The 144,179-nt window shown below is 39.4% G+C and overlaps 4 protein-coding genes and 1 pseudogene across 9 annotated transcripts; 2 read left to right on the top strand and 3 right to left on the bottom strand.

Moving 5' to 3' along the window:
* Positions 1-1,144: 1,144 nt before the first annotated feature.
* FLVCR1 (FLVCR choline and heme transporter 1) lies at positions 1,145-39,099 on the bottom strand. 3 transcript variants are annotated; one of them, XM_060088491.1, is made up of 12 exons: positions 38,336-39,099; positions 32,758-32,902; positions 32,110-32,226; positions 25,764-25,904; positions 12,171-12,238; positions 11,364-11,467; positions 9,653-9,763; positions 8,957-9,062; positions 8,624-8,735; positions 4,101-4,168; positions 3,857-3,932; positions 1,145-3,433 (listed from the first exon to the last, which is right to left on the bottom strand). In XM_060088491.1, exons 1-11 carry the CDS (start codon positions 39,071-39,073, stop codon positions 3,858-3,860), a joined length of 1,785 nt encoding a protein of 594 aa, XP_059944474.1. In that variant the 5' UTR covers positions 39,074-39,099; the 3' UTR covers positions 1,145-3,433; position 3,857. The 3 variants fall into 3 exon arrangements, with proteins under 3 accessions (XP_059944474.1, XP_059944475.1, XP_059944476.1); XM_060088492.1 differs by lacking the exon at positions 32,110-32,226 and having other exon boundaries at positions 1,145-3,932; XM_060088493.1 differs by lacking the exons at positions 25,764-25,904; positions 32,110-32,226 and having other exon boundaries at positions 1,145-3,932.
* A 5,100-nt stretch (positions 39,100-44,199) lies between these two features.
* LOC132476494 (small ribosomal subunit protein uS8-like) lies at positions 44,200-44,592 on the bottom strand (annotated as a pseudogene).
* A 17,423-nt stretch (positions 44,593-62,015) lies between these two features.
* Positions 62,016-63,800, top strand: SPATA45 (spermatogenesis associated 45). The gene is made up of 2 exons (XM_060078467.1): positions 62,016-62,289; positions 63,727-63,800. The coding sequence occupies exons 1-2, from the start codon at positions 62,016-62,018 to the stop codon at positions 63,798-63,800; spliced, it is 348 nt and encodes a 115-aa protein (XP_059934450.1).
* Positions 63,801-70,479: 6,679 nt separating this feature from the next.
* On the bottom strand, positions 70,480-86,697 carry TATDN3 (TatD DNase domain containing 3). 3 transcript variants are annotated; one of them, XM_060091102.1, is made up of 10 exons: positions 86,394-86,697; positions 84,440-84,472; positions 83,442-83,515; positions 83,141-83,225; positions 78,795-78,857; positions 77,776-77,885; positions 77,559-77,614; positions 76,084-76,196; positions 73,684-73,764; positions 70,480-70,770 (listed from the first exon to the last, which is right to left on the bottom strand). In XM_060091102.1, exons 1-10 carry the CDS (start codon positions 86,457-86,459, stop codon positions 70,627-70,629), a joined length of 825 nt encoding a protein of 274 aa, XP_059947085.1. In that variant the 5' UTR covers positions 86,460-86,697; the 3' UTR covers positions 70,480-70,626. The 3 variants fall into 3 exon arrangements, with proteins under 3 accessions (XP_059947085.1, XP_059947086.1, XP_059947087.1); XM_060091103.1 differs by having other exon boundaries at positions 73,684-73,761; positions 86,394-86,696; XM_060091104.1 differs by having other exon boundaries at positions 86,489-86,696.
* Positions 86,112-141,945, top strand: NSL1 (NSL1 component of MIS12 kinetochore complex). Of its 2 annotated transcripts, none has more exons than XM_060091101.1 (6): positions 86,112-86,834; positions 88,689-88,767; positions 94,799-94,929; positions 97,014-97,068; positions 99,965-100,014; positions 138,002-138,069. In XM_060091101.1, exons 1-5 carry the CDS (start codon positions 86,601-86,603, stop codon positions 100,009-100,011), a joined length of 546 nt encoding a protein of 181 aa, XP_059947084.1. In that variant the 5' UTR covers positions 86,112-86,600; the 3' UTR covers positions 100,012-100,014; positions 138,002-138,069. The 2 variants fall into 2 exon arrangements, with proteins under 2 accessions (XP_059947084.1, XP_059947083.1); XM_060091100.1 differs by lacking the exon at positions 99,965-100,014 and adding an exon at positions 139,963-141,945 and having other exon boundaries at positions 86,119-86,834.
* Positions 141,946-144,179: the final 2,234 nt, after the last annotated feature.

The following is a 144,179-nucleotide window of genomic DNA, read 5'->3' as shown; positions in this document are numbered from 1 at the left end:
TCAAATTTAAATACATGTAAGTGGTAGTCATTGCTAGTTACCAGTCATTAATGTATTAAAATAATACCCTTTAAAAAAAAAAAAACTTTTGGCTGCACTGCATGGCATGTGGGATCTTATTCCCCAATCAGGGATCGAAATTGCACCCCCTGCATTGGAAGTGTGGAGTCTTAACCACTGGACTGCCAGGGAGGTCCCAATACCCAACTTTTGAGTGTTGACTATGCCAAGCTTAATTCTAAACACTTTTCATGTATTATCTCACTTAATCTTATGAAGAATGAACATTTATCCTACCCTATTTTCAATGAAGAAACTTGTAGATTGATATTATTACATTAATCAGCAAGGCCTTGAGGAACAGTGACACATACTCTAGGATATAAGGTCCCATACAGGCACATGCTACCAGGAGAAAAAGGCAGAGAACAGTCTGGAGCTTAGATGTAGTGTCCATGATGGCTCATGGCGGGCCACCCATCTGGCCAATGAGAGGCAGGCACCAAAGTAAGGGGAAGAGATTGAGCCCTGGCTACTTTGCTGGCTCAGCCCTGACCCTGATCTGGATCCTGACCCTGGTGGGTTTTGTTACCTTGTACAGTTAAGTCCCCTACATACGAACCTTCAAGTTGTGAACTTTCAAAGATGCGAACGTGCATTTGCATGTCCAATCATGTGCTTTTGTGTACCTTACTGTACAGTACTATATAGAGTACAGTAGTGTAGCATATTTATTTCAAGCCTAGGATGTCTGGAAGCAAGCATGAAAGCAGCAGGGATGTAGCTGGTACTACTGCTAAGAAGCGCCAAGCAATAACAATGGAAACAAAAGTGAAAATAACTTGGTTGGACTTACAAACAAATTGGACTTAGGGATGCATTCTGGGAACAGAACTCGTTCATATGTAGGGGACTTACTGTATTCCACAAACCACCTCTCTCCTTTGGCCCATTCTGAAATGTTATAATCCCTTTCCATTCTCCATGTGTACTAAAACATCAGGACTTAAAAAAAAAAAGCCACACAAAATTAACCTTAAAAAAATAAATTTATCTCAAGTCTGAAATAACTGAAGAACAAGCATAAAGCTAAATAGTACAAAGAGCAAAAATTAGAACATGAAAAATGACTTAGGACAGACAGGCATTCTTCAGGTAATACTCTATGTTTACACATATTTTTAAAACACATTTTTAAAACACATTCACAAAAGGCAAAAGCTATATTTGCAACATTTTATAAATACAAGAGCTTTTGAAAGCATCCAGTTTCTTTCTAAAATCACTTGATTAAAGTTTATACAAGTGATAGTTACCAACTCCATATTCCAAAGATACGACATAGAATTACATGACATTCTTGTTTGATATATTACAGACAAATTTAGTTCAAAATACAGAAAAATTATCAATTCAATTTGTGTTTTGTCACATATGTCATTCTTTTTCTAATCAACAAGGAAAAATACACATGACATATATGTATATATGCTTCTCAGAAATAAAATATTCCAACTTTTATCTGTAATTTGTTCAAACCTCAGGAACTTGACAAGTATATGATTATTTGAAATAACATTGACAGTTTAAAAGTAAAAACAATTATTTAGAGGAGGGGCCTTAAAATATATTTTTGGCCATAAAATCTGTGATGTAAATATCTAAGGAAGTTAATGATTCAGCATATTCTGCCTGAGCTATCACCAACTGAACAAAAAGGCTAAAAACAGATTTGATTTTATTTTTTAAAAATTTTGTCATGCATATTTTTTAAATTAATTTACTTTTGGCTGTGTTAGGTCTTCGTTGCTGCGTGAGAGCTTTCTCTAGTGGTGAGCAGGGGCTACTCTTCGTTGTGGTGCACAGGCTTCTCATTGTGGTGGCTTCTCTTGTTGCAGACACAGGATCTAGGTGCATAGGTTTCAGTAGTTGTGGCCCGCGGGCTCAGTGGTTGCAGCTCGTGGGCTCTAGAGCACAGGCTCAGTAGTTGTGGCGCACGGGCTTAGATGCTCCGCAGGATGTGGGATCTTCCGGGACCAGAGCTTGAACCCGTGTCCCCTGCCTTGGCAGGCAGATTCTTAAACACTGCGCCACCAGGGGAGTTCTAAAAACAGATTTTAAGTTCCCTGTATCTACAAGGTAACAACCACAGTTGTTTATTCAACTGTCCAGGGAATTTTTCTACAGCTAGATTTAAGTTCCTGTGGTACAATGATTTGGTCTATCCCCGATGAGTGCATTTAAAATTCAAAAAAGATCTCTGAGATCAAATTTTACACATTCATTATACGGATGAGAAAAGTCCTGCCTGATTTACAGGAAAACTAGAAACAGATCGAGGACATAGACCTGAAGTTCCTGATTCCCAGCTAAGTTCTTCTGGTTAACACATTCTCCAGGGTAAGATTCCACATAATTTACTGTCATTTGGTTACAGAGAATGTTATAATTTCAGTATAAAGCGATGCATATAGTACACCCAAATCAGAATTGCTAATTCACTTCAAGGATATTCAAGGGAATACCTGATTGGCTTTCTGTGTTTATGTGGACATAATATAAATATTATGGCTGTTTAAATGCCATTACTCTAAAGATATTCCTATCAGCTTAGAGAGCCAGGACATGAACAACATTGAGATTCTCACTGTAAACAAAACGCAGTGGTAGGCACTGTGGAAATGCATTTGGTCCTATTCTCCTTACCCTGAGCATGTAAAAGAGCAAACTGTTCCAACAGTTTGGAGCCTATGCACATTCTGTGGTGAAGAAAAGAATCCACTCCCCCAACACACTGAGGGAGCACAGACCTGGGCAAAGGATTCCTCAAAGAATGATAAAGATTCCATAAAGAATGATTTGCTGAATTAGAACAGACAGCATTTCAAGAGGTCTCCCTCCACTAAATGGGAATACCTAGGCTACCTGAAGTTATTACAGATTTCCTTATCTCAGGAATCTTCAAGGCAAAAGTATAAGGTGTGATACAAAAAATCATGAAAAAGCCAGTAACACATAGGATGAAATTTTCTTACTAGAAAGTTATACATTGAAGAAAAAAAAAGAGTAAAAAAAGGTAGTGGATACAAAACTACTCTATATCAAGTTGGAGTGAAAAAATATAGTGTTAGCATTCTTACAATGAATGGGAAGGCAGCACAAAGAAGAACTCAAGGTAATGAGGCTGTGTCTGGGCTACTTCGCTTAATGAGAACATATGCCTAAGACCAAAGTTATGGGTTCCGTCTGCACACAGAAAAGTTTTTATGGCCACTGACAGTACCTGTTACAAAGTATTTTCTAACAAGAATGTAAGAAATGGGAAAAATCTTAAGAGGTCATCTGGAAGTCTCATCCCAATAGTGTCATTTGGTGGGTTAGAAGTGTCATATTCGTAGACTGTATTCACACTGAGGGGGCTTGGACAGCTGGTCTGAACAATGGAAAGGGAGATAATTAGGAATACATTGTACACTTGGTTCCACTGGATAGTTGTATATAAACAAACTGCATGTACTCCTATGTGACTTGAAGGGATTGGACCTCCATATTATCATTTTAGAAAGCCTTCTAAGCTTCCATTTTCTACAAAAAGAACATTTACTTTTGAAAACCAAATGTCAAGAAGCTTACTTTTAGGTCAATAATATAAGATGGGACACTCATTAGATAAATGGTAGTGTTAAAATGATGTAAACAAAAGTATTTAAAGCAAAATATTGCTTAAATTAACAAGTAAGAACAGTAACTGCATACAGGAGTCATACAATAATTTTCAAGTAAGTGTCCATTCCCCACAACCTATAAACTAAGCTTTATTACTCAATCATCACATGATATTAACTTTTCCTTTCACCTCAAATTGCTGATTCTGATTGCTTGGACATCAGAATAGTTTTTGATTCTTCATCTGTGGGGCTATCAACTGGTACCTGTAGAAAGAATAAGAGGATAAAAAATTTACAGTACGTATCCAGCATATGCCATTATGACAGATCCACAGGAATAAAAAAAAAAAACAGCTGATGGGGTAGATGGGTTTACAGTCACCCTAGCACACATTTCTCAATAGTATAATCATAAAAATATTCACTACTTACAGCTTTAATATCGCCATTTGTAATTCCTTTATTTATATTGTGTCTTTTCAGATCGGACTTGATTAATGCTGCAAAGAGAAAAGCATCAATGGAGTTACCGTAGAGTATGTATAAATATACTTTTTTCTAAGCAATACAATATCTTTTTTGATATTGTCAAATTTAGCACTCTACAGTACCATAATATTCCATAACATTCTTGTAGCCTGAAAAAATAATAGTATCTCTCTAAGCCATTAACTTAATTAGCAAGTCATTCATTAGTGAACAAATACAGAATGCTAAGTACCAAGACACAAAGATGAAAAGCACCATCCTTTCCCTAAAGGACACTCCAGTATAGGGAAACACTGACATGCAAACAATTATAACACTGTATAACAACTCCAATAATGCAGGCATGCACACAGGGTGTAGTGGAAGTGTGGGGAAAAAAATGCCTATGTCAGAAGGAAATCAGGAAAGGCTTACCAGAGGAGATATGTTTGAACTGAAACTTGAAAAATGAGTTGGAACTTGTCAAGCAGATAAGAGGAGAGGGGAAGGCATTCTAGGCAGGAGGAAACCAGTACATGCCAAGAGACCAGGACAGGAAGAGTACAGTCTATTCTTGGCACTAGAGGTAGTTTGGGATCATTGGAACATCAAGTACAAGAGGCAGGTGGCAAGATGGGAGGCTGGGTTGGCAGGATGACATTGCGTCTGAGTAGGGGAGGACATGATCAGGTCTGTCCGTTAGGGAGCTCAGTCTGGCAGCTGTGCGGGGGATGTCATCAGCAACAAGACTAGAGGCAGGAAGGCCAGTCAAGAGGCTTTCATCCTGCTGAGAGGTGGTAAGACCTGCATGTGTGAGAAATGGTGATATAGGGACAGATTTCAGAGATATTTTAGAATCGAACAAATAAGACTCAGTGGTTTGAGGGACTTCCCTGGTGGTCCAGTGGTAAAGAATCCGCCTTCCAATGCAGGGGACGTTGGTTCGATCCCTGGTCGGGGAACTAAGATCCCACATGCTGCGGGGCAACTAAGCCCGCGTGCCAGAACTACTAAGCTCGTGCGCCTCAATGAGAGGGCCCGCATGCCACAAACTACAGAACTCACACACGCCACAACTAGAGAGAAGCCCAGCGCCGCAACGAAGAGCCCGCACGCCTCAGCGAAAGCCCCGTGTGCCTCCAATAAGACCCAACGCAGCCAATAAATAAATAATATTTTAAAAAGAAGACTCAGTGGTTTGATAGGATATGAAAAATGGGGATTAGGGAGGGGGAAGTGGGTGACTTGCTTGGGCAATTGAATGGATGGAGGTCCTAGTTATTGAAACTGAAAATACAAGACAAATTGGTGTGATTGGGAAGGTGGTGAGTTCAGTTCTGGACAGGTTGAATATAAAATCCCATGGGACATCCAGGTCCAGAGATAAATAGATGATTAGACATATTGGTCTGAAATGTGAAAGCGATCAGGGTCTGAAGGTACAGATTAATGTGGTAGTTAAGGCCATAGACTGCACAAAGAGAGTGTAAAACAAGAAAAGATAAAAGTTTGTGAGTAGTTAAGTAATCTAATCAGTCATAAAGCAAAGTCTGAAAGGTGAAAGTAAAATCAGTCTTAAAAATTAGACTAATGCTTCTTTAGAAATCCACACTGCCCCTTATAATTCTGTTCCATTACTGATACCAGTATTTTAGAAATTCAGATATTTATGCTGAACTAATTGGATATATGTAAAATGGCCTTTCTGAATGCATTTAAATGATTTTAAAGGGATGTTGTGTAACAAGCTCATACTTACAAGCAGCTTGATATTAAAACGTCATGCTTTAAATTGCAGCAATGATCGATATCGGCTGATCTGCTCGACACTGTTGTACAATCCACCAAAGCAAAGAGGCTACTCGTTTTTTATAGGGGGAAACTGGATTTCTTTACCATTAATATTAATCATAGAATTTAGAAACACCGTGAAGTACTTAGAAACACTTTTTTCAATGGACATAAATGGTCTAAGGAGCATATATAATAGACTTTACAGAGAGCTGTCAATACTGGAAAAGCAGAATGCACTGCATTTAAATGGTAATTCCCCTGTCAAAACAAGACCTGCCAACAATTCTCAAAAAATGTAAAAAGAAAAGGTACCACCTTTACCACACCTCAGTAATTTCCCAGCCTTCTTTCCTCTGTCTAAACAAATAACTACTGGATATAAATCCATCACCTCTCTCCAGTAAAATATTCAACATATGAGAGACATTAATTAGCATTTTTAGGTGGCAAAAGTATCAATGTAAAACTAATTTTAAAGATTTTTTTTCACTTCTTAATTTTCTGTACTTCACCTGTTTGAATTAACATTTATGAATCTTACTATAAGATAATGTGAAAAGAGAACACAAAACTGTTCCCTTTTTTGTGCAACAGAAACACTCTATTTGATAGCTAGGTGTTACTTCCCTGGAAATTAAGAACAAATATGGAATTATTTATGACAGATCAGTAGTTAAGACAGTTAACGTATTAAATTACATACATTCAGTTACAAAACATTCAGTTTTGTATGCTTTGTTTTACTAACTGAAGAGAGTAAGAGGAAAACACTTCCGTGGTAGGATGTTTTTCTTTGAGGAAATGGTACATTTAGTCCCTTTGAGTGTAATGAATGAATGATAGTGACCTTAGGTGGTTGTGTATTTCCAAAATAAGTGCTAATCACTGGTAAGCACTTATCATATTGGGGGTTTCAAAAAGAATGATCAGGTATTCAATGAATATAAAAAGAAGCCTTGACTCATATCTTTCTGTTAGATTCTATCCTTGAATCAAGTTATAGCAGATCAAAAAAATAATCCCTCTTCAACTCTCCATGGCTTCTGTCTCTCATGTTGACAAGGGGACTCAGAAAGAAATTAATAAAGTGCAATAACAGTTGAGGCCAACATGGGCCTGGAAGCACTACTGGATATAAATCTTGCTTTTTTTTTTTTTTTTGGCCATGCCCCACAGCTTCTGGGATCTGTGTTCCCTAACCAGAGATCGAACCCAGGCCCCGGCAGTGAAAGCTCAGAGTCCTAACCACTGGAATGCTAGGGAATTCCCTATAAATCTTGCTTCGAAATTCATCCTTACACCCATGTGCCTGGACAAACTATGGATAAAAGTTCTTTTACATGCTCTTTTTCTGGAGATTGGGCACTATTCTCTTTCCTGCCCATGTCTATTCTGACTAGACCTAAGAAGAACTGGCAAATAATTCCACACGCTATTTCCACCACCACCATTTGACTTCTTCCCATGGTTACCACATTATAATAACAGCCTGGGACTTCCCTGGCGGTCCAGTGGTTAAGACTTCGCCTTCCAATGCAAGGGGTGCAGGTTCGATCCCTGGTTGGGGAGCTAAGATTCCACATGCCTCACAGCCAAAAAAACAAAACATAAAACAGAAGCAAAAATTCAATAAAGACTTTAAAAATGGTCCACATCAAAAAAATCTTAAGGGGACTTCCCTGGAAGTCCAGTGGTTGAGAATCTGCCTTCCAATGAAGGGGACATGAGTTTGATCCCTGGTCAGGGAACTAAGATCCCACATGCCACAGGGCAACTAAGTCCATGTGCCGCAACTACTGAGCACAAAAGCCATGGGCCACAACTAGAGAGAAGCCCGTGTGCTGCAACAAAGAGCCTGCACACCACAGCGGAGGATCCCACATGCCGCAACTAAGACTCGATGCAGCCAAAAAAAAAAAAAAATCTTAAAAAAAAAAAAAGCAGCCTATGTGATACATGATCAGGCATGTCCTAGGTGCCAGACACTATACTAGGAGCTTTTCATCAACTATCTCAGTTAATCCTCACAGCAACCCTCTAAGGCAGGCTTTTTTTGTTGTTGTTGTTTATTTTTTATTCATTGCTCTAGGGATTACACTGCATCTTTAATTTATCACAATCTTCTTAGACTTTATATAGAATTACTTCAAGAAAGATGTAGAAATCTTGCAATAGTATAGTTGCATTCCCCCTTTCTTTTTGCTATTTTTACCATATTTATATTACATCTATATACATTTTTTGAGATACAATTCACATAACATTTACCCCTTTAATGTATACAATTCAGTGTTTTTAAAATTATATTCAAAAAATTGTATAACCATCATAAAGCAGGCTTTTAATACCCTATTATATAAATGAGAAAGGGAGGATGTGAGAGGTTGAGTAACTTTTCAAAGTCACACAGCTAGTGAGCAGCAGAATCAGAACTTGAGGCCAGGTCTGTCCATTCCAGGCCTTTACTGACACTTGTTACAATGGTTTTGTTTTCTATGCATAGTAATTGCATTGAATTTGAAACCTGAAAAATGAATTCATAGATTCATATCCTTGAAGGGAAACAATAATATCCTGCTTTTTGTCTCATTTTTTTCTTGAGTTCTGTCAAGCCTTGAGAAGCAATATAAATGAAAATTAAATATAAAGACGACAAGACACGAGTACTTTGGCAGGTAAATTCCCTAATTTACCTGTTAAAATGATGCCTACAAACATCCAAACACAGAGGAAAATGTTCCCTGTCCTAGGACCATAGTCTGATGTGAGCTTTCCTTGCGCCAATGTGAATAAAATTCCAAATATCTAAAATAAAGTAAGAGAAATATTTTTATTGTTTGCTTCTTTAAAACAAATATAATGTTTTCCCCAGAACTTTTCTTAACTATTTTATTCATATGATTTGGCTTCTAGAAACATGCATTGAAAGGTAGAATTTTTAAAACAAAAACTATGGTCAAACTCATTATCCACTAGACTATTTGGCAAACTAATGGTCTCAGATTTAAGAGAAATCAGAGGTTTACCTGTGCAGCAGCATTAAGAAGACCAGATGAAGTACCTTCAGACTCAGGGTAAGTGATTTCAACAGCAAATTCAAAACCCAAGGGGAGGTAACCAGTCATGAAGAAACTAAGAAAATAAATCCAAAATCACAGAAAGAATCATTAAAAGGACAAGATCACATATTGATGCAATTGCTTAACTTCTCGTACCTATTCTAATTATCAAGTAAGTGAATGTTTTGAGGTTGGTATGTGAAAGGAAGGCACTATTATGATTCACCAATTAACCCAAGGACATGAGAACTGAGACACAAAACCATGAACTAGGAAGCAAAACAGTTTCTAATTTTTTTTCCTGAGAAAAATTTACCCCTAGTTTTCTAAGTCAGTTGTCTTTCTAGCCAAGTAAAGTTACTTGGATTAAGTAAGGCTTAACCATTTTTCACCTATAGTATAGCAAAAAAATAATTTTAAGCTAATTTTTATAGTTGTAAAGAATTACACATTGACGTGCACAAAACAGATTTTTAAAGCTTAAAATATTAAAGAACTTTTGAGCAATTATACTCCAATAAAGACATTAAACAAATAAAAAAATAAAAAATAAAATATTAAAGAACTTTTGGATGAACTTAAAAAAATTAAGAAACCACAGTAGTAGTACTTCAGAATTATAATAGCATGCTATCATTCCTCCTAAACACAAGTGATGCTTACCCAAGCAACCCTCCAGTGACAAACACGATGACAATGTGTCCAAGGTTTAGTGTGAAAGTAAATATAACCATTCCAACAAAAGACAAAATGTAAACTGTCAAAGTAGTATGTCTAAAACAAAAACAACAAAATTGTTAGTATTTTGTCTGATTTTCTTAGGCACATAAAAATCATGTCTAGCTATGCTCTGTCCATACAGTAAGAAATTCTTCAGATTTCAAGATTAACCCCTCCTTATCTATGGAAAATGTTTCCACCAAGGCATGGACTTGAAAGATTAAATTTAAGTTTCAACAGCAACGGACAACAAAACTCACATCATATCCAATGCTCAGACAAGAAGGAAAACTCATAAGGATAAAATCATTTTTGTGCCACCAAATGGGATAGTCCCCTAGCCGTATTTCAAGATACAGATCAAATTCCGCCTCTTCCAAAATGCTTTTCCTAACCACTGCAGCTTACAAGATTCTCCTTTCTTCCAAACTCCCTAATCATTTTCTATCTATATAATTGGCACTTGACATATATTTTAGTCTGTTATATTATTATTTAACTTTACATATGTGAACACCTTATTTTTCCCAATTAGACTGCAAAGGTCCTAAGGACAGGGATCAAATATTACTTCCCACGATTCCTAGCTAAGAGTGATGCACATAACAGGAACTTGGTGAATGAATGGCAGTTATCCTGAGAAGAAAGCCAGGGCAACAAAGAACATTTCTATGCCAATCCAGTTTCCTAATTATAAAATGGACCAAGGACTATTAATAAATATAAATCCTTTACATATGCTCCCTTCATCTACAAATTTAATGGGTTTTACTCTAAGCTACCATTATGTAATAATGAAGCCACAGTAAGTGCTGTCTTAAATTACACGAGAACTATCTTGGAGAATTTCAAGATCAGCAATACTTTGAAAGGGTTTAGATAATGGTATCAAATATATCTTAGGCCTTGAAAGGCGCAGAGGACATAGTTCCATTACTTCATTCATTCCTAGTTCCATTCATTCATTTCTCCCAAACAGATGGCAAGTTTCTGTCTGTTGAGAAATGTAGCTATTCTTCTTCTTCTTTTTATTTTTTTTGAAATATAGGTATTCTTTTAAGGCCCAGTGCAAAAGATGCTGCCTCTGAAATCCCTTTCTCAGTCTCCTAGTTGGTATTACTCACTTTTTCTTTTGTATTAGCATTTTTCTGGTTCCATATAGATGTACAATATAGCATCTTCATATTATGTATTACAGTATTATAGTTAAGTGGAACTACAGTTTGGGGGCATTTTAGCCAAAAAATTTTTACCAAAAAGCCTTTTGATAGGAAAGAACAACTTTTTATTTGTTTGTTTTTAAGTTCATAACATGAGAAAAGAGCAATATAAAGTCTCTGTCAGAAGTCAAATGTTTCTCAGAAAGGGCCCTTTTCAGAATAGAAATGATCCATTCTGAAGAGGTATATATGAGTATTATTGGAGGGGAGGAGAGTTCATAAGGTATCCAAGTTCTCAAAGTTGAAATAAACATGACCGATAAGATAATACAGAGACTACTGTATTCAGAAGTTAAGGGAACCTAAAAGTGTCTAGAATCCAAGTCTTTTAGTAATAATAACACTTTGTAAATTTCTTAAAATAAAAAGTAAAGGTTCCTTTAAAACCAAAATACCTTAGGTTGTACACCATACATTTGCCTACTTTCACTTACTTGTATGTTTTGGTATAATCCAGCCATAAACCACAAAGAATAGAACCCACCATTCCAGCTAATACTAGCGTTAGCCCAATCCTTCCAGCATTCACTTCTTCTCCCTTAAAATTTTTTTCAAAAGAAGTTGATCAGATACTTCTAATTCAAACAGATCCTTCACATTCCAATACCTTCTCAAAGTCAATGGAAATAGCAGATAAAATTGAGCATACAATATAACATGAAGAATTCAGTACATGTGTTAAGGTGAATGGGGTAGAGGAAGGTAAAGCACATGTTCAAGGACATTCTACATTAAAACGGAAAAAAAAAAAACCCTGATATATGGGAGAAATCAAAAAGGGAATTTTTCTTGATCTTCCATGGTTAGAAGTACAGTAATTTTTGTTAGAATTCTTAAGTAATTCACAGATGTCTGAAAAGGAAGTTAAGCTGATAGCTTTTACATACTACAACTACATTCTCCTTTCAAAAGCAAAGAGAGATCAGAGCTTGATATTTACATCTTTATATTTGTGTTGGTTTCTTTTAAAGTTTGTTCTTTGTCTTTTTTCATATAACCAGTCACACTATCTCTTTAAAAAAATTTTTTTAAAAGACTGAGGTATTGTCAAAGCAATAATGACTTCTGCTTTCCATGTTGTTTTATAAACTGGATTAAATGTATTCTCAGTGAAAACAAATATAAATCTTTTACAGCAACAAGGTCATAAATCTTTAGCCTTATGATCATGCTAACAGGAATTATATTGCTAAAGAAAAATTCTTGGCCAGGCATGCAACACAATATAGGCAGAAGCTTACCTCATAGTATGTCAGTATAATTTGATTTAATAATGTTGAGACTGAATAAAATGCTCCAGTCATGATACCTACAATAAATAAAGAGAAAACTATCAATGTACCATGTACTAGTTCATAAAGTAATATGGAACACTCTGTGACAGTTATGAAAATATAATGTCTTCTTAGACAGTTGACAGAAAAAATTAAGACCTCTTGCTATTCCCTTTCAGGATGTGGACTGATCAACGTAACACCTAAACTTACTAGAGATTGTGATTGTAAAATTCTGTCATTACATCATTTACTATTATTTAGATTCAGACATATGGACCAGAAATCACAGTCCCATGCATAACACTGTATACAGCAATCTAGCAACGGATTGCTTCCTGAGCGCCTACACAAGCTAATGAATGTTAAAGCATTAAGACAGAATCCCTCTTTCAGAGATCTCACCCCTGCATCAAAGACTTATAAGGCAATTAGTAAGAAAATGTTAATTAAAGAATACTTAAAAAGGAAAAATAAAAACAGCTGGTTATCAGGAATCATATGACTAGGTTTGAATCATGGAGTTTCTTCACATATGTTGTGTAACTTTAGGTCTAAGTCTTTTAACCTAGCTGAAATTTAAGTTTATTGTTTCTCTATTATTAAATATTTCAAGCATACAAAATAGTACAGAGACTAATTTAACAAATACCCTTACTCATCACCCTCTTGCTAAACATTAACATTTTGCCATCTTTGCTGTAGATTCATTTTTTTAGACCTTCCTTAATGCTATTCTTCCTCAGAGGTAATCCCCATCCTGATCGTGGTGTTTATTATCGTAGATATTATAACATATATGTATCAATACACAACAGTTAGAATTATTCTGCATGTATTTAAATTTTATATAAATAATATGGTATTAGTATCCATCTGCAATTTGCTCATATCACTCAATATCATGGTTTTGAGATTTAACCATGTTGATACTTTTAGTTCTAGCTCATCAGTTTTCTCTGGTGTATAATAGTACATTGTGTGAATATACTTCCATTTAATTATCTCTTGTCCTAAGTCAACAGACGTGTTAAGGCTTTTTCCAGTTTTTTGCTATTTAAAACAATGTTGCAATAAATACTATGTTTTTGTTCTTATGTATAAGGGTTTCTCTAAGTATGTACCTAGGAGTAAAACTTCTACTTTCTAGATATAGCCAAAATACCCTTCAAAATGGGTGTGCCAGTTTATATAGTAAGTCCCCTACATATGAACGAGTTCTGTTCCGAGAGTGGGTTTGTAAGTCGAATTTGTTCGTGAGTCCAACAAAGTTAGCCTAGGTACCCAAGTAATACGATCAGCTATATAGTACTGTACTGTAATGGGTTTATAATACTTTTCACACAAATAATACATAAAAAACAAACAAAAAATAAAGAAAACATTTTTAATCTTACAGTACAGTACCTTGAAAAGTACAGTAGTACAGTACAACAGCTGACATACAGGGGCTGGCATCAAGTGAACAGGCAAGAAGAGTTAGACTGGAGGAGGGAGAGGAGGCGGGAGATGGTAGAGCTGAAGGATCTTCAGCAATAGGAGACGGGGGACAAGCTGCAACTTCACTCACACCTGACGTGGATGGAATGCACGTTTGCATCTTTGAAAGTTCACAACTTGAAGGTTCATATGTAGGGGACTTGCTGTACTACCAACAGAGTTCCTTTACTCTACATCCTTGCCAAATTTGTTTGCATCAGATTAAAAAATTTTTTTCTTTTTTTTTTTTTGCCAATTTGAATGTGTGGGCTATTGTATCTTACTTTGGTTTTGATTTGAATTTCCTCAATTACTAGTAAGGTTGAGCATCATACATGAGCAATATACACACACACAAACATATAAATGCCTTCTGATTTCCCCAGACTGTTTGCTCTTTCCTTAGTGACTAGTAGGGGTCAATTTTATATTGTGAGTACGAAGCCTTTGTTGGTTATGTGCATTGCAGACATTTTCTCATAGCCTATGTCATGTCATTTTAGAAAATATCATTATTTTGATGTACATATTTATCAATCTTTTTATTTAGGGTTTATGTTTTTTGCATTAGGAAATTCTTTTAAGAATACTAAAGATGGTTCCCTTCCCTTCCCTTTATTGCTTCTAAAACATTAAAGTTCTGGGGACTTCCCTGGAGGTCCAGTGGTTAAGACTCCACACTTCCACTGCAGGAGGCACGGGTTCAATCCCTGCCCTGGTCAGGGAACTAAGATCCCACATGCTGTGCCACGTGGCCAAAAAAAAAAAAAAAAAAAAAAATTAAAGTTCTGATTTTTACCCTTTGATCTTTAATCTACAATTCATTTTCTAATTTCACTTTATTTTTCCTCTATGGCTAATTGATTGTCCCAGGACAATTTACTATGTAGATTCTCTTCTACAAATATCAAGTTTTCATATATGCATAATGTTCTAGTCATCACAGCTGTCTGCAAATATTCTAGTTTTTCTCTATCCAGGCACTTAGTGGCATGGCCATATGACTTTAAAGGTAAGTAAAAGTGAGACTTCTCATTTCCTACCTGAGTAATCATGGAGATATGTGCCTGGATCCCTGAGTAATTTGCTGCCTACTCACAGTGAACAGGTAGCATTGTCAAGAAATAAACTTTTGATGTGTTTGGCCACTAAGATTTTTTTTGGTGGGGTTTCATTGCTATAATACAACCTAGCCTATGCTAACTGATACACAGGGCTAGGTCCCTGGGCTCTCTATTCTGTTCCAGTGATCTAATTGTCTATCCCTTACTAATACATGAGATCTTGATTACCACTGCTCTATAAATCTTGATATCTGAGAATTAGTTCCTTACCTTGTTCTTTAACAAAATTACCATTGTTGTTCTTGGCCCTTACTTATCTCACAGGAATTTCAGAATTAGCTAAGTTTTATTACAAACCCTGTTTAAGGTGGAGATTGCAAGATGAGGCCTAGGTCTAAAGATCTTATCAAAAACCCCTGGGTAACTAGCCTTTGTTACTCACTTCCCACTGAGTTCAGGAATGCATAGGGACCCAGCTAGGTTAGCCTGGGAGGCCAAGGAAAATAAAGGAGGCCTGTGCTGAGGCTTGAGTGTACTCTACTGCACTGTACCCTATGGTGATCTCAAATCTATTCCAGACCTCAGTGAGGACAGCCAGAATCTGGAGAAAAAATTATCACAGCAAAGAATACTGTTAGCTGAATCTAGAGTATGGTATTTGTCTGAGTTTCAGATAGCAAGTAGCTACAGATGGGGACAGTGAGGGATCATGCTTTCTCCAAATAGCCCTAACTCAAAAAAAAAAAAAAAAAAAAAAAAGTTTCTTGGTTTATTTGGTTCCTGAGTTTTGGACACTAAAAAATCCTGAAAACCTGTCCTAGGAGTGTAGTGCCTATCCAGACTATCCCATGTACAAGTCTGCTCCAATCTTTTGTACATAATACTAAGCATGGAGGGGGACAGGTACAATTCCAAAAGGTGTGATATGACTCTCACACATTCAGACATTATGATCCCTAACTATGCACCCCTTCGGTGACGAATATCAAGTCAAGAAACTTCTCCAACTGTCCTGGGGAATATTATTGAATGCTCCACAGGGTATCCCAACTCCCTCTTTCTAATTCCTTCAACAAGTAAACTCTGTTCAGTTTCTGAAGCCTGTGTCTGTGTCTGGCCTTTCTATCAGTCCAAATCCATAATTGGCATTTGTTAATATAGTGGTCCTGTAAGGTTAACTGGCATTATTACAACCTTGAGTCTTCCGAAAACATGGTATATCCCTCCACTTAATTGAGGTCTTCTCTTATGTCTTTCAATGTTTTACAATTTTATAATTTATAAAGTTATTTTTTAACATTTAAGTATAGCTGATTTACATTAAGTTCTTTTTGGTAGATTTATTCCTACACATCTTATACTTTTGGTTGCTATTATAAAAGATATCTTTTTATAAGAATGCAATTGATATTTTCACATTGTTAGGTATCTCATAATCTTTCTGAACCCATACTTATTAGTTCTAATAGAGTCTGTAGGTTCTCTTGAATTATTTTGTAGACCATGGGGTTAGCAAAAACATTTTCTGTAAAAGACCAGACAGTAAATATTTTAGCTTTGCAGGCTATATGGTCTCTAATGTGGCTACTCTGCTGCTCTTGTAGTTCAAAAGCAGCCATAGACAATATGTAAGCGAACAAAACTTTATAAAAACCGGCAACGGCCGGATTTGGCTCCTAAGACAGTTTGCTCACCTCTGGTATACATAATCATATTATCTGCAAATAATAGCATCTTTTTTCTTTCCAATTCATATACTTTTCATTTTTCCTGTATTAGTGGGCCAGCCAGGACTTTCAGTGGGATGTTGAATAGAAGTGGTGACAATAGGCATCCTTGTTTTAAGAGATACTTCTTATTGATTTTTTTTTTTTTTTTTTTTTTTTGCAGTATGCGGGCCTCTCACTGTTGTGGCCTCTCCCGTTGCGGAGCACAGGCTCCGGACGCGCAGGCTCAGTGGCCATGGCTCACTGGCCCAGCCGCTCTGCGGCATGTGGGATCTCCCCGGACCAGGGCACGAACCCGTGTCCCCTGCATCGGCAGGCGGACTCTCAACTACTACGTCACCAGGGAAGCCCCCTTATTGATTTTTAAGGGTAATGTTCCTAAGGTTCTGCTTTTGGAATGATGTTTGCTATAGGGTTTTTGTAGATAAACTTTATCAGGTTCAGAAAGTTCATTTTTCTCACAATTGGCTAGGAGTCTTTAACCAATGGGTATTGTATTCTATCAAATGCTTTTTCCTCAGCCATTGGGTAAATTTTCCTCTTTGATCTCTTACTGTGGTCAATTATATGCATACATTTCTAGTACTAAATCATTTCTCACTCCTGAGATAAACCAAACTTCATCAGGATGTGCTATCATTTTTATAAATAGCTGGATTAGGTTTTCTAATATTTTATTTTGGATTTTTACACCTAGGTTCATAGGTAAAACTGGCCTATAATTTTTCTCTTACACTGTCCCTGTCTGATTTTGATATCAAGGTTATACTAGCCTCACAAATAAATTGCAGATGATAACAACTAAGTTGCAGGTGGTAACAGTGATTCCTTCCAGGGAGTGGATGACCTGGGGATAGAGATGGAAGAAGACTGACTTTTCATTGTATGTCCTTTGTACCTTTTAAATCCTATACAAATAAAATTTAGAATTAAGAAATGAGAACTCAGGGGACTTCCCTGGTGGTCCGGTGGTTAAAACTCCATGCTCCCAATGCAGGGGGCCCTGGTTCGATCCTCGGTCAGGGACCAGATCCCGCATGCCACAACTAAGAGCCCACATGCCGCAACTAAAAGATTCCCGCATGCCGCAACTAAAGATCCCTCATGCTGAAATGAAAATCCTGTACGCGGCAACAAAGATCCCAACTAAGACCTGGCGCAGGGACTTCCTTGGAGTCACAGTGGTTAAGAATCCGCCTGCCAATTCAGGGGACATGGGTTCAATCCCTGATCTGGGAAGATCCCACAAGCAAGGGAGCAACTAAGCTTGTGCGCCGCAACAGCTGAGCCTGCGTGCTGCAACTACTGAAGCCTGCACGCCTAGAGCCCATGCTCCGCAACAAGAGAAGCCACCGCAATGAGAAGCCTGCACAGAGCAATGAAGACCCAATGCAGCCAAAAATATATATATATATTTAAATATGTTTTTAAAAAAAGAAAAAGAAATGAGAACTCAGAGTCTTTATTTTTAAAATAAGTATAATAATCTTTCTATCTCAAAAGTTAGCTGAAATAATATACATGGAAGTCCTTTACAAATTACAAACAACTAAACAAATTTTTACCTAATTATTTATGCATAATCAGGTGCTAAATAATGTGCTATAAAAAACATAAAAGCTCCACAGAAATCAGAATATTCAGAGACGGTGCCATCTAAGGCCCTTGCTCATGCCATTACCCTCTTCCCCCTTGTCTATCCAAATCTAACCTGTCCTTCAAGGCCAGCCTCAACCACCATCTTTGCTGTGATGCCTTCCCTGCCATCCACACCCCTTCCTTCCTTGTATCTTGTCCCAATTATGTATTCTGAAGGCCTTTAGCATGCACTTGCCATACAACTTCTCTTATGTTGTAATCTTTCTGATAAATAACTTTTACACTATTGTTTACTTTTCAGAGGTTTACATAATCTCCTCAATTGAATTATAATTATTTCAGGGTGGAAATCATGTATCATGCTTCTTTCTAATCCATACAGCATCTAGGGGCACTATTATACATTTAGTAGATACTTGATAATTATTGGTAGGATAAATGAATAAATGAATGAATAATGCAATGAACAATAAGTGAGGTAAACGTTAAGCTAGCTCTTATAGGACTGCTTAAGGAAAAAAAGGACACATTTCAGGTAAAAGAAATAATGGCACAAAATGTATTACAGAGATGAGAATTAACAGTGTATATGCATATGAAGGCATGTTTGTGTGTCTGTGTATGTGACACAAGGTTGGTTATAAATTTGGCTAAAAGAGAATTTTGTATTGGGAAACAATGAGGTATAAAAGAAGGAAAGAAGCCACCTTAAATGATAGGCTAAAGAAATGAATTTGCTCTACTAGAAAACAGTGAGCCACTATATTTTCTCTACTTCCTAGTTATGAATTTTAGGTTTAAGCTAAGCAGTGGAGGTAACCAAAATTAAGAAAAGGAACTGAAGTATTTAATTATGAGATGATATAACATCTGGTATTTGCTTTAAAATATTCCAGGGAATTCCCTGGCTGTCCGGTGGTTAGGACTCTGCGCTTTCACTGCCAAGGGCCCGGGTTCGATCCCTGGTTGGGGAACTAAGATCCCACAATCTGCAGCATGGCCAAAGCCAAAAAAAAAAAAAAAAAAAATTAAAAAGGTAAAACATTCCAGGAAAAATGCAGAGGAAATAAAAGCAGTATTGGTGAACTGTTGGTAATTGTTGAAGCTGGGTGATGATGGGTACTTCAGAATTCATTAAATCAAATGTTCTACTTTTGTGTTTAATAATTTCCACTAAGAAAAGGGGTGGGGGGAAGTAATCCCAGTAAAAGGGTAAGAGTTTAGGTCACAGCATAATTTGTTAACACTTATAAAACAATTATGTACTCCTGTGTGCACTGCCCCCAAAAAATATAAAGAAAAGAATAGCAGTGAGTGACTTCTGAAGGCAAGTAAGACAGAAATAGGGGGTATTGGTTAATAAACAGTGTTAATATAAGGACAAAAGAATACTCTGTCAGAAAGCTCTGAAGGGAACACAATGTGTTGGTGCCTGCAGTCAGAGCTACAGTGTTAGGAGGAATATCTGTCTGCTATGCTGAAAGATCTACAAGGATGAGACGTTGATAGAGTAGTCAAAATAGATGACAGTTTGCACAGGGTCAAAGAAAGGAATTATTGATGACAATTTCCATATGCTTATGGTGGTCAGAACTATAATTTATAAAGGACCTAAAACACCCTGGGAGAACTCACAAAAGAAGACAGTGCTGGCAGACAGCAGAAACAAGAACTACAATCCTGCAGCCTGTGCAACGAAAACCACATTCACGGAAAGATAGACAAAATGAAAACTCAGAGTACTTTCTACCAGATGAAGGAACAAGATAAAACCCCAGAAAAACAATTAAATGAAGTGAAGGTAGGCAACCTTCCAGAAAAAGAATTCAGAATAATGATAGTGAAGATGATCCAGGACCTCGGAAAAAGAATGGAGATCAAGAAGATGCAAGAGGGCTTCCCTGGTGGCGCAGTGGTTGAGAGTCTGCCTGCCGATGCAGGGGACGCGGGTTTGTGCCCCGATCCGGGAGGATCCCACATGCTCCGCAACGGAGAGGCCACAACAGTGAGAGGCCCGCGGACCGCAAAAAAAAAAAAAAAAAAAAGAAGATGCAAGAAATGTTTAACAAGGACCTAGAAGAGTTAAAGAACAAACACCTAGAAGAATTAAAGAACAAACAAACAGAGATACAATAATTGAAATGAAAAATACACTAGAAGGAATCAATAGCAGAATAATTGAGGCAGAAGAACAGATAAGTGACCTGGAAGACAGAATGGTGGAATTCACTGCCGCAGAACAGAATAAAGAAAAAAAAAAAAAAAAGAAAACAAATGAAGACAGCCTAAGAGACCTGTGGGACAACATTAAATGCACAAACATTCTCATTATAGAGGTACCAGAAGGAGAAGAGAGAAAGAAAGGACCTGAGAAAATATTTGAAGAGATTATAGTAGAAAACTTCCCTAACATGGGAAAGGAAATAGCCACCCAAGTCCAGGAAGCACAGAGAGTCCCAGGCAGGATAAACCCAAAGAGAAACATGCCAAGACACATAGTAATCAAACTGACAAAAATTAAAGACAAAGAAAAATTATTAAAAGCAACAAGGGAAAAACGACAAATAACATACAAGGGAACCCCCATAAGGTTAACAATTGATTTCTCAGCAGAAACTCTACAAGCCAGAAGGGAGTGGCACGATATATTTAAAGTGATGAAAGGGAAGAACCTACAACCAAGATTACTCTAGGGCTTCCCTGGTGGCGCAGTCGTTGAGAATCTGCCTGCTAATGCAGGGGACACGGGTTCAAGCCCTGGTCTGGGAAGATCCCACATGCTGCAGAGCAACTAGGCCCGTGAGCCACAACTACTGAGCCTGCGCGTCTGGAGCCTGTGCTCCACAACAAGAGAGGCCGCAATAGTGAGAGGCCCGCACACTGCGATGAAGAGCGGCCCCCACTTGCCACAACTAGAGAAAGCCCTCGCACAGAAACGAAGACCTAACACAGCCAAAAATAAATAACTTAATAAATGCAACAGTGCTTACTAGATCATAAATTTCAAAAAAAAAAAAAAAAAAGATTACTCTACCCAGCAAGGATCTCATTCAGATTCGATGGAGAAATCAAAAGCTTTACAGACAAGGAAAGGCTCAGAGAATTCAGCACCACGAAACCAGCTCTACAACAAATGCTAAAGGAACTTCTCTAAGTGGGAAACACAAAAGACAAAAAGGACCTACAAAAACAAACCCAAAACAATTAAGAAAATGGTAATAGGAACATACATATCGATAATTACCTTAAACGTAAATGGATTAAGTGCTCCAACCAAAAGGCACAGGCTCACTGTATGGATACAAAAACAAGACCCATATATATGCTATCTACAAGAGACCCACTTCAGACTTAGGGACACATACAGACTGAAAGTGAGGGAATGGAAAAAAATATTCCATGCAAATGGAAATCAAAAGAAAGCTGGAGTAGCAATACTCATATCAGATAAAATAGACTTTGAAATAAAGAATGTTACAAGAGACAAGGAAGGACACTACATGATGGTCAAGGGATCAATGAAAGAAGAAGACATAACAATTATAAATATATACGCACCCAAAGATGAGCACCTCAATACATAAGGCAAATGCTAATGGCTATAAAAGAGGAAATCAACAGTAACACAATAAAAGTGCAGGATTTTAACACCTCACTTACACCAATGGACACATCATCCAGACAGAAAATTAATAAGAAAACACAAGCTTTAAATTACACAATAGACCAGATAGATTTAATTGATATTTATAGGACATTCCATCCAAAAACTGCAGATTACATTTTCTTCTCAAGTGCACATGGAACACTCTCTAGGATAGATCACATCTTGGGTCACAAATCAAGCCTCAGTAAATTTAAGAAAATTGAAATCGTATCAAGCATCTTTTCCAACCACAATGCTATGAGATTAGAAATCAATTACAGGGGAAAAAACATAAAAAATACAAACACATGGAGGCTAAACAGTACACTACTTAATAACCAAGAGATCACTGAAGAAATAAAAAAGGAAATCAAAAAATACCTAGAAACAAATGACAGTGAAAACACAATGACCCAAAACCAATGGGATGCAGCAAAAGCAGTTCTAAGAGGGAAGTTTATAGCAATACAAGCCTACCTCAAGAAGCAAGAAAAATCTCAAATAAACAATTTATCCTTACACCTAAGGGAACTAGAGAAAGAAGAACAAACAAAACCCAAAGTTAGTAGAAGAAAAGAAATCATAAAGATCAGAGCAGAAATAAATGAAATAGAAACAAAGAAAACAACAGCAAAGATCAATAAAACTAAAAGTTGGTTCTTTGAGAAGATAAACAAAATTGATAAACTTTTAGCCAGACTCATCAAGAAAAAGAGGAAGAGGACTCAATCAATAAAATCAGACATGAAAAAGGAGAAGTTACAATGGACACCACAGAAATACAAAGCATCCTAAGAGACTACAAGCAACTCTATGCCAATAAAATGGACAACCTGGAAGAAATGGACAAATTCTTAGAAAGGTATAACCTTCCAAGACTGAACCAGGAAGAAATACAAAATATGAACAGACCAATCACAAGTAATAAAATTGAAACTGTGATTAAAAATCTTCCAACAAACAAAAGCCCAGGACCAGATGGCTTCACAGGTGAATTCTATCAAACATTTAGAGAAGAGCTAACACCCATCCTTCTCAAACTCTTCCAAAAAATTGCAGAGGAAGAAACACTCCTAAACTCATTCTATGAGGCCTCCATCACCCTGATACCAAAACCAGACAATGATACTACAAAAAAAGAAAGTTACAGACCAATATCACTGATGAATATACATGCAAAAATCCTCAACAAAATACTAGCAAACAGAATCCAACAACACATTAAAAGACTCATACACCATGATCAAGTGGGATTTATCCCAGGGATGCAAGGATTCTTCAGTATACGCAGATCAATCAATGTGATACACCATGTTAACAAACTGAAGAATAAAAACCATATGATCATCTCAATAGATGCAGAAAAAGTGTTTGACAAAATTCAACACCCATTTATGATAAAAACTGTTCAGAAAGTGGGCATAGAGGGAACCTACCTCAACATAATAAAGGCCATATATGACAAACCCACAGCAAACATCATTTTCAATGGTGTAAAACTGAAAGCATTTCCTCTAAGATCAGGAACAAGACAAGGATGTCCACTCTCGCCACTATTATTCAACGTAGTTTTGGAAGTCCTAGCCACGGAAATCAGAGAAGAAAAAGAAATAAAAGGAATACAAATTGGAAAAGAAGAAGTCAAACTGTCACTGTTTGCAGATGACATGATACTATACATAGAGAATCCTAAAGAATCCTAAAAATGCCACCAGAAAACTACTAGATCTAATCAATGAATTTGGTAAAGTTGCAGGATACAAAATCGATGCACAGAAATCTTTTGCATTCCTATACACTAACAACAAAAGATCAGAAGAAGAAAGTAAGGAACCAATCCCATTCACCACTGCAACAAAAAGAATAAAATACCTAGGAATAAACCTACCTAATGAGACAGAAGACCTGTACTCAGAAAACTATAAGACACTGATGAAAGAAATCAAAGATGACACAAACAGATGAAGAGATATACCATGTTCTTGGATTGGAAGAATAAATATTGTGAAAATGAGTATACTACCCAAAGCAATCTACAGATTCAATGCAATCCTTATCAAATTACCAGTGATATTTTTTACAGAACTAGAACAAAAATCTTAAAATGTGTATGGAGACACAAACGACCCCAAATAGCCAAAACAGTCTTCAGGGAAAAAAACGGAGCTGGAGGAATCAGACTCCCCAACTTCAGACTATACTACAAAGCTACAGCAATCAAGACAATATGGTACTGGCACAAAAACAGAAATATAGATCAATGGAACAGGATAGAAAGCCCAGAGGTAAACCCATGCACCTATGGTCAACTAATCCATGACAAAGGAGGCAAGGATATACAATGGAGAAAAGACAGTCTCTTCAATAATTGGTGCTGGGAGAACTGGACAGCTACATGTAAAAAAAAAATGAAATAGAACACTCCCTAATACCATACACAAAAATAAACTCTATATGGATTAGAGACCTAAATGTAAGACTGGACACTATAAAACTCTTAGAGGAAAACATAGGAAGAACACTCTGACATAAATCACAGCAAGAGCTTTTTTGATCCACCTCCTAGAGTAATGGAAATAAAAACAAAAATAAACACATGGGACCTAATGAAACTTAAAGGAAACTAGAAAAAAGACAAAAAGACAACTCTCAGAATGGAAAGAAATATTTGCAAACGAATCAATGGACAAAGGATTAATCTCCAAAATATAAACAGCTCATGCAGCTCAATGTTAAAAAAAAAAACTAATCAAAAAATGGGCAGAAGACCTAAATAGACATTTCTCCAAAGAAGACATACAGATGGCCAAGAAGCACATGAAAAGCTGCTCAACTTCACTAATTATTAGAGAAATGCAAATCAAAACTACAATAAGGTATTTCCTCATACTGGTTAGAATGGGCATCATCAGAAAATCTACAAACAACAAATGCTGGAGAGGGTGTGGAGAAAAGGGAACCCTCTTGCATTGCTGGTGGGAATGTAAATTGATACAGCCACTATGAAGAACAGTATGGAGGTTCCTTAAAAAACTAAAAATAGAATTACCATATGATCCAGCAATTCCACTACTGGGCATATACCCAGAGAAAACCATAATTCAAAAAGACACATGCACCCCAATGTTCATTGCAGCACTATTTACAATAGCCAGGTCATGGAAGCAACCTAAATGCCCATGGACAAATGAATGGATAAAGAAGATGTAGTACATATATACAATGGAATGTTACTCAGCCATTAAAAGGAACGAAATTGGGTCATTTGTAGAGACATGGATGGATCTAGAGACTGTCACACAGAGTGAAGTAAGTCAGAAAGAGAAAAACAAATATCGTATATTAACGCATATATGTGGAGCCTAGAAAAATGGTACAGATGAACCAGTTTCAGGGCAGAAATAGAGACACAGATGTAGAGAACAAACGTATGGACACCAAAGGGGGAAAGTGGCGGGGGAGGATGGTGCTGTGATGAATTGAGAGATTGGGACTGACATATATACAGTAATATGTATAAAATGGATGACTAATAAGAACCTGCTGTATAAAAAATTTTTTTAATTAAATAAAATTTTTTTTAAAAAGAGTGCTTCTGGGCTTCCCTGGTGGCGCAGTGGTTGAGAGTCCGCCTGCCGATGCAGGCGACATGGGTTCGTGCCCTGGTCCAGGAAGATCCCACATGCCGCAGAGCGGTGGGACCGTGAGCCATAGCCGCTGGGCCTGCACGTCCGGAGCCTGTGCTCCGCAACGGGAGAGACCACAACAGTGAGAGGCCCGCGTACCGCCAAAAAAAAAAAAAAAAAAGAGTGCTTCTCTCTTTAGTATCCACAAATTTTTTTTTGTTCTAAAAACATGTAAGGAAATCCATTCTGAAGTTTTTGCTTTTGATTAAAAATTTAGGTTTATGACTACACTATTATTATAGAGTTAATAAACCTATCTCATTATCTCATTAATTAAAGCTCAAACCACTAGATTATAAGAAAATAATCTGTAATGCTCAAAGGTTTACACAGACATCAACGAAAATAAAACCACTTACCATAAGTGATCAATAGAAGGACAAAAGGAATATTTTTAAATAGGTTCCTTATTGATTTCACATAGGAATACTCTCCAGGGGGACTGTCTTGGAGAACTGCTTGAGCCTGGCTTGGTGGATACTGAGGTTTTTCTTTGAATGCTGGAAACATACATGAAAAGATAATTCAATATACGAGTCTTCTTTAGTGAGCAGACTAAATTCAGTTTAAGTTTAAAGAGGTAGTAAACGTCTTTTATAGTAAGGCTTTTCATTTTCACTAATTTCTAAGTGAAGAATAGTTTGATATTATCATCTCAACCCTCTGAAATGGACTAGAACTCAGGGATTTGGCCAATTCACAGAACTGAACTGTAAACCCATCAATACTATGTCACAACTTTGCCCAGTGATTATTCCATTTTTAGTTAAGCAAGATTAATTTTTATTATATTAAGTATTCAAGAATTCTATTTTTAAATTTGGTTCAATCTGTAATTAGAGGTAATATCAGATATGAGCAAGCCAGTATCTTATTGAACTTTTAGAGGACTGTCTTGAGTTAGTACCTATTTTCTTCTGAAATTTGATATAAAGTTTATCATCTGATGCAATTACCCCTCTAGAACTGAAAAGGTCCATGTGGATTCATGGGAGCAGAGCGAGGTCCTGCCTGCTGACTCACCTCAGCTGCACATGGAAAATCTATGGGTAGAGCTGGGAGACATAAAAGTGTAATACATAGTTTCTGATACTGTAAGTTCTAGCACTGCCCATTACTATGTAGTTAGAGAAAGATTGCACAGCCTTCTCAGCCAGACACTTAGAGACTGCCCTTTTGCTGGGCAGGGAAGGATCTACTAATTTCCTACAACAGATGGCTAGGCAGAGATTTCTGTAGGGTATGGCTAGCCAGGAGTCAAGACTTTTTGATAGAAGAGCTGACCTGCTAAGAGTGGTACATCAGAAATTAAAATCTAGTTTTAGTATTGACTCAAAATTTTAAACTAAAATACATACAGGAAAAATGCTGTATTTCACTGAATCTAAAATGGTCTGATGCTGGCACTTAATGATTTTGGCAGGCATCAACAGAAGGTTTTCACATAACCATGTCTCAATTGACACCAATGTTACATGCCATTGATAGTTTTTTATTGTGATAAGAACATTTAAGTTGAAATCCACCCTCTTAACAAACTTTTAAGTGTACAATAAGTATTGTTAACTATAGGCATAATGTTATACAGCATATCTCTAGAACTTATTCATCTTAGATGTCATTGATTGATTACTAAAGGCACCTCAATTTCAGAGACACCATGAAAAAAATGTACACTTTAGAATCAATAAAGTAGGGTAAATTCAAAAGCCAAAAAGAAGGTAAATGGATTCAGAAGAAAGTAATATTTTCTAAAATATTAGAATTTCCTCCTTCTCTTTCTCCCTCTCTCCCTCTTTTTAAATAGTGGCTATTTCTTTCTTCCAACAAAGAAACCTGCTTTGTAGTTTGAAAGTGGTCTACATCTGATGGACCTGACTGTCAACTGTAATCATGTAGAAATATTTTAAAAATACAGATTTTGGGATTCTAGAGAAGGCTCAGTGAATCAGAACCTCCAGAACAGAACCTTAGAACTGTATTACACAAAACTCAACACTCAGCCAGGTTTGAAAATCACTGCAAAAGAAAGAAATCATCCTTAAAACTTGCACACAATATTGTAATTCTCTAATTCTCCTGTTTGCTGCTAAAAATTAAAAAATTACAGCTCTTTGCTCACCAAAACATGGATTAATTACGATATAAATAAAACAACAAACTAGACTTCTATTTTTATAGGTCTTACAACTAATTGAAGAGGAGACATAACTCATAAATATTTACTTTTTAATATCCTTACACTGGAGGACTGGTAGACATAAAACGTTTTAAGTGGTTGCAATCCCTCCCCTTCCTTTCACCCTATCTGCTCCTTGCACTGTTGAGGACGCCTGTTGTCCTCTCCTCAAAGTCTCTTTGCATCCTAGTTAAGATAGGAGATATCTCTTTTTATTAATATTGGTAAAACAGAACTCACATGGTTGTAAAACAAAGTTTCAGAATGTAGAAACTATGCTTACAACGTAGTCATGGGTATTGAATGAGTCCTAAGTCTCTTACTTAGATTTTTATTTACTATAGTAAAATAAGTCTAAATGGCTCAGATCTGAACTCAAATGCAAAATAAAAACAAGTTCTGGTAGTCTTTAATTCCATTAGACTTGTTTTCTGAATACAATTGTTACGTCTTAGTTTCAGGAAGTCAACTGCTCTCTTGGACAAAATCAAGAGTTTATCTACCAGTTACACAATATAGTAAAGTCAGGCTTAAGTCTATGAAGAAAAAAAAAAAGAGGAACAAAAAGACCATTGGTCTATGACCCTGTTTACGCCTCACTGCTCCTTTCAAAGGATGAAATATGGCTTTTTCTTTCTCCTTTGAAACTGAAAAATAGACTTCTAACTTCTTCTCTTCTCCTCACCAAAAATTTGTGCATATAAAATAATTAACTAATAAAATAATTAATTAATAAAACAGTTATTCTCCACCCTTAGCAACAGGCATGGAAAGTAGCCAAAGGATTTTGGGCACCACATTCAAACTTTTTCTCCCATGATGAATAAATAACAAATCTATTGTGTTTAGGACCACTTCTATTTTTTGAAATCAGGTTATAATATTATCTTTTGATTTCATTATTTGTGCCTTTGTGATTCAAGCAGACATTACACATAGTAATTTATTATAAGACAAACACAGGTTTGAATCCTGGCTCTGACTCATCTCACTATATGATTCGAAGAAATCAATTCCTGCTTCTCAGCTATTGCTTTCTCATTCATAAAATGGAGATAATAACAATAAGCTGGTATGAGGACTATATGATATGTGTAAAAGAATTTTGTAATTATTGAGTACTACACAAAATACATTGTTTTTTTGAGGAATATTTATTTTTAAAAATCAGAGACTTTTCAGGAAATTCCCTGGCAGTCCAGTGGTTAGGACTTGCCTTCCACCACAGGGGGTACAGGTTGGATCCCTGGTCAGGGAACTAAGATCCCACATGCTGCACAGTGCAGCCAAAAATAAAATAAAATCAGAGACTTTTCTCAGGGCTTGTAATTCTTATACACTAAGTAAAACGTACTTCTATTAACAATTTGTAATAGGAGCCAATATATAAATATCCTGAATATAAGAATCAAAAGTAAAATTATGCATGCATGTTTTATACTCATGTATTTAAATACCTTAATATTAAATATTTTGACTGCCATTACTTTCAGTTTCTGTCATCCACTCATTTTAGTGAATCAGGACGATAAGGATTTTAACTGACATACTTAAGTGATATAGTTTACTGCTCTGCATAAGAAGAACAGCTTTCAAATACAACAGCATTACCACTTATACAAGAGGAATTGAAACAAAAAATCAGACTAAGTAAAAATTAAAATGATATATTTGTATATGTAACATTTTATTAATGGAGTTAGATTGCCTAGGCTCAAATTTCATCTTTAGCATTTATATACTAACTGTGACCATGGGTAAGTTAAATTTACTTAAATTCTGTGCCCAGTTTCCTCATTTATAAAATGGGAATGATAATAATAGTACCGACCTTATAGGGCTTTGAGGATTAAATGAAATATAGCATGTAGTTGTGCTTTTAAACATGTTTGGTACATATCAATCAAATGTTAGAGACTGTAATAGTATTCTCTCAATAAGAATGGGGTATTAGTTTGAAATTCAGTGGAAGGTTGGGCTTAAGTCCTAGAAATGTTAGATGGATTACACTTAGGGAGGGTAATAGGATTACATGACATGAACCCTCAAGTTAGTATTTTAGGAAGACTTCTGAATTTCAGTTTGGTATATGTCACATTGCTGAAAAGCATCAGCACAAAACTAAATTATTTTATAAGATTTGATTGGGCTTCCAAAGTATTTATGGGTAGAATTTAGAAGGAAGTAGCCTTGTCTCTTAGTAATTAAGGAACTTTAAGAAAGTTAGGATTTTTAAAATAATCCATATTTTCCTCAATAGCAAATATTTAGGTATAAGGAAAACAGGTAAATTTTTAATTTAAACGTCACAATTTTCAACCTAGACTTTCAAATCACAACTGTATATTATCTTGCTTTTATACTATGCTTAGTATCATAAGATTAAGTTTGTAGGTCCCAAGCAAAACTTGACAATGAGCTTTTTTATTCCTATTTTATTTCCATTCCATTCACCTCCCATTTCCATTTCCACTGTCTACTCATAAGCCATGAGTACATAAATAATTATGTACATGAACAGCTCTCTTTTAATTTATTAAATAATACAGGGTGATACGCCAATGGTCACACCTATGTTTTTTGTCTCACTCCTTTGACAAATAAAAATCTTATATTTGTAGCATCTCATATATATATATATGTTTAAATACATGTGTCATATATATAATTTTGTATCTATAGATATCTTATATACAGTCTATTACTCTCACTTCTTCCAAAGAGGCAAGCAATCGAAGACGATAAAAAAAGGAAAACCAGAATTTATGCAAAGATACATAGCAATCAAAGGAAAGAGAATTTTATTTTAATAAACCCTATTGCTAATGGAAGATCCATTTATGCAAAATGTATATAAACTATATCTCATACTTCATCTAGCAAATCAAATACGGCTACCAGAAAAGTAGATATAGGAATTTGTTTTTCAAAACTATAGATTTCTTTTAAAACCTGGTTAAACTGCCAAAATAGTACAAGGGATAATTTATCCTTTTTCAGTAGTCAGCACACAGCAAATATGCCACTCCCTAACAGAAACATAAAAACCAATCATAGGTAGATTGGACATGTCAGAATACTTTAAATGCTACCAAGAGAATATTTTGTTCATTATCTTAAGGGAAATTAAAAATATGTGGGCTGGGGCTTCCCTGGTGGCACAGTGGTTGAGAGTCCACCTGCCGATGCAGGGGACACAGGTTCGTGCCCCGGTCTGGGAAGATCCCACATGCCGCGGAGCGGCAGGGCCTGTGAGCCATGGTCGCTGAGCCTGTGCGTCCGGCGCCTGTGCTCCACAGCGGGAGAGGCCACAACAGTGAGAGGCCCGCGTACCACACACACACAAAAAAAATGTGGGCTGAGTTTCCTATCCCTGGGTCCAGCAGTTCATCTCTAAAGGCATCTCTGGGCTTCCCTGGTGGTGCAATGGTTAAGAATCTGCCTGCCAATGCAGGGGACACGGTTCGAGCCCTGGTCTGGGAAGATCCCACATGCCACCGAGCAGCTAAGCCTGTGCGCCACAACTACTGAGCCTGTGCTCTAGAGCCCGCGAGACACAACTACTGAGCCCACGTGCCACAACTACTGAAGCCCGCGCACCTAGAGCCTGTGCTCCGCAACAAGAGAAGCCACCGCAATGAGAAGCCTGCGCACCGCAATGAAGAGTAGCCCCCGCTCACCACAACTAGAGAAAGCCCATGTGCAGCAACAAAGACACAAATCAGCCAAAAATAAAATAAATTAATTAAATAAATAAAATTTAAAAAAATAAAGGCATCTCTATCAAAACACTCCATAGTCTTTAACATACATTTTCTTTGAAAACTGAGGATTTTATATCTGGTGATCATAAAAAACAACTTGCATTTTTCATTACTGTTATAACCATGGTAAAAATTAACATATAAAATTTAAAACTCCAGCTATAATGAAATTTAATTATAAATTTTAATGATTAAAAGATGGCCTTTCAACTTTAAAGTTCCTTTCTTCTTCAAATCAATTTAAGATATACTGAGTGCCCAAAAGGCAATATTATAGTTATGTTAGCAGCTCTATTACTTAAATAAGCCTCACCTATTCTTTTCTCTGAAATCAAAATTGTTTCCCATTAAAAATAAACTTTAAGGGCTTCCCTGGTGGCACAGTGGTTGAGGGTCCACCTGCCAGTGCAGGGGACGCGGGTTTGGGCCCTGGTCCAGGAGGGTCCCGCGTGCCGCGGAGCGACAAAGCCTGTGCGCCACAACTGCTGGGCCTGTGCTCTGGAGCCCACAAGCCACAACTACTGAGCCCACCTGCCACAACTGCTGAGGCCCGCGCGCCTAGAGCCCGTGCTCCACAACAAGAGAGGCCACCCAATGAGAAGCCCACGCACTGCAACGAGGAGTGGCCCGGCTCGCCACAACTGGAGAAAGCCCACGCACAGCACGCAGCAACGGAGACCCAACGCAGCCAAAAATAAATAAATAAATAAATTTATAAACAAACAAACAAACAAAAACTTTAAAAAGCAGACCTTCCCAAACCTTCTTCCAAATTGATGATGGCTGCTTGCAGCTGATTTTGACTGACTGCTTCAAGAGACAGGCCCGGACGAGAGGACTCGGGGACGAGTGGCGGCAGCAGTGTTTTGCTGGAGTGGCCTAACAAGCAGATAGTTGCCACAGTTTGAAATTCTGCTGAACAGCTTGCTACTGCCCAGGATCATTCACTGGTCAACATTTTCAGATCCAGTTACCTGTTAAATTGGGGATCCCTGGAAGGATTTATCATTTAAAGGAAGGTTGTAGCCTATTCGCATCATTTCAAAGCACGACAAGAACTTGTTCCTGGCAAGGTTAGCGTAAGATGCAGACACGTAGACGGATATGCAAAGGGGAGGCAGGTAATATGTTTGAAACCAACAGTTATCAGGAAAGAAAAGTTAGTAGGGAGATAAATGAGATGAATTAGTCTTCAAACCCTTTACAATATTAAAACGGATGTAGCGGACCATAACATACCCCTAGGCGTATAGCATTCATTACCTAAACAAGAAAGTGAACAGCAAGAATGAAACAAGCAAATAGCACTTGAGATATTACCAGTACAAATTTTCAGGGTTGGTTATTTTTATTTTCATATGTGTGTCATGCACTTATCTATTTAAGCTTTAGGGAAAGTAATTCACTTACCAATTATTGTTAAAATAAATAAAAATGTGGCGACAGCTGAAGTTCCATAAAACATGGTACTGATATTACAAGCCAGCAGTTGTGTGTTATTCTGTGTGTTCGGCACTAACACTGGTGGCAGCAAAAAGCCAACTGCAGTTCCAAGCTGTAAAATGAACAGTCCTGTTAATTCTTTCTTCTTATTATAAGAGAAAAAAAAGTAATTAATCAACATAAAGACAACCACTATTGCAAGGTCCTTTCGTAAGCTCTGAAGCACCATGTTCTAATGTCTTTTTACCATACTGTTAAAGGAAAATTGCTGTCAAATGTCTTCCCTATTCAATAAATATTTACTAAGCTCCAACCATCCAAATGATGCTGCTATAAAGTTGTGTAAGACACACTCCTTAACCTTTGGCTACTTACAATAAAAAGGAGAATAAAAATACACACATACATGCAAAAAAATGCTGAGAAAAGACAACCTACAGAATGGGAGAAAATATCTGCAAATCTTATATTTGATAAGGATCTACCATCCAGAATATATAGAGAACTCTTAAAACTCGACAACAAAAAGACAAACATCCTAATTCAAAAATGGGCAAAAGACCTGAATAGACATTGCTCCAAAGAAGATGTACAAATGTCCAACAAGTACATGAAAAAATGCTCAATATCATTAGTTATTGGGAAAATGCAAATCAAAACCATAACCACTAGAATGGCTATAATTTAAAAAAAAACAGAAAATAACAAATGTTGTCATGATGTGGAGAAACTGGAACACTTGTATACTGCTAATAAGATTGTAAAACAGTGCAGTGACCATGGAAAACAATTTGGCAGTTCCTTAAAAAGTTAAACATAGAGTGACTGTATGACCTAGCAATTCCTCTCTTGGGTATATACCCCCAAACTGAAAACAGGTATTGAATATTGTACATGAATATCCATAGCAGCCCTATTTGCAATAGCCAAAAGGTGGAAACAAGCAAATTGTCTATCAATGAATGAATGGATAAACAAAATGTGGTATATCCATTCAATGAAATATTATTTAGAAAGAATGAAATACTGATAGATGCTGTAACATGGATGACCTTTGAAAACTTGTTAAATGAAAGAAGCCAGACACAAAAGGTCACATATTGTATGATTCTATTTATATGAAATATCTAGGGGCTTCCCTGGTGGTGCAGTGGTTGGGAGTCCGCCTGCCAATGCAGGGGACACGGGTTCGAGCCCTGGTCTGGGAGGAGGATCCCACATGCCGCGGAGCAGCTGGGCCCGTGAGCCACAACTACTGAGCCTGCGCGTCTGGAGCCTGTGCTCCGCAACAAGAGAGGCCGCGACAGTGAGGGGCCCCCGCACTGCGATGAAGAGTGGCCCCCACTCGCCGCAACTGGATAAAGCCCTCGCACAGAAACGAAGACCCAGCACAGCCAAAAATAAATAAATAAATAAATAAATAAATTTTTAAAAAAGGAGCAATACTCTTTAAAAAAAAAGAAGAAAGAAATATCTAGACTAGGGAAATCCATAGCGAAAAAACAAATTAGTGGTTGCCGGGGCTAGAGAGGGGGGAATGAGGAGTGACTGCTTAGTGGGAACTGGGTCTTCTTTGAGGGTAGATGAAAATGTTTTGGAACCAGATATAGGTGATGGTTGCACAACATCGTGAAGGTACTAAATGCCACTGAGCTGTACACTTTAAAATGATTAATTTTTTATGTGAATTTCACCTCAGGAAAAAAAAAATTAGGCCGACTATGATCATCACAAGAGAAATAAAATCAAAGTATTAAAGGAGGCTCAGTGGAGGGAGACTTCAGATTCTTTGGGGGATGGAGGTGAGACAGAAGGGCCCAAGATAGGTTTCAAAAAGGAGGCTGAGGCAGAGATAGTAACATTTACCAAATATTTCATTTGCTCCCTATAAAAAGCTGGACAGAGACAGTTAAACAGGTAATTGCGAGTGTAGTAAGAGCAGTACTGTGATGAGAGGTAGAGGGCGCCATGACTGGGAAGATCATGTAATTGATTATTCAAGCAAGAACACTAGTCAGAGTGAAAGGGACCCCATGAGCAGTTGTACTGGACAACAGATGTACACCTGGACTGTTCTAGGCCAGTTGGAACATATGGTCACCTTAGCTAAGAGAGTATTTTAGAGGAGCACCTTGTATAGACTTGGGGTTCAGGAAAAATTTCTGAAGGAACAAAGATCTGAATAAGAAATTAGAGTTAGCCAAGTGAAATAGAAATGTTCCCAGTCAAGTAAGTCAGAAAGAGAAAGACCAATATCGTATATTAACGCATATATGTGGAACCTAGAAAAATGGTACAGATGAACCGGTTTGCAGGGCAGAAACTGAGACACAGATGTAGAGAACAAACGTATGGACACCAAGGGGGGAAAGCGGGGGTGGGGGTGGTGGGATGAATTGGGCAATTGGGATTGACATGTATACACTGATGTGTATAAAATTGATGACTAATAAGAACCTGCTGTATAAAAAATAAATAAAATAAAATTCAAAAAAAAAATTGTTCCCAATCAAGGGGACAACATGTACAAAGGAAGGAGAGAGCATGACCTTGTGAGAAACTGTAAGTAGTGCACAAGTCCCCTCAGGGCAGAGAAAGAGTCTGTATACGAGGAATGGAGGCTGTGCAGAGAGGTGATGCTGAGGAATTGGCAGGAGGCAGAACTGGAAGGTCTCACTTGACACTTAAGAGAGTTTGAATTTTTTCCTAAGGGCAATGGAAGACACTGCAGGGGGCAAGGGAGTGTCCAGGACAGATATGCACATTAGAAAGACCACAATGGACGAATGTGGAGAAAACAGAGCAAGAGCTGCAGATAGGAAAATCAGTTAGCAAGCTCTAGGTGAGAGCTACGGGTGGCCAAGGCTAAGATGGTGGCAGTAGAAATGAAGAGTAATGAGCTGGGAGACAAGGTAAATTTTGATTGGTGGGGTCATATGGGATAGTCAAGTGGAAATATCCAGCTGACCAGTATCTAAATAAGTCTGAAGCTCATTAATTTATTGAATAAATTTTTATGGAGAATCTACAACGTGCCAGGCACTGTAATGAATGCTGTACATTCAGATGATGGGCCTATTTCATGAAACTTACAACCTAATGGTAGGGATCAGAGAAGAGTAATAATTAACAATTAATATATAAACATATCAGACAGTGATAAGCACTACATAGAGGACTAAAGTACAATGATGTAATAAGACAGTGACTGGGCAACTCTAAATGGGATCCTCAAGAAATGCCCCTGAATGATATTTAAAATGAATTTAAACTGAGAGCTGAATGATAATAAGGATATAACAATGTGATCCTAGGAGGAAGAACATTCCAGACAGAGAGAATGTTTTTGCAAAGGCCCTTATGAAAAATTCAAGCTTAGTGTTGTTTAAAGAACCAAAAACATATTAGTAAGGTTTTGTAATCCAGAGTAAGGAATTTAGATTTTATTTTAATTACTATGGGAAATCATTGGAGAGTTCAAAGCAGAGCTATGACATGATCTGATCTATGTTTTAAAAGATTCTCTCAGGAATTCCCTGGCAGTCCAGTGGTTAGGACTTGGTGCTTTCACTGCTGGGGCCTGGGTTCAATCCCTGGCTGGGGAACTAAGATCCTGCAAGCCGTGCAGCATGGCTAAAAAATTAAAAAAAAAAATTTTTTTAGAAGGTTCTCTCAGGTTAGAGACTTGGCACAGTAGATGGGTAGTTAAAAGATAGGATTCAGGAATCAGACAGACCTGAGTGTGAATTCTGCTGCTAATTAGCTGTGTGACTTTTGGAAAATAATTTTATCCCTTCAAGTCTCAGCTTCTGTATATATAAAATGAGGAGACTAATAGTTCCTACCTTACATAATTAAATTAAATGAAACAATGTGTGTAAAGTACTTAGCATGGTTCCAGGTTTAGTGAATGCTCAATAATGTTGAATATTACTATGAATGATCACTCCATAATCTAGGCTAAAGATGCATACTTGGGGGTTGTGAGCAAGTGCAGAGCTACTAAAGCCAAGGAAGGATTCGAACACTTAGGGAGAATGTAGGAAGAAGGCCCAGAGGTGTGCTAAGTGTTAGAGGGAAATCTGCCTATGAGAAAACATTTCCATTTATTATCCATGAAATAGATAATCCATAGATATGGATTGATAATATTTCCATCATGCTCAACGAAGTATTAATCTTGCATGTAATTTTGTAAATGAAAAAATATTTTAAGGAAACAGTTCCTAACGAAACATGCAGAAGCAACCAACTAAAATATCAGTCACAAATTATTTTGGATATACAACTATATTTCAAGCTATCCCTTCTTCTGTACTTTTAAGGGAAATAAATATAAAGCAATAAGCCCACATGTAGAGTTAGTCTTTACATGGAATTTAAATAGATCTTACTGTGATCTTGAAACAAGTGTTAGACCAGAAGTAAAAGAGTAACATTCTTTTGTTACATAGCTACATGATATATGTATAGAGAGAGGTAACATTTTTGTCATACAGGTCTTTTTTTTTTTTAAGCAATTTCTTTTAAAAGTCTTTATTGAATTTGTTACAATATTGCTTCTGTTTTATGTTTTGGTTTTTTTGGTCCCAAGGCATGTAGGATCTTAGCTCCCTGACCAGGGATCCAGCCCGCACCCCCTGCATTGGAAGGGGAAGTCTTAACCATGGGACCGGCAGGGAAGTCCCTTGTTATACAGGTTTTTAACTTGATTCTCCTCAAGCTGAATGAACACTCAATATAATTTACATAAAGTATCATAGGACTCCATATGCAAAATTTAAATTACAGTAAAAGGAACATTCTGCAATTAAAACACACACACACACACACACACACACACACACAAATTCTACCTAATAATGCTACTGGAATGCTAATGAATTTGAATCTATGGTGTTGGCAAGTCTAGGAAACAGTTTAATGGAGACTTGGCAAAATAAGCCGCGCTTCTGCAATGGATTCTATGATCTATGATTTGTCTTGCAGTTTCTTACCGTTAAAATTTGGTAATAGGACTCAGTAATGCTGTGAGGTCTTTATCACTAGATTTATTTAGCGATCATTTACAAATGTCTGTTATGTACCAGGCACTCTGCTGACTGCTAATATATAAAATTAAACAGAAGCTGTTTACATGGACCACTCAAATTAAGAACAAACTTCCCAGAACCCAGCACCTTCCTTTTGCAAAGAATACACTGATGACAAAAATAATACCTACTTTAGACTCATTCATTATTGCACTGACAAGTTTTCTATGATGTTAGGCCTAGATATGGGCCTGTACAGTTAATTACTTTACAGGTAATTCTCAAAGATGACCAGGTAGTCATTTTAAACTGGTTTTGAAAGGTCTGTCTTCACAAATAAATCAAAACCCCTCTTTAATCCAAGACTGCTTCCTATTTTATGACTGCTCATCTCCTCTCCTTCATTTATAGAAGGCCTCCTAAGGGTCCATCCATATACCTAGCTCACATGGCCTATGACGTTTTATCTGGTCCTTCAGGATCCGATTTTCATCTATTACCCTAGTCCTTACCTGATTACCTAGCACGGCGGTGGCGCAAGCCGTGGACACCTCCTTGGGGCCAAACCACACTGAAGCGATGTGGGAGGGCAAGCCGAGGATGAACACCTGGGCCACAGAGCACAGGCACTGGCCCAACATGGTGACCCAGAAGAGATGCTGCTGCACGCTGCCGCACTTGATCCAGGCGCCCAAGCAGTTGAGGCCGGAGCCCAGCAGGGCGGTGAGCCGCAGGCCTCTGGTATCCAGCAGCCAGGTGGCCGGGAAGATGAGGGGCACGTAGGCCAGCATGTACACCATGGACAGCCAGTCAATGTGCAGCGAGGAAACGTTGTAGAAACCCTCGAAAACGTTGCTGATGATGCTGTACTGGATCCACTGAAAAGCGTTCACCAGCGAGTACAGGCTGAAGATCAGTAGCACCAAAAAGCGCCGCGCGGAGAGCGCAGTCCGGGGCACCAGGGTGCCCTCGACCGCCGGCGTCTCCTCGCCGGGGTCCTTGGGCAGCAGCCGGGCCTGGGTCTCCTCCTCCGGGGCCAGCGGAGTTTTCGGCCTGCCCAGAGCTCCCGAGGCGGCCTTGGGGCTGTCCCGAGAGACCCCATTCAGGGCCAGGCAGCCGGCTTTGGGCCCGTTCTGCGTCTCCGCGCTCACCTTTCCAGCAGGCGAGTCCCCCGGGACCGGGAGGTATCCGTTGGCGGGCGGGTGCCCGTTCGCCACCGTTGTCCCCTCCTCATCGTCGGGCAGTGCCATGTCCCTGGGCTCCCCGGAGCCGCCTGGCGCCCCCGCCCTCCTCCCAGCCCTGCACCCCCAGCCCAAGACCCGAGGCCCTCCCTGCACCCCAACCCTTACCCCGAGGCCCACTGCTCCTGCTACCCTCTCCCCGGCCGAGTGAGCCTCGGTCTGAGCCGGGAGCCGCAGCCCGCGCTGCCTGAGTCCGCAGGCGAAGTCCTCGTCCCAGTGCGCGGCCCGGCAGGCGGTCACTCAGGGACAGGCCGGGCCGGAAGACAGAGGCGTCACTGCGCGCTGAAGGCCCGCTGGCCAATCAGCGGCACCCTTGCCCACCGGAGCCAATCGGGGAGATTCCGGGGGGCGGGGCGGGAGTGAGTGGGCGGGGCGGGAGTGAGTGGGCGGGGCGGTAGAGGAGGAAGGCCACGCTGGAGGTCTGCGCCAGGTGGTCTCCTTCTGGATGGATGCCGTGGCCAGAAGTCCTCCGACCTGGGCGTGGGCGGGCGGGAGGCGACCTTTGGATTGAGCAACTCGGGACTGGGAACGAGGGGCTAGGAGAAACACGAGGGAGAGAAAGAGGCAGACATGAGTCTCTCCACCTAGAGGGGCTCCTCTAGGGACAGGTCTAACACTGGCAGTGGACGAACTTGGCCTCTCGGCTCAATGCAGTTGTCAACATCGGACGCTGCCTTTAGAGCAGACAGGAGCACGTTTCATAAATTCGTGCTGTCTCGGCAGAGGGAGAGCACCAGAAAGCATTTTGATCCAAATAAAGAGATTTCTTCAGAAATCTGCCTTTGTGAAGTTGGAATCTCTGGGATGCGCTGTGCCTGAGCAGGCCTTGGTGCTCAACATTCTCCCTTGCACCAACACTTGCAGTTAGTATTTACTGGACACACATTCAGTGGCTTCCAAGCACCAAACTTGCTTTGAAAGGTATGTGCCCCACACTGTCATGGACTCTGGGGAATAAAAAATAAAAATGAGACATATTGCCTGCTCTCAAGAGCACACGTAGCCTTGTAAGTGTTCCTGGACTACAGGAAAAGTCAGTCCTGCTACTTCTTGGGAAACTAAATTTGAAAGAAAGAAAAAAAAAAAGACTCCAAGTATTCATTATTAAAGTGGAATTGAAACTAGGGGTATCTCACGATGGATTTAATTTTAAAAGGTAGGGCTTCCCTGGTGGCACAGTGGTTAAGAATCCGCCTGCCAATGCAGGGAACACAGGTTCGAGCCCTGGTCCAGGAAAATCCCACATGCCACGGAGCAAGTAAGCCCGTGAGCCACAAGTACTGAGCCTGCGCTCTGGAGGCAGGGCCCCGCAGCTACTGAAGCCCATGCGCCTAGAGCCAGTATGCCACAGGAAGAGAAGCCACTGTAATGAGATGCCCGTGCACCTCGACGAAGAGTAGCGTCCTCTCTCCACAACTAGAGAAAGCCTGCGCGCAGCAATGAAGACCCAATGCAGCCAAAAATAAATAAATAAATTTATTTTTTTTAAAGTGTTGCTACCTAGAACCCTAAAACCCAGTACACTTTCTTTTTATTGCCTCTTAACATCATTATTTGGTAGATATAAAAATATATCAGATACGTCTCAGTGCAGGTGAGATACTACATAATCCTAAACCTGAAGGAATATGTGCATTTTATGTCTTCCTTGGTCATCCTGTATAAATTGCACATTCCACTCCTAATCCCCTTCATTTTTCTTCTTAATGCTTAGCACTCTCTAAAAAGTCATTTTTTTTGTTGTTGTTGGTGGTTATTTCCTCCTTCCCCACTAAAACGTCAGTTCTGTGAGGGCAGGGCTAAAAGTTTTTTTGCTTTGCTGCTGTTGCTGTATACTGAGAACTTAGCAGTAGGTGTTCAATAAATATTTACTGAATGACTGCAACTAACAAGCATTGGATATTTTAAATAATTACTTATTTTTAAAGTGAATCCATTTCTTTTTAAAAAAAATTGTAAATTTCCTCTGCAAATATGATTTTCTAAACACTGATTTAGATATTATTTTAGATGACTGAGTGATGTCCTCTGAATGAACAAACAAATAACTAAATGTGGAATCCAAAGGACTTCATTCTTAGTTAAGAAGTCTATTATATGGATTTCTGAAAAATGAACTAATTGCATTGCTTAATATTCAGTACAACTCACTATTCATTATTCTGAGGCTTTTTTTTTTTTTTAATATCTTCATGAACCATGAAACCTTCTACATAGCTCACACACACACAACAAAAACCTGTTCAGAAAGGGAATCAGGGACTTCCCTGATGGCGCAGTGGTTAAGAATCCACCTGCCAGTGCAGGGGACACAGGTTCAAGTCCTGGTCCGGGAAGATCCCACATGCCACGGAGCAACTAAGCCCGTGCACCACAACTACTGAGCCCGCACGCCACAACTACTGAAGCCTGTGCCTGTAGAGCCCGTGCTCCACAACAAGAGAAGCCACTGCAATGAGAAGCCCGTGCACCTCGACGAAGAGTAACCCTCACTCACCGCAGCTAGAGAAAGCCCAAGCACAACAACGAAGACCTAACACAGCCAAAAATAAATAAATAATAAATAAATAAATAAGTAATCCAATGGATAGAATTTTATTTTATTTTTGATTCTTTTTTTTTTTTTGAAGCATTATTGACCTACAACACATGTTAGTTCCAGGTGCACAACATAGTGATTTGATATTTCTACACATCTCAAAATGATCATCACCAATGAGTAGAATTTTAAACGGACCTTTCTTTACTTGCCCCAGTAGTACCTCCAATCCACATGTTCACAGTAAACATTCAGGTATCTGCAAACTTCTCACCCCCTTCCTGAAACCAAAAAGTGGCAAATTATATTAGGCTTCATTTCCCCATTATCTAGTGAAGATTGGAGATTGTCTTCTGCCAGACTGGAAAGATAACTTTCCTTTCTGCACAGAGGCAGCTTCTTGAATGTACTCCTGCAGGGAGGCCATTCTTTCTGATTCTTTAGGCTCCATCTGTGTAGAGATAATTTGTCTTCTCTATGTCCTTAGCAAGAATGATTGGGGTTGGGAGTTGGGAGTCCTCTGAGTGTCCCGTATACCAGTTAGCATCTAACTTCCCTCCATGGTGGACTTCCCTGGCGGTCCAGTGGTTAAGACTCTGGGCTTCCACTGCAGGGGGCACAGGTTCGATCCCTGGTGGGTGAACTAAGATCCCTGCATGCTGCTTGGCGCCACCAAAAAAAAAAAAAAAATTCCCTCCACGCTTTTACCAGTTGGTGCCTATCTTATTCTTTTCCACCTTGTCATTTGTCTTCCCTGCACTTAACAAAGTTCTGTATCTGACACCGTCATCATCTACATGGAACAACAACCAAGAGGATCTAGAATAGTGGAGAAGAGTATCAGATCTAGAGCCAGGCTACCTGGAGTTGAATTCCAACTTCAGTACTCACTAGCTGTGAGAACTTGGGCAATTTACTTAGCTGTTCTGTAATAGTGCATGTCTCGTTAGATTGTTGTTGTGAGGATTAAGTGAGTAAATAACACCTCGCACATGGTTTAGGCATTCTTTTTTTTTTTTTTTTTTTTGCGGTACAGGGGCTTCTTACTCTTGTGGCCTCTCCCGTTGCGGAGCACAGGCTCCGGACGCGCAGGCTCAGCGGCCATGGCTCACGGGCCTAGCCGCTTCACGGCATGTGGGATCTTCCCAGACCGGGGCACGAACCCGTGCCCCCTGCATCGGCAGGCGGACTCTCAACCACTGCGCCACCAGGGAAGCTCGGTTTAGGCATTCTTAGTTACAGTTATTGAGATAGTCTACTATAGTGGTTAAGGATCCAGGCTCCAGGGCCAAATGACCTGGATTCAAATCCTAGCTCTTTGACTTACTAGTTGCATGACTTTGGACTGTGCCTCAGTTTCAACAGGGAAAATGAGGACAATATTCTTCATGAGATGGTAGTAAGAAATAAATGGCTAATAAATATAAAGTACTTAAATGGTTCTTTGATCTCTGATGTATAGTAATAGTAAAGTATTATCTATAGCCATTATTATCAACTCATATCTCCTCAAAGTCATATCCCATTCTTATGTTATCTTAGATTTGATCCCATCTTGTCTATTTAAACCTGCTTGGATTGTCCTGGAGCTACTCCAAGCTCTTTTAGATGGAATTTATGGTGGTAAAGTCCCTCCCTGGAAGATGCTCTGAGGATGTCCCTAAAGGGCAGTACACAATGGCATATACTAATTACCCTTAACCTCACAAGAGGGAGATTTCTTGTCATCGGAAGTGGCCAACAGTTGAATGGACCACCACGTGACATATCTAGACAAGAGTTAGATGAAATCTGTGTTGGACTAGGTATGTTGTGGATAAGATTCCCAAACTCCATGGAAAAGTGAGCTATGTTAGATCTAAGATTTCTTCTGACTTTAAGTTTCTATGATTTATGAAAAGTAAGATATTTCCAATGAAAGGATTTGACAAAATTTGTATGCCTCTTTCAACAAAGTTCCATAAAGTAACAAATGGAGTACAGAAAGGGGAAAATTCAGCAGTATCTCTTTGTATTATCATTCTAATCTCTTAACCTTGCCTCCTCTCTTGAGGCTTCAGTGGTAGATACTTACGTACCAGTTTAGGCATGAATCATACTTTATATCACGGATCTATAACATAACACGAACCTTAAGCTCTGCCAGAGAGGACAGTACTGAGAACGTCACTTGGCTGGGAGTCAAGGTGAGTTTGAGCTACATTATGGATGTGAAATGCCAAGTCAGACCAATTTGAATGAGTAATAGTTCAGTGATATGAGATCTGAATGACACCCAGGAGCCAAGGTCCAAGATACTATTAAGAGTGACGTGGCTATTCCTGAGCAAAGGTTTCCTGAAGTCTAAGAGGGTAAGATACAAACAAGAACAAGGTCCCTAGATGGAAAATCCATCATGGAGAGGGGTAAATTTTAGCAACATTGTTTGCAGTTGGCACCACTATTACCATGTCTGTTCACCTGAGTGGCCAAGGCAATGCTGTTCTACGCTGTGGAAAGGTTGAGTTGGGAATAGAGGCATGGAGGAAGCTGGAAATCAGAATCCTCCCATGGTGTACTTTTCCCCCCATTGAAGTGACTTATCTGTATCTATATGTTACATTCCTAGAAAAAGAATCCTAAGGATTTTCCCTTATGTGTGTTTTTGTCTTGCTTCCTCTTGGTCCATGATGCCAGTTAAGTTCATCAGCACAATGAAACCAAACTGACAGGATAGGAGCAGATTATTCTGCCATTTTTCTAGATCTTTGAGTTACACACCTAATCTAGGGCTGATCACTCCACACTTTAACTGCCCGGGAGGTTCACAATTCTCCCAGCTCTGTGATCATCAATGACTTAGAATTTACCAATGTCACCATGCTTCAACATCAGTTAGAAACCAGGCAATGACTTTGAAGCAATGCCTAGTAAGGATTTGACATTTGGGCCTCTTTTTGGCATTGTTGATGCTCCTGAGAGCATCAGCCAGGACATTCATGCCTACCATTGTAGTGGCATGGAAAGATGGTGGAAACCATGTGTACATTTTTGTGCAGGTGTGCTAGGGATTTAATTCTGAAGTGGGAAGAGCGTTCCGCCCTAAAACATCTCCACAGATTTACTAAATTAGATCCTGCCTCTCCTAATCTGGCTTAAAATTTGCCTATTGAGTGATTTAAGTATAACCAATGTCAAACCACACTAAATTATCCATACTACATCTTGCTCCTCTTCCCTTTACCTGAATGAATTTATCAGATTTGGCATGTTGGTTTTAAAGATAGTGAGATTCATAACAACACACTTAAAGAAGAGATTTCCATTCACACATTTACCCCTGATGGCTCCCCTACCCCCAGCCATAGTCATTTGAGCTTATTTTGTTTGTTTTTTAATGTTAAGGGAGCATTTTGTGCTCAGGAAAACAAAACAAAACATGGTTACTTGTGTTTAAATCAATACAAAATTTATTAAAGTTGTTAATTTCAAATTTCAATCTCAGCTTCAGTGACATCATGTAGGTAGCATGAAATTGACCATAATGGGAATATGTACACAGTGAAACTGGCAAATGCTACATCTACCAATGCACCACTGCTAAAAATCTAACAAAACAAATCATCCAAAGTATTTTAAACACTACTTACAAACTTAATATGTCCAAAATTTTTGATTAAAACAAATTTTCTTAAACAGTGAAATACTGTTTGCAAAGAAACTCTTTTACAGCTGTGAGATAATAGAAATATATATATATATCGGTCTCTGTCACCGCCCCTCACCCCATTCCTGGCACAGATCTCCTAAAACCCTTGTAATTTCCTAATTGATAAGAGCACTAGGAGCATCTTTTGTTTTAATATTTGGTCTTTCTAGTTCCTAACACAGAGTTGATAAATCCCTTGGAATTTCCTGGGTGATAGCAGTGTCATTAGTCACTTTTAATGAGGTGACTCTTGGTGGGCTGCTGGATGGGGGCTGGCCACCAGAAAGACCAAGCCATGATTAGAAGCTTGGACTTTTCAGCCTCACTTCCCATTCTCCAGAGAGGAGAGAGGGGCTGGAAATGAAATTAATGATCAATCATGCCTACATGATGAAGCGTCCATAAAAATCCCAAAAGTACTGGGTTAGGAGAGTTTCTCTAACACCTGGTGAACACCTGCAGGTATGGAAGAGTGGTGTTCCTGGAGAAAACATGGAAGCTCCACATCCTTTCCCACATACCTTGCCCTCTGCATCTCTTCCATCTTGATGTTCATCTGTATCCTTTATCTTATCCTTTTATAATAAACGAGTAAACAGTAAGTAAACTGCTTTCCTCAGTTCTGTGAGCTGCTCCAGCAAATTAATCAAAACCAAGGATGGGGTCATGGGAACCTTGATTTATAGTCAATCAATTGGTCAGAAGCACAAGAGACAACCTGGACTTGCAATTGTCATCTGAAGTGGGGAGAGGAGCAGTTTTGTGGGACTGAGATCTTCACCTGTGGGATCTGATGCTATCTCCAGGTAGATAGTGTCAAAATTGAGTTGAATTGTTGGACACTCAGAGGGTGTCACAGAATTGCTTGACATAGAAAAAAATCCCACGTCTGGTGACGGAAGTGTTGTCAGTGTGATAGTAGTGTCAGAGTAAAGAAGAAACACATGGGAGGAAGAGTTTTCCCTATACAGAGCTTTCCAATAAAAATACTACAAGTGGGGGACTTTGCTGGCAGTCCAGTGGTTAAGACTCCACGTTTCCACTGCAGGGGGCACAGGTTTGATTCCTGGTCAGGGAACTAAGATCCCGCATGCTGTGCGGATCAGCCAAAAATAAATACATAAACAAACAAAAGGACAAAATAAAAAACTACAAGTGGAATAGCAATTAAACATAAATTAAAATCACAAGTCTAGTAAGTCAGATTCTCTAATATATCAGGGTCTCTTAGCCATTCATACATGTAAACTAACAAAATTCATACTGATTATTATGATTACAAAAACATTACCAAAAATTTTATATTATGATTACTTCATTTTCTTGTAAAGTAAGCAAAAAAATTAATAAACAGAAACCTCAATTAAATAGAGTTGGGAGACCAGCAGGGGGCGCTCTCACACCCTGCAGCAACAGCAGAACGCAACAGGAAGAAGAAAGACTCCTTTCCTGACAAGGACTCAGCCAATGAAAAGCCACGGACTCTGTCTACTATAGCCCTCCCAGCTTCTTTCTCCCCTCGATAAACGCATTCTCCTTTCCTTACTGTACAGGGAACTTGCATGTGGCTCGCCATGGTTGCAGACCCTGAATTGCGATTCTCTACTGATCTGAATAATCCCATCTTTGCTGGAAAAATATCTAGCGGTCTATTTGTTTCAGGCCAACAAGTCATGCAAACAAAGCTCAATTCAGTCCACTTTGTGAGACCAATACCATCTGGGTCCTCTTCCTTGCCTGCCTCTGGCTAAACTTCCCAACCGTTTTATCTCCATTTTATCTCCTCCAGTTCTATTTTGGATTGGAATTCTTTCACACTACCATAGCAAGTCAAATTCCTCATGTCCAGGCTTGGGAGGGTGAGGTCGCTAAGACAGAGCCCCTTTGGTCAGGAGTGGTGAAGGAGCTGTGCATGGCTGAGTGTACAGAGTGGAGACAATAACTAGAGCAGAGGAGGACTGGCAGAGCAGAAAATAAATCACACCACATTAATCCTCGCAGTGCAGCCAGGATGCCATGTGCATGTTTATCATGCAATCGTCCTCATGATCTGCTAAGATATGCTCTCCATATTCTCTCAATTAGGCCTAACTACCCATCCTTTAGGGTCCAAGTCAGCTCAGTTCCCACCTCCTTCCTTAGTCTTTATCCATGACATGGAGCCCCTACAGACCTCTCTCTCTTCTGACCTCGTAGCACTATTAGAGCCAGTAGCCGAACTCTTCCTGGCAGTGTTACTTAACTTCCCTTTGCATATTTTATCCCTTTTCTGGATTTGAGCTTGCTAAAGCCAGGGACTGTATCATATAGTATCTTATTTTATAACTCCCTCAGTACTTAAAAAGGCTTTTTATTTGGCAGTTCATGCCATATGGAATCACTTGCACCTAACTTGGTAAATGCTTTTAGGTGGCAGTGACTAACATTAGGAAGATAGCCTGCTCCATTATATAAAATTTTAAATTTTAATCTATATTACACATTAAATCAGGCCTTCTCTCCTTCTGAAATGTAACTAAACACAGTTTAAATTTAATTTTACATAGTTGGCCACAATTGTGCATGCCTAGTGTTGTATCCTATAAACTTAGAGTGGGAATGAAGTAAGACCTTGGTAAGGTTTTGTGAAATGTGAAATAAAATAGATTTACTTATGTCGAGGGGTTTTAAAATGGAGCCAGGAGGCCATTAAGGAGGTGAACCTCACACACGGATGGAACCATGGACTTCTGAATTGGGCCAAAACACAAATATTCCAAGGACTCTGCAAGAATGCCTGAAACTTGTCACAGTCCTGGACCGGACTTTCCCCTCCCTCTAGCGTTAGCCTTAGCAACCCTGTTTAGTCAACACTAGCTTCTGCCTCCAACTACAATTAAAATTCTTTGTAATACAAATCTCCCGTCTTTGCCTTTAAAAGCTCCTGACTTTTACTCCCCAGCAGGACGCTGTTTAGGTTGCTACCAGAATCTATGTGACCTGAATTACAATTCTTTGATCCCCAAATCAGTTCCTTCCAAGACACAAATTCTAAACTTTCTGAAAAGATTTCTCAGTTACAAAAGACTGGTAACTCTTCTGTCACCCCCTCCAGCTCCTCAAGTCTGTCCTCCACACGTTCCCCCATCTCCCTCCTTCTTTTCCTCTTCCCTTGCTGAACTCCCTTTTTACTCCCCAAACCCTGAGGCCCCCCCTTGATCCTCCACCCCCAACCTCTTTCACTCAACCAATTCAAACTCACAGGTTTAGGGAATTCCCTGATGGTCCAGTGGTTAGGACTCCACACTTCCACTACAGGGGGCACGGGTTCGGTCCCTGGTCAGAGAACTAAGATCCTGCAAGCTGTGCAGTGCGGCAAAAAAATAAATACATAAATAAATAGACAAACTCATACGTTTAAATTGAAACCCCATAATGAGGGCACCCTTTTAAATCTAATTTACATACTTGGGACTAAGGCAGAATTGCTAGCTATAGCCAAAGGGATTTCCAAGCTTACTGAGAACCCTCACCGTTTTGCAAAGGAATTTAACATTGTCATTCAAATCTATGAGCTTGTGTTTCCTGATCTTTATCAATTTTGAGGGAAGGCAGGCCCAACTTTGGATGGCTAAAGCTGGCTGGAATAATCCTTTAGAGGATCTTCAATGTTTCATGCCAGCTGACAGCTCTGAAGCCCAAGAAATAGCAAAAACTTTACATGAAGCCATTCCTTGGGCCTTCCCAAAACCTGTTGATCGGAATAAAATCAAAGCATGCACTCAAGGACTAACAAAGCTGTGCATGACTATTACAACACACTTGAAATTGTTTTTAAGGAAAATCCTGGACTTGTAACGGAGCAGGACCCTATGGGGCCTTCCCAGGACAGGCCTTCCCCCATATCCTCTGCTTTAGCTTCTCTCTGAAGTACCTAGGTAACAGTTTTTTTTTTTTTCCTTAGAGTTCATCTCCATTTATTTCAACATCACATGTTTAATGATGACTTCAACATTATATTTGCAGTTTTAATATAAACTTAAGTAGACTTTAATTTTTTAAAATAATTATCTATAGAACTACTTTTAGGCAGGCAAAACATGTTCAGTGATTTTTTTATCCTCAGCCATTGTCTTATTGCTCATTTTATCAAATTAATCCTTCCTGTCCCAAAGAAAATTAAGAGATCACTTTTATCTATAAATTGGGGGATAAGTTATAAAGTTTTTGTATATTATATGTTACATACATATATACAATATACATATGCATTTTATATATTGTGTATATATGTAAAGTATCCTCCAGTTTTACAAATTTTTAGTTACAAGTCCTAAGAGGGATAGAATATATAGAGACTACTTATTAAATCTTATTTGGGAATTGCTGAAATAGAATGTTACCATATTTGCCTCCGAATAACAACAAACACCATAAAACATAACTCAGTCAATAAATGGAATTCAATGAAAAATTTAAATATTCTTACAAACCACAGAGACTATAAATGCCAAAGAAAATCTGATGTCTATTTAGGTCACTAAATAAACATTTTTCAGTAAATCTACAGATAAAGAAGATTTCAGACTGAATGAAAAAAAAAAACCATTTGGAGGAAATTTATCTTTAAGTTCAAAAGTCACAAAGTTAATCAACTCTATCAAAAATTAAGTTCAGGACTTCCCTGGTGGCACAGTGGTTGAGAGTCTGCCTGCCGATGCAGGGGACACGGGTTCGTGCCCCGGTCCGGGAAGATCCCACATGCCGCGGAGCGGCTGGGCCTGTGAGCCATGGCGACTAAGCCTGCGCGTCCAGAGCCTGTGCTCCGCAAGGGGAGGGCCACAACAGTGAGAGGCCCGCGTACCGCAAAAAAAACCCAAAAAACAAAAAACAAACTTAAGTTCAACACATTTCTTAACAAACACAAAGAATTCCATACAAGAAACTGATTATAAAATTCTGATAGGACTTCCCTGGTGGTCCAGTGGTTAGGACTCCACGCTCCGAACGCAGGGGGTCACGGGTTCGACCCCTGGTCAGGGAACATCCCACATGCCACATGGCAAGGTCCCCCAAAATAAATAATTTACAAAATTTTTTAAATACAGAGAAAGTAAGGCAAAGAAAAATGAAAAATAATAAGGTCTAATGAATAGTAAGTATTATATAAATGAAAGCAAATAAATCATTTATTGCAATAATTTAAAAAAAGAATTCCAAAGGAACAAGACAGGGGCTATTTTAATACCAGGCTGCCCGGCAGCAGCAACGGGTCTTCCTGTTCTCATACAGGAGACAAACTGCCCTCCCTCCACCTCCAAAACTTACACACCACACTGAGTCATAAGGGAGCAGGGTCAGCAACCTAATGACCATCAGAAGAAATGAGACAGAGGTCTAGTTAAAACACAAAGGAGCAACATGTACATAAAGCTAAGACATGCCACAAAGTCAACAAAATGAGGCTTCAGAGTAGTGCAAGAATGATTTTCGTGTGCTCCAGAATACTCAGCTCCAGCCAGGTTTGCTCAGGTGCCAGGTCACGATAGTACCACCACTGAATATGCCCACATGCAGGGCCATCAGAACTTAAAAGAAGTCCTCTAGGAATGCCTACTGGTGACCTCCTACAGCTGACTTCTCAGAGGGGAATTAAAACAGTAAGTCTGATACGGTCTCTGCAACCGTCTCTGTGCTTTAAATCACAGTCATTAAGGAAAGGGGGAGGAGCAGGTATGTTGCCACTTGTATCTCTAAGTAGAGGGTGTGGCCCGTTTCCTTGCTCCACTGGGAGTATGCCTACGATTGTCCTTTGTTTTGTAGCTTGGTTGTCCCTATTAAACGAGGACAACCCTGCAGGACTAATTTCCACCCCGTCAGTCACAGGGGCCGCTGGAGATCCACGGGGCAGACCCATCATCACTGGAGGTTTTAAACGCCAAGCTGAAGAAGGACTCAACCTTGCTGTGTGGATATAATAACATCCCCCTCACCTACAGCGCTCACAAAATCCTATAAAGCAGTCATTCACAAAGCCAGCTGCCCTCCAACGTGATAAACTGGGACCAAAATGGGAAAATGTCACTTTGTCAACACAGATGCCTTTCACAAACGCTTCTGCCAGTTGCTCACAGATAACGGCTCCAGCAGGCTCTTCCCGGCACCGCCGCTGCCACGCTAGCCAGGCGCACGAAGAACCAGCCGGCCCAGGAGGGTCCCTGAGGCTGTCAGCTGTATCGTAGGGGAATTATTTTTGCTGCAGTCATCTGAGTTAGAAGAGGTGGAAGTTGGAGTCATGGGAACAGAATTATTGCTATTACCAGCGCAAGCTTTTGACTATTTATGTTCTTAGGTTTTCGCTTCCTCGTTTGAATTCCCTCTTTTTTCATAGCAAGCGGTCAAGGCGCCCCATGGAGTTTCATGTAGAGTCCACAAGCATTGCACACAGGTTCACCCTCGGCGTTTCGGCACCACAAAGTGGCGGCTGTGGCGTGACAGTTGGAACAGGACAATCCAAGCCGGCGGGAGGAAGGCTGGTTATTATAAATAAGAGGTCCCTTGAGAGAAAAACCTTGAAGTGTAATTAGGTTGACCTTCCTGGACCAAAGTGTGCTCCATCCAATACATAAGATTCTAGATAATAGTGGTTTTTATTTGTTTGTTAGGTTTTTTGCGGTACGCGGGCCTCCCACCGCTGTGGCCTCTCCCGCTGCGGAGCACAGGCTCCGGACGCGCAGGCCCAGCGGCCATGGCTCACGGGCCCAGACCCTCCGCGGCACGTGGGATCCTCCCGGAGCGGGGCACGAACCCGCGTCCCTTGCCCTGGCAGGCGGACTCCCAACCACCGCGCCACCAGGGAAGCCCTAGATAATAGTGTTTGATGCACATTTCCTGAGTTGTTTTGCAGCTGTGAACCCCCCTTCCCACACCAAATGGAAAAACTACCTGATGACCATGAGCACATAGCCCCAGGCCTCCTGGAACCTAAGGACTGACAACGTTAACCCCTGTGACACCACGCTGTTGCCTCACCATCAGCCAATCAGAGAACTGTGCACGAGCTGATCACGTGCCCTGCGACCCACCCCTCTCCTGGTCTTTAAAAATGCTTTGCCTCAATCGTTTGGTGAGCTCGAGGCTTTTCAGGGCATGAGCCACCTCGTCTCCTTGTATGGCCTTGCAATAAACTTTTCTCTGCTCCAAACTCCGACATTTCAGTTTGCTTGGCCTTACTGTGCGCTGGGCACATGAACTTGTATTAACAGACTCTCTTCCCGTGCAGAGTCCACTAAGGTGGTCTTTAACGCCATGTTTAGAAGTGGCCCAGATGAAGATCTCACAATTCTAGTAAAGTGAGCCCAACTTAATTGGGAAACCATGGCCACTCCTGATTTGGTTAATTTGGTAAACCAACTGGGCCGGACTATTCAAAATTCAAATAAATGAGAGGCCACTAAAATCATAAACTTACTGCTTCAACAGCTATCAAACTCCTCCCAGAGGCTTCAACAAACTAAATCAAAGCCTTCAGACTAAAAATATCTGCCATTTGTGGAAGAAACGTGGCCATTGGAAAAAGAATTGCCTCATACTAAAACACTTTAAACAATCCTCTCGTGTTAAGCCTTCAGCTCCTCTTATGGACTGAGCTTGCTCTGAGGACAAACAAGGGGTTTTCCAGTCCTTCCCCTTAATCATCTGGGTGAAACTTCCCTTGTGATTGGAAATGAGCTCCTTGTCTTAACTGGAGCCACACTTTCTGTGCTCAGTCCCACCAATCCCAAACAACCCCTTCCTCAGAGCACTGAGATAATTCAAATGGTGAGAATATCTAGTAAACCCCCTAGAGTTTATACATCCCCTCCCTTCCCTTTCCAGCTGGGCTCCCTCCAGGACCACCATTCCTTCCTATTGGTTGGTTCTTCTCCTGTCAACTTCCTGGAATGAGACTTTTTAGAGAAATATCATGCTGTCATCTCTTTTTCTCAAAAGGGGGAAATTATGCTTGAGATGGATTCAGTTCCCTCAGCAACTCCTGGCACTCCAAGCTCCTCAACCCTACTAGCAGTTTTTGCCCTTAGGACAAGCTTGGAAGATAACATAAACTTGAAACTCCCCAAAGAAATCCCTGAGACATTCTGGGAAAAATCCACAGCTGACATTGGGTGGATTCATTCAGCTCCCCCAATTCATATTCAAATCGACCCTGGTCAACTCTTCCAAGCATTAATCAACATTCTTTAAATCCTGAGGCCTTAGCAGGAATTAAACCAATCACAGAGGAATATACGACACAAGGCCCCATAGGTCCTAGCACCAGTCCCTGTATTACACCCATTCTCCCTATTAAGAAACCCCAAGGAAGAAGAGAGAGATTTGTCCAAGATTTGAGGGCTATTTAGAACATCGTTATCCCTCATCATCTGACCATCCCTAACTCTCATACGCTTTTTTTTTTTTTTTTTTTTTTGTGGTATGCGGGCCTCTCACCGCTGTGGCCTCTCCCGTCGCGGAGCACAGGCTCAGCGCAGGCTCAGCGGCCATGGCTCACGGGCCCAGCCGCTCCGCGGCATGTGGGGTCTTCCCAGACCCAGGCACGAACCCGCATCCCCTGCATCGGCAGGCAGACTCTCAACCACTGCGCCACCAGGGAAGCCCCTCATATGCTTTTAATAGCAATACCTACAGAGGGTAAATTTTTCACCATAACAGACCTCTGTAGTGCCTTTTTCAGCATCCCCATGGATCCTGACAGTCAATTTTTATTTGCTTTCATGTGGGAAGGACAACTATACACCTGGCTATATGGAAAGCCCTTCCTACTTTCCACAGATCCTAAAAATGGATTTAGTAGATGTCATTTTTTTCCACAAGGGTCTATCTACCCTCTTACAGTATGTTGATGAACTTCTCTGTTCCTCTTCTAAGGAAGCAAGTGAGCAAAATAGCATCAGTCTCTTCAAGCCATTAGCAGCTAAAGTTCATTAGGTCTCTAAGGAGAAATTAGAAGTTGTTCAAATGCAGGTCAAATACCTAGGGTACTGATCTCATATAAAGGACTCCTTTTAGACCCTAATAGGATCCAGTGTCTTACATTTCCAGTAGCCACAGACCAAAAGACAACTTCAAGGGTTTTGGAGTCTGGCTGGATATTATGGGAACTGCATACCTGATTTTTCCTTAATTGCCCACTCTCTTTATATACTGCTCAAAGCTGAAAGACCAGATCCCTTAGATTGGGAAGAAAATATCTTTATGACTCTCCAAAACCTGAAAAGCGGACTTCTCAGACCACCTGCTTTAGGTCATCCTAATTACCAGCTTCCTTTTTCCCTCTTTGTGTACAAAAGGGAGGGGAATGCCTTAGGTGTGCTTACTCAAAGGCACAGCTGTCAACACCGACCCCTTGGCTATCGCAGTCAACAATTAGACCCTGTAGCCAGAGGTGTTCTCCCATGCCTGAGAGCTATTTCAGCCGCAGCAGCAGATCTTACAAAATCAACTGAGGGAATAGTTATGGGCTGTCCACTTATCATCTGTGTTCCCCATGCAACAGAAGCCTTGCTCAATTCTTATCACACTCTGCCCTTCTATAAGCTGTCTCACCTCATATGAAATATTGTGACTAACTTCTCACATAACCCTTTCCTACTGCAACAACCTTGACCCTGCAAGCCTTCTCCCTTTACCTACTGATGAAACTCCTCACGGCTGTTTGACCCTGACTGATCAGTTATTAATCCTTGGAGCTGACTTACAAGAAACCCGTATTGCTAATGCTGAAATTTAAGTTTACCGATGGTTCTTATTTGAAAAATGACAAAGGAAAATACTGTGCCGGGTATGCAATCACCTCCTCCTTTGAAGTAATTGAGGAAGCTCCACTGACTACTGCTACTGCAGCTGGCATGCAGAACTCCACACTTTAACTGAGCTTGAACCCTAGCAGAAGGTAAAACTGTGAATATCTATATAGACAGTCACTTTGTGGTAGTTTCTGACCTTGGCACTTTTGAAACAAAGAGGATTCTTGACCTCAGGCAGGAAACCAGATTAAGAATGCAAATTGGGTGAATGAGTTGTTGGAATCAATCCAACTTCCATGTGTCCTAGTCATCGTTAAGGTGCTTGGGCATTCAGAATTAAATTCAGATGAAACCAAAGGAAATAATTTGGCTGATCTGGCTGCAAGAATAGCTGTCTTATGAGCCATCCAACCTGAAATGGTTATATTAAGTTTTGACTACATTCTGAAAGAGGATCTAATGGAAATGATCAAAGAAGCCCAATCTAAGGCATGGCATAAAGGCTTTATTGGGATGATAATGGCTGTATTTTTAGCCCATTAACTAATTTATAGTATGGCCCCAAAAGAAGACCTGTCTTTCCAGAGTCCATGTAAAGACCCCTGATGGAAATGACTCATCAGATGACCCACTGGGTCATGAGAAATGAGACAATACTATTGGGAAAATATATTTAAGGCCTCCAAGGCAATGTACTTGTACTGTACATCCTTAAAAAAAACCCAGGGGGGGCGGGAAACCCAGAGGAACTATCCAAACTGCCCCTGGATATTTTGATTTCCCTAAAGGGCCTTTTAAGGTATGAAAGGCTATACATTTGTTCTTGTTGTGATTTGCATGTTTCCTCATTGGACTGAAGCATTCCCTTACCGGCAGGCCGCTGCCTCAGCAGTTGCAAAAATATTGTTGGAGAATGTTATACCCACATGGGGTGTGCCCTCAGAACTGCATAGTGACCAGGGAATACATTTTACTGGCCATGTAATGAAACAAGTCTGTGAGGTTTGCCCTATTCTACAATGTTTTCATTGTACTTAGCACCCTCAGTCCTCTGGACTGAGGGAAAGAACAAATGGCATTGTTAAGACTCAACTGGCAAAATTTATGCAGACCTTAAAATGGCTTGGCCTCGGCTTCCCTGGTGGCGCAGTGGTTGATAGTCTGCCTGCTGATGCAGGGGACGCGGGTTCGTGCCCCGGTCCGGGCAGATCCCACATGCTGCGGAGCGGCTAGGCCTGTGAGCCATGGCTGCTGAGCCTGTGCGTCCGGAGCCTGTGTTCCGTAACGGGAGAGACCACAACAGTGAGAGGCCCGCGTACCGCAAAAAAAAAAAAAAAAAAAAAAAAAAAAAAGCCCCTGACTTTTACTCCCCAGCAGGGTACTCTTTGTGTTGCTACCTGAGTCCCCAATTGCAATTTTTAAATCTCAAATAAACACTTTTTCTCTTGATTGTTTCCTCCCAGGTTTATTTAGTTTGACAGTTTGCAGAGCGTAGCAAATGAGAACAAGTCCAAGAAAAAAGGGGTGGGGTACCTTAGAATGCAGCCTGAAATCTCTTCTGGGAGAGTAATCTTTGAACAAGGAAACTTTGTTGGCTTAAGAATTATTCAAATTGGGTTTCTTATGTCACAAATTATTTTTTTTAATTTATTTATTTTATTTGTTTATTTTCAGCTGCCTGGGTCTTCCTTGCTATGCGCGGGCTTTCTCCAGTTGTGGTGAGTGGGGGCTACTCTTCGTTGCGGTGCGTGGGCTTCTCATTGCGGTGGCTTCTCTTGTTGCAGAGCACGGGCTCTAGGCATGCGGGCTCCGTAGTTGTGGCTCACGGGCAGTAGAGCGCAGGCTCAGTCGTTGTGGTGAATGGGCTTAGTTGCTTCGTGGCATGTGGGATCTTCCTGGACCAGGAATTGAACCTGTGTCCCCTGCATCGGCAGGCGGATTCTTAACCACTGCGCCACCAGGGAAGTCTGTCACATATTATCATGTTGTAAAATAATGAGTGTTACTCTTGGGCACAGCACACACAACTTCCTGAATTAAAAGTCTAATCTATTACACATTTTAGAAGAACTCATAATGCTTGTATTGTACTTTATAGTTTACAAGACCTTTCATCTATTATCTTGTTTAATCCTCACAATACTGATATCAGCCCCATTTAGCAGTTAAGGAAGCTGAAGCTCAAAGATGTAGAAATCTTCCTCCAGGTTGCACTCTGATAAAGGAGGACTTGAATATAGCCCCTGGCCCTCAGGTGCCAGGGTTGTGCCCAATTGATGAAGCCTCTTGATAAGTTTTTTGCATATCTGGGAGCTTTGTTTTAAAAAAATGAAAAAAATACCTTCTTATCTTTAGCAAGTGCCCTGCTTTGGTCTGAATGGTTTTTGTACTCCAGTCTCATTAGAGTTGGGGGATTTAGTTTCTTTTGCTGACCCTTGATATAGTTCTTTAGGGAATTAATTTCTCTGGCATTGTGAACTGCTTTCTTCAATACCAATTTCTTTCTTCTATCACTAATTTCTGTAAAGAGATAAAGAAATGATGACTTTTGTATTTGTGAAATGTATTTCTGAAGATTTTTTTAAGTTGGAGACATCTACTTCTGAGAAAAAACATTCGAATAAAATAATTACCCAAGTAAAACATGACGTTTTAATAAAATCAGTAAAAACAGCTACGATTTACTAAGTACCTACCACAAACTCTCAGACTATAAGCTCCTTGGGGGCAGGTACCTATTTGCCCTCAGTACCCAGAACAGTACCAGGCACAGAATAGGTGCTCAAGAAATATCAGTGCATATAATAAATTGATGCCAGGCACAATGCAAAGAGCTTTATATGCATATCTCATTTAATTCTGTTAAAAAACAAAATTCAGCCAAGTAGATCTGAATATTGAATTGGCTTTATTAGGCAATTCATGACCTGGGTAGCATCCCACCTAGCAAGTAGAAGGGCACTCCAGGCTTGTACAAAATGGAAGGATTTTATAGGAAGAAGGGTGCGGAAAGGGAGCTATTGGCAAAAGAAAAAAAGGGTTGTTTTTAGGCCAGGATATCTTATTTTGGGGTCCGGGGTGGGGGTGGGGGAAGAGAAAGTCAAGGTTTTCATCATGCAGATTGCCTCTTCTTCCTCTGAAGGATGAAGAGGGCCTACATGGCAGATTACCTTATTGGTGCTGACCAGAAAATTCCAGACTGGTTGATTAAGACTGCATTTCTGGTAAAGATGGAAACTGCAATTACATTAGGTATTAAATCTAGGCTTGGCATCATGGGCTTTAGTATAAGTGATGCCATTTGGGGTCTGTGGGTTTTCTCTGTAGCAATTCCAACTCCTCCCTCCTCCACCGTATACACACAAACACACAACTTAATGAAATAGGTATCTTTATCCCATTTTGCAGATGAAGAAACTGATATTAAGAGAGATTGAGTACTTTATTCAAGGACACATGGCTGATAACTAAATGGTCTCTCTGACTCCAAACTCTTAACCAGGATTCTATGAATGGAACAAAGTTGGAATGGCACAGATCAGAATATTCCATCGCCAGGGTAACATCTCAGTAGGCTCATCCACACCAGTGGACTTCAAATAGGCGTTGGGTTGCTGTATGATAAAAGGTAATTTATAATAATAGACCTATAGAAACAGTAATATATTTTCTGTATATATACATTTGATTCTTGTTATTGTGGTAGTTATGTTGTACGAAGTGGCCCTGAACACTGAATTAACAGATATTGAGCCATTGCTCTTAGGGAGAATACAGGGTTAGGCTCCTGTGACCTTTGGCACAGCATTTTTGTCAACCAATCAATATATAATTTTCTTTTATGTGTGTTTCAGTTTAAAGAAACATATTTAATATATGTTGTTGATTCATTAATGTTGAACTCACAGCCGACAGCACTATAACTCATTATTGAACAAGGCTGATCTAACACACATAAGGCACATCACAGCCTTCTTGCTGCTTAGAGACACAAGACAGCACTTTAGCACTATGCTTGGGGGGGCATTCTAAACAGTGAAATCAATGAAAAGAACCAAAATGAAAAAAAAAAAAAGATGGGACACTATAAAAGGACCAGGAAAAGGACACACATGGTATGAGAGCTGAAATAAGAAGGCAGAGAGCTGCCTTGTTGCACCCCAGCTGGGGATGTGCACGTCAAGGAGACTCAGATTTTTTGCTGCTCTGTGCATGTTTGGGGATGACTGTGAAAGCTCCACAGTATTGATTATTGGATAACAAATAAATTTTAGTGAGTAGGAGAATTTGCAAATATGGAATCCGTGAGTAATGAGGATCTACTCTATATATGTGCTTAATATTTTCAAAGCCCTTTAAACAGCCATAGGTTAGGCACATTATTTATCTCCATTTAAGAGGTTGTAAAACTGGGTGAATTAACCATAGAAATCGACTTGTTCCTATGTCATACATACAGTCAGTTTCATAGGCATGTGGCCTCTACACTCACACAAGTGCCAAACCTCTTCCCCCACCAAAGGGCCCCACTTGCTCTAATGCTCTGCTGTCACCATCTTGAAATTCTCAGTAGTTTTTCAACAAGGGTTCCTGCCTTTTCATTTTGCTCTGGGCACACAAATTATGTAGCTGATCCTGATCACATAGCAAGTAAACAGGTTAATAACTGGGGGGACAAAAATACTATATATTTATCCAACTGAACAAAAAAAAATTTTTTACAGTGCCTAATTAATATATTAAAGTTACCATTTATTGAGATTTGGTTGTACTAAGTTCTTGATAATGTATTAGCTCATTTAATCCTTATGACCCTCTGTAATCTGGATATTCCCATTAAATATATAAGGAAACTGAGGCCCAGAGAAGGTAATTTAACCAAGGTCATATAGTTAGCATAGCGTGAACGGGAATCAAATCTTTTTTTTTTTTTTAATTAACTTATTTTTTTTGCTGTGTTGGGTCTTCATTGCTGCACGGAGGCTTTCTCTAGTTGCAGTGAGCGGGGGCTGCTGTTCCTTGCGATGCGCGGGCTCCTCATTGCAGTGGCTTCTCTTGCTACAGAGCACGGGCTCTAGGCGCGGGCTTCAGCAGTTGTAGCATGCGGCCTTGGTAGTTGTGGCTCACGGGCTCTAGAGCACAAGCTCAGTAGTTGTGGCGCACGGGCTTAGTTGCTCCACGGCATGTGGGATCTTCCTGGACCAGGGCTCGAACCCGTGTCCCCTGCATTGGCAGGCAGATTCTTAACCACTGTGCCAGCAGGGAAGTCCCCGGAATCAAATCTTTTTGACTTCAAATCACATGCTCTTACCATTAGACTCTTGCTGGGTCTAATTTTAGTTGGCTCCAGTTTTCAGGCAACTTGTAATAAGGGTTTGAATTTTGTGATCTTCTCAGTGAATTTGTGACTAAGACATCTACATTTTATTTGCAGTAAATCTATATAATAGGCATTTAACAAAATATAAATTAGCTCATAAGTACATAAGAGGGGCTTCCCTGGTGGTGCAGTGGTTAAGAATCTGCCTGCCAATGCAGGAGACACCGGTTCAAGCCCTGGTCTGGGAAGATTCCACATGCCACAGAGCAACTAAGCCCATGCACCACAACTACTGAGCCTGTGCTCTAGAGCCCGTGAGCCACAACTACTGAGTCTGAGTGCCACAACTCCTGAGGCCGCACACCTAGAGCTGGTGCTCCACAACAAGAGAAGCCACTGAAATGAGAAGCCTGTGCACTGCAATGAAGAGTAGCCCCCGTTCACTGCAACTAGAGAAAACCTGCACACAGCAATGAAGACCCAATGCAGCCAAAAACAAACAAACAAACAAACAAATAAATAAAGCCTTTGATTTCAACATGAGTCTTGTATTCTATTTATGAATTGAGCTATTTTCATATAAAGAATGATAATCCTTATTTTTTCATTCTTATCTCAAATCCAATTCAGGCGAATAGTCAATGGGAGCTGGTGGTTACGATTACTGTACCTAGGATGAGAGTTGTTAGGATAATGATAAGGATGGATGGGTTTATTAGTATGGGAAGGGTATAAACCAACATTTTCGGGGCATGGGTTAACCCAAGTTGAAAAGACTAAAACACCTCTGGTAGTATATTTACAAGTCCTTTAAATATTGTAAATCTCCCTTGCAAATTTAGCATATCTGATTTTTAAGCACTTTAAATGCCTAAAAAGACAAATTTACAGGCCTCACAAGCAAAATCTTCCTAAATAGTTAATAAGACTTATACATTTTAAAATTTGTTTTAACTATAGCCAGTTTGATGTCTTCTGTACTTTTTTTTTTTGGCTGTGCCACATGGCTTGTGGGATCTTAGTACCCTGACTAGGGATTGAACCTGCGTCCTGGCAGTGGAAGCACGGAGTCCTAACCACTGGACTGCCAGCAGATTTCCTATACTTTGTATAATAAAATAACTTTGGATATTTATTGGGAAAGAAACATCCAAAAATGTTAATTTGGTTGTCTCTGGATTACAAGTGATTTTAATTTTTCTACCTTATACTGTTCTGTATTTTCTTCATTTCTTACAATAAATACATATTATTTTTATAATCAGAAAAAGCAACAAAAGTTCCTAAAAGCAAGAATCAATGCATAGTATCACTTTAAAAACCAAAATATATTCTCTTACTGTATCCTCTTTTTTTGGCCTTTTTTTTTCCCCTGAGGAAATATCAAGACCTTAGAAAGCAATAAGAAATGGAGAGAGGGTCGGGGAGGGGGCACAGTGGTGGTGGTATTTGCAGGAGGAGAAATACCTGGCTGAGGTAATTACCTGATAAAGTAACTGGGGGTACTGGTAAATACCTGATTGTGAATATTGGCTTCAAGGTCAAGCAGGCAATTGATAGTATTTTTTTTTCATTTGTTAGCAGGACAGCAAGAATCACTTGATTAGTTTGTCAGCATAATGGCATCTGTAAACAGAACCAGTGAAATAATTAAAAAACTTAAAGCAGACAAACATCTCCTGGAGGAGATAAATGAAAGGCGTGAATCCAACTGCTTGGTGGAAAGAAGCAATCAAGTCAGCTTATTGAGAGTTCAAAAGAGGCATTTCAGTGGTGCCTACAAGTCCCTTACTCATGCCCAGATCAAAGAACCTGTTCCTGACAGTGGCAGGAGCTCCTGGGTCAAACTGAGTCTCCTTGTTCACAAGGAGAAAAGGCACTTTCCGCTAAAAAGTAAGATGTTGTGGTAGGATTCCTATCCAATCGACAAGAGGAATCCATAAGTAAACTTAGGAGTTATTTCTGGGGTTGAAAGAAGTTCATACATATTGCTCTGGGTTAGTTGAAAGACAATCTGTCTGAAGTTAAAAGCATCAGTAAACTACGCTAGTTGATGTGAGATCTACTACAGACCAGAGATTCTCATATTCTTGTGCTTACAGGATCCCAGAGTCCATCTCCAGGCTGGCTCATTAAATAGGCTCTAGTTTGGGCCCTGGAATCTGCATTCTCAGCAGGCTAAGGTGATTCTGATGCTGATGGCCTGAAAACCGTATTTTGAGAAAACTCCAGAGGCGGCCTCTATCATCAATTTCTGCTGCCTCTGCAAAGGTTTCATGTGGAAAATTGAGATAAAATGGAAATGATTTTGATGACAAATATCAAACAAAAAGTCCTGAGAAACAATAAAATGTGGAGGGAGTTTGGGGTAGGGGTGTGTGTGGTGGTGGTATTACCTTGCAGGGGGCGGAAGAGGAACGGGTAAATACCTTAGCTGTGAACACTTGTTTCTAAGTCAAGACAAGCAATTGATGGTATTTTTTTCCATTTATTTGGAAAAAAAAATAAGAGTATAATTATGTTAAATACAACCAACAAATGATTAAGTTAGATAAGAAACAAAAGAATTGCCATACTGGAAATTTAACTTCTTTGATGAGGGGGCTGTGACTTTACACTTGCTCCATACTTTTTTTTTTTTTTTTAATTTCTGGCTGCATTGAGTCTTCATTGCCGCGCGCGGGCTTTTCTCTAGTTGCAGCGAGTGCGGGCTGCTCTCCGTTGTGGTGCACAGGCTTCTCATTGCGGTGGCTTCTCTGGTTGCAGAGCACAGGCTCTAGGCACGCAGGCTTCAGTAGTTGTGGCTCACGGGCTCTAGAGTGCAGGCTCAGTAGTTGTGGTGCACGGGCTTAGTTGCTCCGTGGCATGTGGGATCTTCCCGGACCAGGGCTCAAACCCGTGTCCCCTGCACTGGCAGGCAGATGCTTAACCACTGCACCACCAGGGAAGTCCACTCCATACTCTTTGTACATGGGGTAGAGAGGGCGATGAGGCATAGCCTGGAAAACTGATGTTTTAAAGTTAGTCTGTAACAGCCATGTTTTTATTTTACTCAAAAAATAACTCTTTTACAAGGAGGAATGCCTTTAGTGTTCCTAATTCTAAGAGAATCTGCACAATTTCAGCCATAAAAAAGAATGAAATAATGCCATTTGCAGCAACATGAATGGACTAGAGATCATCATATCAAGTGAAGTAAGTCAGAAAGAGAAAGACAAATACCATATGATATCACTTATATGTGGAATCTAAAATATGACAGAAATGAATCTATCTACAAAACAGAAACAGACTCACAGGCATATTGAAGCTCTCTCTTTAATTTTCCAGTTGTAGATATGGAGGCCAAAAGAGGGATAGTCTTACTTAAACTTGCCTTAAAAACAGAAGACTTGGTGTCTTAGTTTGGGCTGCTATAACATATTACCATAGACTGCGTGGCTTAAACAACATTTATTTCTCACAGTCTGGAAGCTGAAAGTCTGAGATCAGGGTGCCAACATGATTGGGTTCTTGGAGTGCCCTCTTCCTGGTTTTCAGAGGGCTGTTTTCTTGCTGTGTCCTCACATGACAGAAACAGCTACTTTGGCCTCTTCCTATAATGGCACTAATACCATTCTGAGGACTCCACTCTCATGACTTAATTACCTCTCAAAGGCCCCACCTCCAAATACCATCACAGTGGGTCTAGGGTTTCAGCATAAGAATGTGGAGGAGCACAAACCTTCAACCCATTGCACTTGGGTTCAAGCTTTGCTTCTGCCATTGAGTAGTCTCATGCTTTGAGTCATTTAGTGTCTCTAAACCTAACTTTCTGTATCTGTGAAACAGTACTTATCCTCTCTGCCTTCAGCGGTATTTTGGAACTATGAAATGTATTATAAGATATGTGACAAATACTTATTTTTTATTTTTCAGATAACACCATATTTGGATAAAGTGCATCTGCAGAGACACATAGAAATACCATCTCTTTGATCCTTCTTCAATGTCTGTCTCAATTATTTACAAATATTAATTATAAAAGAAGCCAAAGAAAACTATTCACTAGATCACCAAGAGAACATTGTCACGTAAAACATATCACACCTTCATTCCATTCTATCATTTAGACTTAGATGTTTTGAAAGAGGATTTGAGTTATTAAATATACTTTCAAAGATGGATGACCTAGGGCTTCCCTGGTGGCGCAGTGGTTGAAAGTCTGCCTGCCGAGGCAGGGGACACGGGTTCGTGCCCCGGTCCGGGAGGATCCCACATGCTGCGGAGCGGCTGGGCCCGTGAGCCATGGCTGCTGAGCCTGTGCGTCCGGAGCCTGTGCTCCGCAACAGGAGGGAGTGGCATGGACATATATACACTACCAAATGTAAAATAGATGGCTAGTGGGAAGCAGCCGCATGGCACAGGGAGGTCAGCTTGGTGCTTTGTGCCCACCTAGAGGGGTGGGATAGGGAGGGTGGGAGGGAGACGCAAGAGGGAGAAGATATGGGGATATATGTATGCATATAGCTGATTCACTTTGTTATACGGCAGAAACGAACACATCATTGCAAAGCAATTATACTCCAATAAAGATGTTAAAACAAAACAAAAAACAAAAAAAACCTAACATGTATAACATACAACAGTGTTCATTATATTTATCATGTTGTACATTACATCTCCAGTACTTATTTACCTTATAACTGGAAGTTTTTATTGTTTGACTGCCTTCATCCACTTCCCCCTCCTCGCACACCCAGCTCTTGCAACCACAAATACGGTCTCTTTTTCTATGAGTTTGTTTTTGAAGTATAATTGACCTACAACACTATGTTAGTTCCTGCTATGTTACACATCACAGTGATGTCTGTACATTTCAAACTGATCACCACGACGTCTAGTTATGATATACCACAAAAAGATACTACATAGTTACTGACTACATTCCCCACACTGTACAACTCATACCTGTGACTCATTTATTCTGCAATTGGAAGTTTTCACCTCTTAGTCTCCCTAACTTATTTTTTTCCTCCCCCAACCCCCTCCCCTCAGGCTACCACTTGTTTGTTCTCTGTATCTATAATTGTTTCTCTTTTATGTTTGTTCATTTTTTTAAAGATGCCACATATAAGTGAAATCATACAGTACTTGTCTTCCTTTGTGACTTGATGACTATCTTTAGTGTTATGTTTGGATTCCTTTCTCTTCTTTGTTTGTATATTATAGATTTTTGGTTTGTGGATACCATGAGGTTTATGTACATATGACTCTACATGTGACTGTTTTAAGTTGCTGATTTCTTAAGTTCAACTGCATTTTAACAACTCTGTATTTTTACTCCACTCCCCCAATGTTTACTATTTTTGACATGTATTTTTTTGTTTTGTATACCCCTTAAATATTGAGGATATAGATGTTTACTACTTTTGTCTTTTAACCTCCTTACATACAGGGTTGATTTACTACCTTTACTGTGTATTTGCCTTTACCAATGAGCTTCTTCCTTTTGTAACTTTCACGTTTCTAGCTGTGGCCTTTTCTTTTTCATTTAGAGAAGTCCCTTTAGCATTTCCTGTAAAGCTGGTTTGGTGGTGCTGAACTCTTTCAGCTTTTGCTTGTCTGCAAAACTTGATCTATCAAATCTGAATAAAGCCTTGCCAGGTAGAGCATTCTTGGTTATAGGTTTTTCCCTTTCATTGTTTTGAATATATCATGCCACTCTGTTCTGGCCTGCAGAGTTTCTGCTGAAAAGGCAGCTGATAGCTTATGGGAGTTCCCTTGTAGTATGTAACTTGTAGATTTTCCCTCGATGCTTTTTTTTTTAAAACACTGATTCCTTCCTTCCTCCTTCTCTCCCTCCCTTCCTTCTAGTTTTTGGGGTTTTTTTTGACATTTTTATTGGAGTATAACTGCTTTACAATGGTATGTTAGTTTCTGCTTTATAACAAAGTGAATCAGTTATACATATACATATGTTCCCGTATCTCTTCCCTCTTGCATCTCCCTCCCTCACACCCTCCTTATCCCACCCCTCTAGGTGGTCACAAAGCACCGAGCTGATCTCCCTTCGGACGGCATGAGGGATCAGATCCCCCGCCAGGGATTGAACCCATGCCCCCTGCAGTGGAAGCACGGAGTCTTAAGCACTGGACTGCCAGGGAAGTCCCTCCCTTGATGCTTTTAATATTCTTTTATCTTTAATTTTTGTCATTTTAATTACAATGTGTCTTAGTGTGGTCCTCTTTGTGTTGATCCTGTTTGAGACTTTCTGCTTCCTGGACCTGGATGTCTGTTTCCTTTCTCAACTAAGGGAATTTTTTAGCTATTATGTCTTCACATATGATCTTTGCTCTTGTTCTCTCCCTTCTCCTTCTGGGACCCCTATAATGGGAATGTTAGTATGCCTGATGTTGTCCCAGAGATCTCTTTAAATTGTCTTCATCTCTTTTTATTCTTTTTTCTGTTCATCATTAGTGATTTCCACTCTGTTTTCCAGCTTGCTGACTCATCCTCCATATCATTTAATCTTCTGTTGATTCCTTCTAGTGCACTTTTCATTTTAGTTATTGTATCCTTCATCTCTGTTTGGTTCTTCTTTATATTTTCTAACTCTTTGTTAAAAACTTCTAACTTCTCATTCTGTTCATACAATCTCCTCCTGAGTTCTTTGAACATCTTTACGATCATTAACTTGAACGTTTTATCAGATATATTGCCTATCTCCACTTCACTTAGTTCTTCTGGGGTTTTATTTTGCTACTTTGTTTGGAACATATTCCTGTGTTACCTCATCTTGCCTAATGTGCTGTTTTTATTTCTGTGTATTTGGTAGATTGGTTACATTTCCTGACTTTGGAGAATTGGCCTTTCATAGGCCAATTCCTATGCATCTCAGAAGCACACTCCCCTCTGGTCACCAGAGCTATATGCTCTAGGGGTGCCCCCTATGTGGGCTGTGTGGGTCCTTCTGTTGTGGCAGGCTGAGTACTGTGGGAGGTCTGGTAGTGTGGCTGGCCCCCGGTCTGGTTGGTTGCCAGGTGCTGCTTAGCAGGGCCAGGTCATGAAGTGCTTGCTGCCGAGTCCCAGGCATCACAGGGCTAGTGCTGGCCCACTGGTGGGTGGAGCTAGGTTCTGGGATTGGTGGTCGTGGGGCTGAGGTTCCCAGATCTAGTGTCAGCCTCCTGGTGGGTGGGCTGGTTCTTGACATGGCTGGTTGTGGGTTCTGGGGTGTCCCAAAGCTGGTGCTGACTTGCTGGTGAGTTGGGCTAGATTCTGGAGCGGTTGGCTGAGGGGTCCAAGGTTTCTCTGAGCTGGTGTCAGCCTGCTGGTGGGTAACCTGGATCCTGGGGCTGCTGGATGAGGGGCCCAAGGTGTCACAGAGCTGGTGTTGGCCTGCTGGTGGGTGGGCTGGGTCCTGACATGGGCTGGGCTAAGGGGCTGCAGTGGTCCTGGGCCTGGTGTCTGCATGCTTGTGGAGGAAGCCAAGTCTTGGGGCTAGTGCTGGCCCGCTGCTGGGCGGAGCTGTGTCCCAGGATCTCTGGCTGCAGGCCCTGGGGGTCCCAGGGTTGGTAAGATGGTCTGCTGGTGGACGGGGCCCAGGCTGCAGCCCAGGTGATCATGGGGCTGATGCATCTCCACTGGTGGATGAGGCTGGTCCAGGGCCTAGCACTGGTGGGCAGGGTCATGTCCCAGGGTGACTGTGGGCTCAATGTGTCTGAAGACAGCAGGCCAGCTGGTGGGTGGGGCAGCATCTTCCCCCAGCTCGTTCTTTGGGCTGAGGTGTCCAGTACTGGTGCTGACAGGCTTGTGGGCAGGGCCAGGTCCTGGTGCTAATAAACTTGAAGGAGGATTCCAAAATGGCACTTGCCAGCACCAGTGTCCACGTGGTAGAAGCAGCTCCACAAAAATTTCTGCTGCAATTACTTATGTCCCCAGAGTGAGCTCCAGGTGCCTCCTGCCTCTTGGGGAGGCTCTCCAAGATCAGCAGGTGGATCTGACCCAGGCTCCTTTCGAATCACTGCTTCTGCCCTGGGTCCTGGCGTGTGTGAGATTTTGTGTGTGCCCCTTAAGGGCGGAGTCTCTATTTCCCACAGCCCTCTGGGTCTCCAGAAAGTAAGCCCCCGTGGCCTTCAAAGCCAAACATTCTGGGGGCTCATATTCCTGGAGTAGGACACCCAGGCCTGGGGAGCTTGATGTGGGGCTCAGGCCCTTTACTCCTTGAGAAAAGCCTCTGCAGTTGTAATCATCCTCCCGTTCATGAGTCACCTACCTGGGCATATGGGTCTTGACTATACCATGTCTCCGCCCTTCCTACCTGTCTCGTTGCTGTTCCTTCTTTAGTTGCAGAAGATCTTTTCTGCTGGTCTTCTGGTCTTTCTCATCAACAGTTACTCTGTAAATAGTTGTAATTTTGTGGCCCATGAGAGGAGGTGAGCTCAGGGTCTTCCTACTCTGCCATCCCGGCCCCTCCTCAGAGACCTCCTCCATTCACTTATCTAAAAGATACGTGAGAGCATATGATATTGCAAACCTTGTTGCAAGACACGTAGAAGATGTCTTTTTCTAAGATGCAAAAACAAAAAAAGTATTTGTCCTCAAAAGGTTTGCAACCTCTGGAGGTGAAAAACATAAAGTAACCCTAGTAAAAAGGAGTTATGTGTTATAATGTCATCAGACTGGTTTTATAGTACTTCATTCTTCATTATAGTACTTCTCACATTGCTTTGAAATTTGTCCACTTGTCTATCTTCTTTAGTAAAGTATGAACTGAAGGCAAGAACCGTATCTTATTCCTCTCTGTAGCCTACAGACCTAGATTAATGGGTAACCTAGAGGAGAAGCAATAACTATTTGTGTAAAATGAAAGACACTGATGAATAAATGAAGAAAATGGCTATGCAATTTAGAGGGCAAGGATCATGTCTGGCTGGGGTGATCGCATAGGGTGAAGTCATTTAAGTTGGATCTTAAAGGATTTAAAGGTGAGAGTCTGAGAAAGGGAATGGGAGCTGAACGAGGTAGAAAACAGGCAAAAGAAATATAGAGTTGAAAGGGAGATCAGAAGTCTAGTTTTAATATAACCTCCCATTAAATGTGGGCATTTCATCTGTCGTGATGCCGGTAAGTGGTTAAGTATCTCATAAAGCGTTCTATTTTGCTTCTTAGATAGTCTAGTTTGATTTGGACAATCTGCCCTAGAACTAGTTTTGATTCTTCTATAAATGAATTAATTTCAAAGTATTGAAGATTATGTAAAATTACTTGGCTTTTTAGGAAGTTAAATTATTTCTCTGACAGGTACTTTTTCCAGTATTTGCTGCTTATGTAATTTAACAAAATTAAATACTCAGGTTTTGGTATGGATCGCAATACCTTGTAACCTACACATAAGATTTTTTCTAAAAAATTGTGGTAAAGTACACATAACATAAAATTTACCATCTCAAGAATTTTTAAGGGTATAGTTTAGTGGCTTCAAGCACGCTCATATTGTTGTGCTACTATCACCACCATCCACTGGACTCTTTTCATACCAGAGATTTTTAAAACTTAAAAATATAAAATATTATTGCATGCAAAAAAGTCAGATACATTTTTAATAGAGCTATGTACATTTTAAACATGTGACAAAATTCAGACTGGAACTTAAAACCAATTTATTAATTAGACTGTGGGGCTTGGTATTTAATGGTGATTGCACGAACCATGGGCTTTATAAGTCAAAATCTAAGATCAAGATAAAAATCTTGCACATTTTTCTCTTAAAATGAGAGATAATTCAAAGTACTAAAAGTTCAGTTTTGCAAACCCAGAAAAGATAAGATTTCTGATAGTATAAAAAACTAGACACTCTCCTTTCACTGGATAAATCCTGTGGGAAGTCAAACAAGTGGTAAAGGATCAAACTTTAGCCTATTCCATGTCATCACAGGAGCACTTATTTCTTACCTGTGGGAGCCACCCTTGCCAGAAGAAATGGTCTCAGTTCATTTGGTGGTTCTATTTAACAGGGCAAAGTAAGAAGCAGTGGTATTTCCCAATCTCCTGCTAGGACTCCGTTAATTGAAAAGCAGTGCAAGGTAGAATTAGAACCCAGGGTTTTAGGATCTAAGCCCAGTTTTACTTCTAAGAAAAATATTTCTCTAAAATCATAATCCCGATACAATGGCTTCTTCAGTTCAGACTCTTCATCAGAACATTTATTTTTCTCAAACAGTGCCCTCTGCAGTTGATTTTGTTTTGAAGCTATTTCGGGAGCAGGTACTGAAGCTTGGGAAACAGTTTCAATGTGTTCTGTGTTGTCACTTCTATAACTTCCTCCACTGAGATCCCTTTCACCTGGGCAATATATTCTGCTGAAATGGAAATGTTTTGGGGCTCATTCCGTACCTGAGACAGACAAAGCAGACATTAATCAAACATGACACTAAAGGGAAGCAATCCTTGAAGACTGTAGATAAAAGAGATGAAAATTAGTTGGTAAAAACAACTGATGAGCACTTTTTTTTTTTTTTTTTTTTTTTAATGGGGGTGAGGCGAAGCTGAGGAAAAGGCCCTGAACCTCAGCTTGAAAGCTAAGGCTACAACATTAACTGTAAGTCTATCCTGCTCCTGAAAAGAGCCCTGGGGTATTACCGGTCGAGGTCCCAGCACCTAGCATATGAAGCAGTCTGCACAAAGTGGACACTTGGTGAGCTGCCTGACTGATGAATTAACTGTCCTTTGGCTTGTTCCTCAAGTGAGTGCTTGCAAAGGTCAAGCTCTGTAGCTTGGCCATTTCACCTCACAGGCTACGTTACCGTTTGACTCAAGTAATGCCATGGTGTCTGGAAGACTACATAGATTATGTAGTCATATTTCACTGATTCTAAGATGCATTTCTCCCTTATCTTAACATCTCTGAAATTGATATATATTTTACTGACATTCAGTGGCATGTGAAAGTATAATTGGTAGTGTTTTTTCCCTTAATGGTCACAAAACAGTGGTACATCTACAACCAGTGGCATTTAGATTTGATGAAATATATTATTATTGTTATTATTAAGTTATCTACTCAGGATGATAATGTTCAAAGGAATAAGATAACAAGGTTAAAAAATAACCTTGATAACGTAGCCTAAGAAAACAATGAAAAATGTGCACCAAGATTTAGGTTCAAGGACATTCATCATATTGTTTATAATATAGTTGACCCCTGAAAAACATGGTTTTGAACTGTGTGGGTCCACCTATACATGGATTTTTTTTCAATACATACTACAGTACTACACAATCCAAGCGTGGTTGAATCTGTGAATGCAGAACCACGAAAATGAGGGCTAAATCCGCAGATGCAAAACTGCAGACGTGAAGGGTGGACAGACATGTATTTTCCATGGTATGGGGCGGGGCTGGGAGTTGGGGAGGGTGTTGGTACCCCTAAGCACTTCTTGTTCAAGGGTCAACTGTACTGTGTTGGAAACAAATAACCTAAATGACAGTATCAAGTTAAATATATTGTGGCACATTCACACACTAAAATTTATATACTTATTAAACATGATGAGGAAAAGTATATTTATTGACATTTACATGTGTTCACCACATAAAAGCAAGTTATGAAATGTGTTGAGGCTAATCCTATTTTTATGAAAAAAATATTATGTGTACATATATGGACATAAAGAAGTGTGGAAGGACATAAGAACTTTCATTTATTTAGTGCTTGTTGTAGGTAAGGTTTTGTTCTAGGGTTTTCATGGAATTTCTCATTTAATCCTCAAAATAACTCTGTGAGATAGGTACTATTATTATTAGCATTCCTTTTTTACAGATAAGAAGGGATCCTAAACAGCAAGTAAGTAGCCCAGTTGAGGTTTAAACCTGTGCAAGCTGACATCAGAGTTTATGCTTTTAACCACTATACTATAGTGGTAACCTTTCAGTGGTAGATGGTTCTATTTTCTTATGATTTTCTGTGTTTTATATTTTTCTAGAACAAACACATTTTACCTAACAAAAAGCATATTCAGTTTTATTTTTTTTTATTTTTATTTTTTGGCCGTGCTGTGCGGCATGCAGGATCTTAGTTCCCCGACCAGGGATTGAACCCGTGTCTCCTGCAGTGGAAGTGCAGATTTCTAATCACTGGAATTCCTCAGTTTTAAAATTCATTTATTCAATAAATGTTTTTGAGTACCTACTATGTGCAAGGCACTATACCAGAAACCCACAATTTTTATCAAATCATCTAAATACAAACATAAAACTGAGTTATAAGAGCATTTGAAATTCATTTCTGTTTAGGGTGAAGAAACTAGGTCTTTTTCATCCTATTTCACACTAATCAGGAAGGCAATTTTGTACCATTCTGTCCTACGCTCAAACAAGAAAATAAATGTGGTTATAATCCTCTATTTTCTCATTCCTCTTCTATATTCTTCTAAGAGCTGATTTATAAAATTATGTAACTAATTGGACATTAATTAGCAAAATAATCATAATGTAATTACAAATAATCATAGTTTATTAACAATTACATCGCTACTGCTCCCAAACCTCCTACTCTCAAATGCCAGTCCTCTGAATCTGGGAGGCATGGAGACAGCTCTGATGGGCAGTCAGGGGCATTTAGTAAGCTACACAGTGGTAGGTGATTGTAACAGGCACTACTGTCTTCCTTTCAGATAATTATAATGGTAGCAATATTCAAAATATGATTCTTTGTGGCCTACAATAACAAAATGCACAGCAAAGATCAGATAAATAAATCTATGACTATATCAATACATGCTTGTACTGAAAGAAATTGAGGCTTATTTTAACATGCTAATTAAAAGAAGAAAAACATTTATTGAGCATCTACTATATACCAGACACACTAGGCACTTGCACATACATTACTTCATTTAATCCTCACTGTAATACTTCAAAGTATTTTACTATTATTTTACCCACATTTTATAAATGTAGAAACAGTTTCAGAGAGATTAAGGAACTTGCCCAAAGTTACACAGCTAGTGGGTATCAGAGACAGGATCTGAATCCAGGCCTTTCTGACTCTAGACACTAAGCTTTTTACTATACTGGTCTGGATTTCAATATTACATAAATTAGGACATGATCCATATCAAATAATATTCTTTGTAGCACAACAGCCATATTTACAAAAGACTTGAAATTAAGTCAATATAACCTTTCAACCTAGCATTAAAGTAGGATCCCATTGTATTTACACTGGAATGAGAAACACAGCTAAACTGAAAATAGTTCAAGTAAAAGATACAATCTAAATAATGTAGAAATTAGAAAATCATTTACCTTTTTTTCTGGCCCTAGTGCAGGTGAATCTGTTTCCAAGCAAATCGAAGTTAAAGGCAATTGTTTCACAAGTTTCTGCTTCTTAGAGAAAAGAGAAAGCTAGTAAGTTTAATACATGAGAAGTAAAGATTAAATAAGGAGCATTAAACCCACATGTCAATGTATACCACTCTGCAAGAATCTAAAATTCATACTTTAATATTCAATTAATAAATGTTCACTACGTTCTCATCATTCTACATTAATGGTTAGATTTAAGAAGAAACATTCTTTGCCAAAAATTATCCGAAGCCTCTAGGAACCCAAAGAGTAGTAACCAAGAGCAAAAAAATGAGGTAACATCCAGCAAGGACCCCAACATCTGATATCATATGCCTACTGAAAGATCCAAGGAAGAGCGACTTACCTGGTGGCATAGTGGTTAAGAATCCACCTGCCAATGCAGGGGACACGGGTTCGAGCCCTGGTCTGGGAAGATCCCACATGCCATGGAGAAACTAAGCCCATGAGCCACAACTACTAAAGCCTGCACTCTAGAGCCCACGAGCCACAACTACTGAGCCCACCTGCCACAACTACTGAAGCCCACGTACCTAGAGCCCCTGCTCTGCAACAAGAGAAGCCACCCAATGAGAAGTCCATGCACCACAATGAAGAGTAGCCCCCGCTCGCCACAACTAGAGAAAGCCCATGTGCAGCAATGAAGACCCAACACAGCCAAAGATAAATAAATAAATTAGATAAATAAATTGAATAAATAAATAAATAAAAATAAATAAGAAATTTCTCCACAAATGATAAAAGTAGGAAAAAAAAAAAAAGTAATCATGGACTATCAATTAACATGACCTAATTGACATTTCTAGAACTTTCCACCTGAAACTGTATATAAGGCCCAGTGTCCCTGTATTTTGAAGTAAATGCTTTTGCTTCAAGTCTCCCAGGCCTCCCCTGGGTCTCAAAAGGCTGGTTCAAGAAATAGTGATTAGGGGCCTCCCTGGTGGCGCAGTGGTTGAGAGTCCGCCTGCCGATGCAGGGGATACGGGTTCGTGCCCCGGTCTGGGAGGATCCCATATGCCGCGGAGCGGCTGGGCCCGTGAGCCATGGCCGCTGGGCCTGTGCATCCGGAGCCTGTGCTCCACAACGGGAGAGGCCACAACAGTGAGAGGCCCGCATACCGCAAAAAGAAAAAAAAAAAAAAAAAGAAATAAAAAAGAAATAGTGATTAGGAAATGTGAAGATGTAGGAGCAATGAATAGCTGTTGGGTCAGAAAACTGGTAACAACTTAGACTATGAATTTGCCACATAGCGGAGTCACCAAATTCCCAGTTCCCTGAAAGTTATAGATAGAGGCCTGACACACACTCCTAAGCGGTTTTTACAGGAAGCAGACCCCCACCAGATGGAAACTGCGGACCTCAAGCATGTAGACCCCAGACCAGCTGAAACCAGAAGATTGATGATGCTTAAAACTTCACCATGAGGGCCTCCCTGGTGGCGCAGTGGTTAAGAGTCCGCCTGCCGACGCAGGGGATACGGGTTCGTGCCCCGGTCTGGGAGGATCCCATATGCCGCGGAGCGGCTGGGCCCGTGAGCCATGGCTGCTGGGCCTGCGCATCCGGAGCCTGTGCTCCGCAACGGGAGAGGCCACAACAGTGAGAGGCCCGCGTACTGCAAAAAGAAAAAAAAAAAAAAACTTCACCATGATGCCAATCAATACGAGAACTGAGCACAAGCTGCTCACATACCCTGCAGCCTCCTCCCTCACACTGCCTTTAAAATCCCTTTTCTGAAAGCTATCAGAAGTTCAGGTCTTTTGAGTATGAGCTGCCCAATTTTCTGTGAGTGGAAGTTTATTTTTTTGTGTGAGTGGAAGTTTATTTTGATGATATCCAATGTATCTATTTTTCCTTTGGTTGCTTGTGCCTTTGGTGTCATAGCTAAGAAACCACTGCCTGATCCAAGGTCACAAAGATTTAGATCTGTTTTCTTCTAAGAGTTTTCTAATTTTAGCTCTTATACTTAGGTCTTTGATCCACTTTTGAGTTACTTTTTTTTTTTTTTTGCGGTACGCGGGCCTCTCACTGTTGTGGCCTCTCCCGTCGCGGAGCACAGGCTCCGGATGCGCAGGCTCAGCGGCCATGGCTCACGGGCCCAGCCGCTCCGCGGCATGTGGGATCTTCCCGGACCGGGGCATGAACCCGCGTCCCGTGCATCGGCAGGCGGACTCTCAACCACTGTGCCACCAGGGAAGCCCTTGAGTTACTCTTTATATGAGGTAAGGACCTAGGATTAATTTTTGCAATGAAACCAGAATAGTATCACAAGTATATAATAAAAGTTCATATTTTAAAGTATATTCCACAAAGTATAAAATGAGGTTTAATGAAAGAATTTACCTGTCCACTTCTTATGATAGAAGGAGGAATTGAGAAGAAGTACCCAGCTTTTACTCCTTCCATGGCTACAGATGGCCGACCATCAAATGCATGCAGCAACACTTTGTCAGCACCTCTCAAAAATTAAAGATAAATCACAGTTCCATTTTATTTCCTTAATGAGAGGTTTTCCCACTAATCAAATTGAACAACACAGATGTTAAGTAAATGTCGGTCACTATAAGGTTCTATGATTTCTAGAGAGTAGATAAACATATAGTGTTCAACCAGTAGAATAAAAATATCGTAAATTCTTAATCTTCAGAATAAAATTAATAAATACAATTGAGCAATTATTTAAACTTCCTATACCATCAAACCTTCTCCAAATCTTCAGAATAAAATTAATAAATACAATTTAAGCAATTATTTAAACTTCTTATACCATCAAACCTTCTCCAAAAGTTTCTGAACTGTCAAATTATTGTTCCTAATAGGTTTTTAAGCAAATTGTCCTTAAGAAGGATGCTAGTGAAAGAAGAAATGAGGAAATAAATGACTCACAAATTCAACACTCAGAGTTAGTTTCACAAAAACCATCTCCAGTTCTTAAAGGATGGCGGCTCAGCCTGCACAAAAATCATGTTCTCGGTGAATCCAGGGGACTCAGTACTCACCAGTGAGAAATACAGTGCTTTCTAGTTGCAGGCAATTATGTTTACTTCACTATTTGACACTGCTGGTAGGTGTGACATTTAGTGGTTTACTACCGTGAGTTATGAAATCAAATTAGTGGGTCACGACTGGCCAGTGTGTGCTTATATATTTGTGTGCATAAACACACGCACACACACATATCTATACACACATACATACAGATGTACTGCTTCTTGAACTTTTGTCAGTTTTCTGTATATGTATATACTGAGTTTCGAAATAAAGTCAGTGCCAAAAACGGTATGTATGTGTATGTATCAAGTTTCAAAATAAAGTATATTTCTTATCGTGGACAGCACTTTAAAAATTTGAAAAGTAATCCTATGAGAAGTATTTTTTCTTTAGGAACAACTGGTGAAGATGACACTGCATTTTATATAAGATGGCCACAATCTGTATAATACCATTTTCTAAAGCAGCAGCCATAAAACATGCAAAACAGTAACTCAATGTGATCACCCTTCTTTGCTTTGTTTTTTCCTCTCTCACATAAGCTGATTAAAACGTTGGAGCTGCTAATTTTCAAAGTAAGGCATTAAAATTACTTGATCCAATTTTTCATTTGCTTTATCCTGGCCTGATAAACATCATAATCACACTGAAAACCTTGTTAATAGTAGGCTGACTTGCAAAACCATCTTAGTAGATTTCCATCTCTACCCTTGACCCATTCCCTTCCCTTTAAGAAATCAAGTAAAGCATGGCTTGTTCTATTGAGAATATGGACTGGAATTGTCAAACTTAAACATTAGGTACATTTTTCTCAGGAACCTAAATACCTTGCTCATTTAAGAGGCTGATGGTGGGTCTTCCAGCTGAACGTGAGTGAACATTTCTGGTAAACAACAAAAAAATTCCTTTTGAGTACTTAATATGAAATTATTATTTTTGTTATATTAAAGCAATTCAGAGAAAAAGAAAAGTAGAGCTCAATTTCAGGAGAATCATTACTTAATTTGCTCTGTAACTATTAATATAGAAAGATAATTAACCTACAAAGGCAAATTTAGTCTTTTGGCTAATTGGACCTGTCTGATTAGGACTTGTCTTTGCTCTTCCTTCTGTTCATCAGTGCCAGCAATTTTGGGGGAGAAATCTAGTCCAACCTATAACAGAAAAATAAAACAGAATTACATGTTTATGGTTTAATGAATCCCAAAAGACATAGTATGGAGCAGTACAGTCCAAGAGAAATATAATGGGAGCCACACACATAAACCACATACACAACCTTACAGTTTCCAGTAGCTACATTAAAAACACTAACAAGAAACAGGTGAAATTAATTTAATAATATATTTAATCCACTATATCTAAAATATTATCAATATTATCATATAGTCATATTATTATATCAACACATAATCAATAAAAAATTATTGAGTTATTTTACTTCTTTTTTTGAGGTACTGAGACTTTGAAATCCTCAGTGCATTTTATCCTGATAGCACATCTCAACTTGGGCCAGTCACATTTCAAGTGCTCAACAGCTGCATGTGGTAACCACACTGGATAGTGAAGATTATAAATGACTGCTTCCCTTGATTCTATTCTGGCATGCATCGTGGTAACCTAGATTCTGAATGTAAGTGCTATTCTTATTTTTTATCTTTAATTATAAGTGGAATTACCAAGTGATGTTTCACAGCTGTAAATTATTTAATAAAAAATGTTCTTTAATTATAAACTCTAACTTAGTTAAAGTATGCTTGTATATACTATTTTAACTAACCAGAGAGATAATCCTATGTAAGCAAAAGGAAAAAAAGAGGAAAGTATATTGAAATGGTAATAGTTTTCTTTCATTAACATAAGCCCATGGGGAGGCTTCTATTGTTTTATCCCTAAGCACTCTTGCTTATTGAGGGAGTACTGACAAATTATTATTCAGCTGAACAGGGTGAACATAATTAATCCAATTCTGTTATAATCACCAATACTGAATTAAGGACTATTTTCATCTATCACATGAACGTCTGGATTAGAAATCATTTGATCAGCTAGTGGGTATTTACCTCTCCAATTGCCAACAATCGATCCTTATAATTCTCGATAATGGGCAAAGCTACATCCAAATCCTGGGATGAAAAAAAAAGTAAATTTATTAAAATAGAAGAAGGCAATTTTATAGGTTTTGTATAAACACCTATTATATGCCAGGTACTATGCTATACTGGGTCCTTTACATAGTCAATACCTTTTAACCAGTTGAAGAACTAAGAATGTAATCCTTCTATAATGGTGAGTACTTCTGTCTGGAAATTTGAGTACAAACATCCCACAACCATTTATTTTACAAGAACATGACTTCCTTTTTAAAAAAATATTTATTTATTTATTTATTATTTGGCTGCGCCAGGTCATAGTTGCGGCATACAGGATCTTCGCTGCTGTGTGCGGGATCTTCATTGCGGCATGCAGGATCTTTTAGTTGTGGCATGCGGAATCTTTAGTGGCGGCAGGCAAACTCTTAGTTGTGGCATGTGGGATCTAGTTCCTTGACCAGGGATTGAACCCGGGCCCCCTGCATTGGGAGTGCAGAGTCTTAGCCACTGGACCACTAGGGAAGTCCCAAGAACGTGACTTCTTACGAAGATTCCCACTAAAACCCTTCCTTCTGTTTAGGAGGCATTTCCTGGCATTTAGGAGGAGTGAACTGGACTTCCTGGAATAGCTGAGCAAGAGAGAAGAAAGCCACCAAGTGGTCACCTTTGTGAGTTTTTGGGAGTGCACTGCTATGTTCTTCTCTTAGGGTACTGATGGCTTGTGAATTTTTAATAGTGATAATCCCATACATCCTTTGCACTATTTTCACTAATTTCTTTTGTCTTTATAGTCCTGTGTAGCCTATTTTTGTCCTAAAGGTTCAACAATATACATACTAAATATCACAAATATGTTGTTTGCCAACTATTGAAGTAACTGTGTACTGTTAGTTTCCATGATATTACTATTTCCACTTAAAGAGAATTCCCCTTGTGAGGGATCCCTTTAAGACAAGGGAAAGACAAATACATGGAAAATTTGCTTCTAGATATTTTAAACTACTTTGAGGATTTTAGTCTCAGAATATGTAAATTCAAGGTACTTCTAGTGAGGATAATCAGAACAAGGGAGAATTAAGAAAAGGGAGGTAAACTATATGGTAGAGGAAGAAGAGGAGATTTTATAATTATACCTCAAGAGAGAGAAAAGAAGATGAGGAAGGGTAAATCAAGGCCTCAGACATTCCAGTAGACTCAATGAAGAAGAATTAATGTTGTCAGGTGGAGCTAAGAGTATATAACCCTAAATACCAGAGATGATGTCTTGCAATAGCTGAGTAGGCCAAAGTGTCAGGCAAAGATCTTCCATATCAAACATCCAAACTACTGTGTGTCTGTGGGACCTCAAAGGGACTGGAGAAGTTGGAGAGATTACTCAGGAAATGTTTGACACTTAGAAAGTCTTCAGTCAGAAAGAAATTACACATTTGGATGAAGACCAGATACAGGGAAAAAATGCTTCTTGGAATATGTATTATCTATAAAAAGAAGCAAAATAAATTTACAATGAGACTGTTCCAATTCCTCATGAAATATTTTGGAAGTTTCTGGCAAGTCAGGTATAATAATAGAAATTAATATAATTCATATCGCAGATTCAATATGTATAAATGTATGTGTGATCTTTATCATTTTAATAGATGTAAAAATATTTATAAGGACATTCATAGGTCTAAAACTGACTTCAGTTCTATTTATAAAGTCTCAAGTTCTTTAACAGCTAATGGTTCTATTGTGGGGTTTTAAAATATCCTATACCTCTATACCCTATGACTGGGAATACTACAACTAAATAATTATTCACGATTTACAAACGAGGAAATTGAGACTTGGCAAAGTTAAGTGCCACAGATCACAGAAGCCAGTTGGCCAAGACTCTCTGACTTCAAAGCCCATGTTGTTTCCACTATGCTATTGAAAGAAGAAAGGAGAGAGAAGGAAGGATGGAAGAAAGAAGGGCAAAGGGGAGGGAGGAGAGATTTATTCTGAATGATTTCAAATAATTAGAATTGATTTTTTTATTAAAGAAAATGTTTAGTTTTCAGAACCTTTAGAACAGGGGTCAGGAGTGTAACCGAAATGAGTGAAGTGGGTTAAGTAGGGACAAGAGCCAACTGGACAGCACATGCCCTGCCTGGAGGGGGCGGTAGCTTGTAGACAGTGAATTGTGATTCCCCAGGGTATCCCAGGGGCTTAAACTCTGCCTGGTAATAATATTTATTGAATATGCTGAAAGATTTGTGTGATGCTAGGCAATTTTCATTTTATAAACCAAGGCAATTTAATGAATACTTACTATAGTACATACCTACCTTTGTACCCCATGGTAGGAGCTTGTAATCTAACCACGATGGGAAAACCTAACTACTGTGGGACTACAAGCACACTAAGAACAAAACTGCTTAACTCTGGTCTTTTCCAGAGGGCTATCTTGAGATTTGCTGAGTTCCTGTCTGCTTTGAGAATCTAGATTTACCTGTATATTGTTGGTATTTTATTTAGTTTTGTAAGTTAAATAGTCCTATCAGTTTTACATTCATTCCAAAAACATGCCAAATCCACTCACTTCTCTTCATCTCCACTGCTACCACTCTGGTCCAATCCACCATTGTTTCTCACATGGACTATTCCAACAGTCTTTTAACTATTCTCCCTTCTTCCTTTTTTGCCCTCTTCAAAATCGATTCTTCACACCATTGCCAAGGGTATCTTTTCAAAACAGAAATCACATCTTGTCACTCCCTACTTTAAATCCCCCACTGATGTAAACTACAATCCAACAAGGACCTGTATGAGGTGATTGGGGATCCCTGCCCAATCCCTCTGACCTCACTATTCCTTCCTCTTCCATCTAGTCACATCAGTCCTCTTTCTACTTCTTGACCACAGCAAACTTGTAACTAGCTTAGGACCTTTATGCTTCATTGTTTCCTTTGTCTTCAACACTCTGACCCCTCTCTTTGCATGGCCAACTGCATTCAGGTTGCAGTTCAAACGTCACCTCCTCAGAGAGGCCTTCCCTGACTACATAATCTAAAAACCAGCATCCACAATCCCCATCACATAATCTTGTTTCATTGCCTTTAAAGCACTTAGTTCACGTATCTCATTGTTGACTGTCTTCCCCAATCCAGAATCTGGCTTCTGTGAGAAGGATTTTCTATAGTGCTTAGAACAGTGTTCGAAATATAGTACATGCTCACTAAACACTTGTTGACTGACTACTGAAATGAAGGACTATTAGTATAAATCTCTACATAAATGAAAGAAATACTGTCCTGCTATCATCCCCAACATTTTGGGAATTGCAACTCTCTGGCAATTTAGCTAATTTTATCATATCAACAACTCAGGAAATCTACAGGATAAGTATTTATTTTTACCTGAAGTGAATTAAAAGTCATTTTGTTCCAAAATAAGTAGAACTACCTCGGGTACCCCAATGTAGGAATACAGATTTATTATTATAAAAAATGATAGTCTTCATATCTTAATTTATTCATAGATAACAAAAAGTCTCTACTTCTTCAACATGGGGCTTTCAATCTCATTATGTAATAAAGCACTCAGGAAACTGTGCATCTCCCTGATGCTAGTCAGGAGACAAGTCTGAAATATATGACATATTGACTACTGTGAGTCAGTGAGATCTTGTGGGTAGGAGTTTTTTTAGAGAAGGTGTAAAAGTAATGCAGTTTAACAGATCAAGAGCACTCCTATAGGGCTAGTTCAATGTTCACAGAAGACACTATGTACTTGAACTCATCTGTTCCCTTATAGTACCGCATCTATGAATTTGTATCTTTCTTTTTCTGGATATTTTATCACTTTTATTGCCAAAGCAATATGACAACATGATTAAAAAATATGAAAACAAGGTGCTTATAACTCTACCAGACTATCACAACGAGTATAGTTTCTGTACTTTTCTCTCTAGTCTTTTCCTTATAGAATATATTTTTACATGGATGTCACAGTGAATAAACCATTTGGTATCCTGCTTCTCTCCCTACACTATACTGTAAACATTTTCCATGTTGCTACATAAACCTTATAGTACACACTTTCTATAGTTATACTTAACATTGTAGCATTATATTTAACACTGTATAAGTTAACTAGTTATTTCCTAACCTCTAGGCTGTTTCCACTTTTTCTCTATTTCAAGTAACTGCTGCAACAAACATCTTTGTGAAAGAAGATAGAATTTCTTTCTTTTGGATTATTGCCTTATAATATTAATTTGAAAGAGGAGGAGTACTGAGTCAAAAGATGTTATGATTTTTTTTATGGTTCTTGTTTTATAAGACTGTTACCTTTAACGTGACACTTCTTTGGTCTTTTGGTGAAACTCCCTGAACTGGGTGAACACCCAAGCATGGCAGGACAAATCCATTATACCTAAAAATGTAGAACGAATTAAGAAAACAGAATATTAGACTAGGAGACAAAGCTACTCTGAAGAACAAGTAGGAAAGAATTTTTTTAGGGCTATGTTAATGTGATTGTTTTTCTTCTCATTCTCTTTAAAAATTGATGATCTTTGATATTATAAATATGACATCATAAATGCATCCTTATTAGCAACTCTTTCTAATTCTTAATGAGAAGTAACACCTTTCTGAAAGCTGCATAATCTTTTCAAATTCTCCTGAATGTTCAGCAACCACCACAAGAGCCATAACATTGGCCTGCAACAAAAATGAATAGAATAGTTAGAGTCTCAAACAATATACATCCAATATAATTAAATAAAAATTTAAAGTTTTCTGTGCTTTTAGTTATCCTTGCTCAACTCACACTCCATCAATATAATCATAATAGCTATCACTGAGTAGTTACTATGTTTCAGGTATTATGTTCGGTGAATATAAATATTACCCCCCATTTAATCTACATACTCCTATGACATAGGCATTGCTGTAATCCACTATATGGATCAAGAGACAGAGCTTTGGATGGAGTCAAATAACTTGCCCAAGATCACTAGCCCTGTGTAACTCCAAACCCCATACTCCTAATTAAGCTGCCACAGTGAAAGATGGCTGTATGTAAAAATGGCAACCATTTCTGACTATCATTTTTGGGGAAGACCACAAAATGCTAGCTTCATAAACACTTCCAAAGATTAATAATTTTTTTCCCACACAAATCAAACTGTTTCAGAAAACTTTTATAATTTCTCCAAGATCTCCAGAATAATGTTAATTCAAGAACTGAAAGATGGACCAATTTGTTCCATATTGCTGGTAAGCATGGTGGCTGTGGGAATGTGTTTTGGATTCAGACTATCTTGTCTACATCACTTACTAATGGTGTGTCTTTGGACAAGTTAATCTCTAGGCCTTATTTTCCTTATCTATAAAATGGGTAATGGTTGGCTATAAAATAGTAGCTTCCTCAGAAGCTTGCTGTGAAACATTAAATGAGATAATGTACAGGATGGGTTTAGCTCAGTGCCTGGCACATAGTAAACAATAAATGCTGCTTATTATTAACTTATTATTATTGAAGTAACAACAACATAGTATAACTAAATTTCAAGCTGCTTTAGGTCAAAATTAGGAGGAAAATAAAAACAACCAATAAAAGGGCAATTATAGGTATTGGCTTACTTTCTTGGCTCTCTCCAACACATCATCCAGATCCTAAAATAAACATAAGTAATCATAATCATTTTAGATGGATAAGTAAGTGTCCTTTGGCTGTGTATAGCAATGTAGCTGAGGCACCATAAAGAATGACAATGATGGCAAGGAACAGCGTGGTGGAATGTGAAGAGCCTATGCTGACCCTACCTCCCATTTACTCTCTCAGTAAAATGTGGCTTCTGTTCCCACTCTACTAAAACAGAAACTGTTTTTGTCAAATATAAAGGACACTTCTCTGTCCTCCTACTCTACCCCTCAGCAGCATTAGAAACTCCTCACTTGTCCACTCCTTCCTTTTTGAAATATTTCCCACTCTTGGCTTCTGCAAATACTCCTCTCTAGCTGGCTGCTACTTTTCAGTCTCCTTGACTGGCTCTCTCTTCTCTGTCTGACTTCAGAACCCTATGCTTCTCTCTCTGACTCACCTTAAGTACTCTTATTACTATGCTCATTATGCTAATGAGTCCCCAGTTTTTATCTCCAGCCTACAGCTCTCTCCTGAACCCAAGATTCACATTTTATTTATTTTATTTTTATTTTTTAGCGGTACGCGGGCCTCTCTCACTGTTGTGGCCTCTCTCGTTGCGGAGCACAGGCTCCGGACGTGCAGGCTCAGCGGCCATGGCTCACGGGCCCAGCCGCTCCGCGGCAGGTGGGATCTTCCAGGACAGGGGCACGAACCCGTGTCCCCTGCATCCGCAGGCGGACTCTCAAGCACTGCGCCACCAGGGTAGCCCCAAGATTCACATTTTAAAATGACCATATGACATCTCCACTTGGATGGGTATTAGGTTTCAACATGTGCGGAACATAACTATTTTCTCCTCAACAAACCTATTCTTTCTGCCTGCCCTCTCCAACCTCAGTTTTCCCTCATCTCAGCACCACCACCTCTCTACAGCATCCTCAAGTTCTCCCTTTCCCTCTCTTTCCACATCCAATTCCTCCCAGCATGTACTACAGATTCTATCTCTAAAACATACCTTGAATCCATCTGCTTCTCTCAAACTCCCCTGCAACCACTATCTTTAGTCTAAATACTGCAAAAGCTTCCAAGCTGGTCTTCTAGCTTCTATTCCTGTTCTCTTCTGTCCATTAGCCACACATCAGCAAAATGGTTTTTAAATGGATTATCAGATCTTGTCTCTCTCCTTAAAAAGCAAAGCCCTTTACTGGATCCCCATTGTGCTTCTAATGAAATGCAAACTCCTGACTCACTAATCCTCTGCAAACCTCTTCGGTCTTGTTTTACGCGTCTCTCATTTTAGCTCATCAGGCTCCACCCAGCCTTTCGGTAGCTTGAACGTCCAAATTCTGTCTTGTCTGGAGGCCTGCAACCCGCCTGCTTTCCTCACCACCATGCACTCACCGCTTTGTCTTTCCAGCACCAATTTAAGCTTCACCTCTTGAGAGATTTTCCCCCTAAAATAGACCCCGCTCTTCTTTATTATTAGCCTCTAGTTTCCAATGTAGCGGGTAAAACACTTTGAAATTACGTGTGTGTGTGCGCGCTTGCTGGTTTTTGTTTGCTTCGCTCCCCTGAGGAACTGGAGCACGCGGCGTGCGGGAGTGAGCCCGAGTTTCGCGGACGGCGTCCTGGGGTAAGCGGATTCTCTGCCCGGAGCTGTGAGGCTGGTAGGATAAACAGCGGGCCAAGGCGGGGTAGGGGGAAGGCCTCCAGTAGCCAGTAGCAGCAAATAAAAGCCAAGTGGAGATAGAGGATATGGATATTCGGGATGAGAAAGAAAAATCAGTGTGAGTGAGATTAAACAGGGAGTAAGGAGCAAGTCGCACAGGACCACAGACAGGGGCCTGGGAGGATTTGGGGCTTCGCCCTAAGGGAGGAGAACAAGGATAGCCTGAACGGAAAGAATGGGGGCCTCCCTGCTCCCACGGGCCCGACCTCGCCCTCACATACGCGGTCAAAGTCCGGGGCGGAGAGGTGGCAGTGACAGTCCACCAGCCCTACGCCCACCGCCCCCATCGCCGCAGCCACTGAATCCCTCGACTTGCCCGCGGAACGCTGCTGCTGCGGGCCGAGTTTCCGGCCGGACGTCTGCTCCTTCTTCCCGGGGAACCCGCTCTTCCGCTCCCAGAGTTCCCGCCCACAATTCAAGTTGGAAAAATGGAGGGGGTTCGTGAGTCGGTGGCGCTTTCTGCTTCGCGGGACGTGGAGAGCGCGGCCGGGACAGACGATGGGGCTTCGGTTCTTGCCACCTCCCGAAAAGACTTCCGGGTGCGCTGCACCTCGAAGCGGGCCGTGACGGAAATGCTAGAACTGTGCGGCCGCTTTGTGCAAAAGCTGGGGGACGCGCTGCCAGAGGAGATTCGGCAGCCCGTGCTGCGAGATGCGCAGTGGGTACGGGCCCAGTCTTGTCTTATCACCCCCTCTCTCCACACCCCAGGTCTCAGTGGTCAGAAAGAGCGCACGCCAGGCTTCGGCAGAGTTAACGGTGCCCCACGCTTGGTTAGAAGCAGCCTGGGACACGGGAGGGAACGAAGTAGATGCTGGAGGCAGCTGGGTATTGTTAATTACTTAGACCAGTGCTGTCCGACAGAAAAATACTAGGAGAGCCATGTATGTAACTTGAAATTAAAAGTAAGAAAAAATAGGTGAAATTAATTTTAATAACATTTATTTAACCATGTCCAAGATATCGTTTTAACTTGTAATAATTAAAAAATGAATGAGATAGTTAAATGAACGAGATAGTTTATATTCTTTTGTTCATACTAAGCTTTTCAAATCTGTCTTAAACTTACAGCTCATCTCCTTTCCTACTAGCCACATTTTAAGGCCTCAGCAGCCATAAAGTGGCTAGTTGCTCCCCTGTTGGGCGGTAGACAAGAGACTCTGAGAAATTCTCCAGGAGAGGGTAATCCTGGAAGTCAGTGACCAGGCTAGCTTTTGGTCTTTCCTTTTGTTTGTTTTAGAACATCTTGTAAAGAGAGCGAGAACTTTTTTCCTACAAGTCTAAATTAGATAAGGAAGCTGTTTTGCTTATAAACTTCAGTAAGATCACACACTGGCCCTTATAATACATTTCCCCTTCCTTTCTTAAATATTTTGCAAAGCCCTGAAGAAGATAGTTTTTTGAGGAAAGACGCAACAAATTGAGGGATTTGTGTCTGTCAAAAGGAAGCACACAATATATTTAGGAAAAAAAGTTAAAATGCTTATAATGCAGTACAGTTTTGAGTGTGAATGACCACAGTGCAACCAAAATAAAGGTTAAATGGATGAAGAATGAAGGAACACTCCCTGGGTTGTGATTCTGTATTCCAGTGTTGTGTACACTGGCTCTTATATCATTCTGTCTTTGCAAGCAAGGGAAGAATAGAGACATACCTGAGGACATTTTTAGTAGTTTCTTGGGAGAAGACTGTTTTGTTGTGTAATGATCTTAGGATTTACCCCTTTCTAGGAAGTGCTAAGCTGCTTAGAACATTTAATTACCTTACAAAAAAGAGGAACTTGGCTTAACCTATTATACCTTATTTAATGGATGAGAAAGTGGATTAGAAGATAAAAGGTGTGAAGACTTAAACTACCAAGGGAATTAACTTGTGTTTTACTTTAATTAAGAGAACAGATAAAAGGCAGAGGCTTTAATTATGTTGACATCTCTTTATCTAAAACCACATAATATAGTATTATCACATTCTTTTTTGTGATAGTTATTTTAAAATTTATTTTATTGAAGTATAGTTGATTTACAGTGTGTTAATTTCTACCATACAGCAGTGGTTCAGTTATATATGCATTCTTTTTTAAAATTTTTTTATTTATTTAGTTTTGGCTGTGTTGGGTCTTTGTTGCTGCGCGCGAGCTTTCCCTAGTTGTGGCAAGCGGGGGCTGCTCTTTGTTGCAGTGTGCAGGCTTTTCATTGCAGTGGCTTCTCTTGTTGCAGAGCACGGACTCTAGGTGAGGGGGCTTCAGTAGTTGCTGCACGTGGACTCTAGAGTGCAGGCTCAGTAGTTGTGGCGCAGGGGCTTAGTTGCTCCGAGGCATGTGGGATCTTCCTGGACCAGGGCTTGAACCCGTGTCCCCTGCATTGGCAGGCGGATTCTTAACCACTGCACCACCAGGGAAGCCCCTGCTACTTTTTAAAATATTCCCTATCACAAATCTGAAATTGTTATTTTGCCCAAATGTTTGAATTCCGTATTTAAAGTTACTTTCAGTGACTTGACTATTGCGACTTTATTGCAGACTTTTGAATCAGCTGTGCAAGAGAATGTCAGCATTAATGGGCAAGCATGGCAGGAAGCTTCAGCCAATTACTTTATGGGTATGTGATTTCGCTTTGTCCCTCTGTCATTCATTTCTGAGTTATTTTTGTGGCTAGTTTTATTTATTAATTTAATTTAATTTAATTTTTGGTCGTGCTGCTAGGCTTTCAGGGTCTTAGTTCCCCAACCAGGGATCGAACCTGTGTGGAGTCCTAACCACTGGACCGCCAGGGAATTCCCTCTAGTTTTATTTTGAGTGCTAATTCTTAATCCCCATTTTCAGTGTCACTTCTTTTAAAATTCCTTTAGTGGAAGAGTTCCTTTGCTGGAAAAAAGAGAAAACTAATATAGAAGACTATTGAGGTCATAAACTGAGGCAAACAACCTAGTGGTTACTGTGATCCTTTATATTGATATATACTATCTGGCATTCCCAACAAGACTTTCATCTGATTAAACTTCAAAAGTACCCTTGTCAATAATAGCTTATTGGAAAATACTGTAGAACTATCCCCAGATGAAGAAACAGGTCCAGAGAATCCCTATGCTTAATACTTTATAAATCAAATTGTATTTTTACAAGTGATCCTTTGAGTAGATAGTGAAGTACTCTTAGAAATGTGAAGTTAAACTATAAAAGTACCATGTAAAGGATGAGGTCAGTATTTGTAGAAACCTCCTTGATAAAACAGAATATTTTCCCGATGTAGAGCAGACTAGATTGTACCCTAACTAATGATGTTGACATACCTAAAGAAAAAGTTTTAATAGAAAGAAAATGGTCAGTGTAGGAAGGAAAAAATGTAGTAGAAAAAGAATGATCAGTGTGGGAAGAGAGGCAGAACTCTCCAGCAATGTCCAGGAGAAGGGCTGCCCCGGAAAAAATGTAGTAGAAAAAGAATGATCAGTGTGGGAAGAGAGGCAGAACTCTCCAGCAATGTCCAGGAGAAGGGCTGCCCCGATAAGAGGACTGGAGTGTCTTGTTGGTCCCCATGGTGATAGTATGGAGATTTGACCAGCATAGATTGATATCACTGCTAGCTGTTCAGCTTAACCACTTATACCCTTGAGCTTATTCCAAGCCCATCAAGATACCCTTGAGCTTATTCCAAGCCCATCAAGTAATTCTCTGTGGCTATAATTTTTCTCCTCAACATTAAGATAATTCTTTGCCCAGAAGACTTTACTGTTTAATCCTCGGCATTATTATAGTTATCTCTTCAGAGTCACCAAAGTTCACTTTCCAGTTTATATATTAAAATGGAAAAAATAACATCAGATTTTCCAAATATTATCAGAGTGATTGCCAATTAGTGGGGGAGGGGCAGTGTATCAGAATCACCTCAGAGTATTTTCAAACTACACAGCTTCTACTGTGTGTTCATCTGACTCTTGTTCTTTGAAGTCACTTTGGAATCGCTTTATTGTTTGGTCCAGACTGCCTTCAGCAATATGATTCATCAGTTTATAGATTACCATGTATTTTCTGACAGGTTGGCAGCCTGGGTGGATGGCTCTGAAGTGTGGATATTCTCTATCCCTTTTCCCCCTTATAACTCTGAGGGGAATAGTTGAGAATACTACATTTTTACCTTCTTTCATGGGCACTTGATAAATGCCAGACACTATGCCAAATTCCAGGAAATAGATGAAAAGATATGGTTCTTGCCATTTAGGAACTCATCATTAAGGAAAGGAAATGGACAGAGAATCACTATTACTCTTCAGGAAGTGGGAGAAGACGTAGCAGAGTAGGTTGTTGTTAAAGGAAATGCATTTAATAAGTAAGCGTGTGCTAGACAGAAAGGAGGTAGGAAGGACATTTGAAGCAAAGAGAAAAGCATATGCAAAGGCACAAAGGAGTGATATGTTTGCAAAATGTCAGCAGTGAATTGGGAATACTAATGACAGATGTGGCCAGAAAGATAAGTTGGGACCAGATCACAAAAAGCCCTGTAGGATATGCTGAGGAATCTGCACTTTATCCTGTAGGTAATAGGAAGCTGGTGAAGGTTTTTAAAGTAAAATTACAGTAGTCCCTTCTTATCTGAGGGGGATGTGTTCCAGGACGCCCAGTGGATCCCTGAAATCTCAGATACTACCAAACCCTATATCTACTATTTTTAAAAAAATTTTATTGAAGTATAGTTGATTTACAATGTTGTGTTAATTTTTTCTGTACAGTAAAGTGACTCAGTTATACATATATGTATATTCTTTTTCATATTCTTTTCCATTATGGTTTGTCACAGAATATTGAATATAGTTCCCAGTGCTATACAGTACGACCTTGTTGTTTATCCATCCTATATATATCTATGATAGAGTTTAATTTAGAAATCAGGCACAGCAAGAGATTAACAGATATAACTAATAATAAAATAGAACAATTATAATAATACACTGTAATGAAAGTTATGTGAATGTGATCTCTCTCCCTCACTCTCAGAATATCTTATTGTACAAATTTAATGCCTTTTCCATCTTAACTAAGGACGTGTCATGCAATGTGTCTGTAATTTTTGCAGTTTGAGGTACGACAACAAAGCTAGTACAGATTTCTTTTTCCTTCTTCACAATTTCATGGATAGAAGATTTATTCTTACTGTCGAACTTAGCAACTTCAGCATACAATTTTTTTCCTTTAGTAAGTTGTGAACTTTCACCTTTTCATTTAACAGAAGCACAGCTTCTCTTTGCCATATTTGAATTGCCAGCATCACTACTCTTGTGCTTTGGGCCCATTATTAAGTATCAATACTTTTTTTTTTTTTTTTTTTTTTTTGTGCTACGCGTGCCTCTCACTGTTGTGGCCCCTCCCATTGCGGATCACAGGCTCTGGACACGCAGGCTCAGCGGCCATGGCTCACGGGCCCAGCCGCTTCGCAGCATGTGGGATCTTCCCGGACCGGGGCACGAACCCGTGTCCCCTGCATCAGCAGGCGGACTCTCAACCACTGCGCCACCAGGGAAGCCCAAGTATCAATAAAATAAGGGTTACTTGAAAACAAGCACCAGGATACTGCAGCAGTGGCTACCAAGTGACTAATGGGCAGGATACACTGGACAAAGGGATGATTCACGTCCTGGGTGGGACAGAGCAAGATGTTGCAAGATTTCATCACGCCACTCAGAATGACGCACAATTTAAAACTTACAAATTTTCCATGTAATATTTTCAGACCATGGTTGACCATGGGTAACTGAAACTGTGGAAAGTGAAACCACAGATAAGGGTGCACTACTATAACAAGAAAAGGCTTGTGTTTTAGAAAGCTAACTGCTGGCTGTGTGGGGGACAGATTGGAGAAGGGAGAAATTCCAGGGAGAACCTCTAAGACCTTAGGACGTTATTGCAGTAATACACCAAAAGGTGGTGAAGACTTACCCTAAGAAAGGAGAGAAGAGGACGGGTTCAAGAGATGTTAGCAGGTAGAATTAATAGGATCTGTGTCTGATCTGATACATAGAATCAATAAGTAAGCTTCACAAGGGCAGCGGTTTTTGTCTGTTTTGTTCATTGAGATCATTGTGCAAATGAGTGAATGAATAAAAGAATGAATGAATGTGCAAATGAAACCAACTTCCTCCCTGCCCCTCTACCCTGAAAGGAATTGAATTCAGAAGGCTGGACCTGACACATTTAAGAATTAAAAGATAAGTTCCTTGAGAGCAGGGATTATATATATATTTCTCATCACTATGTTTTCAATACTTGGCTTGGGACACAGTACATATTTGTTAGATTAATGACAAATTCTTCCCTGCTCAAATTTATACATTTCAGTTTTGTAGCTTTATCACTAGGTGGCGCTAAGAAACCATTTTCTTCTCTACATGGAAGATTTATCTGGGAGACTGGTTTTTTTAAACTGATTGTGAAATAGTTACAATATTCCTTTCAGGCTAGTGATTGGACTTTTTAAATAATAAATTAAAATATAGGGAAGACTGCTCATTTAAATGAGTATTCAAAGTAAGAAATGACTATATTTTTTAATACTCTCAGAAGAAGTAATTTAATTGGACTTAGTGAATATTTTTTTCACGAATGCAAGACCATACATGATATATACCTCATTGATCTTTATGATATATATGTTTATGCTGATGTATGTCAGCAGTGTCTCAAAATGTTCTCAAAATACGTAACATCTTTCAGACTTCTCCCTAATGAAGCTCTACTCAATAAAATAAATAGATCTATTTCTGTGATAGACTTTGACATAGCAGAACACAAATGACGTAAGACCAGTTAAGCTGAGGACCTAGCTCTTTAGTATTTTTAGCTACTTAATACTTGCTACTTTTTAAAGTGATTTTCAAAATGAAGTTGATGTATCCCCTGCATTCATTTCATCCGGGGTGCTTAATTTCTGGGCCCCATTCCAGAGAACTCTACTAGGCATCAAAATTTCTGCACTTCTCCTTACCAAAGAGTATGTACTGTATTATTTCATTTATATAAAATTCTAGGAAATGAAAACTAGAATATAGTGACAAAAATTTGATCAGTGATTGCCTGGGGATAGAGAGCAGTTTGGGAGGAGTAGGAGGGAGAGATTACAAGGGAGCATTAGGAAACTTAGGGGTGATGGTTGTGTTCATTATCTTGACTGTAGTGGTGGTTTCAAGGGTATACACATATGTCAAAACTTATCAAATCATATACTTTAAATATGTACAGCTCACTGTATGACAGTTATAACCTCAATAAAGCTGTTTTTTAAAAAGTAAAAAAAAATTTCTGCACTTCTGACAAGTTCCCCAGGTGATTATTCATTCTTTCAGAGTTTGAGAATCAGTACATTTGACTCTTGAACAACTCAGGTTTGAACTGCAAGAGTCCACTTGTACAGGGATTTTTTTTCACCAAATACAGTATGACACCATTTGTAGTTGGTTGAATCCACAGATGTGGAAACTCTGAGGTTTCTACAGAGGGCAAACTATAAAGTTATGCTTGGATTTTTGACGGCAAGGATGGTTGGTGCCCCTAACCTCCATGTTGTGCAAGGGTCAACTGTACTTTAAAACATAGGAAAGCAACTGATAAGATAGCTTTAGCCAAATCAAAGAAACTCTAAAGTCACCATATCTTTTACGTTTTCCTACCATTTATCCAGTTGTGCCTGTTTCAGATCTAGCTACTCCACTCACTGCTATTGTCACGGCTTTGGTTCACCACACGATAAAGTCAAAACTTGTTAGCATCCCTGATGTTAAATGTTCTTTACAGTGTGGCTTTTCTATATATTATCATCCTTTTTTCCTTATACTTTAACCTGCAGCCATTTAGATCTTTTTCTGTTTCCTAAAGACTCTTTGATCTTGCAGATACTGTTTTCTCTGCCTCAAATGCATCTCCCTATTTTTTTTTTTTTTTTTTTTTGCGGTACGCGGGCCTCTCACTGTTGCGGCCTCTCCCGTTGCGGAGCACAGGCTCCGGACACGCAGGCTCAGCGGCCGTGGCTCACGGGCCCAGCTGCTCCACGGCACGTGGAATCTTCCCGGACCAGGGCACGAACCCGTGTCCCCTGCATTGGCAGGCAGACTCTCAACCACTGCGCCACCAGGGAAGCCCCATCTCCCTATTATTTTTTCCCTACCTTTTTTATGCAGTGGATTTACACTTATGTTTCAAGTTCCAAATCAAATGTTATTTTCTCTTTAAAGTCTTAAATTCCCAAGGCAGAGTTAGTGTTCCACTGTTCTTTGTCCTGATAGCATTTTGTTCATACCTCTACTGTATTTATTCAGTTGTTTTGCAGTTGTATGTCTGTTTCTTCCAGTGAACTGTGAGCTCTTAGAGAACAGGGATTATGTTATGTTCTTTTTTGTATTTCTCTGATTTAGGCTTGGCTTCCCATAGGGGCTCAGTAATTAATTGACCGTTAACTGCATAAATGAATCAGTTACCAAAGTGGAGCATCCATTAACTTGCCATATTTGTTTTCCTTAAATTTTGTGTTTTCTAAATTTAGTTTATTACATTTTAGTTTGTTACAGTTTAGTTTGTTACATTTTCATATAGAATATTAAAAAATGTGTTTTAAGGAATTTTTTGATATTATTTTTCCCTCGAAATAGATTCTGATATCAAAGTCCTTGAAGACCAGTTTGATGAAATCATAGTCGATATAGCCACAAAACGTAAGCAGTATCCCAGAAAGATCCTTGAATGTGTCATCAGAATCATAAAAGCAAAACAAGAAATTCTGGTAAGATGATTTACCTTTAAAATAGTAAATTTTATGTAATGTTTATTTTACTACAGTAAAAAAGTTAAAGTATGAGATCCAAGTGGAGGTAAATGACATTTTGTTTTCGTTGTCTTTCCTGCCTCAGTTACTACTGTTTGTCTGCTTCTAAGTCACACTAGGTTTTGAATACAGCTGATGATAAAATAAAATAGAATTTGAAGATGGAAGACTGACAGTGACTTAATTCTGAGACCAGGAGGGAAAAGGAAATGTATCTTTTAAGCCTTTTCCTTCTATCCGTCATTTGTGTTTGGCACATTATTTGTATATGTTTATGTATTTTGGAAGACCCTTTAGTTAAATCGATGATGAAGATTGACTACCTGTTTTATAACACCAAAATTTGCTTTATGAATTGTGTATAATTTGTTTTGCTCCAAAAATCATGATGAGGTGGAAGTAGGTTTGCTGGGAATGGCATTGCCTGTGGAGTGAGTCATACATGTTGCTTTCGATTGTGCTTTACTTTTTGTCATTAGTTTTTGAAATTAGCATACTTTCACATATACATTTTCTAGTTGCTTTCCTTTCAGGAATTGTTTTAGAGAGTGAAGACAGGTACTTTCTCTAAAACATTTTAGTTATCATTCTGTGAGAAAAAAATAATTATAAGCAAAATTTTTCATTTTTTTCTTCCATAGAAGTCAGTCCTCCAAGAAATACCCCACTCCTCTTGCCTTATCCACTTTTAAAGTTTCCTCGGGAAAAACATTCAAAATGTATTTATTTTCCAGCATCTCCCTCTCTATTACTACCCTTCCTCCCCCACCAAAACCTAGTAATCAGTATTGCATAAAAGAAAGGAAGTTGGCTGGCCTAGGTGGGGTACTGCTGTGGAAGTTTAAAATTGATGCAAAATGGTTGGAGTGAGGATACTAAAGACAGCTTTTTTTAAAAAACAAACAAACAAACAACAACAACAACAAAAAAAGCTTTTTGGCTCCTGCTACTTTGGGCAAGAGAAAGGAGAGACATTCTTCTCTTTCTTTTTGCCTGAATTTTGGATCCCGTTCTTATCGTTCTGCTATTGCAGTCCCCGGGTATCACAGGATACGTAGGTAGGCATTAGTGTGCTGATGTGGTAGTGGCCTGGCCACTTTTTAAAACAGAGTTTCTGTGGGAATATGAGTTCTGAGTTCTAAACACTTGTCTTAAAATGAACTTTTGAAAAACAGTCCATTCATAATTTGAAAACTACCTTGTACTTTATAAACACAAGATTCCATCTCTATGCCTCTAATTTGCTTGATTGCTTTTCTTATGCTTTTTGTTGTTTCTGTTTTTTTTTTTGGCTGCACCGTAGTTCCTTGACCAGGGATTGAACCCTGACCCTCAGCAACAAAAACGTGGAGTCCTAACCACTGGACCACCAGGGAATTCCCTCTCATGCTTTTTTATGGTGCTATATCTTAGTGTATGCAGTAGGTGGCAATACTATAAAAGGTATAATTCAGTCTTAGTTTTTTTTAAAATAAATTTATTTATTTTATTTATTTTTGGCTGCATTGGGTCTTTGTTGCTGCGCGTGGGCTTTCTCTAGTTGCGGCGAGGGGGGGCTACTCCTCGTTGCGTTGCACGGGCTCCCCATTGCGTTGGCCTCTCTTGTTGCGGAGCGTAAGCTCTAGGCATGTGGGCTTCAGTAGCGTGGCTTGTGGGCTCAGTAGTTGTGGCTCACGGGCTCTAGAGCGCAGGCTCAGTAGCTGTGGCACACGGGCTTAGTTGCTCCGCAACATGTGGGATCCTCCCTGACCAGGGCCCAAACCCGTGTCCCCTGCATTGGCAGGCGGACTCCCAACCACTGCACCACCAGGGAATCCCCAGACTTAGTTTGATCTTTTCTTCTTTTCTCCTCCCTTCCCTACAGATTTTCAGGATCTAATTTTGGAGTTTTTTGTTTGTTTTTGTTTTTTTTGTGGGTTTTTTTTTGGCAAAAGAATGGTACTACTGACTAATAATATATTTGCTCATATAAACTGAAGAAAATGTTTGTGTGAGGCACTAAGTTGTTAAATTAAATCTATTTTAATTTATTTTATGTTTAGAAGCAATACCACCCTGTTGTACATTCATTGGACCTACAACATGACCCTGATCCAGGTGAGTCAGTGTTTATTTATGGTAAAAGTTAACCGTGAGCTTGTAATTTTCAGGAGTTCCTGATACTCTTTAAAGGTTTCAGCATCATGGGTATCTTCCCTTTGATGCTCTAACTCACCACCAGTCATCAGTGTTTAACTCTTTTTTTCACTTAGGATTATAAGAACTTGCTCTAAACCTTCCAACTCAGAATCTCCAGGGCTAAGACCCAGGAATCTGGACTTTTATTAAGCACTCTCCTGACCTAGACTATTATAACACCTTGTCAGTCTCTAACTTCTGTTATAATACCCTCCCATCTCTAATGCTATTAAACCATCCATTCTTTGCATTACAGCCAAAGTTATACTATTAAAGCACTCATGGTGTCTCTTCTTAGTGTGATAACCATCACTGGTTTCTCATCATTTACAGAATAAAACCCAACAAAAATATAATGTTGAACTTAAGAAGAGATACATACACTTATTATGCCTTTGAACTCAATTCTGTTTCCACTTAGGTGCATCCTCTAACTCACAAAGAAATAAAATTTATACCAATTTTGTAAATCCAGCAATAGAACTGACTTTGCTAAAACTGTGGATCATACGTATTTTTAAATGACTCTATTATCATATTTAAAAATTTCTAGCAGTTTTCTTGAGACCTTTTGAAATTTGCCTTTGGTGCTCAAGAGTACCATTTCTGAAGTATCAGTAAAACAGTTAAGACCTTCATTTATTTGTATGGGATTTCTATACATATGGCTTTGAGTACCTCACCCTTGTTGAATTCTGATTTACTTTCTAACATGTCCCTTTGCCCTTCGTAAGTGTCCCAAGCCAGTGGGATAAACTGAGAGGGGGAAGTAAAGATACTCTGAAATTAGTTAAAATCACAGCACTGTATTTGATAATAAAAATTGACCTAGGACCTAACACTTAATTGTCATGGTTCACTAAAAAGGGTTGGTTGCCAAAATGCAGTGGTTGACATATACTTGTTTTGGTTTTGAACAACAAAAAAATAATAATTGAAAAATGTGTTGTCACAATATACTCAAGTATTACTTTTTAACTATAGTTAATTCTCCAAAGAAACTTGGTAACCTTTTTATCTCAAGAGGGAAAACAGGTTTATTTAAATGATCCTTTGACAGTCTACGTGATTTTCTTCCTACCATTCCAGTTATGTAGTATTAGTGGAAAAATCTTCTTTGTCATGTGATTCTGACTTCACAGTTAAGCAAATAATTAGAATCTATCTTTTGGATGAATTTTGAGATTTTCTTCATTATACATTTTCATAATGTTTATAAGCTTAGAATACCAACAGCTCTTTAAGCACAGCAAAATTAACTTAGAGTTTTATTAGCTGGATGTCCTTGGGCAAGTCACTTGACTTCAAGCCTCAGTTTCTTTATGATGAAGTCTGCATAGCCTGATGCTTTAGGTGTGAATTCCAGCTGTGTCACTAAATGTTACAGAAATGTCCTGCCTACTCACTGAGGTTGTTATGAATCACATGAGATAAGGGGGTCTGTAAACTGTAACTAAAATATATAAGTAGTAGTTTGTAAGGAGGTGCTATGTAATAATAACCCTATTATAAATCCTATCCCTGGGCTTCCCTGCTGATGCAGTAGTTAAGAATCCGCCTGCCAATGCAGGGGACATGGGTTCGAGCCCTGGTCCGGGAAGATCCCACATGCCGCGGAGCAACTAAGCCCGTGTGCCACAACTGCTGAGCCCACGTGCCACAACTGCTGAAGCCCATGCTCCACAACAAGAGAAGCCACCACAATGAGGAGCCCACACACAACAACGAAGACCCAATGCAGCCAAAAATAAATAAATGAATTATTAAAAAATAAAATAAATCCTGTCTCTTTTACAGTGGTACACCTTATAATACTACATAGCTTATAATACATTCAACTGATAAAATCGTATAAAATTAATTAAAATGGCTTAGGAGAAAAGTGGAAAGCATAAATTTGTGTAGAAGTTAAAATCTGAATAAGTTACATGGGAAAACTTCTTAGAGAACTTCTTGGAATTTTGTTTGTTTGTTATTAGAATATTAAGTGATATCAGGCTTATTTGAAAGCTGACACTTTTTTTTTTTTTTTTTGTGGTACACGGGCCTCTCATTGTTGTGGCCTCTCTCGTTGCGGAGCACAGGCTCCGGACACACAGGCTCAGTGGCCATGGCTCATAGGCCCAGCCGCTCCGCAGCATGTGGGATCTTCCCAGACCAGGGCACGAACCCATGTCCCCTGCATCGGCAGGTGGACTCTCAACCACTGCGCCACCAGGGAAGCCCTGAAAGCTGACACTTTTAAAGAAGGTTGTCTGGTTTTCAAAACATGTTACTTAAGCAATGTATATAACAATTATTTGGCATAGTTATGTTAGGAACTCTGGGGGATATGGAGATAAAAAAGATTCTCCCTGTGAAGAGCTTATGTCTGAGTAGAAATAAGAGATAAACATAAAACAGGATTTTTTCATGCTCTCCAACTGATTCCTTTTCCGGTTTTCCCCATCTGAGTAAACAGCACCTTCACCTACGTACTGCTTTAGTGAGAAGTCAACTTTGATTCTTTCCTCTCCTGAACTCCTCATCTACAATCCATAAGTCCTACAAATTATTCCTTTGAAATATAATCTCACATTCATCCACTTCTCTTCACCTCTCTATTATCACCTGTAATCTAGGTCACCATCGCTCTAGCCAGGATTTGTAGACATGCTTTCCTGAAGGTCTTCTGTTTCACTCTTATTCTCTTCCAATCCATTGCACACACCTCAAGCAGAGTTGATTTTTTAAAAAATTCTTTGAAATATTTCAAATATAGAAAACATGGAGTATAACATAATGAACATCTTTGTATTTACCACTTATTTTTAAGGGCTATTCAAATTTGCCAAACTTGGGTCAGACCTTCTTAGGAATTAAAAGGTATGGATACAGTTGAAACTTTCTTTGTACCCTTCACCATCCCATTCCACTCCCTCTTACTTCAGAAGTAACCACCATCCTCAAGGTTAGTGGATCCTTCCTATCCATGTTTTTATGCTTTTATTGATACTTTATCAATGTATCCATAAACAATGTATGGCATTTGTTTTAAAATTTTATATAAATTGTATCATACCAGTCATATCATTCTACAACTTATTTTCCCCCCTCAATATTTTATACACACATATCTCTCTATTCATTTAGTTTCTAAATAATATTCCTGAGTATGAATACACCTCTGTAAATCCATTCCTCTACTGAGGGACACTTAGTTTCTTTTCTTTTCTTTTTTTTTTTTTTTTGGCTGTTATAAACAATATTACAATGAATATTTTTATGCCTGTGTCCTTGTAAAGTGTTGAAAGCAAAATTTCTAGGTCCACAGGGCTTGTCTCTGTTCAGCTTTATTACATATGAGCTTTACTACCCCTCCAAAAGAGTCGTATCTGTTTACCGTCCCACCAGCAATGTTTGAAAGTTCTTGCTTCTCTACATTTTGCCAACAATTATTACTTGTCAGGCTTTCTGTATTTTTTTTTTCCGCCAATTTGATGGACATGCGGTAGTATTTAAAGTGAGGTTGAACATCCTTGAATTCCCTATTTATATTCTTTGCCCGTTTTTTGGTTGGGTTATTTGAATTTTCCTTATTCATTTCTAAGAGTCATATACACAGGCTCATGAACATACCTGCACACACACATTATGGATATTTGTGTTATAAGCACTGTAAATATTTGCTCTAAATTTTTGGCTTGTCTTATAACTTTATAATGACCTTTTATATATGTTTACATAAGTTTTAATATAGTCGGATTTACCAGAGTTTTTCCATTATAAATGCTCTTTCAGTGCCTTTAAGTGTCTATCTAAATGACATAAAGATCCTTTGTTATTTTATTTATAGACTTTTGATTGTCATGTTTAGGTCTTGAATACAACTGAATTTTTAAAAAAATTTTATAAGGAAGGGATCTAATTTCTACTGTACTGGTAGCCAGTTGTCTTAGCATCATTTATTGAATAGTCCATCTGTTTTCCACTGCTTTGTAATGTCACTCTCTAATATACTAAGTTTCCATGTATTTGGGGGTCTGCTTCTGGGCTCTGTCTCTCTTTTTCTTTTTTTTTTTTTTCCTGGCCCCGCGTCTTGTGGGATCTTAGTTCCCTGACCAGGGATTGAACCCTGGCCCTTGCCGGTGAAAATGTGGAGTCTTAACCACCGGACCACGAGGGAATTCCTCTGGATTCTCTTTTTAACGTTATTGGTTGACTTGGCTGTCTCAGCAGCATTACCACACTTTTTAAGTTTCTGTAGTTTAAAAGAAGTCTTGATACCTTGCAATTTCTTCCAAATTTTGTTGCCTGTTTTTGGCCCTTTATTCTTCCATAGGAATTGTTAGGACCAACTTGTAGAATTGCTTGAAAAATCTTATTGGGATTTGATTGGGATTGCATTTAATTTATAGATAAATTTGGAGAGAAGTGCCACGTTTACAATATATGTCTTCCCATTCGTGAACATATTATATCTCATTTTGGGTTTTTCAAAATGTCCTCCAATAGTGTTTTATAAACACATGTAATAAAGATGTTTATAAGAGTGCTGCCTGCTTGCTATGTTGAAAACAGTGTTATTTAAGGGACTGGATCTGATAAGATATTCTGTAATGCATGTAGAGAAGTGTTTAAAGACATGTAATAAAGATGGTTTTAAGAAAAAAATAGTATTTTATAAATTTCTCCACATAGGTTTTACACATCTTTTATTTGTTCCTAGATACCTTTTTGTAGCTATTGTAAATAGGAACATTTTGGGATTCCACATTGTAATTGAATATTCCTGGTGTTTAGGAATACCGTCGATTTTTATTTGCTGAACTCTTGTTAGTTCTAATGGATTATCTAATTTCAAGTAGATTTTTTTTTTTTTTTTTTTTTTTTTTGCTGTACGCGGGCCTCTCACTGCTGTGGCCTCTCCCGTTGCGGAGCACAGGCTCCGGACACACAGGCTCCGCGGCCATGGCTCGCGGGCCCAGCCGCTCCGCGGCATGTGGGATCCTCCGGGATCGGGGCACGAACCCGCGTCCCCTGCATCGGCAGGCGGACTCCCAACCACTGCACCACCAGGGAAGCCCCTCAACTAGATTTTTAAAAATGTAGATAATCATATCATTTGCAAGTAATGCTAGGTTTTATCTTTTTCCTAACTTTATACATGTTCTATTTTTGTCTTATTATTACATTGATTAGAGCCTCCATTATAAATATTTAGGGGGTGCGGAGTTTGGGATTAGCAGATACAAACTACTGCATATAAAACAGATAAACAACAAGGTCCTAATGTATAGCACAGGGAACTATATTCAATGTCCTATAATAAACCATAATGGAAAAGAATATGAAAAAGAATATATATATATGTATAACTGAATCAGCTTGCTGTACCCTAGAAACTAACACAGCATTATAAATCAACTATACTTCAACAAAAAAATTTATAAGGGAAAAAAACCAAAAACCAAAAAAAAAAACAACCTCCAGTGTAATGTTGAATACTAGTAATGATAGTGGCCATGATATATATATATTTTTTTAATTTTATTTTTGGCTGCGTTTGGTCTTCGTTGCTGCGTGGGCTTCCTCTAATTGTGGCGAGCAGGAGCTACTCTTGGTTATGGTGCGCGGGCTTCTCATTGCGGTGGCTTCTTTTGTTGCGGAGCATGGGCTCTAGGTGAGCGGGCTTCAGTAGTTGCAGCATGCGGGCACAGTAGTTGTGGCTTGCGGGCTCTAGAGTGCAGGCTTAGTAGTTGTGGTGCACGGGCTTAGTTGCTCCATGGCATGTGGGATCTTCCCACACCAGGGCTCGAACCCATGTCCCCTGCATTGGCAGGCGGATTCTTAACCACTCCGCCACCAGGGAAGCCCAGTGGCCATGATATTTTAAAATTATGAATAAATGTTTAATTTTATTGAACACTTCTTTTGCATCAACTGAGATCATATACTTGTTTGACCAACTTTATTGAGATATAATTTACATATAATAAAATACATCCGTTTTATGCATACAGTTTGAGTTTTGACAAATGTATACAACTATGTAACTGTGACCACAATTCAGATACAGAATTTTTCACCACTCATGAAGTTCCCTTGTGCCCCTAGGTCGTATGCTTTTTTGTCTCTAACTGTTAATATGGTGAGTTAACAGTGACAGATTTTTCTGATGGTTATCTTTGTATTCATAGAGAAAACCCCACACTCATTAGTATATTTTTTCTTTTATACACTTTGAATTAAATTTACTTATACTCTATACCTGTATTTTATTTAGTATATTAACCTATAGTATATTTGCATCTGTAGTCACACACAAAATAAACATGTGTTTTAAAACATACTGAACCTATTTGCAGGGCAGGAATAGAGACATAGACGTAGAGAACGGATGTGTGGACGTGGTGGGGAGGGGCGGGGAGGGTGGGACGGGTTGGGAGATTGGGAGTGACATGTATACACTACCATGTGTAAAAAAGATGGCTGGCATGAGCATGCTATAAAGCACAGGAAGCTCAGCTCAGTGCTCTGTGACGACCTAGATGGGCAGGATGGAGGGTGGGGTGGGTGGGAGGTTCAAGAGGGGGGATATAGATATACATATGGCTGATGCACTTCATTGTACAGTGGAAACTGGCACAACATTGTGGAGCAGTTATACTCTAATAAGGAAAAAATAATAGTAAAGCAGGTGAACTTTAATGAAAAAAACAAACCATACTGTCCCTTTCCAGTTTTGTCATCAAGGTTATGCTGCCCTCATAAAACAGTTTCTAAATGTTAGAGGTTTTTTGTTCTTTGAAGAGTTGATAAGGTTCATGTATAAAACTGTGTGAGCCTGGGATATGTATGGGGGTAAGTTTGACTTAAATACTTAATGGTTATTGATTTCTTCAGGTTTTTAATTTTTTCTTGAATCAAATTTGGTAATATTTGTTTGGAAAATAGTCTGTTTCATCCATGTGTTCAATATGTTGGTATGAAACTGTTTGTAGTAGTTGCTTGTAATTAAAAAAATTTGTTCCACATATGCTTATTTCTTAATGTTGTTTGTTTTTGCTTTCTCTTTTTTCTTGATATCTTGCTCTAGATTTTTTTGTTTTTACTGGTCTTTGCAGAGAGCCAGCTTTTAGTTTTGCTGAGTTTCTCTATGGTTTTTTACTTTTCTGGTTCCTTGAGTTCTGATCTTACTTTAGTGTGGTCTTCCTGCTTTCTTGAATTTTCTGTTATTAGCTTCTTGAGTTAAACACTTAAGTTTACTTCAGTCTTATTTTTTAATAAATATGCTTAAGGATACGTTTAGATTTATCTCTAAGTCCTGCTTTAGCCATATCCTCGAGACATGACATGTAGAACTTTCATAATTAAGCTCTGAATATTTTTTTGTTTCCAAATATAGGAGTTTTACTATTTTCCCTCTTTTTTTGCCATCTATCATGTTGATAGATTCTTCTTTATTCTCTTATTTTCCTTTTTTCTGGTTTGGAAGCTATATGCTGTGCTTCTTTTCCTTTAGTGTTACCTGTAAATTTTCAGCATACTATAATTCTAAAGTTATCTAACACAGTCGGGAGTTATACAGTATCTCAAGTCCCCTCCTGGGCAAGAAAAGGACTTTATTACACTTTACCCACTGAATAAGCATACCCCTCCCCCAATTTTCCTTCTTGTTTGTGTCTAGAATTTTAGTTCTTCTCTTGTTAAAAAACACTTCAATAGTTGCTACTTTTTTGCACACTCAGTGATTAATTAAATTTATAGCAAAATGTTCCAAACTCTCTGTCATGGCTTCCTTCTAGGTTTACTACTCTGTTGATGGGTTCCTTAGGTACTTTGAGTAAAAGTCTGTGGGTGGTAGACTCTTAGTTTTTATTTCATGCTCTTGAATTTTGTTTTATTTACTTTGATTTACCATATGGAATATATTACATCGTTATCTTTGACACTTATTTTTTTCTAGTGGCTTTATTGAGGTACAATTCATATACTATCCTGTTCACCCATTTAAAGTGTGCAACTCGATATTCACAGTTTTATGCAGCCATCACTATAATTAATTTTTAAACATTTTCATCACTTCAAAAAGAAACCCCACATTCTCCCCCTAATCTCTCATCCCTCACCCTTGGCCCTAGGCAACCACTAATCTGCTTTCTATCTCTATAGATTTGACTATTCTAGACATTTCTTTTAAACTAAATCATGTAATATGTCATCCTTTAAGAATGGCTTCTTTGAATTAGCATGTTTTCAAGGTCCATGTTGTAGCATGTATCAGTATTTCATTTCTTTTTTTTTGCCAAATATTCTATTTTATGGACATATCACATTTTATTTATCCATTTATCAGTATATAGCTATTCTTGAGTTGTTTCTACTTTTGGTTGTTATGAATAATTCTGCTATGAACATTTGTGTACAAGTTATTGTGTGGACATATGTTTACAGTTCTCTTGAGTATATATAGCTAGGAATGGGATTGCTGGATCATATGGGAACTCTTTGTTTAGAGGAACTGTTGAACTGTTTTCCAAAGTGGCTGCAGCATTTCACATTTCCACCAGCAGTGTTCGAGGGTTCCAATTCCTCCACATCCTCATCAGCTCTTGTTATTTTCTGTCTTTTTTTTTTTTAATTGGAGTAAAATTGCTTTACAATGTTATGTTAGTTTCTGCTGTACAGTGAAGTGAATCAGCTATATGTCTACCTATATCCCCACCCTCTTGGACCTCCCTTCCCCCCCTTCCCCCCCGCCATCTAGGTCATCACAGAGCACAGAGCTGAGCTCCTGGTGCTATACAGCAGGTTCCCACTGTCTGTTTTACACATGGTAGTGTATTTATGTCAAACCTAATCTCCCAATTCGTCCCACCTTCCCCTTCCCCCGCTGTGTCCACATGTCTGTTCTTTACGTCTACGTCTCTATTCCTGCCCTACAAATAGGTTCATCAGTACCATTTTTCTAGATTCCATATATATGCATTAATACATGATACTTGTTTTTCTCTTTCTGGCTTATTTCACTCTGTATGACAGATTGTAGGTCCATCCACATGTCTGCAAATGACCCAATTTTGTTCCTTTTTACGGCTGAGTAATATTCCATTGCACATATGTACCACATCTTCCTTATCCATTCATTTGTTGTTGGACATTTAGCTTGTTTCCGTATCCTGTCTATTGTAAATAGTGCTGCAATAAACATTGGGGTACGTGTCCTTTTTTTTTTTCAATTTTTTTTTTTTTTTGGCTAAGTTGGGTCTTCGTCGCTGCATGCAGGCTTCCTCTAGTTGCAGTGAGCAGGGGCTACTCTTCGTTGCGGTGCGTGGACTTGTCATTGCAGTAGCCTCTCGTTGTGGAGCACGGACTCTAGGCACACAGTCTTCAGTAGTTGTGGATCAGGGACTCTAGAGTGCAGGCTCAGTATTTGTGGTGCATGGGCTTAGTTGTTCCGCGTCTCGGACCAGGGCTCAAACCCGTGTCCCCTGCATTGGCAGGTAGATTCTTAACCACTGCGCCACCAGGGAAGCCCTATGTGTCCTTTTGAATTATGGTTTTCTCAGGGTATATGCCCAGTAGTGGGATTGCTGGGTCATATGGTAGTTCTATTTTTAGTTTTTTAAGGAACCTCCAGACTGTTCTCCATAGTGGCTGTATCAATTTACATTCCCACCAACAGTGCAGAAGGGTTCCCTTTTCTCCACACCCTCTCCAGCATTTATTGTAGATTTTTTGATGATGGTCATTACGACCCATGTGAGGTGATATCTCACTGTAGTTTTGATTTGCATTTCTCGAGTAATTAGTGATGTTGAACCTCTTTTCATGTGCTTCTTGGCCATCTGTATGTCTTCTTTGATGAAATATCTATTTAGGTCTTCCACCCATTTTTTAATTGGGTGGTTTATTTTTTTGATATTGAGCTCCATGAGCTGTTTGTATATTTTGGAGAAAAAAACCTTAGTCCATTGCTTCATTTGCAAATATTTTCTCCCATTTTGAAGGTTGTCTTTTTGTCTTATTTATGGCTTCCTTTGCTGTGCAAAGGCTTTTAAGTTTAATTAGGTCCCATTTGTTTATTTTTCTTTGTATTTTCATTATTCTAGGAGGTGGGTGGAAAAAGATCTTGCTGTGGTTTATGTCAAAGAGTGTTTTTCCTATGTTTTCCTCTAAGAGTTTTATAGTGTCCAGTCTTACCTTTAGGTCTTTAATCCATTTGGAGTTTATTTTTATGTATGGTGTTAGGGAGTGTTCTAATTTCATCCTTTTATCTGTAGCTGTCTAATTTTCCCAGCACCACTTATTGAAGAGGCTGTCTTTTCTCCATTGTATATTCTTGCCTCCTTTATCAAAAATAAGGTGACCATAGGTGCGTGGGTTTCCCTCTGGGCTTTCTATCCTGTACTATTGATCTATATTTCTGTTTTTGTGCCAGTACCATACTGTCTTGATTACTGTAGCTTTGTAGTATAGTTTGAAGTCAGGTAGCTTGATTCCTCCAGCTCTGTTTTTTTCGCTCAAGATTGCTTTGGCTATTTGGGATCTTTTGTGTTTCCATACAAATTGTAAAAAATTTTGTTCATATTCTGTGAAGAATGCCATTGGTAGTTTGATAGCGATTGCAATGAATCTGTAGATTGCTTTGGGTAGTATAGTCATTTTCACAATATTTATTCTTCCAATCCAAGAACATGGTGTATCTCTCCATCTGTTTGTGTCATCTTTGATTTCTTTCATCAGTGTTTTTTTTTTTTTTTTTTTTTTTTTTTGCAGTACGTGGGCCTCTCACTGTTGTGGCCTCTCCCGTTGCGGAGCACAGGCTCCGGACGCGCAGGCTCAGCGGCCATGACTCACGGGCCCAGCCGCTCCGCGGCATGTGGGATCTTCCAGGACCGGGGCACGAACCCGTGTCCCCTGCATCCGCAGGCGAACTCTCAACCACTGCGCCACCAGGGAAGCCCCATCAGTGTTTTATAGTTTTCTAAGTACAAGTCTTTTGTCTCCTTGGGTAGCTTTATTCCTAGGTATTTTATTCTTTTTGTTGCGATGGTAAATGGGATTGTTTCCTTGATTTCTCTTTCTGAGTTTTCATTGTTAGTATATAGGAATGCCAGAGATTTCTATGCATTAATTTTGTATCCTGCAACTTTACCAAATTCATTGGTTAGTCCTAGTAGTTTTTTGGTGGCATCTTTAGGATTTTCTATGTATAGTATCATGTCATCTGCAAACAGTGACGGTTTTACTTCTTCTTTTCCAATTTGTATTCCTTTTATTTCCTTTGCTTCTCTGATTGCCATGCCTAGGACTTCCAAAACTATGTTGAATAAGAGTGGTGAGAGTGGACATCCTTGTCTTGTTCCTGATCTTAGTGGAAATGCTTTTAGTTTTTTACTGTTCAGTATGATGTTTGCTGTGGGTTTGTCATATATGGCCTTTATTATGTTGAGGTAGGTTACCTCTATGCCCATTTTCTGGAGAGATTTTATCATAAATGGGTGTTGAATTTTGTCAAAAGCTTTTTCTGCATCTATTGAGATGATCACATGGTTTTTATTCCTTAATTTGTTAATATGGTGTATCACATTGATTGATTTGTGTATAATGAAGAATCCTTGCATTCCTGGGATAAATCCCACTTGATCGTGGTGTATGATCCTTTTAATGTGTTGGATTCTGTTTGCTAGTATTTTGTTGAGGATTTTTGCATCTGTGTTCATCAGTGATATTGGTCTAATTTTCTTTTTTTGTGATATCTTTGTCTGGTTTTGGTATCAGGGTGATGGTGGCTTCATAGAATGAATTTGGGAGTATTTCTCCCTATGCAGTTTTTTGGAAGAGTTTGAGAAGGATGGGCATTAGCTCGTCTCTAAATGTTTGATAGAATTCACCTGTGAAGCCATCTGGTCCTGGACTTTGTTTGTTGGAAGATTTTAAATTATGGTTTCAATTTCATTATTTGTGATAGGTCTGTTTATATTTTCTAGTTCTTCCTGGTTCAGTCTTGGAAAATTTTAACTTTGCAAGAATTTGTCCATTTCTTTGTGGTTGTCCATTTTATTGGCATATAGTTGTTTGTAGTAGTCTCTTGTAATCCTGTGTATTTCTGTGGTGTCAGTTGTGATTTCTCCTTTTTCATTTCTAATTTTACTGATTTGCGTCCTCTTTTTTTCTTGATGGGTCTGGCTAAAGGTTTATCAATATTGTTTATCTTTTCAAAGAACCGACTTTTAGTTTTACTGATCTTTGCTATTGTTTTCTTCATTTCTATTTCATTTATTTCTCCTCTGATCTTCATGATTTCTTTCCTTCTACTGACTTTGGGTTTTCTTTGTTCTTCTTTCTCTAGTTGCTTTAGGTGTAAGTTTAGGTTGTTTATTTGAGATTTATATTATTTCTTTTTTTAAAGTTTTTTTTTAACATCTTTATTAGAGTATAATTGCTTTACAATGGTATGTTAGTTTCTGCTTTATAACATAGTTAATCAGCTATACAGATACATATATCCCCATATCTCCTCCCTCTTGCGTCTCCCTCCCACCCTCCCTATCCCACTCCTCTAGGTGATCACAAAGCACCGAGCTGATCTCCCTGTGCTCTGCGGCTGCTTCCCACTAGCTATCTGTTTTACACCTGGTAGTATACATAAGTCCATGCCACTTTCTCCCTTCATCCCAGCTTACCCTTCCCCCTCCCCGTGTCCTCAAGTCCATTCTCTACGTCTGCGTCTATTTTTCTTATTTCTTAAGGTGAGGTTGAATTGCTATCAGTTTCCCTCTTAGAACTGCTTTTGCTGTGTCACATAGGTTTTGGGCCGTTGTTGTCATTTGTTCTACATATTTATAAATTTTTTCTGTGATTTCTTCAGTGATCTCTTGATTAGTTAGTAGTGTACTGTTTACCCTCCATGTATTTGTGATTTTTATGGGTTTTTTTCCCCTGTAATTGATTTCCAGTCTCATAGCGTTGTGGTCAGAAAAGATGCTTGATACAATTTCAGTTTTCTTCGATTTTCCGAGGCTTGATTTGTGACCCAAGATGTGATCTGTCCTGGAGAATATTTGTGTGCACTTGAGAATAAAGTGTATACTGCCACTTTTGGGTGGACTGTCCTATAAATATCAATTAAATCTATCTGGTCTATTGTGTCATTTAAAGCTTGTGTTTCCTTATTTATTTTCTGTTTTGATGATCTGTCCATTGGTGTAAGTGGGGTGGTAAAGTCCCCTACTATTATTGTGTTGCTGTTGATTTCCCCTTTTATGGTTGTTAGTGTTTGCCTTATGTATTGAGGTGCTCCTATGTTGGGTGCATCAACATTTATAATTGTTACATCTTCTTCCTGGATTGATCCCTGATCCCTTGATCACTATGTAGTGTCCTTATCTCTTTTTTTGTTTTTAACAGATTTTTTTAAACAAATTTATTTTATTTACTTATTTATTTTTACCTGTGTTGGGTCTTCGTTACTGCACGCGGGCTTTCTCTAGTTGTGGCGAGCGGGGGCTACTCTTTGTTGCGGTGCGTGGGCTTCTCATCGTGGTGGCTTCTCTTGTTGCGGAGTATGGGTGGCTCTAGGCGTGTGGGCTCAGTAGTTGTGGCTTTTGGGCTCTAGAGCACAGGCTCAGTAGTTGTGATGCATGGGCTTAGTTGCTCCGTGGCATGTGGGATCTTCCCGGACTGGGGCTCAAACCCATGTCCCCTGCATTGGCAGGCGGATTCTTAACCACTGTGCCACCAGGAAACCCCCTTCCTTATGTCTTGTAACAGTCTTTATTTTAAAGTCTATTTTATCTGATATGAGTATTGCTACTCCAGCTTTCTTTTGATTTCCATTTGCATGGAATATCTTTTTCCATCCCTTCATTTTCAGTCGGTATGTGTCCCTAGGTCTGAAGTGGGTCTCTTGTAGACAGCATATATATAGGTCTTGTTTTTGTATCCGTTCAGCCAGTCTGTGTCTTTTGGTTGGGGCATGTAATCCATTTACATTCAAGGTTGTTATCAATATGTGTGTTCCTATTACCATTCTCTTAATTGTTTTGGGTTTGTTTTTGTGGGTCTTTTTCTTCTCTTGTTTTTCCTGCCTAGAGAAGTTCCTTTAGCATTTGCTGTAGAGCTGGTTTGGTGGTGCTGAATTCTCATAGCTTTTGCTTGTCTAAAAAGCTTTTGATTTCTCTGTCGAATCTGAATGAGATCCTTGCTGGGTAGGGTCATCTTGGTTGTAGGTTTTTCTCTTTCATCACTTTAAGTATATCCTGCCACTCCCTTCTGGCCTGCAGAGTGTCTGCTGAAAAATCAGCTGATAACCCTATGGGGATTCCTTTGTATGTTATTTTTTGCTTTTCCCTTCCTGCTTTTAATATTTTTTCTTTGAATTTAATTTTTGTTAGTTTGATTAATATGTGTCTTAGTGTGTTTCTCCTAGGGTTTGTCCTATATGGGACTCTCTGCGCTTGCTGGACTTGGGTGACTATTTCCTTTTCCATGTTAGGGAAGTTTTCCATTGTAATCTCTTCAAATATTTTCTCAGACCCTTTCTTTTTCTCTTCTTCTTCTGGGACCCCTATAATTCGAATATTGGTGTGTTTATTGTTGTCCCAGAGGTCTCTGAGATTGTCTTCAATTCTTTTCATTCATTTTTCTTTATTCTGCTCCTCAGCAGTTATTTCCACCATTCTGTCTTCCAGCTCACTTATTCCTTCTTCTGCCTCAGTTATTCTGTTATTGATTCCTTTTAGTGTATTTTTCATTTCAGGTACTGTGTTGTTCATCTGTTTGTTTGTTCTTTTGTGTTTCTAGATCTTTTTGAAACATTTCTTGTATTTTCTCAATCTATGCCTCCATTCTATTTCCGAGATTCTGGATCATCTTTACTATCATTACTCTGAATTGATAGGTAGGTTGCCTATTTCCTCTTCATTTATTTGGTCTTGTAGGTTTTTCCTTGCTCCTATATCTGTGACATATTTTTTGTCGTCTCATTTTTTTTTTTTTTTTTTATGAGTGGGATTGTGTTTCTGTTTTACTGGTTGTTTGGTCTGAAGCTTCCAGCACTGGAATTTGTAGGTTGTTGGGTAGAGCTGGGTCTTGATGCTGAGATGAGGACCTCTGGGAGACCTCACTTCGATGACTGTTCCTTGGGTCTGAGGTTCTCTGTTAGTCCAGTGGTTCAGACTCAGAGCTCCCACTGCAGGAACTCTGCCCCGACCTGGCTCATGAACCAAGATCCCACAAGCTGCGTGGGACAGCAAAAAAAAAAAGGGAAAAACAATAACAGAGTAAACAATAAAATTAGGTTAGAAAAATAACAGATATGTTAAAAAGAATTAAAAAATTAAAATATAGAGGAAACAACAACTGGAAGGTAAAACAGAACCACAATAGTATAAAACAGGAGAAAAAGAAAAAAAAAAAAAAAGCCAGAAAGGGCCTTGGCTGTGGGGGGTGGGGCTTAGGCAGGAACAGGTTTAGGTGGTGGATGGGGCCTATGCTTAGGACCCATAGGGCAGGAAAAGGTCCTGGGGGTGCGGGTGGGGCTTAGGCTTAGCAGGAGGGGCCCAGGCCCCTCTGGCCTTGGAGGGCGGAGGAACAGGTCCGGGGCCCCAGCGGGCTCACTGGCCCTAAGTGGGTGGGGGAAACGGTAGGCATGTTCCCCCCAATCCTCTAATCCCAGAGGGCCCCTCCCCATTGGCCTCTCTTCTTCTCCCCCCTCCCTCCCTCCTATTCCCCTGGGACTCATGTGGTGGGAGGGGACCCTGGAAGGCAGGGGATCAGACCTGGAAGCCCAGTAGGCTTCCCGGGACCGAGTGGGCGGGGGAAACGCCTGTGACCCCTCCCATCTGCCTTTCCTCTTCCTCCCCCTCCCTCCTATGCCCCTAGGACCCATGTGGCCTGGTGGGGGGCCTTGGAGGGTGGAGTACTCAGCACTGGGAAGCCTGCTGGGCTTCCCTGATCCTCTGGTCCTGGTGGGTTCCCCCCTACACTGTCTGCCTGTCCTCTTCCCCCCTCCTCCCTCCCTCCCAGACTCTGAGACCCAGGAGGCTAGAGAGTGCCCCAGAGAACGGAGGACCAGGCCTGGGAGCCCAGCAGGCTTCCTGGGGCCCGAGTGGGTGGGGGAAACACCTGCCACGCCTCTGCTTATTCTCCAGTTGGAGGGCCCCTCCCACCCACCTCTCCTCTTTTCCCCCCACCTCCCTCCTATGCTCCTAGGACCCACGTGATGCGAAGGGGCTTTGGAGGGCAGAGGACCCAGTGTGGGAGCCCTGCAGGCTCCCTGGGGCCCGATTGGGCAGGGGAGACGCTATGCACACTACCCCCATCCTCTGAGCCCCTGAGGGTCCCCCCCAGGTGTGGGAACCCCTACCCCTTCCCATCCACCCTTCAGGTGTGCTTGTCCTGTCCAGCTTCCACTTCTCCTCCCCACCTCACTCCCGCTTCGTCCTACCCAGTCGCGGGGGTTCCTCCCGTCTCCTTGGGCATCGAGGTCCCCACCAGCATCCCAGTTTTTTTTATTATAGCCTTCCTAATGGGTTATTTATCTTTTATTGTTTAGTTGTAATTGTCCTTTATATATTCCAGGAACTAGTCCGTTATCAAATATATGATTTGCAGATATTTTCTGCCATTCTGTGGGTTGTCTTTTCACTTTCTTGGTGATGTCCTTTGAAGTACAAAAGTTGTACTTTTGTACCAGTTTGTTTTTCCCTTCGTTGCTTGTGCGTTTGGTATCATATCTTAGAAACTATTGTCTAGTATAAAGCCATGAAGATTTATATTTAAGGGTTCTTTCAAGAGTTGTATAGTTTTAGCTCTTACATTTAGGTCTTTGATTCATTTTGAGTTAATTTTTGTATATGGTGTGAGGTAGAAGTCCAACTTCATTCTTTTGTATGTCTATATCCATTTGTTTCAAAACCATCTGTTGAAAAGGCTATTCTTTACCTTATTGAATGGTGTTGGCACCCTTGGAAATCAGTTAACTGTAATGTGTGGGTTTATTTCTGGATGTACAATTCTATTTCATTGATCTGTATATCTGTTTTTAGACCACTACCACACTGTCTTGATTATTATAGCTTTGCAGTATGTTTTAAAATCAGGATGTGTGAGTCTTCCAACTTCGTATTTTTTTTTTCTCCAAGATTGTTTGACTCTTCTGGGTTCCTTAACTTTCCATATGAATTTTAGAATCAGTTTGTCAATTTCTGCAAAGAAGCTAGCTGCAATTTTGATAGGGACTGTGTTGAGCTGTAGATTAATCTGGGAGTATTACTATTTTAATATTAAGTTTTCTGATCCATGAACAACAAATATCTTTCCATTTATTTAGGTCTTCTTTAATTTCTTTCAACAAAGTTTTCTAGTTTTTAGCACCTCTTTAATTACATTTATTCCCAAGTATTTTATTCTTTTGTTGCTAATGTAAATGTAATTAAAAAAAATTTCAGTTTGTTCATTGCTACTGTATAGAAATATAATTGATTTTTGTATCTAGATCTTATATCTTACAACCTTGCTGAACTCGTTTATTAGTTCTAATAGTTTTTTAGTGGATTCTTCAGAATTTTCTGTATAAAAGATTATATCATGTCATCAGCAAATAGAGATAGTTTTACTTCTTCTTTTCCAATCTGGAAGCCTGGTATTCATTGTTGATGAGAAGTCTCCTGAGAGGCTAATTGCCGTTCTTTTATAGATAATCTATTTTTTCTCTCCTGATTTTTCAGAATTCTTTTTGTATTCTTAATGTTCTGCAGTTTTACCATAATGTGGCTAGATGTTTATTTTTATTTATGTAGCGTGGTGCTTGAGGTGCACTTTTTTTTTAAACGTTGAAAGCAACTTTATTGCTTTTTCTTGATTATGTATAAATGCATTCACATTCCAAAAGTGTTAAAAGCATAAGAAACAAATTTAAATCGCACAAGATCATGTACTCAAGAGATAATCACTATTAACATGTTTATAACCAGTGACCAAGTATTATAATACATTGCTTGAAGCTACACCTTCAGTCTACCTGAAGATCTTGCTTCCTTTACCTTGAAAATATATTCTGAATCCAACTACTTCCTACCAAATCCCTCTCTACTGCTGTTGTCCTTGTCACTGTATTCTCCTAGTGGGACTGCTACAGTAGTCTCCTCACCGGTCTCCTTCCATTTCAGTTTGCCACACAGCAGATTCTTTTTAAAGCATAATCAGATTATGTCACCCCCTGCTTATAAGTCTCCAGTGGCTCCCCATCATACTTCCCTTGGTCTCTCTGACCTGGTCCCTGAGTGCTCCTCTTATTTCATCTCTGACCCTGGTTTCTTACCACTCTCACCTTTGTTTACTGAGCTCCAGCTACTCTAGCATTCTTTCTGTTTCACCAAGAATGTGCCAAACACACAGTGACCCTGTGGCTTTCACACTTACTGCTCCCCCGTTCCTATCTGAAACTACCTGCCTCACTCTCACTTCATTCAGCTGTCTGTTCAAAGTGTTACCTCATCAGAGAGGTCTTCCCTGACAATCTGTGTCAAATCCCCTACTGACCCCCTTGGTCATACTCTATCACTCTAACCTGCTTTATTTCCCCCACTACTTACTGACATTATGTAATTTCTGTTCATTTTATTGTCTTCATCCCTTTTCCCACTGTATTATAAACTCCTGGTGAACAAGGACTTTGTTTTGTCCACTTTTATATCCCCTAGCTCTAAGATCATTATCTGACATAGTACACTCAGGAAATATTTATGAAATAAGTACATAATTATACATGTTCTTTTTAAATTAAAAAAAATAAGGATAGCATTTTATTTTTTGTTTTTGGCCTCCTTTCTCCTTTCCCATCTACTGCTCCTTCAGATGTCCAACATTAATCTGGTATGAATCCATTTATCCATTTTTATCTTCTCATATAATCATATAGAAATACATATGTACTAGACATTTGGGGAGTATAATTTATTTTACAGAAAATTGATTTATGTATTCAGATTATCTACACCTTACTCTTCTAAGTATATGGGAGAATCCTCCAATTCAACTGCCATAGATCTAACATTATTATTTTAAACTGTTTTATATTTTTATAATTAGTTTTTGTTTTGTTCTCTTAATAAATGTAAGCTTAATATAAACTTTTAAATAATCAGTGGTGTATATATAGTAGAAAATGAAAGTCCACCATACTTGTCTTCCCAAGTCTATCTGATGCCACACCTTCAAATAGATAACTACTGTAACTGTTTGATATGTCTAATTTTAGATCTTTATCAGTGCATTTGTATGTGGGCAGATAGGCACAGGGAGTTTTGAGTTATTTATTTTTTATATATAAGTATTATGCAATATATTATATTCCGTTATTTTTTTCACTCAACTATGTAACATATAGTTCAGTTCTGTGCTGCTTATTGGTAATTTCTTTATGTTTTTGTACATATACACACAATTTTATTTAAATAGATCATACACGTATTTTTTTGGTTTTGGGTAGGGTGGATTTTTTATTTGTTTTGCTTGCTTCCTTTTTCTTCTCATCTTCCACTCAGATCTCTGTGTGTACTTTCAATCTGAGGACTCCCATCTTCTAGAAAATCTTTAACTTAATCATTCAACTTTGCTTCTTTATCATTTTTTCTGTTTTTGTAGTATTCTTGTTTTTATTTCATAGCGTTTTTTTTTTTTCTGTAATGTCTGTTAGGATTTCCTTTAGCTATTGGAGGATCCTAAACCTTTAAAAATCATTTTCAGATTGCTCTGTTTTTATTCCATCTGCAGCAAGTTCCCCTCCTTGACATTGGTTATAGTGGCTGTCTTTCATGGTTGTAATTTCTTCATGTATTTAAGAATTTTGCTTAGCAAGTGCTTCTTGACTAAGTTTTTCATGTGCTTATTTTCTTATTGCTGCTTTCCCCTCTTCCTGTCTAGTAGTTTTGTGGTTTCCTTCCGTCTGGCCCCTGAACAGTCCCAGGCTAGAACCATATCTTAAATTGACACTGTGGGGCTCCTGTTCCACTGCAATATTGGAGATAGTGGATCTAGTCACTAAGTCAGCAGGCAGCTTAATCTAGGCCTGGGCTTTGAGGTATTTTCTGCTTCCAATCAACTTCTAGTGTAGCTTTAAGTATGCTACAGCTCCTCTCAGTGGTTAATGTCAGGGTTTTTTTTTTTCCAGCCTCCTTTTCAGGGTAGGAAAACTCCATTTCAGCCCTTGGTTTGATTATGAGGCCGACTCTCCCCATTTCCTGCCCCTCTGGAGCACTTTGATCCCCTTTTATCTTCTGGGAAGCAAATTCCTGGTTACTTATTGCCTGCCTACCATCTGTCAACCAGTGGATCTGCAACTTTAGCCTGACTTACAGCTTTTTCTCGTCTGCTTTTTTCTGGTTCAAAGAAATGTTTACTTGAAATATGCTTTGGGATTTGTTTTTATAAATTTTCTATATTTCCAATGGTGTTTTGGACAAAGGTGGGGAGTTTATGAACTTCCAAGACCAACTTGAATAAAAATCTAGGATACTCTTAAAAACACAAATCAACTTTAATTCCTTTGCTTAAAATCCTAAAATCTTCCAATAAAAAAAAATGTATAATAGACTTCAAACTTCTCAGCATTCCTTTACATGACCTGGCCCCTCTAAATTCATTTCAGGCACTTTTTGCTGTAGCCCTAGACCCCATCTTTCAGTTCTTTGAAAGTGCCTCACTTTCACATATGCTTCTTCCCAATGCTTCTTTTCTTTTTTTTTTTATTGTTATTGAAATATAGTTGATTTACAATGTTGTGTTAGTTTCAGGTGTATAGCAAAGTGGTCTCTCTCCCTCTCTCTCTCTCTCTCTCTCTCTCTATATATATATATATATATATACATATATATATATATACATATATATATATCCTTTTTTAGGTTCTTTTCCATTGTAGGTTGTTATAATGAGTAGAGTTCCCTGTGCTATACAGTAGGTCCTTGTTGGTTATGTATTTTTTTTTTTTTTTTTTTTTTTTTGCGATATGCGGACCTCTCACTGTTGCGGCCTCTCCCGTTGCGGAGCACAGGCTCCGGACGCACAGGCTCAGCGGCCATGGCTCACGGGCCCAGCCACTCCATGGTATGTGGGATCCTCTCAGACCGGGGCGCGAACCCGTGTCCCCTGCATCAGCAGGCGGACTCTCAACCACTGCGCCACAGGGGAAGCCCGGTCATGTATTTTATATATAGTAGTGTGTATATTTTAATCCCAAACTCCTGATTTATTCCTCCTATCCTTTCCCCTTTGGTAACATAAGTTTGTTTTCTATGTCTGTGAGTCTATTTCTGTTTTGTAAATAAATTCATTTGTATCATTTTTTTTTAGATTCCACATATAAGCAATATCATATATTTGTCTTTCTCTGTCTGACTTCACTTAGCATGATAATCTCTAGGTCCATCCATGTTGCTGCAAATGGCATTATTTCATTCTTTTTATGGTTGAGTAGTATTCCATTGTGTATATATACCACAGCTTCTTGTTTTTGTTTTTGTTTTTTTGCGGTACGCAGGCCTCTCACTGTTGTGGCCTCTCCCATTGCAGAGCACAGGCTCTGGACGCGCAGGCTCAGCAGCCATGGCTCACGGGCCTAGCCGCTACGTGGCATGTGGGATCTTCCCAGACTGGGGCACAAACCCGTGTCCCCTGCATCGGCAGGCGGACTCTCAACCACTGCGCCACCAGGGAAGCCCTACCACAGCTTCTTTATCCATTTATCTGTCAGTAGACACTTAGGTTGTTTTCATGTCTTGGCTATTATAAATAGTGCTGCTATGAACATTGGGGTGCATGTGTCTTTTCAAATTATAGTTTTCTCCAAATAAATGCCCAGGAGTGGAATTGCTGGTAACTCTATTTTTAGTTGTTTAAGGAATCTCCATACTGTTCTCCATAGTGGCTTCACCAATTTACATTCCCACCGGCAGTGTAGGAGGGTTCCCTTTTCTCCACACCCTCTCCAGCATTTATTATTTGTAGACTTTCTGATGATGGCCATTCTGACTGGTGTGAGGTGAGACCTCATTATTGTTTTGATTTGCATTTCTTAAATAATTAGTGATGTTGAGCATCTTTTCATGTGCCTGTTGGCCATCTGTATGTCATCTTTGGAGAAATGTCTGTTTAGGTGTTCTGCTCATTTTTTTTTTAATACATTTATTTAATTTGGGCTGCATTGGGCCTTTGTTGCTGCTTGCTGGCTTTCTCTAGTTGTAGCGAGTGGGGGCTACTCTTTGTTGCGGTACGTGGGCTTCTCATTGCAGTGGCTTCTCTGGTTGCGGAGCACGGGCTCTAGGCACGCGGGCTTTAGTAGTTGTGGCTTGCGGGCTCTAGAGCGCAGGCTCAGTAGTTGTGGCGCACGGGCTTAGTTGCTCCACAGCATGTGGGATCTTCCCAGACCAGGGCTCGAACCCGTGTCCCCTGCATTGGCAGGCAGATTCTTAACCACTGTCCCGCCAGGGAAGTCCCTGGGCTCTTTTTTTTTTTTTTTTTTTTTTTGTGTGTGTGTGGTATGCGGGCCTCTCACTGTTGTGGCCTCTCCCGTTGCGGAGCACAGGCTCTAGACACGCAGGCTCAGCGGCCATGGCTCATGGGCCCAGCCGCTCCGCAGCATGTGGGATCTTCCTGGACCAGGGCACGAACCCGTGTCACCTGCATCGGGCAGGCGGACTCTCAACCACTGCGCCACCAGGGAAGCCCCCCGGGCTCATTTTTTGATTGGGTGTTTTTTTGTTTGTTTGTTTGTTTTTGATATTGAGCTGTATGAGGTGTTTGTGTATTTTTGGAAATTAATCCCCTGTCAGTCACATAGTTTGCAAGTATTTCCTCCCGTTCCATAGGCTGTATTTTTGTTTTGTTGATGGTTTCCTTTGATGTGCAAAACCTTTTAAGTTTAATTAGGTCCCATTTGTTTATTTTTGTTTTTATTTCCATTACTCTAGGAGACAAATCCAAAAAAAACATTGCTGTGATTTTTGGGGCTTCCCTGGTGGCGCAGTGGTTGAGAGTCCGCCTGCCGATGCAGGGGACACAGGTTCGTGCCCCGGTCCGGGCGGATCCCACATGCCACAGAGCGGCTGGGCCCGTGGGCCATGGCCGCTGAGCCTGCGCATCCGGAGCCTGGGCTCCGCAATGGGAGAGGCCACAACAGTGAGAGGCCCGCGTACCGCAAAAAAAAAAAAAAAAAAAAAAAAAAAACCATTGCTGTGATTTTTGTTAAAGGGTGTTCTGCCTATGTTTTTCTTCAGGAGTTTTATAGTATCCAGTCTTACATTTAGGTCTTTAATCCATTTTGAGTTTGCTTTTGTGTGTGGTGTTAGAGAATGTTCTAATTTCATTCTTTTACATGTCGCTGTCCAGTTTTCCCAGCACCACTTGTTGAAGAGACTGTCTTTTATCCATTGTACATTCTTGCCTCCTTTGTCGTAGATTAATTGACCTTAAGTGCGTGAGTTTATTTCCCCCAGGGCTTCAAAGGTTGACATCTTCTCAATTTTTCTTTCACATATAAATGCTACCTCCTCAGATAATCTTCCCTAACTAAAATAGCCTCTCTCCAGTTCTCAATCATAACCCTTGTTTATTTCCTTAATATCATTTGTTACCATATGTATTTGTGTGTTTCTTTATGGTTTCTCACAAAACTGAAGCTTCATGAGCTTTTTACTTTGTGTTTGCATGATATAGTATCATGCTCAGTACATACTTACTGCCTGATTATTATTCACCCATCCATTCGGCATATTTATTGAATGTCTACTATATGCCAGAACTGTTCTCACTGTGGAGGATGTAATGGTGAACAACACAGACAGACAGGGTCCTTGATTTGTGGAGCTTATGTTCTAGTGGGAGAAGAAAAATATCAACAAATAGAAAAATAAATAAGTAAAATCAGTGCTAGGGTGGTGTGTTTAGGTGATGGGAAACACTTTTCTGAGGAAGCAGCAAGAAGGAGTTTACCTTGTGACAATCAAGAGGAAGAACTTTTCAGTTAGAAGAGCTAGAACAAGGTTCCTAAGTTAAGAATGAGGTTGAGTATAGAACAAGAGACCACTGAAGCTGTGGTGGAAGAAATAGAGGGAAAGAGCATTACAGGATAAGGTTAGAGACTTGGCTGAGACCCGGTAACACAAGCTAGGAGTTTGAAAGTATGTGGTACCTTAAGACAGATGCAACTCTTCAGTATTGCAGGAGCTGGTGAGGTGCATGTGGGAGTGGTTGCAGAGGATTACATACCTGCTACCTAGCAGGTGTGTTAAACAGATGTGTTTAAATTGTAGCAAAGTGTTATCTTCCAGAAAGTCATAAATCACTGCTTAGTTTTTGGTTTCATTTTCACCAGGGATGCTACTTTTTAATTCATGGTCCTTATTCATGCCTTTGGTTACCCCTTTAGAAACTAGTACAAGCCAGACATCCTCTGTTATTCATGCTTGCTCATAAAATACAGTGGAAATAGAAAGGAAGCATTCAGTTAATGCTTTTTTGCTGAATTTCTGAATTTGTGCAGGCTTTTGGAATTTCATGTTTCTTAGTTTAGTCAGTGCAATGACCTGAAAGCAAAAGAAGGTTGATTACTCAATCTTTCATTTCCACTTTTTCATTTCCCTATGTTTTAGAAAGCAAGTGACTAGGGAAGGCAGTGTACTCAAGGGTGCGTAACTTCCACATTTTTAAGAGCAAACTGTTTTTAATATCTTTGCGGCAATTCTTTAATTAACTATGTACAAATAGGGTGAGTTTTCATTTGTCACTTATAATCTTCTGTGATCCTATTAGTAAAACTAATCATTGCTTCCATATCATCATCATTTTTTAAGTTACTTGAAGTTTATTGATGAGACTCCCTTTTAATTGTTTCCTGTCCTTCTCTAAACATGTAGTGATGACAAGGAGCTATTTTAAGTTTCTCTGTAGTAGACTTTATGATAGTTCCAGTTCTTTTGCTGATCCTACAAGCAGAGGACTTGGAGGCAGTTCCTCTTCTTTCCTGATAATGACTTGCTTAAGCCACTGCCGGAATATTTACAGGTAGTCACCCACTTACATTTCAGACATTCATATTTAATCTGAGCTTTGGAATTTGAATTGTGTTTCCCCCCTGAAAAAAAATTTACAAATAGTATTATAAATGAATAAGTTTCTAGGCTACCCTTTAAAGATCTACATAACCTACGGTGTAGCTGAAATATCAATACTGCACATTTATGATGAAAAACATTAGGAGAATCACATTTCAGATGCACATTAGTTCTACTACATGATGTTGAAATAGGAGGGAATAGTTTGGATTCCTAAACACCTTTGTTTGTGGTGAGAGGATGAACAGTGTGCCATGAAGATGTTCCCATTGAGGCTATGGAGAGAGCCATTGGGAACGCTTCTGGAGGAAGCCCATCTCCATCTCCTGCATGGCAGGGACCAGCCGTCTACATGTGAGACATTCTTAAGTCAAATGGATGTATATCAGGAGTACCTGTATGCTCTTACTAGTTACAAAAAGTGAAAAATTCATTAAAAGGAATCTTAAGTGAGGGATTGAAAAGTTTATATATTTTGAAATTTCCTAAGTAGATGTTAATGTTGATAAATGCTTTTTTGATACATTTACAGACATTTCATGTTTAGTGATATTTAATTGTGTGTCCCCCCCCCTTGTGGTTTTTTTTAACCTTTGTGTGTTTTGGGGCTTCCCTGGCAGTCCAGTGGTTAAGACTCTGCGCTTCCAATGTGGGGGCAGTGGGTTTGATCCCTGGGTGGGAAATGAAGATCCCACATGCCGCACGGCGTGGCCAAAGAAAAAAAATCTTTGTGTGTTTGGTTTTATTCCTAAAATTATTGATGATCCTTAGTTTTCAAAGAAAGGAATTTAATTCACTTAACTAAAAAGAAAGAAAATGGTACTGTAATGTTAACAGTTGAAACAAATTTAACTCTAGACTTATTCTACTTTTAATGCTTTACCAGGCATAATTTATTTTTATTTCAAGAGATTTTTATTATATTGGAGGTAATTTTTGATCATTCTTCTGAGTATAGTATAATTCCTGGCAAAGTGATATTTTGGAAAGTTATGTATAGAATACAGAAGAGCATGTGCTGTGGGTTCTAATTCTATTCAGTGTTTATTCAGTTATTCATTCAGTTCAGATACATTTCTCAGCCCTCAACAGCTTCTTTTTCCCTATCTATAAAAGGAGGCTGATGAAACCTGCTTGCCTCACAGAGTTGCTAAAGTTATTACATAAGATTGATTGGCAGTGTATGACAGCCCATAATACTACAGAAATGGGCTGTCGTAGGATCAAGTAAGGAAAGCTTTCATGCCATAGTGTTTCTTTTCCCTGAACTCTCCTCCTTTTCATAGCCAGGTTTCTCAAAAGAATAATCTACACACATCAGCTTTACTTGTAATCTCTCATTTTTGTCAGAAATAATCACTAGTATTTAGCATTGATATTGTTATATTAAATGTTCTTCAAATGAGTCAGGTAATCATACTATGAGTATATTCTTTCTTGAACATCTTCCCATCCCCCTTCAGAATGCTTTATTTTTCTGTTTGCTTTGTTTGCTGTTGTGTCTTTCACTAATTCTTTCCCAAACACTTCAATAGAACTGTAAAATTCCTCTCAGGATAGTAAACACTTCCATCAAATGGTTATCCATCAAATCCATTTTAAAACCCTTTCCTTTTTTCCTGGAGGTATTCCTCTGGGAGTCTTTTGTCTTCCTAGTATAATCTGGACTGTTTGCTCTCTAGGCCTGCTGCAAAGCTTCATCCTGTCTGTTCCTTTCCTCATCATCCTGGGAGTTTCCTTTACTTCTTCTCTGTTTTGGATCATGTTTCCTGGTTCCTGTGTTTTCTTCTTTCTTGATTTATTCCCTTGTTTTGGTATAGCACATCCTCTACCACCCACCTCCTATTCCCACTCACCCCCAGCCATCCAAATCCTCTTAGGCTAGGCAACTCTCTTACAACATATATGAAGTTTTCACTCTCCTTTCAATTCCCCTGTTGGATTGACCCTACCTCCCTTTGTGTCTCCATAGCATACTTTATCATAGCCTTGGTCTGTCATACTTATTAAGCACCTACTCTACGTGTCAGGCACTGTGTTCAGCACTAGACCATCCAAAATTAAGAGAATGAGGTTCTTGTTCCCAGGGAAATTCTGAAAGGTGAAAAAGAACACCATGGTTCTCACTGGAGGCACTACTGCCCCCTAGCGGCCCTTTGAAAAAGTGGGGGGAAGTTTTCTGTTACCACAGTAATGGGAGGGTACAAGCTGGCATTTTGTAGTCAGGGGCCAGGAATACTAAGTGTCTTATAAGTGCAGCACAATTTTAGAATGTTCCACCAAACATTCATGTGTGAAAATCTGTTCATAGTTATCCAAGCCCGGGACCTAACTCCATTTTACGCACAAACCCAAACTACTTGGTGCTTTTTATGTTGTCATTGCTTGTGCAACAGATGGAAAACAGCTACTGTCCATCATTGTGGGTTTATAGAAGAAGCATTTTTTTAAGTAGCATGTGTTTATAAAAAAAGTTAAGAATCCCTTGGATGACAGATTCATGCAATAGCAATGAAGAAGAAAATGATTGCCTTACTCTATACTACAAGTAAGAACTTTCTAGAGTAAATGTTAAAAAAAGATTCTGTTCATTATTGTGTGTATGTTTGTATATACTGAGCTATAATATACAGTGCACAGCTTGATGAATTGGTAAACACACGTACACATTAAGACATGTAACTGCCACCTGGATCTAGAGTGTCTGCATAGTTGGGAAACATAGGATACACGTATTTTTAACTAGTATGCTACATTTTCAAATAATGTGTCCATTATATTTTCATGTGTACAATAAATTCAGTCAAAGTGTCCAAAAAATCTGGAAACATCAGGAAAATATCCTATTTATTACATTTTTTATACATTTTAGCAGTTGGACCATATTTTTATTTTATTTTATTTTATTTTTTTAACATCTTTATGGAGTATAATTGCTTTACAATGGTGTGTTAGTTTCTGCTTTATAACAAAGTGAATCAGTTATACATATACATATATCTCCATATCTCTTCCCTCTTGCGTCTCCCTCCCTCCCACTCTTCCTGTCTCACCCCTCTAGGTGGTCACAAAGCACCGAGCTGATCTCCCTGTGCTATGTGGCTGCTTCCCACTAGCTATCTATATTACATTTGGTAGCGTATATATGTCCATGCCACTCTCTCACTTTGTCCCAGCTTACCCTTCCCCCTCCCCGTATCCTCAAGTCCATTCTCTAGTAGGTCTGCGTCTTTATTCCCATCTTGTCCCTAGGTTCTATATGACCTTTTTTTTTTTTTTTAGATTCCATATATATGTGTTAGCATACGGTATTTGTTTTTCTCTTTCTGACTTACTTCACTCTATGACAGACTCTAGGTCCATCCACCGCACTACAAATAACTCAATTTCATTTCTTTTTATGGCTGAGTAATATTCCACTGTATACATGTGCCACACCTTCTTTATCCATTCATCTGTTGATGGACACTTAGGTTGCTGCCATGTCCTGGCTATTGTAAATAGAGCTGCAATGAACATTGTGGTACATGACTCTTTTTGAATTATGGTTTTCTCAGGGTATATGCCCAGTAGTGGGATTGCTGGGTCGTATGGTAGTTCTATTTGTAGTTTTTTAAGGAACCTCCAGACTGTTCTCCATAGTGGCTGTATCAATTTATATTCCCACCAACAGTGCAAGAGGGTCCTGTTTTCTCCACACCCTCTCCAGCATTTATTGTTTGTAGATTTTTTGATGATGGCCATTCTGACCGGTGTGAGATGATATCTCATTGTAGTTTTGATTTTCATTTCTCTAATGATTAATAACGTTGAGCATTCTTTCATGTATTTGTTGGCAATCTGTATATCTTCTTTGGAGAAATGTCTGTTTAGGACTTCTGCCCATTTTTGGATTGGGTTGTTTGTTTTTTTGCTATTGAGCTGTATGAGCTGCTTATAAATTTTGGAGACTAATCTGTTGTCAGTTGCTTCATTTGCAAGTATTTTCTTTCATTCTGAGGGTTGTCTTTTTGTCTTATTTATGGTTTCCTTTGCTGTGCAAAAAGCTTTTAGGTTTCATTAGGTCCCATTTGTTTATTTTTGTTTTTATTTCCATTTCTCTAGGAGGTGGGTCAAAAAGGATCTTGCTGTGATTTATGTCATAGAGTGTTCTGCCTATGTTTTGCTCTAAGAGTTTCATAGTGTCTGGCCTTACATTTAGGTCTTTAATCCATTTTGAGTTTATTTTGTGTATGGTGTTAGGGAGTGTTCTAATTTCATTCTTTTACATGTGCCCGTCCAGCTTTCCCAGCACCACTTATTGAAGAGACTGTCTTTTCTCCACTATATATTCTTGCCTCCTTTATCAAAGATAAGGTGACCATATGTGCATGGGTTTGTCTCTGGGCTTTCTATCCTGTTCCATTGATCTATATTTCTGTTTTCGTGCCAGTACCATACTGTCTTGATTACTGTAGCTTTGTAGTATAGTTTGAAGTCAGGTAGCTTGATTCCTCCAGCTCTGTTTTTTTCACTCAAGATTGCTTTGGCTATTCCAGGTCTTTTATGTTTCCATACAAATTCTGAAATTTTTTGTTCTAGTTCTGTGAAAAATGCCAGTCGCAGTTTGATAGGGATTGCATTGAATCTGTAGATTGCTTTGGGTAGTATAGTCATTTTCACAATGTTGATTCTTCCAATCCAAGAACATGGTATATCTCTCCATCTATTTGTATCATCTTTAATTTCTTTCATCAGTGTCTTATAGTTTTCTGCATACAGGTCTTTTGTCTCATTAGGTAGGTTTATTCCTAGGTATTTTATTCTTTTTGTTGCAGTGGTAAATGGGAGTATTTCCTTAATTTCTCTTTCACATTTTTATCATTAGCGTATAGGAATGCAAGAGATTTCTGTGCATTAATTTTGTGTCCTGCTACTTTACCAGATTCATTGATTAGCTCTAGTAATTTTCTGGTAGCATCTTTAGGATTTTCTGTGTATAGTAACATGTCATCTGCAAACACTGACAACTTTACTTCTTTTCCGATTTGAATTCCTTTTATTTCCTTTTCTTCTCTGATTGCTGTGGCTAAAACTTCAAAAACTATGTTGAATAATAGTGGTGAGAGTGGACAGCCTTGTCTTGTTCCTGATCTTAGAGGAAATGGTTTCAGTTTTTCACCATTGAGAATGATGTTGGCTGTGGGTTTGTCATATATGGCCTTTATTATGTTGAGGCAAGTTCCCTCTATGCCTACTTTCTAGAGGGTTTTTATCATAAATGGGTGTTGAATTTTGTCAAAAGCTTTCTCTGCATCTTTTGAGGCGATCATATGGTTTTTCTCCTTCAATTTGTTAATATGGTGTATCACATTGATTGATTTGCATATGTTGAAGAATCCTTGCATTCCTGGGATAAACCCCACTTGATCATGGTGTATGATTCTTTTAATGTGCTGTTGGATTCTGTTTGCTAGTATTTTGTTGAGGATTTTTGCATCTATGTTCATCAGTGATATTGGCCTGTAGTTTTCTTTCTTTGTGACATCTTTGTCTGGTTTTGGTATCAGGGTGATGGTGGCCTTGTAGAACGAGTTTGGGAGTGTTCCTCCCTCTGCTATATTTTGGAAGAGTTTGAGAAGGATAGGTATTAGCTCTTCTCTAAATGTTTGATAGAATTCACCTGTGAAGCCATCTGGTCCTGGGCTGTTGTTTGTTGGAAGATTTTTAATCACAGTTTCAATTTCAGTGCTTGTGATTGGTCTGTTTATATTTTCTATTTCTTCCTGATTCAGTCTTGGCAGGTTGTGCATTTCTAAGAATTTGTCCATTTCTTCCAGGTTCTCCATTTTATTGGCATATAGTTTCTTATAGTAATCTCTCATGATCCTTTGTATTTTTACAGTGTCAGTTGTTACTTCTCCTTTTTCATTTCTGATTCTATTGATTTGAGTCTTCTCCCTTTTCTTGATGGGTCTGGCTAGTGGTTTATCAGTTTTGTTTATCTTCTCAAAAAACCAGCTTTTAGTTTTATTGATCTTTGCTATCATTTCCTTCATTTCTTTTTCATTATTTCTGATCTGATCTTTATGATTTCTTTCCTTCTGCTAACTTTGGGGGTTTTTTGTTCTTCTTTCTCTAATTGCTTTAGGTGTAAGGTTGTTTATTTGAGATATTTCTTGTTTCTTGAGGTAGGATTGTATTGCTGTAAACTTTCCTCTTAGAACTGCTTTTGCTGCATCTCATAGGTTTTGGGTCATCGTATTTTCATTGGCGTTTTTTTTTTTAATTTCCTCTTCGACTTCTTCAGTGATCTCTTGGTTATTAAGTAGTGTATTGTTTAGCCTCCATGTGTTTGTATTTTTTACAGATTTTTTCCTGTAATTGATATCTAGTCTCATAGCATTGTGGTTGGAAAAGATACTTGATATGATTTCAATTTTCTTAAATTTACCAAGGCTTGATTTGCGACCCAAGATATGATCTATCCTGGAGAATGTTCCGTGAGCACTTGAAAAGAAAGTGTATTCTGTTGTTTTTGGATGGAATGTCCTATAAATATCAATTAAGTCCATCTTGTTTAATGTCTCATTTAAAGCTTGTGTTTCCTTATTTATTTTTGTTTTGGATGATCTGTCCATTGGTGAAAGTGGGGTGTCAAAGTCCCCTACTATGATTGTGTTACTGTCGATTTCCCCTTTTATGGCTGTTAGTATTTGCCGTATTGAGGTGCTCCTATGTTGGGTGTGTAAATATTTACAATTGTTATATCTTCTTCTTGGATTGATCCTTTGATCATTATGTAGTGTCCTTCTTTGTCTCTTGTAATAATCTTTTTTTAAAGTCTGTTTTGTCTGATATGAGAATTGCTACTCCAGCTTTCTTTTGATTTCCACTTGCATGGAATATCTTTTTCCATCCCCTCACTTTCAGTCTGTATGTGTCCCTAGGTTTGAATTGGGTCTCTTGTAGACAGCATATATATGAGTCTTGTGTTTGTATCCATTCAGCCAGTCTGTGTATTTTGGTGGGAGCATTTAATCCATTTACATTTAAGGTAATTATCGATATGTATGTTCCTATTACCATTTTCTTAATTGTTTTGGGTTTCTTAATGTACGTTTTTTCCATCTCTTTTGTTTCTTGCCTAGAGAAGTTCCTTTAGCATTTGTTGTAAAGCTGGTTTGGTGGTGCTGAATTCTCTTAGTTTTTGCTTGTCTGTAAAGGTTTTAATTTCTCCATCAAATCTGAATGAGATCCTTGCTGGGTAGAGTAATCTTGGTTGTAGGTTCTTCCCTTTCATCACTTTAAATATGTCCTGCCACTCCCTTCTGGCTTGCAGAGTTTCTGCTGAAAGATCAGCTGTTAACCTTATGGGGATTCCCTTGTATGTTATTTGTTGTTTTTCCCTTGCTGCTTTTAATATTTTTTCTTTGTATTTAGTTTTTGATAGTTTGATTAATATGTGTCTTGGTGTGTTTCTCCTTGGATTTATCCTGTATGGGACTCTCTGTTCTTCCTGGACTTGATTAACTATTTCCTTTCCCATATTAGGGAAGTTTTCAACTATTATCTCTTCAAGTATTTTTTCAGTTCCCTTTCTTTTTCTCCTCTTCTTCTGGGACCCCTATAATTCGAATGTTGGTGCGTTTAATGTTGTTCCAGAGGTCTCTGAGGCTGTCCTCAATTCTTTTCATTCTTTTTTCTTTATTCTGCTCTGCAGTAGTTATTTCCACTATTTTATCTTCCAGCTCACTTATCCGTTCTTCTGCCTCAGTTCTTCTTCTATTGACCCCTTCTAGAGAATTTTAAATTTCATTTATTGTGTTGTTCATCATTGTTTGTTTGCTGTTTAGTTCTTCTAGGTCCTTGTTGAACATTTGTTGTATTTTCTCTATTCTATTTCCAAGGTTTTGGATCATCTTTACTATCATTATTCTGACTTCTTTTTCAGGTAGACTGCCTGTTTCCTCTTCATTTGTTAGGTCTGTTGGGTTTTTATCTTGCTCCTTCATCTGCTGTGTGTTTTTCTGTCTTCTAATTTTGCTTATCTTACTGTGTTTGGAGTCTCCTTTTTGCAGGCTGCAGGCTCATAGTTCCCGTTGTTTTTGGTGTCTGCCCCCAGTGGCTAAGGTTGGTTCAGTGGGTTGTGTAGGCTTCCTGGTGGAGGGGACTAGTGCCTGTGTTCTGGTGGATGAGACTGGATCTTGTCTTTCTGGTGGGCAGGTCTACATCTGGTGGTGTGTTTTGAGGTGTCTGTGGCCTTATTATGATTTTAGGCAGCCTCTCTGCTAATGGGTGGTGTTGTGATTCTGTCTTGCTAGTTGTTTGGCATAGGGTTTCCAGCACTGTAGCTTGCTGGTCATTGAGTGGAGCTGGGTCTTGGCGTTGAGATGGAGATCTCTGGGAGATTTTCGCCATTTGATATTACATGGAGTTGGGAGGTCTCTTGTGGATCAGTGTCCTGAACTTGGCTGTCCCACCTCAGAGGCACAGCCCTGACACCTGGCTGGAGCACCAAGAGCCTGTCATTCACCTGGCTCAGAATAAAAGGGAGAAAAAAGAAGAAAGGAAGAAAGGAAAGGAAAGGGAGGAAGGAAGGAAGGAAAAGGAAGAAGATAAAATAAAGTTATTAAAATAAAATGTAATTATTAAAAAAAATTTTTTTAAGTAATAAAAAAAAGAAAGAAGAGAGCAACCACACCAAAAAACAAATCCACCAGTGATAACAAGCGCTAAACACTATACTAAAAAAACCAAAATACAACAACAACAAAAATGGGCATAGAACCCTAGGACAAATGGTAAAAGCAAAGCTATACAGAGAAAATCACCCACAGAAGCATACACATACACATTTACAAAAAGAGAAAAAATATATATATATCGTTGCTCCCAACGATTTGGGAGCACCTCCTCAATTTGGGATGATTTGTTGTGTATTCAGGTATCCCACAGATGCAGGGTACATCAAGTTGATTGTGGAGATTTAATCCACTGCTCCTGAGGCTGCTGGGAGAGATTTCCCTTTCTCTTCTTTGTTTGCACAGCTCCCGGGTTTAGCTTTGGATTTGGCCCCGCCTCTACGTGTAGGTTGCCTGAGTGCGTCTGTTCTTTGCCCAGACAGGACGGGGTTAAAGGAGCAGCTGATTCGAGGGCTCTGGCTCACTCAGGCCGGGGGGAGGGAGGGGCACGGATGCGGGGCGAGCCTATGGCAGCAGGGGCCAGCATGACGTTGCACCAGCCTGAGGCAAGCCGTGCGCTCTCCTGGGGAAGTTGTCCCTGTATCACAGGACCCTGGCAGTGGCGGGCTGTACAGCCTCCCGTGAGGGGAGATGTGGGTAGTGACCTGTGCTTGCACACAGGCTTCTTGGTGGCTGCAGCAGCAGTCTTGGCGTCTCATGCCTGTCTCTGGGGTCTGCGCTGGTAGCCGCGGCTCGCGCCCGTCTCTAGAGCTCCTTTAAGCAGCACTCTTAATCCCCTCTCCTCGCGCACCAGGAAACAAAGAGGGAAGAAAAAGTCTCTTGCCTCTTCGACAGGTCCAGACTTTTTCCCGGACTCCCTCCCAGCTAGCTGTGGTGCACAAGCCCCTACAGGCTGTGTTCACGCCGCCAACCCCAGTCCTTTCCCTGGGATCCGACCGAAGCCCAAGCCTCAGCTCCCAGCCCCCGCCCGCCCTGGCAGGTGAGCAGACAAGCCTCTCAGGCTGGTGTGTGCTGGTCGGCACCGATCCTCTGTGCGGGAATCTCTCCGCTGTGCCCTCCGCACCCCTGTTGCTGCGCTCTCCTCCGTGGCTCCGAAGCTCCCCCACTCCACCACCCGCAGTCTCTGCCTGCCAAGGGGCTTCCTAGTGTGTGGAAACCTTTCCTCCTTCACAGCTCCCTCCCAGAGGTGCAGGTCCTGTCCCTATTCTTTTGTCTCTGTTTTTCTTTTTTTCTTTTGCCCTACCCAGGTACGTGGGGGAGTTTCCTGCCTTTGGGGAGGTCTGCGGTCTTCTGCCAGCGTTCAGTAGGTGTTCTGTAGGAGTTGTTCCACATATAGATAGATGTATTTCTGATGTATTTGTGGGGAGGAAGGTGATCTCCACGTCTTACTCTTCCGCCATCTTGAAGCTCCTCTCCTAAATGTCATGGCTATAGGTAGGAGGCCTCAGTTCCTTGCCACATGGCTCTCTCCTTAGGGCTGCTTTAGTGTCCTCATGACATGGCAGCTGGCTCACCCCAGGATGAGTGATCTGGCACAAGGGGCCATCCCTGGTTTCGCATCAGCATGATCTCAGGCGCAAACCTCCTTCTTTTTCCATTTTGTCTTTAAGTTACTTGTTGAAACATCTGGCCCACAGTCCCCAGGACTGTCGTGGCTTTGGCTGGTGGGGCCCCTCCAGAGCCGGCCAGACCCATTGTTTTAAATTTTACTTGAAAAGGTAATTTGAGGTTGAAGGAAAAGATACTGAGTGTATTATTTGCAAATGTAACTAGCACACATTTATCCTGCTTCCCAACTTTACAGACGCTCTGTACCCAAAAAAGTTTACTTACATTCCTTCCTGATCAGTATTTTGCTGCTATCAGAGGTAACCACCATTCTGACTTACATCATCATATTTCTTCAAATATTCCTTCTATCTCTGTTAGTTTACATGTGCAGGAAAGGTAAATAGAACTAAAAAGAAACAACTCTTTGCAACCAGTTATATTTTATCAGTCTAATTATGAAATGTTTTAGGTCCAGTTACAACTTTCATACTCCCTTTTTTCAAAAGATGATGAATTACTTAGAGCGTTGTGTGTAGAACAAAGCTAATGGGAAATACGTAATAGAAGATTTGAGAGTCCTTTTAATAGAACCAAATGTTACTGAATTTAATAGAAGCACACAAAATGTAGGAATCTCATTTTTTTATTAATAAAAATGATTTTTAAATACTTCCTATTATTGCCACACTAAATATTAAAAACTATTTTTGTACAGTGATAAGAAATTATGTGAATATTAAATTTTTAATTTGATTTTTAGATTGCTTTTCTTTACTCTTACTCTGAATCTGTCCACAAAGGTCAACCACATATCTTCTCTGTAGTTTCTCATATTTCTGTTTTTGTCTTACCCACTCTTTATTGCCCACCGCCTTTCAACAGTATGATCTCTGAATTCTTTTTGAGTGGATGTATAAACTGAATGTAATTTGAATTATGGTGGAATTTCAAAGTAGGAGATATATTTTCTGTTGGATTTAATCTTACACTTTCCCATGTTTTAATGTAGGGAATTATTATTATTATTATTATTATTTTTTTGCGGCACACGGGCCCCTCACTGTTGTGGCCCCTCCCGCTGCAGAGCACAGGCTCCGAATGCGCAGGCCCATTGGCTATGGCTCACGGGCCCAGCCCTCCGTGGCATGTGGGATCCTCCCGGACCAGGGCACGAACCCGTGTCCCCTGCATCGGCAGGCGGACTCTCAACCACTGCACCACCAGGGAAGCCCTAGGGAATTATTTTGATATGACACTTTTAATAAGGCCATCTCATTTGTAGATATATTGTACTTCCTAATTTTCGCCATTTCAACCTCCTGTATCTTGTCTTGGTATGTTATCCACACTCTTAAGATTATTTCCTCCTCGTCATATTCAAATAAATCTAGTCTGTTATTTCTCTGATCTTTTGTTTTCTATATAGAATAGTCTCTGATCTTTTGTTTTCTGTATAGAATGGCTTCTATATATAAATTTTCTTAAATCCAAATGTACCCAGTATAAATAGTTACAGGCATCTGAGTACTTCATTACATTTTTTTGATATGGTTGGATCTGAACATATTAAATATATTAAATAATACTCTATTATGATAAGTATATATGTCTATATTTCCACTTATGTGTGTAGAAATATCTATGAAATTTATTTTAGAATAGCAAAGGGGACTTTACAAAATATGTTTTAAAGGGGAAGGTTAGATCCGATAAGGTTGAGAAACACTCTTCTAGACAAGTTAGTGCAGTGGGGTCTTCCAGGTATTTTACTGGAACTGTTCAGGACACAGTGGGAGCCTGTCACAGGGGAATGGTCAGTTCAAGCAGGGAGTGGAATGTGTGGCAGTGATCATGGAAACTAGAGACTGCCTGGGGCAAGTTTGAGCTGATTTTGAAAAAGTATGACTTGTTTCTATATGTTTCCATGTGTCTCTCTCTTTTAAACTGAAAGTTCCTTGAGGGGCAGAGACCATTTTTCCTTACTCTGAGTACCTAACTGCTGGTATTTGTCCATGGAAAGTACATAATAAGTGTTAGAAGAATGGGCAGCTCCACACAGGTGTGCAAGTTTGATGAGGAGAGAATGTGGGCCTGGCTGGAAGCCAGATTGCTACAAGAGTACTGAAGGTTGGATCATTTATTTCCTGTACCCAGGGGAAAATTTAATAATTGCCTGAGTGCTCTTGGGGGAATCTCCCCAAATCGTAAAAGAATTGAAATTAAATTAGCATACTATTTTAAGGCAAGGGTCCTGAGAATATAGGAGGCTGTGAACTTGGACAGGAAAAAAATTACATTGTTATTTTTATTAACCTCAAACTGAAATTTAGCATTTCCTTCGATTTTGAATGCAGGTAATGGTGGTAGTATTAGCAGTACCTGTAATTTTTTTTTTTTTTTTTTTTTTTTTTTTGCTACTGGAAGCCACAGATATTTTTAGTTTCAGTTGTTGCAGACACCTCGCAATATTGTTTATACTCATTATTTTCTTATTATGGTAATTAGACCTGCCACTCGATCTTTTTGTTTAAATCATTAATAAAGAAGCACCTATATTGCCTATTACAATTTTTAAGTAATTATATTTTTAAATTATATTTTAAAACATTGTTCTGAAATTCTAGAGTAAGCAAAACTAACGTATAATGATAGAAATCAGATGAGTGGTTGCTTCTTGTATAGAAGACTGGGAAAGGGGCACAAGAAAACTTTCTGGAGTGATGGAAATGTCCCATGTCTTTGGTGTACATTTGTCAAAGGTGATTGAATGCTAAACTTAAGTTCTGCATTTAACTGTATGTACATTATACCTCAATTAAAAAAATAAATACATTAAAAAAATTCTGAGAAGGGGTCCATAGCCTTCACCAAATTGCCAAAGAAATCTCTGGGAACAAAAAAAGGTCAAGAACCCTTTTTCTGAGGCTATCATGTTGCCTTTGCCTTTGCCTTTCTCCTTTAAGTGCCCGTTCTCTCAGTTCCTTTTTTTTTTTAAATTAATTTTTATTGGGGTATAGTTCCTTTACAATGTTGTGTTTTTACTGTACAGCAAAGTGAATCAGCTATACATACACATGTATTCCCTCTTTTTTGGATTTCCTTCCCATTTAGGTCACCACAGAGCATTGAGTAGAGTTCCCTGTGCTATACATTAGGTTCTCATTAGTTATCTATTTTATACACAGTATCAATAGTGTATATATGTCAGTCCCAATCTCCCAGTTCATCCCACCCTGCCCTTTCCACCTTGATATCCATGTTTGTACATATATGCATTAATAAAAGATATTTGTTTTTCTCTTTCCGACTTACTTCACTCTGTATGACAGCCTCTAGGTCCATCCACATCTCTACAAATGACCCAATTTCGTTCCTTTTTAAGGCTGAGTAACATTCCATTGTATAGATGTACCACATCTTCTTTATCCATTCATTTTTCGATGGACATTTAGGTTGCTTCCATGACCTGGCTATTATCAATAGTGCTGCTATGAACATTGGGGTGCATGTGTCTTTTTGAATTATGGTTTTCTTAGGGTATATGCCTAGGAGTGGGATTGCTGGGTCATATGGTAGTTCTATTTTTAGTTTTTTAAGGAACCTCCATACTGTTCTCCATAGTGGCCGTATCAGTTTACATTCCCACCAACAGTGCAAGAGGGTTCCCTTTTCTCCACATCCTCTCCGGTATCTCTCAGTTGCCTTTGCTATTCATTTTCTTTTTTCTAGGTGTGTTCTCACTTTTTTGAGCCAAGAAAAGTCAGAAAAGAAAAAGAGCAGCTATGAAAGAAATTCTTTGCTTGGCTTATTTGCCAATCTGTTGAAGTCAGTAAAACTGTGGCCTTCCTAACATAGTTACATACTTGCTTAGACTTTAAGAAACTTCTAGTGAGAACTACTCTTCTAAAATCTAATTTGTAGGGGCTTCCCTGGTGGCACAGTGGTTGAGAGTCCGCCTGCCGATGCAGGGGACACGGGTTCGTGCCCTGGTCCGGGAAGATCACACATGCCGTGGAGCGGCTGGGCCCGTGAGCCATGGCCACTGGGCCTGCGTGTCCGGAGCCTGTGCTCCGCAACGGGAGAGGCCACAACAGTGAGAGGCCCACATACCGCAAAAAACAACAACAAAAAACTAATTTGTAGATGATTTCATAATGGAATGATTTTTCTTATCTCCAGTTTCACTTGGAGTTTTAGTAGGATTTTTATACAGAGGTATCATTAAATATGCAGTTCTGTTATGAAGTAGGCACGAACATTTGTAACACAGATTGGAAGAAAAGAAAATGTATTAGGAATCAGAAAAGCATCGAGTGGGGCTTCCCTGGTGACGCAGTGGTTAAGAATCCACCTGCCAATGCAGGGGACATGGGTTCGAGCCCTGGTCTGGGAAGATCCCACATGCCGCAGAGTGACTAAGCCCGTGTGCCACAACTACCAAAGCCCACGTGCCTAGATCTTGTGCTCCACAACAAGAGAAGCCACCACAATGAGAAGCCCCCACACCTCAATGAAGAGTAGCCCCCGCTCGCCACAGGTAGAGAAAGCCCGCATGCAGCAGCGAAGACCCAACGCAGCCATAAATAAATCAATAAATAAACAAAGAAATAATTAAAAAAAAAAGAAAAGCATTGAGGAAGTAAGAAAAGAAAAATGAATATTACTGGCAATCTATTCCATATTTTCTTTTTCAGAAACTCCATCTAGGTGTCCTTGATGTAGTGTGACTGTATATTCTAAGTTCAAATATGTTTTACTTTTATAAAATTCAGAGTACTACAGATACCAAATATTAGTCTATATTTATTTTATAATGTGATGATAGTGCTTGAAAATGCTAAACATAGTGGTAGATAATATGCAGAACAAACATTACGTTCTTTTTTAGGGACACACATTGTTAAGACTACTCATAGTACAACTCTTGTTGTCTGTCGTTTTATTTATTTTATTTTATTTTTTAAAATATTTATTTATTTATTTTTGGCTGCATTGGGTCTTCGTTGCTGCACGCAGGCTTTCTCTAGTTGCAGTGAGCAGGGGCTACTCTTTGTTGCAGTGCACAGGCTTCTCATTGCGGTGGCTTCTCTTGTTGTGGAGCACGGGCTCTAGGCGCGTGGGCTTCAGTAGTTGTGGCTCGTGGGCTCTAGAGCACAGGCTCAGTAGTTGTAGCGCACGGGCTCAGTTGCTCCACGGCATGTGGGATCTTTCTAGACCAGGGCTCAAACCCATGCCAGGCAGATTCTTAACTACTGTGCCACCAGGGACGTCGCTGTCTATCATTTTACACTTATAACCATAAGTTTTTCTCTGCTATTCTAATATTTTCATGGTCTTTTTATTTATCTGGATAAACTTAATAGGACATTTGTTTTAAATAGATTACAAAGTATTCTAAGAAAGATTGAGCTAAGGTGAATAGTCCTAACAGATTGTTGTCCAGATAGCATCTGCATGTCTTTTATGACTTGGTATTAGATAAAAAGCCTAAAATACTGTTTGACGGTTTCTTTGCAGCCCCTCGTATGGAAAATTTGAAATGCAGAGGAGAAACAATAGCTAAGGAGATCAGTGAAGCCATGAAGGTAAAAGCTACATACTAAATTATAAGTGAATAACATGTGTGGCTAGGTGTTTGCTTTTAGCATTCATAGGTGTTTTAGTGTGTTGTAACAGGAATTCTCAGTAGTCTTTTAAATAGATCTTTAATGAATTTATTAAGTGACGGTAACATTCAGAATAACTACCATTTATTAGACACCTACTATGTGCCAGTATTATACCTGGCTTCTTTAAAGGTTGCTTATATTTTTGAGTTCTGAGAGTTAGCAATCCATCAGACAATTTTGGATAATAATATCAGTTAACATTTAGTCAGCATTTAGTATGGATTAGGCACCATCTAACTGCTTTACATGTATTATATTTCCGCATTTAATCCTTACACTAACCCTCTGAGATAGGTACTGCTACTGTTTTACAGATAAGGAAACCAAGGCACAGAGGGGCTAAGTAGATTGCCCAAATAAGTAATTGTGCCAGGATTTAAACCCTAGATGTTTAGCTCCAGAACCTATACTCTTAACCACTATATTATACTGTGTTGATGCAAATAATCAATAAACAATATACAGTAAGAATAGAAGAAGAGTTTTATTAGAGCCAAACTGAGGACTATAGCCCAGGAAACAGCTTCTCAGTAGCTCTGCTGGGACTGCTCCGAAGGGGTAGGGGAGGAGCCAGGATATATATGAATTTTTTTGGCTGGAAAAAATGTGGTCAAGCTTAGAGCTTGGTAAAAGATTACTGCTAACCACAAAGAACAGACATCTCAAGTTAATGAATTTAGGATTTTTTCTGTGTATGGGAAGATGCAAGAATCTGGGGTCATTGAAATTCATCCTTAAATATGCATCTTAACTATCTAGAAACCTGTACATTCAAAGCACAGAATGCCTGAATTCCCCTGAGGGCTCACTGTCTTGGGTGGCTGCAGTGGGTTGCAGCTTAACCCTTTATGTAAGTGGATGATGAACAAATTCTTTTCTTTAATGATGAAAGCAGATGTACAATGTATGTTTGACAGGCCACAAGACAGGCTGTTTCAGTTAGCACAAAGTTCAGGCTAAATCATGTATAAGCCAGAGTGATTTCCCCGTACCTCAATATGTGAAAATTTCTTCCATCAACTGCATATCCAACTTGGAGTTTTAATATTATTATCATAAAATTGTTTATATTATTGACATTTATTTTGCCCAAACAGAAAATATTTAGATTTCTAGTACAGGAAAATTATTTTAAAACTCCTTCAGAATCTCCTCTGTTTTGATCATCTTCTGTAACATTCTTTTGTGGTTTGTACTGATGCCATGATTTTCTGGTACTCACACTTCTCTCATAACATGTTCTTAATCAGGAGTTGGCAAACTGTGGTGGGACAGGGTAAAATCCAGCCTGCCACCTGTTTTTGTAAATAAAACTATTTTGGAACACAGCCATGTACATTCATTTACTTATTGTCTATGGCTTCTTTACATTACAACAGGAAAGTTGAATAATTGGGACAGAGATGTAAAGGCCCTCAGAGCCTAAAATGTTTACTGTATGGCCCTTTTCAGAAAAAATGTGCTGATCCCTGCTCTTGATAATTAAGATTTCTAAAATACTTACTAGCCTAAAATATGGAATTTCAGACATTAAATTTTAAACTCTGAAATTCTGTTTTGCCAGAGTTTTATTTAACTACCAGGCATTATAGGAACAGAACATATCTTTTTAAGTTTAGCTTTTTGTTAAAATCCCTCAGCTAAAACTGGTATTTTAAGGTAAAGTCGAATATCTATGACCTAAAAAATTAGGTTTTAGAAAAAGCCTTGACCTGAACAGTTAAGATACTCAAGTGTTGTGTCTATCTCTGTGTGTTTGCATTTCAACCTGAGATTAATGTTAAGTATTACTGTTGTTTGTTTTTTAAGTCCTTGCCTGCATTAATTGAACAAGGAGATGGATTTTCCCAAGTTTTAAAGATGCAGCCTGTTATCCAGCTCCAGAGAGTCCACCAAGAAGTGTTTTCCGGTTGTTGTAGGAAACCAGATGTTAAACCTGAGAGCTTTATCGCACAAATAGAAACCACACCAGCAGAGACTTCTGCTAGGAAAGACACTGACTTGGTACTGAGAAGAAAGCGAACTAAAGACTGCCCCCAGAGAAAATGGTATCCACTGCGGCCAAAGAGAATCAGTCTTGACACATAAACTCTTTTTGTTTATCTTGGGAGTTGAGATTAGGCACTATCAACATTTAGATTCCAGCTTAATGCCTGGACGGGACTTCATTTAAAACAACAGATAAGTAGTGATTCTTTTATACAAATATAGTAGCTCTGTGCTGGGGTATGATGTAATATTGTATTTCTTTCCTCACCTTTGCATTGATAGTCAGTGAAAAGCGTATTGTTTGAATATTGGCACAAAGCCTATCAGTGGTCATTAAGAGTGCAAGCTTTTACTGTCCTTGAATGCCATTAACACTTGGCTGCCTTACAGCTTTTATGGAATTTCAGAAGTAACATATTCCATTGGGTTTCCTGGATATACATCTTTCTTTTAAAAAAAGAGCTGTGTGACAGTTGTCGTTATTTAAGGGCTGAAAGTCATCATCAGTTCTGCACAGGAGCAGATGCAGTCCTCCCCTACCCCTGCAAAGCAGTTTGATTTATCAAATTAGCGTTCAGGTGACAAGACTGGCTCTGACTTTGTTACTCTAAGTTCTGCTAATTTGGATTTGTGGGATTAATTTTAGGATTTTTTGGTTTTGTTTTATAAGATAAAGAAGATGATTATTTGTGTAAAAATTTCTCTTAGAAATAAAAATTGGCACGTAGCCAATGTTTCTTACCCACACTTCTGTTTTTCATAGATCTCTTAACTTTTTTTTTTTTTTTTTTTTTTTGCGGTACGGGGGCCTCTCACTGTTGCGGCCTCTCCCGTTGTGGAGCACAGGCTCCGGATGCGCAGGCCCAGCGGCCACGGCTCATGGGCCCAGCCGCTCCGCGGCACGTGGGATCCTCCCGGACCGGGGCACGAACCCGCGTCCCCTGCATCGGCAGGCGGACTCTCAACCACTGCGCCACCAGGGAAGCCCCCATAGATCTCTTAACTTTTAAACATAATTTGACTTGGAACTAATAGTTTCTTTTCAGGATTTCTCATTATTTCTTTGTAAATGACTCCAGGTCAAAGATACATATATCAGATTAATACATTAAACAAATTGTCATTGTGGAACAAATACAGATGCAATCATACTGAACTATTTTACATTTAAGAATGTTTATATATCAAGTATATAATCATTGGTAGAAGTCTGAGAAAGCTATATTGCCTATACTTCTAACATTAACTGCAGTTTTTTTTTTTTTTTTTTTTTTTTTTTTGCGGTATGCAGGCCTCTCACTGTTGTGGCCTCCCCCGTCGCGGAGCACAGGCTCCGGACGTGCAGGCTCCGGACGCGCAGGCTCAGCGGCCATGGCTCACGGGCCCAGCCGCTCCGCGGCATATGGGATCCTCCCAGACCGGGGCACGAACCCGTATCCCCTGCATCGGCAGGCGGACTCTCAACCACTTGCGCCACCAGGGAGGCCCTAACTGCAGTTTTTTATCTCTTATTGTGTCTCTTACATTAATACAATGTAGGCAGGGTCATCTAATTTGCCAGCTGTTTCCCTATTGATGACTGAATACCTTCATTCCTTTGCAGAGGAATTTACTAATCATGAGGCTGGAAAATCCATACTTCTCTTGTTCATTATGTCTTAATAATCATAAAAGTCTGAATGTGACAGAAAATCTGTCTCAGTGAAGAAAACTTACAAAGCTACTTTATCGCATTCTGTATTTGAATGTTACAACTTGAGATCTGTATATTTGTACACAGCAGTGTGTTTTTTATTAAAATAATGTACAAAGACTTCAGCCTTATACTGTGTATTTTTTTTAAATTAACTTATTTATTTTTGGCTGCACTGGGTCTTTGTTGCTGCGGGCGGGCTTTCTCTAGTTGCGGCGAGTGAGGGCTACTCTTTGTTGTGGTGCGCGGCCTTCTCATTGCGGTGGCTTCTCTTGTGGAGCACAGGCTCTAGGCGTGTGGGCTTCAGTAGTTGTGACTCGCAGGCTTCAGTAGTTGTGGCTCGCAGGCTGTAGAGCGCAGGCTCAGTAGTTGTGGCGCACAGGCTTAGTTGCTCCGCGGTATGTGGGATCTTCCCCTACCAGGGCTCAAACCCGTGTCCCCTGCATTGGCAGGAGGATTCTTAACCACTGAGCCACCAGGGAAGCCCCTGTGTGTTTTTTTTTTTTTTTTTTTTTTTTTTTTGCTGTACGCGGGCCTCTCACTGTTGTGGCCTCTCCCGTTGCGGAGGACAGGCTCCGGACGCGCAGGCTCAGCGGCCATGGCTCACGGGCCCAGCCGCTCCGCGGCATTTGGGATCTTCCCGAACCGGGGCATGAACCCGTGTCCCCTGCATCGGCAGGTGGACTCTCAACCACTGCGCCACCAGGGAAGCCCGCCCCTGTGTGTTTTTAAGAGTTGTCTCAGGCCTTCTTGAGCTCAGCTTTAGTTAGATGGTAGATCAGCACCTTGCATTTCAGAACATACTAAATTTCACTTTAAAACTGTTTTGAGTCTACAGAATATTGCTGTACAAATGCAGTGCTAACTTTTTCATAGTACAGAATTGTGTATGAGTAGTTTCATTTCAAAAGCATGCAGACAAAAGAATTATTGTTAATTCTCCTAGATTAGATAATTGCATTGTGTTTACATAAGAAAATGTCTCCCTTTCTTAAGAGATTCATATTGCGATACATAGAGTTTAATGACTTGATGTCTTAGATTTGTTCTGAAATATGTCAACAAAGAAAAAAAGGAAAAGCAATAGATTAAGCAAGTGTGGCAAAAATCTTGATAATGTTGGATCTGGTGAGGCTCTAATCTTTCTACTCCTGGGTCTGGAAATTTTTTTTTATTATTTATTATTTATTTTTGGCTGCATTGAGTCTTATTGTTGCACACGGGCTTTCTATAGTTGTGGTGAGCAGGGGCTACTCTTTGTTGTGGTGTGTGGGCTTATTGTGGTGGCTTCTCTTGTTGCGGAGCACGGACTCTAGGCATGCGGGCTTCAGTAGTTGTGGCACGTGGGCTTAGCAGTTGTGGCTCACAGGCTCTAGAGCGCAGGCTCAGTAGTTGTGGCTCACGGGCTTAGTTGCTCCATGGCATGTGGGATCTTCCCGGACCAGGGCTCGAACCCGTGTCCCCTGCATTGGCAGGCGGATTCTTAACCATTGCACCATCAGGGAAGCCCTGGAAATTTTTATAATTTAAAAATGTTTCATTGTTTTTAAAGTGCTCAGACAGGCAGCTGAAACTTTTTGGGGGTGGGTGGGAATCAAACCCACACCCCCTGCATTAGAAGCACAAAGTCTTAACCACTGGACTCCCAGGGAAGTCCCTGAAACTTGAAATCTTTCAGAGAGCCCCAACTTTCACTCCACAGTTATAGCAGAGTTACAAATGAAATACCATTAGGAAAGAAAATATATTAGCATTATTAACTAAGATAAACATGGCTGATATCAGTAATAATATTGATATTATACATTTTTAAGAAGAGAAATTGAGTTTCTGCATAGACCAAGGACTAAGCTAGCTAAGGTGATAAAAGGTCAGAAAGTTTATAGTTGCAGGGAATGTTGAAGGAAAGAATAGAAAATCAAATACTGACCTACCTGTGGTAAAAAGAAGGCTGGATTGGATGGAGTCTTAAAATTTCCTTTCAACAAAAACCAAAGCCAAACAAACAAAAAAACACAATACGGGAAGGTTAAATCCAGTTCCACTGGAGAGAGAACACTGTTAAAGCAACTGGTTTCTGAAAACACTGAAGGAATATCTGTGTTTTCCAAACTTCAGACGTTAGAAACTGTATTAGTTGGTTTGAGTTGCTATAACAAAATACCACAGACTGGGTGGCCTAAACAACAGAAATTTAACGTCTCACAGTTCTGGAGGCTTGAAGTTCATGATCAAGGCAAATTCGGTTTCTGGTGAGGTTTCTCTTCCATCGTGCTTGCATTGGGGGTTGGGGGATGTTGGGGTCTTTTCTTATAAGGACATTAATCTTATTAGATCAGGGTTG

Source organism: Mesoplodon densirostris, chromosome 2 (genome assembly GCF_025265405.1).
Source record: "Mesoplodon densirostris isolate mMesDen1 chromosome 2, mMesDen1 primary haplotype, whole genome shotgun sequence".
NCBI classification, from domain to species: domain Eukaryota; kingdom Metazoa; phylum Chordata; class Mammalia; order Artiodactyla; family Ziphiidae; genus Mesoplodon; species Mesoplodon densirostris.
The sequence above is the reverse complement of the archived record's forward strand: the minus strand, read 5'-3'. Positions and strand labels throughout refer to the sequence as shown.

Coding starts and splice junctions, on each gene's coding strand:
- FLVCR1 (XM_060088491.1), bottom strand. CDS start 39,073: ATGGCACTGCCCGACGATGAGGAGGGGACAACGGTGGCGAACGGGCAC. Junction 11,468..12,170: donor TTATACTGACATACTATGAG/GTAAGCTTCTGC, acceptor AAAAATTTTAAG/GGAGAAGAAGTGAATGCTGG. Junction 9,063..9,652: donor GTCACTGGAGGGTTGCTTGG/GTAAGCATCACT, acceptor TTATTTTCTTAG/TTTCTTCATGACTGGTTACC.
- SPATA45 (XM_060078467.1), top strand. CDS start 62,016: ATGGCATCTGTAAACAGAACCAGTGAAATAATTAAAAAACTTAAAGCA. Junction 62,290..63,726: donor AAGGCACTTTCCGCTAAAAA/GTAAGATGTTGT, acceptor TTAATTTTCCAG/TTGTAGATATGGAGGCCAAA.
- TATDN3 (XM_060091102.1), bottom strand. CDS start 86,459: ATGGGGGCGGTGGGCGTAGGGCTGGTGGACTGTCACTGCCACCTCTCC. Junction 84,473..86,393: donor CCGCCCCGGACTTTGACCGC/GTATGTGAGGGC, acceptor TGTTTATTTTAG/GATCTGGATGATGTGTTGGA. Junction 83,516..84,439: donor TGTTGGAGAGAGCCAAGAAA/GTAAGCCAATAC, acceptor TTTTTGTTGCAG/GCCAATGTTATGGCTCTTGT.
- NSL1 (XM_060091100.1), top strand. CDS start 86,601: ATGGAGGGGGTTCGTGAGTCGGTGGCGCTTTCTGCTTCGCGGGACGTG. Junction 88,768..94,798: donor TTCAGCCAATTACTTTATGG/GTATGTGATTTC, acceptor CCCTCGAAATAG/ATTCTGATATCAAAGTCCTT. Junction 97,069..138,001: donor ACAACATGACCCTGATCCAG/GTGAGTCAGTGT, acceptor GTTTCTTTGCAG/CCCCTCGTATGGAAAATTTG.